Source organism: Plecotus auritus (assembly GCF_963455305.1).
Source record: "Plecotus auritus genome assembly, chromosome: 2".
Lineage (NCBI taxonomy): Eukaryota > Metazoa > Chordata > Mammalia > Chiroptera > Vespertilionidae > Plecotus > Plecotus auritus.
Window position 1 is genome coordinate 182,729,909 of NC_137771.1, and position 121,896 is coordinate 182,851,804.

At 42.0% G+C, this 121,896-nt stretch overlaps 4 protein-coding genes across 10 annotated transcripts in view; 1 reads left to right on the plus strand and 3 right to left on the minus strand.

Annotated features, from left to right (window-relative positions):
- FETUB (fetuin B) overlaps nucleotides 1–16,113 on the minus strand; it is a 19,459-nt gene extending 3,346 nt beyond the window's left edge. The window contains exons 1-5 of the mRNA XM_080653314.1: nucleotides 15,828–16,113; nucleotides 15,377–15,487; nucleotides 13,269–13,356; nucleotides 11,223–11,386; nucleotides 10,389–10,490 (exon numbers count right to left, since the gene is read on the minus strand). Of these exons, the coding sequence (XP_080509440.1) occupies nucleotides 10,389–10,490; nucleotides 11,223–11,386; nucleotides 13,269–13,356; nucleotides 15,377–15,487; nucleotides 15,828–16,052 (690 nt within the window). The 5' untranslated portion in view covers nucleotides 16,053–16,113. The remainder of the gene's footprint in view (nucleotides 1–10,388; nucleotides 10,491–11,222; nucleotides 11,387–13,268; nucleotides 13,357–15,376; nucleotides 15,488–15,827) is intronic.
- Nucleotides 16,114–35,751: 19,638 nt separating this feature from the next.
- AHSG (alpha 2-HS glycoprotein) lies at nucleotides 35,752–46,150 on the minus strand. The gene is made up of 8 exons (XM_080653327.1): nucleotides 45,704–46,150; nucleotides 44,761–45,167; nucleotides 42,143–42,253; nucleotides 41,696–41,780; nucleotides 40,844–41,007; nucleotides 39,572–39,673; nucleotides 37,620–37,703; nucleotides 35,752–36,995 (listed from the first exon to the last, which is right to left on the minus strand). The coding sequence occupies exons 2-8, from the start codon at nucleotides 44,971–44,973 to the stop codon at nucleotides 36,708–36,710; spliced, it is 1,047 nt and encodes a 348-aa protein (XP_080509453.1). The 5' UTR covers nucleotides 44,974–45,167; nucleotides 45,704–46,150; the 3' UTR covers nucleotides 35,752–36,707.
- Nucleotides 46,151–66,038: 19,888 nt separating this feature from the next.
- DNAJB11 (DnaJ heat shock protein family (Hsp40) member B11) lies at nucleotides 66,039–93,178 on the minus strand. The gene is made up of 10 exons (XM_080656520.1): nucleotides 92,755–93,178; nucleotides 89,775–89,931; nucleotides 84,666–84,763; nucleotides 82,833–82,965; nucleotides 76,062–76,204; nucleotides 75,211–75,293; nucleotides 74,515–74,572; nucleotides 72,882–72,993; nucleotides 72,286–72,445; nucleotides 66,039–69,924 (listed from the first exon to the last, which is right to left on the minus strand). Exons 1-10 carry the CDS (start codon nucleotides 92,820–92,822, stop codon nucleotides 69,860–69,862), a joined length of 1,077 nt encoding a protein of 358 aa, XP_080512646.1. The 5' UTR covers nucleotides 92,823–93,178; the 3' UTR covers nucleotides 66,039–69,859.
- Nucleotides 93,179–93,279: 101 nt separating this feature from the next.
- On the plus strand, nucleotides 93,280–118,390 carry TBCCD1 (TBCC domain containing 1). 7 transcript variants are annotated; one of them, XR_013959947.1, is made up of 9 exons: nucleotides 95,264–95,352; nucleotides 97,792–98,170; nucleotides 102,888–103,043; nucleotides 106,517–106,883; nucleotides 109,970–110,156; nucleotides 110,308–110,805; nucleotides 111,317–111,344; nucleotides 114,654–114,804; nucleotides 117,756–118,277. XR_013959947.1 is itself a non-coding variant. In XM_080656509.1 (9 exons), the coding sequence occupies exons 3-8, from the start codon at nucleotides 97,835–97,837 to the stop codon at nucleotides 114,781–114,783; spliced, it is 1,674 nt and encodes a 557-aa protein (XP_080512635.1). In that variant the 5' UTR covers nucleotides 95,281–95,352; nucleotides 95,995–96,283; nucleotides 97,792–97,834; the 3' UTR covers nucleotides 114,784–114,804; nucleotides 117,756–118,390. The 7 variants fall into 7 exon arrangements, 6 of the variants coding, with proteins under 6 accessions (XP_080512636.1, XP_080512634.1, XP_080512638.1 ...); XM_080656509.1 differs by lacking the exon at nucleotides 111,317–111,344 and adding an exon at nucleotides 95,995–96,283 and having other exon boundaries at nucleotides 95,281–95,352; nucleotides 117,756–118,390; XM_080656510.1 differs by lacking the exons at nucleotides 95,264–95,352; nucleotides 111,317–111,344 and adding an exon at nucleotides 93,280–93,293 and having other exon boundaries at nucleotides 117,756–118,390.
- Nucleotides 118,391–121,896: the final 3,506 nt, after the last annotated feature.

The window sequence follows — 121,896 nt, forward strand, 5'->3', positions numbered from 1 at the left end:
AAGTAAGCCGCGCCCTGACCCCATGTGCAACCTGACCCCGACCAATCAGCGGAGGCCACACTACCTCACCCCTCCTACCTCTCCCAGGCCCCCTATAAATCAGCGCGTTTGGGGTCTGGGGCTCTCTCTCTCTCCACCTCGCCGCTGCGCTGGTGTGTGTGTGGGGGGGGGGACTGAGCTCGAGCTAGCTCGATTAAAGGCTCTTTGCTTTTGCATCGGACTCGGCTCCCTGGTGGTCTTTGGGGATCACGAAATCTGAGCATAACAAAAGAAAATAAGATTCATGTCTAAACATCAGCTATAGAGGATCCAAGATGGCAGCGTAGGTAAACACCTAAACTGCTGCCTTGCACAACAATTTCAAAACTACAACTAAAAGACAAAACGTCTATCACCCAGAACCATGGGAAAGCTGGCTGAGTGGAAGTTCTACAACTAGAAGGAAAGAGCAAACAGCATTGAGGGGTGCACAAGCGCTGAAAAACTGAGGTACGGAGACACGCGAATCGGGCTGGCGACGGGTGACTGGGAGCGCTGCTGTTTTCAACCCAAGGGAGATAAGCTCCCGATTACTCTGAACTCCAGTTTCTGGGGAGACACGGGGGACCCAAACTCCTACGGGGAGAAGCTGGACTGTCTGCCGTGGGGTCGGAAAGTGAGGGAGGCTTGCTTGCAGGGCTGTGCGCAGGAATAATTGTTTATTGTGCTGGGGCGCAAGATGCGGGGACACGGTTGGAGACACAGAGCCGGCTAACTGGCAGCCATCGCTGTTTGCCACGCCCTAGCCTAGTGACGCCCTGAGACCCCGCCTTGCACAATCTACAAACCCACCCAAGCTCCAAGCAGTGGCTTTAGCATATGAATGGCCTGCCCTATCGCAGCTTACCCTAGCAAACTTGCAGCCCGGGTCAGACAGCTCCAAAACCTCCAAACCCCAAGCAAAGAGGAGAAAACTGTAGTTCTCGCTGTAGCGCCTGCTGGGTAGCCTCAGACAGTAGCTGACATGCACCCCATTGGAGATCCAGAAGCCAGTGTACCTAGTGGTCAGTGTGAGACACCAGATTTCAACTCCTCACATCCATAAGTGATACATTCAAGAGGCAGACTCAGTGAGCACCAAAGCCCCACTGAAACAAGTCCTGCACCATAAGCGTGTCTCCAGCGCAGCACTTCTTCCATTATAGACACAGCGGGTCCTCACAGCCAATTGGCCTGGAGGTCAATTCCTCCCAGTGTACCAACAGCAATCAAGGCTTAACTACACCAAGACTTTGCACTCAGCCCACAAAGGGGTGTACCAAAGGCGTCCACCTCAGGTGATTGGGGAGGCTGAGCTACTGGCCCCTATAGGTCACCTACCACACAAAGCCACTCCATCAATACAAGAAAGCAGCAAAATGCGGAGACAAAGAAACATGTCACGAATGAGAGAAATGGAGGAAAGCAAACTACTGGACGATAGAGTTCAGAACCACATTTATAAGGTTACTCAAGAATCTTCTATAAACCGCTGAGGAACTTAGTGAGACCTTTAAGGATCTTAATGAGAATGCCAAAAAAATGGAAAAGGACCAGTCAGAAATTAAGCATACACTGTCTGAAATAAAGAATATACAGAAACTCAACTGTAGATCAACGTACCCCAAGAATCAAACCAAAGATCTGAAATATGAGGAAACAAAAAACACCCAACCAGAAAAACAAAAAGAAAAAATCCAAAAATATGAAGATAGTGTAAGGAGCCTCTGGGACAACTTTAAGCGTACCAACATCCGAATTTTTGGGGTGCCAGAAGAAGAGGGAGAGCAAAATATTGAAAACCTATTAGAAGAAATAATGACAGAAAACTTTCCCTACCTGGTGAAAGAAATAGACTTACAAGTTCAGGAAGCACACAGAACCCATACAAGAGGAATCCAAAGAGGAACACACCAAGACACATCATAATTAAAATGCCAAGGTCAAAAGACAAAGAGAGAATCTTGAAAGCAGCAAGAGAAAAACGGTTAGTTACCTACAAGGGAGCACCCATACGACTGTCAGCTGATTTCTCGGCAGAAACTATGCAGGCCAGAAGGGAGTGGCAAGAAATATTCAAAGTGATGAACAGCAAGAACCTACAACCAAGATTACTCTACCCATCAAAGCTATCATTCAGAGTTGAAGGTCAGATAAAGAGCTTCACAGACAAGAAAAAGCTAAAGGAGTTCATCACCACCAAACCAGGATTACATGAAATGCTGAAGGGTGTTCTTTAAGAAGAGGAAGAAGAAAAAGGTAAAGATAAAAATTATGAACAACAAAATGACATCAAATACATACCTACCAACAAGTGAATGTAAAAATCAAGTGAATAAAAAATCTGAAGAACAGAATGGACTGGTGAATATAATAGAATCAGGGACATAGAAAGGGAGTGGACTGACAATTCTCAGGGGGGAGGGGGTGTGAGGGGTGCGGGAAGATATTGGACAAAAAGCTTACACCTATAGATGAAGACAGTGGCGGCGGGTAAGGGCATGGGGTGGGATGGGGAATCAGGTGGAGGGGAGCTATGGGGGAAAAAAAGAGGAACACCTGTAATAATCTGAACAATAAAGATTTATTTAAAAAAAATAAAAAATAATAAATAGGTGAAAAAAAAAGAAAGAAAATAAAAAGACCTATAATTGCACGGAATGTACCTGTTTCATGCAATGATTTGATTTCTTTTCTTCTAATCTATTTTTTTCTCTGCATATATAGTTTTTCTTCTAGAAAAATAGAATTATACTACATATATTATTTATAACCCTCTTTTGTCAGTTAATTATATGTTGTGAAAATCCTTTTATAGCATTGAATAGTCTTACTGTATATGATCTTCTTTAAAATATGTTTTTATTTATTTTAGAGAGAGAGGAAGGGAGAGGGAGAGATAGAAACATCGATGAGAGAGTAACTTCATCATCATTTGGCTGCCTCCTACATGCTCCCTGCTGGGGTTTGAGCCCGCAATTGGGCATGTGCCCTGATCAGGATTCAAATCCACCATCTTCTGGTTCATGGATTGATGCTCAACCACTGAGCCACACCGGCCAGGCTTCTATGATCTTTATAATGATTACCTAATATTCCTCTGCGTTATTTAACAAGTTCTCTTTTGTTAGATACTAAATTGTATCTCATTTGTTTTGTTTAAACATTGAAGCTATATCTTTTCATATATACCTAGTTAAGTTCTTAGGATAAATTACTGGAAGAGAAATTTTAGAGTCACAGAGGATACACATTTTCAAGTGTAAATGGAATATTATAATAAAATGTTGCCTCAATTTCTAAAGAATTTTAAGAATGCAATATGCACATTGAATTTACTAAAATGTGTCTAAAGAGGGTGCCTGAACATTACCCTATCACCCATCTCCAGACTATATGAAGAGAAGATTAGAAATTCTTGAGAACAGGAAAAATCCATTAATGTGGAAAGTTCTTGGGGAATGGTGCTTCAGCCCTTCTTTCTCCTCTTCATCACCAAATCACATAGGGAAAGGGCTCTAAGAGAGCCTTCTGGAGAGACTACAGGTACCGGTACCAAGTAGAGCCTGGCCCCTCCCAATCAGCCTGGGATTTGCTGAGCTACCATATTTCATAGGCCTACCTGGTGCTGAAATTAGAGCAGACCACAAAAAGGGAGTGTGAAGGCATGCTTTCTGTGTGAATCCTAGAGTTTAGGGACATATGGGCTATGGAGATAGGGATTTGCTTCTCTCTTAGAGCATTCTAAGAGCAGGATCTTGGTAATGCAACCTACCATAGTAAGGAGAAAGGGCAGCAAGGGAAGCATATTTCCACTGTCTGGGATAGTAAAAATCAGTGAAGTTTACATGGGACAAGCAAATGTCATATGTAGTATTCTTTTGAATATGCCCACCTTAAGGGACTTCCAGATATAGGGCATTTTAATAGTAAACTAGAGGCCCAGTGCACAAAATTTGTGCAATGTGGGGGGTGTCCCTCAGCCCAGCCTGCACCCTCTCTAATCTGGAACATCCCTCTCACAATCTGGGACTGCTGACTCCCAACTGCTCGCCTGCCTGCCTAATTGTCCCAACCACTTCTGCCTGCCAGCCTGGTCACCCCCTAACCACTCCCCTGCCAGCCTGATCGATGCCTAACTGCTCCCCTGCCAGCCCAATTGCCCCTAACTGCCCTCCCCTGCTGGCCTGGTCCCCCCCAACTGCCCTCCCCTGCAGGCCTTGTCCCTCCCAACTGCCCTCCCCTGCAGGCCTGGTCCCCCCAACTGCCCTCCCCTGCCAGCCTGGTCCCCCCAACTGTCCTCCCCTGCAGGCCTGGTCCCCGCAACTGCCCTCCCCTGCTGGCCATCTTGTGTCCACCTGGGGGCAGCCATCTTGTGTGTTGGAGTGATGGTCAATTTGCATATTACCTCTTTATTACATAGGATTTTTGTGGGGGCTAAATCTGAGAAGGGATGGTTCCAGGGAGTCAGCTGGAGAATACATCATCCTACTAGGAAAAGATCTCTGGATGAACTCACACCTGTACCATCTGAGAGAACCAGCACTGGAGCCTGTTTCATAGAGAGCCAGTGTAGACCAAGAGAAAACTACAACTGCAGGTTTAGTTGTGTAAAAAGACTCATTACTCTTTTCTCTACTCCTCTCTCATTGTTCTTTGAACTTGGAAGATCCAGAATTAAGCAAAAGATTGCAGGAGGGGAAGAAAAAATGAAAGGACAGACCTTGATCCCTTCCTCACATCAAGTCTTAAGCTCTAGGTCAGGCTTGAGCTACAGAAAGGGAAAATTTTGTATTGAATGTGAGATAGAAATGTTGATTCAGAATTGACTGAACAGTCAATACCTGAAAGTGAATCTTAGTTACCTAAGTGAAATTGTTTCTCTTATTGAAAATAATCAGATAGTTATGAGATCTGCCCAAGAAATCATTGACAAGTGGGAAAGAGAGATTTCACAAAACAGGGTGAAGATGTTTTCCCAATTATTCCTTGACAAAATTGAGAATATTCAATTGACTGGTTGCAAAAGGCTTTTGAGAAATACACATAGGTTGAAAGTAAAAAGATGGAAAAAATTTATACTGTAAACAGTAACCAAAAGAGAGCTGGAATGGCTATACAAATATTAAGCAAAATTGACTTTAAGATAAAAATTGTTACTAGAGAGAAGGGAAAATATTTTATAATGATAAAAAAACACAACTATACATATATATGACCTGCAACAGATCCCCAAAGTACATTAGCCAAAACTGACAGAATTCAAGGGAGATGTAGAAAATTTAACAATAACAGTTTGAAACCTCACTTTCAATAATGGATAGAACAACTATGCAGAACATTAACAAGAAACAGAAGTCTTACACCACACTATAAACTAACTAACCCTGACAATTACCAAATGCTTCACCTAACAACAGCAAAATACACATTCTTCTCAAGTATACATGGAACATTCTCCAGGATATTCCTTATTATAAACCATAAAATAAACTTTAGTAAATTTAAGAATTGAGATAATTCAAAGTACATTCTCCAACCACAATGAAATGATTTTAGAAACAAAATAACAAAAGAAAATTGGGGAATTTCATATATATATATATATATATATATATATATATATATATATATATATGAATTAAGTAGCATACTTCTAAATAACCAATTTGTCAAAGAAGTTATCACAACGAAAACTGGAAAATACTTTGAGATGGATGGAAACAAAAACACAATGTACACAACTTGTTGAGATGAAGCTAAAGAATTCCTTCAAAAATAATTTATAGATGTAAATGATTATGAAGAAAAGAGAAAAAAGAGCCCTGGCCAGTTGGTTGAGGGTTCTTTCCATGTATACAAAGGTTGCTGGTTCGACTCCCACTCAGAGAACATACCCAGGTTGTGGGTTTGATCCCCAGTAGGGTTGTTTCTCTCTCTCTCTCTCTCTCTCTCTCTCTCTCTCCTCCCTTTCCCTTCCTCTCTAAAATAAACAAAAATATGTTTTTTAAAAAGAAAAGAGAAAAAAGATTACAAATCAATAACCTAACCTCTACCTTAGAAAAAGAAGAGTAAAATAAGCGCAATGCAAGCACAAAGAAGGCAAAAATAAAGAATAGAGAAGAAATAAACTAGGTAATAAAAACAACACAAAGAAAATAAACAAAACTGAAAGTTGACTCCTTGAAGAGATCAATAAAATTGACAAAGCTCTAGTTAGACTGACTCCCCATAAAAGATTCAAAATACTAAAATTAGAATTAAAGAGGGAACATTACTTCTGATCTTTCAAAAATGAAAAGGGAATACTGTAAACAACTATACTGGCAAATTAAATAACTTAGACAAAATAGACAAATTCATAGGAAGATACAAGATACCAAAATCCACTGAAGAAGAAATAAAAAATCTGAATAGACTTATAACAAGAGATTGAATTATCAGTCAAAAAAACTTCCCACAAAGAATAGCCCAGGACCAGATGGCTTTATTGGTGAATTCTACCAAACAATTGAAGAAGAATGAATACCAACAAAATATCCAAAATAAAATATAAGAAGAAAATTTTCAACTCATTCTATGAGGCCAATATTAAACTCATATTAAAATAGGGCAGAGACAACACACACAAAAAACTATGGATCAATATATCTTACGAATACAAATAAAAATCTTTTTTAAAATACTGACAAATGGAATTTAGCAAATGTAAAAAGTGTTATACACAATGATCAAGTGGGATTCATTCCCAAAGTGCAAGACTGTATTAATATACAGAAATCAATCATTGCTATATATAATACTAATCAATTAAAAGAGGGGGGAAATGAAATGATTATCTCATTAATACAGAAAAGGCATTTGACAAACTCTAACACTCTTTCTTGATAAAAAACATTCAACAAACTAATGATAGAAGGAAACTTTCTCAACTTGATAAAGGGTATCTATGAAAAACCTATAGTTAACGTCATATTAAATGATGAAATACTGAATCCTTCTCTCCCTAAAAACAGGAATAAGATAAGGATATCTGTTCTCCTCATCTCTATTTTTTTTAATATATTTTATTGATTTTTTACAGAGTGGAAGGGAAAGGGACAGAGAGTTAGAAACATCGATGAGAGAGAAACATGGATCAGCTGCCTCCTGCACACTCCCTACTGGGGATGTGCCCACAACTAAGGTACATGCCCTTGACCAGAATCAAACCTGGGACCCTTCAGTCCACAGGCTGATGCTCCATCCACTGAACCAAACCGGTTAGGGCTCCCCATCTCTATTTAACATTGCACTGGAAGTTCTAGCCAGGAATATCTACACTAATAAAAGACAAAGATGCGAATTTACCATACCTCCGCGATGACCACCAGCCAATCAGGAGTGAGTATGCAAATTAACCCAACAAAGATGGCGGGATAATTTGCATACGCAGGCTTGGAGCAAAGACTAAGGCTCCAGCCTGAGCGAAGACTGAAGACTGAAGACGACTGAAGACTGAAGATGATTAAAGACTGAAGAGGCTCGGCTTCTCCGCTGTGGCCAGAGCAAAGGCGTGAGTCCCAGGTGCCAGAGGAAAACCAGTGCTGGCAGCCAGGGGAAGGAAGGCCTATTGCACAAATCTTCATGCAACAGGCCTCTAGTTAGTCAAATAAATGAGTAAAGGCATGCAGATTGGAAAGGAAGAAGTAAACTATATTTGCAGATGACATGATCTTGTACATATATAGAAAATCTTAAGGAAATCTACTGGAAAACTATTAGAACTAATGAATGAGTTTGGCAAGGTTACAAGATACAGATCAATATATAAAAATCAATTGTATTTCTATAAACTTGCTATGAGTAATCCAAAAATAAAATTAAGAAGACAAATACATGAGGGTAGCATCAAAGAGTATAAGATATTTAGGTGTACAAATAAATAAAAATCTTGTACACTGAAAACTACAAAACATTGTTGAAAGAAATTAAGTTCTAAAAAAATGGAAAGACATCCCATATTCATGGATTGGAAGACTTAATATTGTTAAGATGACAATACTTCCCACATTGAACTACAGATTCAATGCAATCAATCCCTCTCAAATAACCAACTGCCTTTTCTTTTAATCCTGACTCAAGGACATGTTTTTATTGATTTGAGAGAGAGAGAGCGGAAGGGAGAGAGAGAAAAGCATCTATGTGAGAGAGAAACATTGATCAATTGCTTCCTGTATGCACTCTAACTGGGAATCAAACTAACAACGTGCTAGTAGGTATGTGCCCTGACAAAGAATCAAACCTGCAACCTTTTGGTGTACATGATGATGCGCCAGCCAACTGAGCTACACAGGCCAGGGCTCCAATTGCCTTTTTAAAAATAGAAACTAACAAGCTGATCCTAAAATTGTTGTGAAAATTCAAGAAATCTAGAATACCCAAAATAACCTTGAATGAGAGCAGGGAGGACTTACACTTCCCAATTTTAAAACTTACTACAAAGCTATAATATTCAAGATAGAGTGGTAGTGGTATAAGAATAGTATATAAATCAGTGGAATAAAATTGAGAGTATAGAAATAAACCCTTATACTTATGGTCAATTGATCTTCTTGAAGTATGCAAGACAATTAAATGAGGAAGAAATAGTCTTTTCAACAAACAGTGCTGTGACACCTGGATATCGATGCAAAAGAATAAAGTTGAATCTCCTACCTCTCATCATATACAAAAATTTACTCAAAATGGGTCATAGAAAAGAGCTAAAACTATAAAACTCTTAGTTGAATCCATAGGAGTAAATCTTACTGATCTTGGATTAGACAATGGTGTTTTAGGTATGATATAAAAGCACATTCAACTAAAGAAAAAAAATATACAACTATGACTTCATCAAAATTAAAGACTTTATACTTCAAAAAACATCATCTAGGAAATAAAAAAACAATCCAGACAATGGAAAAAATATTTGAGAACCACATATCTGATGAGGAGATTATATCCAGAATATATACAGAACTCTTACAAGTCAACTATAAAGAAATAGGCCAATTTTAAAATGGACAGAGGATTTGAATAGATTTCTCCAAAGAATATATACAATTGTCCAGTAAGCACATTGAAAGATCCTCAACATCATTAGCCATGAGGAAAATACAAATAACAACCAAAATAAGATATTATCTCATACCTAGTAAGATGGCTATAATAAAAAGATAATAATAATAAGCATTGGCATGTGTGTAGAAAAATTAAAACCCTTCTATATTGCTGATGGGTTAATAAAACTGGTGCAGTCATTTTTCACAGTTAGTCAAAAGGTTAAACATGGAGTTCTCATATGACGCAGCAATCCCAGTCCAAGGTATATGCCCAAGAGAAATGAAAACATATGTATCCATAAAAACTTGTACACAAATGTTCATAGTGACATTATTCATAATAGTTCAAATGAGGAAACCCAAATATCCATCAACTGATGAATTAATAATATATGGTATATCCATACAATTAAATATTATTTGATAATTAAAAGAAACAAAGCACTGATATATTCTACAAATTGGATAAACCTTAAAAATGTTATGTTAAGTGACAGAAGACAGATTCAAAAGGCCATACAGTATGATTCCATTATATGAAATGTTCAGATAAATGTAAAGTCACAGAGATAGCAAATAGATTAGTGGCTTCCATGGGTGTGGGTAAGGGACCAAGGAGAGTGATTGCTAATGGGTATGGGGTTTCTTTGGAAACTGATGAAAATATTCTAAAATTAGATATTGATGGTGGTGGCACAACTCTGAGAACATACTAAAAAGTCACTAAATTGTATAGATTAAAAGGGTGAATTTAATAGTTGTTAATTATGGCTTAATAAAGCTGTTAATATAAATAAGTAAATAAATGGAGAAAAGACTTTGATGCATTTTGCCCAATTGTGTTACAATGCGTTGTGCCAACTGGCATTCCCTCCAGGTATGTCAGATGGCTTTAAGATACCCTCTCCATCTTGGATGCATTCTTTCAAAGATGTCCTATTTGACTTTGTCCTTCTTAAAGAGTGGCCCAAGGAATAAAACTGTATTCCAAATGTAACTGGATTTCTTCAGATATTAGTAGGACCACAAGCAACCACTGAGGAAGTTTCTTTATATTTTACAGCCTCTATGATTTTTTTTCTGCAAAGGCATAACATTGCTGATGAAAATTGTATTTACAATAAAATATTATTGCATCTGAGCCACCACAACCTCTAATTAGTCAGTTACTCCTTGAGGAGAAGAAAAGTGTCTTTGACAGCCCATATATAATTTATGCTCAATACATACTTATAGATGATCTGGGAATACAGATCTTAAATTATGAAGACATTCAGGAATACTCACCCCAGAGTTAGTGGGCTGAAATCCACAACTGGTGGCTTCGGTTTCAATACATGGTGACTCTTTGATTAAATATTCCACAAAGTAGGAGAGGCCAAACATCCACTGGTATGAGACAAGAGTTGAGAAATAAAAATCAAACCTCTCTATGTAGAGAAACAACTGAGGTTTGGCAGCATTATATTTACAGAAACCAAACATTTCCTGAGTCATTGTCAACACAGGTCTCCTGTTGTCCCTGTAATTCCCACCATGATCAAACCCCACATTATGATTTTGTTATTTAGAAAACATAATCAGCATTCCTTTCTTCCCTTTTAAGGATTTGAATGGGTTCTAAAAACCTTCCCTTGGGTGAGCTTAATTTTCTTCAAGTAGTTTCGTTTTTAGATTAGTTTTTCTTTATACGATAGATATCAACATAATTCAAATACAGATGAGCCTCCATTTCTCCTAATCCACAAAACTCAGCATCCACTCCAGGCCTTAACATGGAGCAGAAGCTGACCTGCTAAATGAGATCCATGGTCAATGAAATGAGAATGTAGCAGTAAATAGTGAACCTAGGTAGAATAAACCAAGGAGACTCTGAGTCCATTTCCATTCTGCCTTAAAGGCAATGAGGTAAAATCAAATCCCACAACTCTTGTGTGGAAATTTCATGGAATAACTTAGAAACTGAAACATAATTGATTGAATGTGCTTCAGGTCTACCAAAGCAGGGAGTAAAGATTGGATTATAACCAAAAGAAGTGCCTTAATATTCTCCTCTCAGTTTAGAAATCGATAGCAACAGTTATGAGACATTGTTGGTGTAACTGGGCATTTCCACCTCACCTGGCTAGAAGCCTTGATGACTTTGACAAGAGAATACTGCCCCGATTCGCTGTCCCTGTTGAATCTTGCAAGAGTCTCAGTGGCAGTTTCCAGAACTTTGGGATCTGACAAGTTGGCAGGGATGGGACAGTCGGGGCACATATTCTGAATCTTACTTCGAGAAACTGTTGATGCCAAAGAGAGTAGTTTAAAAATAAGTTCCTTAATGATTTTTAATCCTATAAATCATATGATCACAGCAGAAGCAGAGATTAAATAAAAAATATATTCAGTTTCAGCAAGGATGGCATGAAAAAGGTATTATCTGAAATGAAACTTAGCTATCAGCAGTGAATTTTTTGCAATGAGCATGTATTCCTTCAATCATGTATTAAAAAAATCAAAGCAAGATTTTTTTCACCTTACACAAATATATTTATGCTAGGAATTTTGTTCAAAATACATATATGTTTATATTGATATAAAAAACTCCCCCCCATTAGTAGCTCAATACCTTCTATCATTATTCCCTCTGTAAACCAGCTGAGTATCTTAAAAGGTTGGGATGTTATTGTTGGTATGTCTTATTCATTTTTTAGTCTACAACACCTAAGATAATGTAAGTGCTTTGCAAATGCTTGTTGAGTGAATGAATGAGTGACATATGAAAGGTGAAAGCACTCTCTCTCTCTGATTCAAAAATGCAAGTCAGCCAGAAATTGGCCAATTCATTGTGTGATTGGCTAAAATAATCATTCTAATGGTACAGCCAGAATTTCTGACTGGGAGACACTGGGAGTTACAGAACTAGTGTGAAAGTCAGGCTAAGAACTTCTCTGCAAGTTGTTTTTACAGAGCAAAACAGTTGATCAATTGTGCATTTATTTGAGTGTATGTGGGTATTCTTTGGGGAAATTACAACCACAGTTTGTCACCCGTGGCACCATCCCCATGTGTCACTTTCTGACCTCCCATACCTCTGGTACCTGTCACTTTTGAGTCCTGATCTGTTTTATTAGTTGTTGTTCTCTAATTAAAGTAAGTCTCATTTTCTCAACCAGGAAGCTTCAACTGTGGCTAATACAACATTTGTTCTGTTGCCTTGTCCCTCAAAGGAACCAGCAGCAGTGTAATGACCTGGAGCTTGTAAGAAATGCAGACTCTCAGGCCCCACCACAGACCTGTGGAATGAAAGTCTGTACTTGAACAAGATCCACCAGGGAGTCACATGCACATAATAGTTTGGCAAGTAGCCATATCCAATTTTCCCATGCCTTGGATGCTTGCTTTCCAAAGGATTCAGAATGAATACATGTGCATATTTGAAATACCATTAGTTTCATCCTCATTTTTAGTTCATTTGCTCAACAATATTATGGACTCCTTACACTTGTTAGGAACGTGGGGGAGGTTGTAGTAGGAAGAAAGAAGGTATAAAATATTCTGCATAAAATAAGATAGGAGACTTCAAATCAAGGCAGTGCATGGTCTGTGCTCCATGAGTGGTTAGGTTAGAGTTTCATAGGAATGAGAGCAGGAGAGTTTGTTCCTTTCCTGAATAGAGAACTTTATAGAAGAACATTATAGAGAACATTGGTGGTGGTCCTTAAAGAATAAATATGAGTTACAAGGGGAGGTTATCAGGGGAGGGCATCCTCAGAAGAGGGAAAGGTACAAGCAAGATGCAGAGATTGGAAAATGCAATGTATATTCAGAAAAGAGTGGGATTTTCAGTTGAATGAAGTACAGAGATAATGTAGTCAGGGAAGTAATGGCAGAGATAGCTAGAAAGGGAGCCTGGGGACCAGTGTAGAGATGATCCCATTTATGTCAGACTAAAAATTTAGGATTTAATTCAACATTCATGAATAAACTATTGCAGGTAATTTAGGAAGACTAATTAAGGGAAGAAGAGCAGTGCAAGTTGAATTTCACAGGGGAGGAAAATATCAGATATATTAAGAACCTGGCCTTGGTATGAATAGGAAATAAGAACAGGGGCATAGCCCGCATAAATCACTTTTTCCATCTTTCATTAAAATAAACAAAATCAGAGCACTCTCTTACCTGGGCGAAGAGTACAGTTATAAGCAGGTAAATAAAGAATTCTTAGTGGCATGTTCACATAATATAATGCTTTACATTGGCCATAAACCTGGAACCAACAAACATATTTTATGACATCATGGTATAAACTCTGACTTTTTAAAATACCCCCCAAAATGAAATTGGACGTTTTATTTTTAAAAATATTTTTATTTATTTCAGAGAGGAAGGGAGAGGGAGAGAGAGATCGAAACATTGATTGTCTGCCTCCTGCATGCCCTCTACTGGGGATCGAGCCTGCAACCCTTGGCATGTGCCCTGATCAGGAGTCAAACTATGACCTCCTGGTTCATAAGTTGATGCTCAAGCACTGAGCCATAACCAGCCAGGCTGGACATTTTATTTTTAAATAATGAAAAATTTAAGGTCAATTTTGGTGGCTTTGATAGTGAGAAACTGCCAGCTGATCATCAAACAATTTAATCTTCTCCTGGGACACAGCTATATTATATTTCCCAGCTCCCAATTAGGTATGACTGTGTATAACTGAGTTCTAACCACAAAAAGGTGAGCAGAAGTGGCTGTAATCACTTCCAGGTCTGGCTCATGAAGATCTCCCATGTGCCATCTGCCCTCCATGCTTTTTCTATTTCTATAGCTTGATGTAGATGAGCATGGTGACTACAGAAGTCATTAGTTGAAGGTGGCAGAGTCTAGAGCCATAATGTGGAAGGAACCTGGGTCTCCAAGTCATTCCTGGAGGAAAGCCTCTCTTAAATAAGAATTTCTGTTTTGAATTTATATAAATAAGAAATAAACTTCTATCATGTTGGAATCAGTATATACTTTTTGGGTATGTGTTTTAGCAACTAGTGTCACCTTAACAAATATAATTTACAACAGGGTAAATGGGACTCTCAGAAACACCTCTTTAAAATCAGGTAGGTGCAGTTTGACAAATCTGGTTATATGATTAGAAGAGATATCTTGATCAAATTGTTTACTTCTAAACACAATCATGCACTCAAAAGTGTCATATCAATTAATGGAAATAACTCAGGATAATTGAGAACAAATAAAAATTATTATTTTCAAGCCTCTTCAATGGTCATCTTTAAAAGGATCAACTCTCAAGCCCTTTAGGCCCTATGATTCCAGAAAATTCTTCCACAGCACCTCTAAAGATCTTCATACTGTAAGCCCTTCCATTCCCCACCCTCAAACTTCATATTAGTATTCATTAAAAACAAAACAAAACACACACACACCAAAAACCCAAACAAATAAAAAGCTTTCCCTTTACTGCTTTCACAGTCTTCCTTAAACACGCATCCAGAGCACTACAGAAAAGATCTTTTTCTCACAATTTAAACACAGGCTTGGAGCCTACAGAAGGGTCTTGGAAATAGGAAACAATTTGGGGGTCATAACCCCAATGAGACTCTCAGAAATTCCCAAATAAACTCTGTTTTGTCTAACAGAGTTGGAATAACCACAGGGACACAATTGCCAAGATATTATAAAGAAGGATATTTAAAAGATGGTCAGGGCCTGGCCCACATGGCTCAGTGGTTGAACATTGACCTATGAACCAGGAGGTCAGGGTTCAATTCCCAGACAGGGCACATGCCCAGGTTTTGGGCTCTATCCCCAGTGTGGGATATGCAGGAGGAACCCAGTGTCAGATGTGCAGGAGGCAGCCAATCAATGATTCTCTTTAATCACTGATGTTCCTATTTTTCTCTCCCTCTCCCTTCCTCTCAGAAATCAATAAAAATATATTTTAAAAAATAAAAGATGGCCAGAGACATAGAAACATGGAACAGACTGATGAATCTCAGAGGGAAGGCGGGGGTAGATAGGTAGGTGGTGGGAAGATATTAACCAAAGAACTTATATGCATATATGTATAACCCATGGACACAGTGTGGTAAAGGCCTGGGTTGGGGGGGCAGGGGCAGACTAGAGGGGGTTAATGGGGGGAAAAACAAGACATCTGTAATGCTTTCAACAATAAAGATAAATTTTAAAAATTAAAAATAAAAGATGGCACACAATGAGCAATCTTCACCTTGTAGACAGAGGACACCCTGTTTCTCCCCTAGAGTTCCTGGGACACAAACACTTACCTGTTCATGCAGGAGCCTCTCCTTACAGTCTCTCCACGGCTTCTTGCTGAGCACATGGCAGGTAGTATCTAGTACATCCAGTGTGAAATAGAACAGAGATCCCAGACCATCCTGCGGGAAGGGGTGAAAAAATGTACCACAGCCCACATAAAGCAGAAACCCTTAAAGACGGGTCAAAAAATGTTTCTGATTTATGGCAGTGGCTATCATGTTTGTAATGATGTCTTATAGATGGTGGGACACTGGACAAGTGTCAGAATAAGATACTATTAGCACTTGTTTCTGTTAATAGTAAAAGCATATAGTACAACCCAGCTGAGGGGAGCAGAGACTTCTCAGCAGGTTTCCAATTTGGAAAGCACCTGCCAACATATGTCCCTGGATATCTACCCCCTGGCTGGCCTAGGCAGCTTGTGCAAACACCTGCCCCAGATAGGGGATTGTCACTTGCCTGTCTGTGTTCTTGGACAGCGCTCACTCGGTTGAGGCTCAGCACATAGCCTTCCTTTAGGTCGTTATTGATGTCCTGCAGAACATATGCTGCCATAGCCAGCATATCTGCATCATTGCAGCCACGAAGGAAGAAAGGCAAGTGGCTGGGGACCTTCTGGGGCACAGATGTAGTGGTGCAGCACACAGCCAAGATGCAGAGCACCAGGAGTAGGAGTAGACCCATTCTGTGAGGAACAAGACCCAGGATGGTTCAGTATGTGGAGCTGCAAGGATGGGATACTTATAGGACTCTGTAAGGCCAATTAGAGTAGTTTTATAATCACAATCTGAACCTTGGACCAGAATTTAAAACACAATGTCCCATTTTTATCTCCTTGAACTCTAAATGTGGATTTCCATGAGTCAGCACTTTAGATGGTATTTGCCAATGTCTTAGACAGCTGAGCAAACTCATATTCATGCATACATGCAAGCAAACTAACCCTTTCCCTAGAAATCATAATAAACACTAGGGTCAAGGCTCCTAGGAGGTCATGATTGGATTCTGGTTTGCTTCCTTGGCTCCAAATGAATCAGAATATACAAACTGTCCTATTCTCCCATTTCCCCTAGCACCTTCCTTCCAACTGATGTCCTTGGCCACACCAAATTACCCCAGGCTTGGAGCCTGGGTTCACAGTCCATGGTGCCAATTGTATTAGTTGAATTCATACCTCCTGCCTGGCCTTCCAGGTTCACCATTCTTGTTACATCAGGAAAAAAGGTTCTAACACCACATCACCTACATGAAAAACCGGCAAGATTCCTAGAGCCCTTTGGGGATCTGGCTAGGAAGTGGTCAATGTAGGTTTTTTAAAACAAAGACTTCATTTAAGTAAAAAAAAAAAGGGGGGGGGTGGTATATCAATATTTTGTGCATCATACGCCAAATTTTTTCTTCCTTTTATGGAGCGGAAGCAAACTCATAAGGAAACAGAAACCTAATAGTATTGTTAAGAGATAGACAATGGTTGACAGGTAGACTGGAATGTAAATCCCATAAGGTTGGGACTCTTGCTTTTCTCTTTCAGCTTCTGCTTGGGGTTCAGGAAGTTTCTACTGATTGGAACTGTACAAAACACAAATATCTTTTAAAACTCTATTTTTTAAAAAAATCCACAGGGAGCCACTGAGAACTCTGGGATCTAATCCTGAAGCTGGGCTCTCTAGCAGAGAGTACCAATGAGGAGGGTACTCACATAACATCTAGCTGTGAAAAGCAATGGGGTGCTGTCTGCCAGGGAGTGGCAGCTGAAAGTTTGGGCACCCTCTTAAAGGGCCACTGCACAAAAATTCCCTGTGGAGCCACCCACCTGGTGCTCTGGCAGAGGGAGGGTGAAGCGGACTGGAGCTGTGAGAGCAGAATCCAGGACTTGGGACCTAGGGGATAGAGCTCAGAAGGAAGACACCCCAAGTGTCTTGGGCTGAGTCATTCCCTCACATAGCAGAGGACATATTTCCCACATAGACATCTGCCTTGCCTGGGAGTAAGACAGTCAACACACCCTATTGGAAAACACCTTGCCCTGAGGCCAATTAAGAGATTAAAAGTAACAATTAGTCACCAAGCAGAAGCAACTGCCCCACTCTGTTGAAAAAAACTCTGACCACACCTGAGGACGATTGTCTGGGGGCAATTCACTTGGGAATCCTATTAGTTTGTAGACTCTGGAGGCTTTGAGTCTTTGCCTGATCCAATTAGTCCAAAACAACCTTTAACACTGTCCTGCACTAGAGATTGAGAGGTGTAGAGAATCTACCTAATACATAGCCACAAACCCAAACAGATAACCAAAATGAGGAAACAAAGAAACAACCCCCAAATGAAAGAACTAGTGAATTCTCCAGAAGAAGAGATAAATGAAGCAGAGATAAGAAATTTATCTGAAACAGAGTTCAGAGTAATGATGTTAAAAATGCTCAACAATATGAAAAAAAAAGATATAGTAACTATGAAAAAAGAACAGTCTGAGATAAATAATGACATAACACAAATAAAGAACACATTGGAAGTAATAAACAGCAGATTAGGGGAAGCTGAGGATCGAATCAGTGAATTAGAAGACAGAGTTGGAAATATCACTCAATTAGAGAACCAAAAACAAAACAAACAAACAAAAAAGCCCAGGAGGACAGCTTAAGGTAGCTGTGGGACAATGTGAACTGAAACAATATTAGAATAGTAGGTGTGCCAGAAGAGGCAGAATGGGAGAAAGGAAGAGAGAAGGCGTTTGAATAAATAATGGTAGAAAACTTCCCTAACCTGGTAAAGGAAAAGTCACACAAGTTCAGGAGGCACAGAGAACCCCAAACAAGAAGAATCCAAACAGACCCATGCCCAGACACATCATAATTAAAATGCTAAAAATTAAAGACAAAGAGAGAATCATAAAGGCAGCAAGAAAAAAGAAAACTGTTACCTACAAAGGAGCTCCCATAAGGCTGACACCTGATTTCTCATCAGAAACTCTACAGGCCAGAGGGAATGGCATAAAGTAATAGGATCTGAGGATCTGAGACCAAGATTACTATAGGATCTGAGACCAAGATTACTATATCCAGCAAGTCTGTCATTCAAAATAGACAGTCAAATAAAGAGCTTCCCAGACAAAAAAAAAAAAAAAAAAAAAAAAAAAAAAAGGCTAAAGGAGTTCATCACCACCAAGCCAGCATTACAAGAAACGCTAAAGGGATTGCTGAGAAGAAATGAAGAGAGAAACTTAGCCATATAGAATTTAAATGACTATACTAGTAAACAAGTACCTCTCAATAATAACCCTAAGTGTAAGTGGATTAAATGCTCCAATCAAAAGGTGTAGGGTAGCTGAATGGATACAAAAACATGACCCAACTATATGCTATCTATAAGAGACCCACCTCAAAGCAAAAGACACACACAGGATGAAAGTTAAGGGATGGAAAAAAATTTTCCATGCAAATGGAAAAGAAAAAAAAAAAAAAACTGGAGTAGCAATACTCATATCCAACAAAATAGGCTTTAAAAGCATCCGGAGAAAGATAAATATCATATGATCTCTTTCATTTGTGGAATATAATGAACAACATAAACTGATGAACAAAAATAGACCCAGAGGGAGGAAAATATTCTAGAATATAATAGAAGTAATCTTGTTATTTGCAGATTTTTAATATTTCCTACAATTTTTGTGATATCATACTATGTTAGTACAGTTTTGATAATATTATTATACTTAAAATCCTTTTATTCTTGAAATATTCAAGTTTATTGCAGATAATATTATATGTAAGATCATTTTTCTTAAATAATTGCATGTAACATTATCATATTTAAAATCATTTTTCTTGAGATATTGTTTATTGCATGTAACATTATTATATTGAAGATCATTTTTCTTGAAATATTAAGGTTTATTGCATGTAAAAAAAAAAAGCCACAAAAAAACCCCACACACATCAGAGATATTTTGTCATAAGAGAAAGCCAAAATTGGATGAAGCTTCTAGATTAAAATATCACAGAAGTTATTCCATAAAACCCTGGTCTTTGAGATGTGGTCCCCACTCTACTCACACCCCAGCCTCACCCCCACCTTCCACCCCATCCTCAGTGTTCTGTGCTCAAATAAGTTTGGGACTGGTGTACAGTCCCAAAGGTGTACAGTCTTATAGCATCTCAACACATATTATATGTTAACAGCTCTCCAAAGCTTTGAGGTGAAGAAATCTATTTATATCTCAATGTCCTACATCAGTGGTTGGCAAACTCATTAGTCAACAGAGCCAAATATCAACAGTACAACGATTGAAATTTCTTTTGAGAGCCAAATTTTTTAAACTTAAACTTCTTCTAACGCCACTTCTTCAAAATAGACTCACCCAGGCCGTGGTATTTTGTGGAAGAGCCACACTCAAGGGGCCAAAGAGCCGCATGTGGCTCGCAAGCCGCAGTTTGCTGACCACTGTCCTACATTATTTGACTATAAGAGATGTCTTTGCAATACTTATTACTGACCCACAGAATACAATTTGGGAATTATTGCACTAGTTGATAAGGATTGCTATCTGTGAGGTGTTTTGTTTTGTTTTTCTTATAAGAAACTATCCAACAGTATGAAGATTTTAACCAGAAGTGAAGATATTTCAAATGGATTGGAAAAAATAAGTGACTGGCCTAAACCAAAATTCAGGGTATGGTAAGCCATGGCTGATAACAATGAACTAAACATAAGCAAGGCATTTAATGCTATCCATGTTTATTTAAAACTTTAATTTCACACTAAACTTAAATGTTATGATTTGTATCACTAGTTAGGATTACTGTACTCTAATTAGCTACTATGATACAATTTAAATTTTTATTAAAAAGTTGAGTAGAAAATAGTTTTTTCTTATTTGATAACCAAGTCATGGCATTGTAGGTCATTTGGTGGCAGTATATAAGTAGACTCACTGAAAGTACCCTTAGTGGGAATTTAGTGAATCTAACTAGCACATATGTCATACAAGAAAACTGAAGTATAGGAAGGTGGAGTGCATAAACAAAAATTATAATTGAATTAGTGGCAGAACCAGTACAGAAACCTTCTAGTTTAGAATTCTTTTTATCAAACCAAGCATTATAGCAGTAGCCTAATTGTAACTCTTTTAATTACCAACTGAATAAACTTGGAAATTCACTTAAACACTATAAGCCTCAGTAGCCAGATCTGTAAAATGGGCTCATCATAGAACCCACCTCAAAGGATATTATGTACATGGAGGGCTAGACACACACTTGGCACACAGTGGTAGCTTTGTTATAAGTATAGTTATGGTAGTTACTTAAAATTCCACAGGCACTTATTGAACACCTCCACAATGCCAGGAACTGTGTCAGGCCTCCGTAATCAAGGGTTAATAAGACTAATTAGATTAATAAGATACAGTTTCTAACTAATTTCTGCAAGCCAATAAACAGTTTTAGAGTCTTGATTTAAAAACCCAAATCTAATGAGCACAGGTCCTTAGAGATGGACGTTAGGCAGTGTTTTCAAATAGGAGCAACACTACGAAAATGGGCGTGAAAACCAGAAATGGGCATGGAAACTAGATGTTAAAATTCTGGAGTATACAGGGGGTAGGGGAGGCCGGGGGAAGGTCTATGGCGGCGGGGGGGGGGGGGGGGAGGAAAGGAGATATATGTACTACTATTTGTAATACTTTAAACAATAAAAAAAATCTGGAGTACAACAAAGATTTGCAGTCAGTGAGTGAACAAACATTCACAGGGCTGAAGTGATGTATGAAAAAAGGTTGGGAAGCACTGGATACAAGATTGGAGAGGGTCCCAAATGGGAGGAGACAGTCTGAGGCCTGAGGAAATGCATCAAATGTGCATCGTGCATCAGTGAAGGCCATTACTGCGACTAAAATGAAAAGCAGGACTGAGGGGAAGGCAGGTAGGGGGAGGTGGAAGAGGATAAAGGGGGGATAAATGGGGATGGAAGGAGACCTGACTTAGGGTCGTGAACACACAATGCAATATACAGATGATGTCTTATAGAATGGTACACCTGAAACCTGTATAATTTTATTAACCAACTAGAGGCCCAGTGCATGAATTCATGCACCAGTGGGGTCCCTCGGCCTGGCCTGTGGGATCGGGCTGAAACCAGCTCTCTGACATCCCCCAAGGGGTCCTGGATTGCAAGAGGGACCCCCACCAGTGCACAATCGGGGCTGGGGAGAGATGCAGGAGGGCTCCAGGGCATGTCTGGCCCATCTCGCTCAGTCCTGATCTGCTGGATCCCAGCAGCAAGCTAACCTACTGGTCGGAGCATCTGCCCCCTGGTGGTCTGTGCACATCATAGCAACTGATTGGTCAACTGTCTGCCCCCCGGTGGTCAGTGCACATCATAGCAAGTGGTTGAGAGACCTTAGCATATCATTAGCATATTACATTTTGATTGGTTGAACAGCCAACCGGTTGACCGGACACTTAGCATATTAGGCTTTTATTATATAGGATGTCACCCCAATAAATTCAATTTAAAAATTTTAAAGGGGGATTAAACACTTATAGGAGAGTAAAACAGACTTTAACTCAATATCCTGATTCAACCCTTAACTCTGTGACCAAGGGCAAGTGGTATAAGCTTTTTGAAACCCAGTTTCCTCACCTGTGAAGTCAGGTGTAGAACCACACAAGTGCTGAGAGCCCTTTCAATTCTGACAGGAGGGCATTCTTGCCTTTCTCTTTACCTGTCCATTTCTAGGAGATATCACTCCTCAAGTCCAATACAATGGAATTTGTTCAGCACTGCCCAGGGATCAGGGTTTCAGCCCAGTCTCAAACAACCTGAGCCCAGCCTCCCTCTAGGTTGTAAAGCATGGGAGCCTTGGATGCGGTGGCAGGGGGAACAGGCCAGCTTTGGAGTCAGACAGACTTGGTTTAAATTTCATCTCTGCCATTTGCTTGGTAGGGGGCCTGAGACACTGGGTATGCCATAACATTTAGCTTCCTATTCATAAAACAGCAGTACTCCCAGTACACACACACAAACACACACACACACACACACACACACACACACAGAGTTGCAATCACTTGTATAAAGGAGACATATTTCCTCTTTCCCTGTGGTTTCCAGCCACATTAAAAAAGTGAAAAGCAACAGATGAAATTACTTGTAATATTTTGCTTAACCTGATGTATTCAAAACATTATCATTTCAATCTGTAATTAATATAAAAATATGAATGAGCCTTAGCCAGTTTGGCTCAGTGGATAGAGCACTGAACTGCGGACTGAAGGGTCCCAGGTTTGATTCCAGTCAAGGGCACGGACCTCGTTTGCAGGCTCAATTCCCAGCCCCAGTTGGGGCGCATAGGGGAGGCAACCAATCAATGTGTCTCTCTCACATTGATGTTTCCCTTTCTCTGTCTCTCCCCCTTCCTTCTACTCTCTCTAAACAGTAATGAGAAAATATCCTCAGGTGAGGATTAACAACAAATAAAAAATAAAAATATGAATGAGAGTTTACATTCTTTGTTTCATACTACCACATACCTCAATTTGTTCTAGTCTCATTTATGGTGGTCCATAGTCACAGGTGGCCACCCGATGAGACTGCACAGGCTCCTCCCTGTCAAAGGAAAGCAGCAGGAGCCCCTTCTCCTGAGGCTGCTATAAGGACTGGCTACGGAAAAAACAATGTCAGGTGCTTGGCACAGCCCTGGCACACAGGACACCTGGGGACGATGCCTGCCGACAGTGCTGACTGCTCCTGTGGTCCTTTACCTCGTCTCCCACAGTGCACATCCCAAGTGACTCTGCTGGCTGCTTTTCCCCAGTCTACCTGAATGGAGCCTCCACCAGGTGAGCCAGGTTAGGAGAAATAGGGATTTGATTTTCCTCCTGGCAGGTGTGATTCAGGGCAGCAATCTAGGATTGGTTTCAGAACAGCATAAGTCAGCCAGGTGAGGCATTGTTTGCTGCAGAGCTGGGTGAGGTGTGATGCTTGGGATTAGGTCTCTGGGCAGTTAGAAATACAGGTACGAAGTCTTGACCTGAGACAGTGAGGTGTATACTTAGAAAAGTTGTGCAGCAGCCACAGCTCCAAAATATCAGGCTGGCTCTGACCTGGTTAGAAATTATCTCTGCAGCTGGTTGGTTGGTTTCTCTCTCTTTTTCCCTTTCTCCTTTATCTTTTCTTCCTTCCACATCCTGAATGAATATCTACTCGCAATGCTGCCAAGGCCCAGTGTTATAAATATAATAAATAACACTGATGAATTCTCAGTATGTGCCCAGCATTGTGCTAAACCCTGTCTTCCTTCTCTCATTTAAGGTCACAACCAACCCAGGGCTGTAGGTTCCACTGTTATTCCCATTTTAAAGATGAGGAAAACTGAAGAATAGTGAGGTTAAGTAGCTTGCCCAAGGTCTTATAGCCAGGGTTTGTGTCTAGCCTTTATGGCTTCTGAGAGGAAGGCATAGTTCTTGCCTTCAATGAGTGAGTACCAAGAAAGCAACAGGGGGAGAAACTAGCTCTACTGGGAAGTCACTTCTCAGAAGATGTTACAATCTGTCTGGGGCTTGAAGGATGAATAGGAGTATGCCTGATGGGCAAGGCAGGAAGGGTGACCAGGGAAGTGGGAGCAGGAGAAATAAAAGCAATAAATATGAATTACATAGTTTACCTTCTGTCCTGTCAACCCTTTTCACTGTCTCCTATATAAACTGGATGGCATTTGTCACTGCCAATTCACCCAGTAGCCTCAGGCCTCTTTTGGCAGTTTGTCTCCTAAAGTATCCTACATCTGGATACGCTTGCTTTTATCAATCATATTTAGGTAATGTATGAAAAAACTCAGAATGTTTAGAGCGAATTTTTTAGTATCAAAAACATTCTTAGGATGCCATGGATGCATGGCTCAGTTGGTTGGAGCTTTGTCCTTTACATCAAAGGGTTGCAGGTTCGATTCCCAGTCAGGGCACGTGCAGTAGGCAACCCATGGATGTTGTTTCTTTCTCTCTCTCTTTCTCTCTCTCTCTCTCTCTCTCTCTCTCTCTCTCTCTCAAAATCAATAAAAACATATCCTCGGTGAGGAGATATATATATATATATATATATATATATATATATATATATATATTCTTTTTCCTTGGGGAAAATCTGCCTTATAACATCAAAAGTGGGATTTCCTCCAAGAATCCCTGTGGTGTTGTGGTCTAAAGCACAGACTATGGGCTCAAACAAACCTGGGTTAGAATCCCAGCTCTACCACTCATCAGCAGTGTGACAAAAAGGCTTCTCACTCTCTCTGAATCTCAGCTTCCTCATTGATAAATTGAGGCCACAGTGAATCCATAGGATGGATGTGAGGGTAAGATGGGATCCCACACAAAAGTACCTGATACATGGTTCACCTTCAGCACCTCACCAAAGAGAATCTAAAAGAAAGAATTTGTAAGATAAGTGGGGACGAGAAGACAGGTAGGATCTCCACATGTACGTCTCATACTCACAGTCGTGAAGGAGGGTGGAGGCAGCAGTGCCAGTTTATGACGAGATGTCAAGGATGTCAGGCTTTCCTAAGAACACAGGGTCACTCAGGCCTGGGGGCTGACTCAGACCAACCCTATGCACAAGCAACTTATGTATAAACCAGAAACCTGGTGGCTAATTTATACTGGGGAGGGAATGCCTCTCCAGAGTCTCCGGAGGCAGGCTGGACAAGTTCTTCCTCTCAGATCACCCTTTTATATCCGGCAATCAGGTTTCATGGTCACTTCAGAACACCAGGCAACAATGCACTTGGCTGAGCCACAGCCTTCATTAGTGGCTTCCACTGCCAGCATACATCCTGGTTCCTGCATGACAGGTGGGGTCCTTGGCAGAGGGCTAAGCTTTAATCAGGGGCAGTCTCTTTCTGAAGAGCTGCCCAGCACCTGGGTCAGACCTGGGCACTTCCCAAGTTACCTCATCAACACCTTCAGAAGGCAACTCAGTGTGGCCTTCTTTCAGATGGCTTCCTTCACCCAGAGGTACTGGTTCTCATGGGTTTCACTCCCAGTGGGCGGATTTATTGTTAAATTCTACTCTAACCGATACTGCCCATACACAGGAAAGGGAAGCAGCACTGCCAAGAGTCTACTGCGTGCCAGCACTGCTGAGTCCAGGTACTTACATTTAATCCTCATAATGTCTTGTTGGGAGGTATCTTCATTCCCATTTGATGACTATGTCACGCAAAGCATGTGTTCTTTCTAATACCCCCAGTGTGGCAACATCTGCCAAACTAACAACCAGAACTTGATGGCATGACCTGTTCTCATGGAGGGCTGCAGCCCTGGCATATTTTCTTTCAGGGGAAGCTCAGCTAAAAGCACGAAGAGACAATTATCAATTAAGCCTGTCTGCAGTGCATTAGAGGCAGGAATGAGGGTTCTGTCCTCCAAAATGTAACACTTCAATTATGCCTGTTGCTGGTAATTACCACTGATCAGCTGAACTGAGCAATTCCTGTTGGTACTATTAGAGTAAGGATGAATGGGGAGGGAAGAGGGGGGCTGGGGATGAGAATACAAGGATGGGTTAGCAGAGAAAGAGTGAGTGGAATTTAACATTTTCTGCCCCTTCCACACTACACTAGTATCTTCTGGTTAGTAGGAAATGAACAGAGAACATGGTTGAAGTTATTTTCTTTGTTTATGAGCATGACCTTGCACTTTTCAATGTTCACAAAGTTTGATAATTTTTTTATTTTTGTTTTTTTAATTTCAAAACACAGTTGAGAAGTTCTGGGTGACTCTAAGCAGTATCTTGGCAGTACTGGGTGTAAGTTTCACACAGGAAGCTGCTTAAAAGCTTGAGAAATTGTCCCTGTAACTTTTCTAAGAACCAGTTTCCTCATCTTGAAAATAAGAATAAGAAAATCTCTCTCTAAAAAAACCTCTTTATTGTTGAAAATATTACATGTGTTCCCTTTTTTCCTACCATTGACCCCTTTTAGCCTGCCCCCCTCAGGCCTATATCACCTCTGTGTCCATGGGTTATGCATATATGCATGCAAGTTCTTTGGTTGCAAAAAAAAAAAAAAAAAAAAACTCTCTCTGAGGGTTAGTGAAACTGAAGTCTTTGTGGCACTGGAAATGTGTTTCTCTCCCATTCTTGTAAGAAGATGCCCTTTCTGCATGCTGTGGGATGTATATCTTATCACAGATATGAAGAGCATTGGAGACTGAAGTGTCCTGAGAGATGGGCAAGCCAATACCCGCTGTCTTTAAGTGAAATAACCACAGTTTTGAGAAATTAGATGACCTGCCCAAGACAATACATCCAGCTAAGGGTTGACCCAGCACTGGGTTACAGTGCTCTTCTCAGTGAGTATGTGGTATTTTTTGTTCTTCTTCATTGTGGATCTTGAGTCAATATTCAAATAGACTACTATTCATTAACCACAGTGCAAAACCAATATACACCCCCACAACTTTGACCCAGTTTCTGCTCATACAAGAGTTCTTGGCCTCTGGTGGGCTTTCATCAGAGGGCAATAACACCAGAGATTAATTTATTTTTATCCTTCTCAGTGTAGGCACTGGCCTTAAAGGTAGGCACTCCAAAGGGGACCTCTGCTGTGTGGTGTAGTGGAAAGTTGGGTAGACCTATTGGATGGGTTCTGTTAGAGCTGTGTGACATCAATCACAGGTGCAATTTATTTTTTCTGACAGTTTTTTCATCAATAAAAAATGGAGACAACATGCACATTTCACAGGACTAACTGCAACCCTGCATGTGATACATGCCCACCCAATCATAAGTCTTAATACTTGGGTATTTTTTTCTTCTTCCTTTTGATACAAAAGCATTTATGCCTATTATGGAGCTGAGTGGAAAGCTTAGAGAACTAAATATAAGTTGCTTAAACATTTTTCTCATTAAAACAACATTATCAAAGCAATTTATGTATATTTAGAATAATTTAAAAAAACAGAAGGAAAATGGTAATATTCTATTACACTGTTAATAGTTGATGGATATCCTTCTAGATTTTCTTCTATGAATATATCATGCATGCTTTTATATAAAACTAGTAGCCCTGCACGTGAATCTGTGTGCCAGTAGCTCTCTGCGGGGCCTGGCCGCTCCGCGCCCGCTGCCCAGAGGCTCTCTGTGGTCCAGAGGCCCATGCGCAGCTGGGCGGGGAACGCTTGCCTCAACGCCACAGCGATGAAGCCAGCATTCTGCCAGGCTGCTCACACTGCCTGATCTCAGTGGCCACCCCCCCCCCCGCCCCCGCCCCGGGACTGGGGGACTCTGGCGGGGCTGAGAGGACTGGGTGCCACCATCTTGTGGCTATGGGCACCACCATCTTTGTGATGGAGTGGGTTAATTTGCATATTACCCTTTTATTAGATAGGATAATATAGTGCTATACCTACTATATTGTAACTTGCTTTTTTAAAAATATATTTTTATTTCAGCGAGGAAAGGAGAGGAAGAGAGAGATAGAAACATCAATAATGAGAATCATTGATTAGGTGCCTCCTACACACCCCCACTGGGGATCAAGCCAGCAACCCAGGCATGTGCCCTTGACCGGAATCAAACTTGGGACCCTACAGCCCACAGGCTGAACTCTGTCCACTGAGCCAAACCAGCTAGGGCTAACTTGTTTTTTAAAATCCCACAACAGATCATGAACATCTTAACATATAAATCCACTCGTACAAATTAATTTCTACTTACTACATAATTGTCCATTGACAGTTGGTTCAATTATTCAAAGCAATTCTCTTTGATAGATGTATAGATTATTTCCAAATATCTGCTGTTGTAAATAATGCTACCATTAACATTCTTAAGAGTAAATCTTTGTTCACACCCTTAATTATTTCCTTAGTACAAATGCCTGGAAATGGGATTCCTGGGTTAAAGACAATTCCTAATGTTCAGGTTTTTAAATATTTTGCCACATTGCCCTCCAAACATATTATAACAAATAGTGTTCACAACAGTGTATAAAACACTAGCAAATGATCTTCATTTGCATGTCCCAAGCTTGGTTTCTCAGCTCCTCAGTGGACGGGTAGATCAGGACTTTGGAGGGTGAGAAGGAGGTTCCTCCATTCAACTAATACGGTATGTTTTTTCTCCAGTGAGTAAAGTCATTATTCTGTGACTGGCACAATGCTAGACACTGGAAATACACAATTAAGAAAACATATTCCTTGCTCTGAGGAGCAGGTTACAATACAGTGTGATAAGTCTAGCCACAAGAAAGTCTAGGGGTTAACACTTACTCTAGGCCTGGGCAGACAGAGGGGGCAATAGGAAGTAGTAAAGATTTCCTGGAGCAGATAACATCTTAGATAAGCTTTAAAGAGTGAACAGGAGTTAGTTCCAAGAAGTGTGGAAGGCTAGAGGGATCACAGTTCAAGACCTGGAAGTAGGAGCAGGCAGATTCAGGGGAATTATACAAATGAATCCAAACCCAGAAATGTTCTAAAAAAGGCTTTTTAGCCCTAACTGGTTTGGCTAAGTGGATAGAGCGTTGGCCTGCGGACTGAAGGGTCCCAGGTTCGATTCTGGTCAAGGGCATGTATCTTGGTTGCGGGCATATCCCCAGTAGGTGGTGTGCAGGAGGCAGCTGATCAGTATTTCTCTCTCATCGATGTTTCTAACTCTCTATCCCTCTCCCTTCCTCTCTGTGAAAAATCAATAAAATATATTTTTTAAAAAATAAAAAAGGCTTTTTAAGTGAGTGCCTATTTTTCAATCCTTTTTATTGTACCAACTGGATAATCATTTGCTTCAGTGTCATGTGGCAGTTAACAGACACCATATGGTTGCAAATGACCAATGATACCAGGGAGGGCCCTGTATAGGAGCACAGAGCCATGCTCCTTATATTGAAATATCCCTGTGATATGGGCGATGCTTGGCTTGTGACTCATAATTTGTGACAATGCTCAGCCTTTTCTATGGTTTAGCAGGTAGTGATATAATTTTTCAACTGTTTTCTCTTTTGGAACTAAATATCTAAACTTTAGAAATACTGTTAATTTTAAATAAACCAGGCCCCAAATAGTATGGTTAATTTTTTTCTACTGTAGTTTTATGCAACTTGAGTGTGTTTGTGTTTGTGTGTGTGTGTGTGTGTGTGTGTGTGTGTGTGTGTGTGTGTGTGTAGATTAGAAGATAGAAAGGGAAGGAAGAGGTAATGACAAGATACCAAGTCAGAGAAGTAGGCCATTGGGGACCTGGGGGCCTTCCCTGCTATAAGAATTTGCATAGCATTCTTAAAGCACTGGGGAATCACAGAAGGGTTTTAAAGACTTGGTTCTCAGAAAGATCTCTCCAAGTAGCAGTGATGAATGATGCCAACTTCTGCAGGACACTCTCATCACCAGGGTCAGAGGCAAAAAAACAAACATAGTGTCAATCTGTCCTCATGGAGTTCCAGTTCATACTTGTGGGGTCAGCCTGCTCTCGATCTCCCCACTTCACATTGATCGTCTCTTCCTGAGCACCTGCCCTGTGGACTTCAGGCTACAGGATCCGATAGAGACAGCCTTACAGAATCCTGTTTATCCAGCTGCCACAATAAGGGGTGTATCATTGCCTAAGCCAATCCCGTGTAATACCTCCTCTGGTTGACTATTGATACAGTCCTGAGGGAGGGAGACCTATTGGAGGTGGTGCAGCTGCAGAGACAGAAGTGACAGAGAGGAAGGGGTGGATTTGAGATGTAGAAAAGAAAGACCTGATGACCCATCAGGAACGGCAGTGAGGAGGCAGGCCAGATCCAGAATAACAGCAGAGGTTTCAGGCTCTATGACTGGGATGCAGAGTTGTGCTGCTATCAAAGGAATGGAGCCAATTTGGGAAGGGAGGAGATGGAGAACCGAGTTTGGGACTGTTAAATTTGAAAGGTTGATGGATCTCTAAGTGGAGATTTATAATAGGTGCTGGAATTATGGACCTGAAGCTTAAAGGGGATGAGTAGATCATCATCAATACCACATGGAGGCTAAGACCACGACAGTGATGAGCTCACTCTGGGAGGCAGGTAAGGTAATAAGATAACTATCAAGGTGAAACTCTGAAAAAAATTAATATTTAAGGGACAAGCAGAGGAAAAATGAGCTAAAAAAATAACAGAAAAAATCAGAGATTGAAAGGCTACACAGGAGAAAGCCAGGCTTCATGGACAAGAAAAGATTGAATTCAGAAAGGAAAGGAGTGTCAAATGACCCCAGAACTTGAACAAAGATAAAAAGCTAAACATGTGTCCATTGGTTTCAGCACCCAGGATGTTCCAGGTGGCCTTTGTTAAAAATAGTTTCAGTGGAGCAGTGGAGATAAAAACCAAATTGCAGTTAAAAGAAAAGGGAGACCACTTAGGTTAAGGCCAGGTTGATAGAGTGCAAAATTTATAGTTTTGAAATTAGAGTGAAACAAACATAATACCACACCAAATGACATGATGTAATGAATCCTAGTATGAATTAAGCCTGATAGTATTTTCCATCCTCATTTCTGAACATGGTAAGGGCTGTGGCTAGTGAGCCCATTCAACACACACAAAAATTTAACTCCATTGATATAGTTTGTTACTAACCTCATACTTATCCCAACTTCTGTAATCTTAGCTGTGTACATATAAGAAAATAACAAAAAAATTAAATATATTTTTATTGATTTCATAGAGGAAGGGAGAGGGAGAGAGATAGAAACATCTATAATAATAAAAGCATAATATGCTAATTAGAACGGACAGTTGAACAACCTTCCAGACATCATTCTGGATGTCCTTCTGGACAAAGTCATGGCAGCAGGGGCCGAGGCAGCGGGTGCTGAGGCAGAGGTGGTTAGGGGCGATCAGGAAGGCAGGCAGAAGGGTTAGGAGCAATCAGGCAGGCAGGCGAGTGGTTAGGGCATCAGGCAGGCAGAGGTGATTAAGGGGGATGAGGCAGGCAGGCAGAATGGTTAGGGGTGATGAGGCAGGTAGGCAGAGTGGTTAGGGGCTATCAGGCAGGCAGGGAGGCCAGTGGTTAGGAGCCAGCGGTCCTGGATTGTGAGAGGGATGTCCGACTGCCGGTTTAGGCCCGATCCCACAGGGATTCCTGTAGGATCGGGCCTAAACCGGCAGTCGGACATCCCCTGAGGGGTCTCAGATTGCGAGAGGGTGCAGGCCAGGCTGAGGCCCCTAACCCCACCCCTGTGCACAAATTTTGTGCACTGGGCCTCTAGTCAATGATGAGAGAGAATCATCCATCAGCTGCCTCTTGCATGCCCCCTACTGGAGGCCATAGTAATCAGGGAAGATGAGGGAGTGGGGTAGGGTGGGGCAACAGCTTGAGATAAGAGAAAGACATCTAATCTAAGCTAGAGAGAAGGAGGCAAAAACTGGCAACTTTGGAGATATACTGGAGGGGAGTGGAAGGGATTTTTACTTGGAAACACTTTATTTGGAAACTGTGAGTTTCAGTCAATTGAGAGTCAAGATGTAGGAGTGTGATCAGGGACTTGAGAGAAGCAAATGTGTGGGTTAGCCATTGTGTGCAATGGGAAATAAAGTAAAAATGAGGAGTATGAGGATGGGTAACCTCATGGTCCCATCTAAGGATGGAAAGCAACATTTGTCAGGGTATCAACATACTTGCTATGGGAAGCCCTTCAATTGGACGGGGCAGGCTATAAACAGGAATGGAAAGGTCCAGCTGGAGTTGGGCCCTGGAAAAGCATGTGGTACAGAGGACAGAGGTCAAAACTCGTAGAGGATGCTTGTGTGATTATCACTGAAATTACTGACTGGGGCCTGGGGCTTACAAATAAGGAAGTGAAACCAGGAGGGGTCTGACAGGTGAACTAATACATAAAAATAGAGAGGCTGAAGCCCTGAGTGAGGCTGAACAACCAGTTTAACCTGATCAAGGATAACTGAGAGGTGGATGAAAAGGTGAATAAGGGCAGAGCAAAGGTAGATTTATCATCAGGATGAGGACAACTGCTCTGTGAGGGTATGACAGTGGGAACAAGGGGGTGGCAGAAACAGTAGAGGAGGCAAAATGGGGGAGAGAGATTGGGAGGGGAACCCTGGGGTGTTGAAGTTGGCTGAGGCTATAGAGGAGAGACACTAAAGCTATTGGTGAATGTGGGGTAGTCCCTGAGGGTGTCAGAGTCATAATGATAAGATGGAAATGGGCATCCCAATTGCAGAAGAAAATGAACATTTTAGGCATGGTGGTAAAATATCCTAAAAAGCCAATGCAGAGATAGGAGTTGTGTCAACACTAGCAATATTTAACAAAATGGATTATTTGGGAAATTAATGTTTGTATTATCCTAACATCCATCAACTATTGTTAATTGGTACAAGCATTGAAAAACATACCTGAAATTCAATAACTTTAGAACATGAGTTAGATGTGATTAAAAAGCCACAAAGAAGTCAAATAAATGGGACTTATGCAATGCTCTTAATTTAAGAGAGAGCACTCTGCAAAATGTTAAAAATTATTTTGATAAAATATAGAGCAGCATCAATGCAAAAATGTGCAATAAGCACAGTAAATTTAACAGATTCATAACTCATAATTCATAAATTACGCTTATTCTCCAGGAGAAATTTTTCTAGACTGCACATTTTGAATAATGCTGAGTGTTCAGGCATGCATCTTTTAGATAAACACATCACGTAGGAAACTGTTCTAGGTAAATTCAAGTGAGGAAATCCTGGAGACATTTGGAAAAGCAGTGTTAGAATTCAAAAGAGAGACCCACCTTGTATTCTAAAGTTGGAAGTTATCTGTGTAAGACTAAGAGTTTAAATCACGAGTGAGGATCGACTTGTCGAGCAGAGGATACACATTTAAGAGAAGGTCCAAAACATGATCTTCTGAAGACACCAAATTCAGAGGACAGGAAGAGGGGGCAATAAGGGAAGACAGTTACTGAGGACTTAGAATGTGTCAAGAAGGTTCCAAGCATCTAATCCTAGCATCTCATTTAGTTTTACAGCCATTCAAGGCTGTTGTATACACCTGGATGTATAATGAGGGCAATGAGAAATGAAAGGAAAAGAAACTTAACCCAAGTCATGCAGGTCTGTCGGATTCACTGCTTCCTTAAGAAGCATGGGTTAGCGTGATGTAGAATAATAAACTGCACACTTTCAAGATAGAGAGGAGTAGTTGAGGTAACTCAAATGAAATGAATCACTGCTCTTTGCTGAGGCAGTGGATAAATGGGTAAGTGGGTAATTGGGTAAATGGCACCACCATCTACCCAATTAGAAAAGCCACAAATCCAGGAGTTATCCCCCACCTCCCTCTTTCTCATCCCCACATCAAATTCATCAGCAGGTTATATTGTTGGTTTACTACACCTGCTGCCCAATACTTTGGCCTAAGGTACATTTATCTCTCCTCTAGAAAGCTCCAGTCACTTCCTATCCTGTGGTTACTCTTGCCCAGCTATAATTTATTTTCCCTATAGCAACTAACAAGGTGAATGCTATTAGTATTTGGAGCATCAGTTAATCATTGTTCATTGTTGGGATTTCATTGGTTGGACTCTCCAGTTCATTTCAGAATGTTTAGCATCTCTAGCCTCTGCCCAGTAGCATCCCAAGTAAATGCCTCCACTTACTTTCAAATATCTCTGTGAGGAGAAGGTGATGCTTCCCCACTCAACCTCACCCCAACCCCAGGTTGAAAACCATGGAGCCCAAGTGATTTTTTTTAACATAAATCGGAATATATTACTGCCCTGCTTAAAACCTTTCTTGGTTTCCCATAGCACTGAAAATAACATTTCATTTCCTATGGGGACCACACAGCTGCTCATGACCTGGCCCCTGTCCACTTCTCTAACCTCATCTTCTACAGCCCTCCTCTTCTTGCTTGCTTCCTTTCTCATTCTTGGCTACATCAACCTATTTTCTTGCCTCCAGGCCTTCATGTCTGCTATTCCCCTGGAATATCTCCTTCCTTGGCTCTTCTTGACTGAGCTTTCTCTCTTTGTTCGGGCTTAGGCACTAATGCTTATGTAGGTGTGATATTGCCAGTGGCCATCCTGGCTAAGACTAAAAGCAGGCATTGCTGAGAGATGGAGAGAAAGAGAGGAGGAGAAGAAAGAGGAGGAGGAGAAGAAGGAGGAGGTGGAGGAGAAGGAGAAGGAGGAGAAGGAGGAGGAGGAAGAGGAGGAGGAGGAGGAGGAGGAGGAGGAGGAGGAGGAGGAGGAGGAGGAGGAGGAGAAGGAGAAGGAGAAGGAGAAGGAGAAGGAGAAGGAGAAGGAGAAGGAGAAGGAGAAGGAGAAGGAGAAGGAGAAGGAGAAGGAGAAGGAGAAGGAGAAGGAGAAGGAGAAGGAGAAGGAGAAGGAGAAGGAGAAGGAGAAGGAGAAGGAGAAGGAGAAGGAGAAGGAGAGAAAGAAAGAAGAGAAGGAGGAGGACGAGGAAGAGGGGAGGGGAGATATGATATCTTTTGAATCCCTGGATCTGGATGTGCCTTAGGTAGGACTCCTCCATTTGAATTCTCAGTACATATTCACCTTTTTACTAAGCTACTTTGGGTAGGGAATCTATCACTCACTCTCCATGGAAAATAATGTGACTAATACTCCATGTGCTCCCTCAGAGCCACACCTGTGTGTACAAGGTTGGACAGAAGGTGAGTCTCTTTTAGCGCTGGGTGAAATGTGACTCTTCAGGATCTAAGTCAAGCTCCAGTGAAGAAGAACTAGAATCCTTAGCAGAGTTGCTCAAATCTCATTCCAGTTCTCCACTAATATCTCTCCTGGCACCTTGCCCCATCATTTCCTTTATTTCTTCTCCCACCTATTTATATATTTTGCCCTAAATAGTCTCAAAACTCTTTGTTGAAAAAGAAGTCTTTTTTCCACCCAATTATTCTTTTAAATTAGATCTTATTTCTCCTACCCTTTGCCATCAAACTGCTTGAAAGAGAATACATGTGCCCCTCCATGTCCTTATCATAGACATACCACCAATCAACCCTCTGCAACTAGGCTTTTACACCCATCCTTCTAGTAAAACTGCATTTGCCAGTGGTTACCATGACCTCCAAGAAGGTCAACTAACCATGGCCTTTTCTCAGTCCTCATTCTCATTGATCTTTCTGCAGCATTTAATCCAGATGACCATACTGTCTTTGTCTTCCTTGACTTCTAAAATACCTAGTGGTTTTCCCACCTTCCTGGCCATTCCTTCTGGGATATTGGCAAAACCTCTAGGCAAGAGTGATAAGGTGAAGGTCAATGTTTGATTCAGTCTTCTTGGTTCAAGTGAAGCCACTAACTGGTTGTTAGTCCTATCCCTTTAAAATTCCATATGAAAGGGCCCATCTTTTAGGTCGCTCAGAACAAAAATTGAAATTATATAGGCACCATTCTATAATGGGAATTGTTTATCCCTTTATGTTATCCAAGTACTTTAATAGTGCCTACAAATGTCCACTGAATTTACCTGTCCACATATCCCTTCTCTAATCATACTATAAATAAAGCTTTCACTTAAAGCCTTAAAATAGATTGGCTGGAAAGACCAATCCTGCATCATAACATGAAGTGTGTACAGTACAATCAACAGTTATTTTAAACATAAGTAATAAGCAGTGTAATTAAATTTCATGCCTGTGTTAATTGCCAATCTCTCCTTACCTGGGTATTGGGTAAAACAATGGTTGGTTTGTCTATACAAAGTTAAGGCACTTGGTCTTTGTTTAGCCATATTTTTTACCTTTATGAAATGAAAAGAATTATTTTCTCATAAGGAAATGGGAATATCTTATGGGATTTTAGCAGATTCTAGTCTCACTTTTTCCTGTGTTTAGTAATACAGCATATTTTTGTTCTATTATGTCTCTATTTTCATTTTGCTTTTGCTTAGGGACACTTGTAGAGTGGCTGTTGGGAAGACAGGCCACACACATGAGCTTGGAGGAAGTAGGCAATAATTATGACTATATTTCTGCTTAGAACCTTCTTTATTCAGGAAGATCCTTCTGACACTTTTATTAACAAGCAAATACAAGTTTGGCAAGAGCACCTCTGAAAGTCACAGTTACAGTTGTTTTTGTGAGGTCAAAGAAGGCAGAGAACATAATGGTGGTGGCTTAGTATCAGAACAATAATAAGTTGCCAGCCTTATGCCTTTCATCAAACATAACCATCATCCCCTTTGCTTCTGTTTTCTGAAGAAGGAAGAGAATTGGGATTCAAGACTTGATACTAATCTAGACCACATGTAGCACTTGCCTTGGTAGGAGACAAGGCCCCTACCCTTACTCAAACTTGGACAAAATGGTGGCTATGTTCTCTCTGCCAATCCTTCTCATCCATAACCTTCATCTAGATCTTGAAGTGTCTGATTTTCCCGGGGCAAGGGGGGACCACTGGACCAGCAGCAGCAGGCATGCTAGGCTGCACCACGTTGGGTGCTTTCCCGACATGGACCGTTTCTCCTGAGGCAGATTCCACTGAGGCTGCACCCATGAAGGTGTGGCGAAGGTCATAGTGTGCCCGGTGCACTGGCAGGGGTAGCGGTGGAGCTGCCACCAGCAGGGGTCCCAACACCACAGGAGCTGCGGGCAGGTTAGCTGGAGAAGGTGAAGCCACAGGGCTGTTGTCTGGTTGAGGCTATGGTAACACAGGCAGGAGAGAGAACCGTTTCCATAGGTTAGCTATCTTTCTCCTCCCAGACAAGGCCACCCATGCTTTTAGGTGGAACCCCACCCAATTCTTTCTCAGCAATAATTTCTATTTACATGGAATATGGCAGAAAAGAACTACCTAGGTGCAAAGGATTATCATAAGAGATGCAGAGAAGGGTAATTGGCATATGGTAGCCCCTTCTCACCAATTGTCTTGGGAATTGTGGACTTAGACATGTCCCATGAGCAAAAGCACCCTACCTGATGGCTAACCTTCACCAGCAGTGTCGCCCTCTTTGTCATCTACACCTGCAGCCACTGGGAGCTGCTGGGAAGATCTAGCCACCTGGTCTCTGCAACTCAGAAAACCTCTCCCACCCCGCAAATAAAAAGTGGCCTTGTCAAATGCCTACTAGAATGGTTCTACCCTGTAGGTACCAGTTCTTGGGCTGGGAAGGAATGGATGAAATACCCTTCCATTTGGTGATGGTTCCACATACCCCAGTGCTATTTATCATTGTGGGTCAGGGCAGCAAATTCCCTGTAATTACTAACACACTACATAAATGCCAAGGGGTCATGAGGGCAAGTGTATCCATGACTCCCTTACCTGGGTTGAGAACACTGTACAGGTCACTGCAACTTCTTCCTTACCGTCCTTCTCAGTGAGTGCCCCCTTACAGAAGCCATATTGCTGCCACAGAAAGACAGGAGTTATTAGAACTGGTTCAATAAGTGGATTTCTCCCCCAGTTTCACTGATACTCCAACATGTCAAAGGAAAGAAAACAAATCCTTGAATTCTTTTCTTTCTTTTTTAAAAAAACACACACAGTTTTCTAAAGTTTATAGTTTCTGCTTACATAAGATATACTATCTAATAAAAGGGTAATATGCAAATTGATCATCACTCCAACATACAAGATGGCCGCCCCATGTGGTCAAAGATGGCCGCCCCCATGTGGATACAAGATGGCCACCACAAGATGGCCAGCAGGGGAGGGCAGTTGGGGGTGACCAGGTCTGCAGGGGAGGGCAGTTGGAAGGGACCAGGCCTGAAGGGGAGGGCCATTGGGGGGGACCAGGCCTGCAGGGGAGAGCAGTTGGGGGGAACCAGGCCTGCAGGGAAAGGCACTTGGGTGGTACCATGTCTGCAGGGGAGGGCAGTTGGGGGGGGAACCAGGCCTGCAGGGGAGGGCAGTTAGGGGCAACCAGTCCAGCAGGGGAGGGCAGTTAGGGGTGACCAGGCCAGCAGGGGAGGGCAGTTGGGGATGACCAGGCCTGCAGGGGAGGGCAGTTAGGGGCAACCAGTCCAGCAGGGGAGGGCAGTTAGGGGTGACCAGGCTGGAGGGGGGGGGGGGGGCGCAGTTAGGGGCAATCGGGCCAACAGGGTAGCAGTTAGGCATCGATCAGGCTGGCAGGGAAGTGGTTAGGGGGTGATCAAGCTGGCAGGCAGAAGCAGTTAGGGGCAATCAGGTAGGCAGGCTGGCGAGCAGTTGGGAGCCAGCAGTCCTGGATTGTGAGAGGGATGTCCAACTGCACGTTTAGGCCCTAATGCAGTCAGACATCTCTCAAGGTGTCTCAGATTGGAGAGGGTGCAGGCTGGGCTGAGGGACACATACACCCCTGCCCCTCTGTGCACGAATTTCGTGCACCAGGCCTCTAGTATATCATATAATTCTATACAGAATGCGAAAAATACAGAAACACTTTGAGAGTGGGAGCAATCCCCCATAACCCTTCATATGGTACTAACTCAGGAGCGTTTCCATTAATGCCCATGTATTTTTCTTATTTTAAAATACTGATTGAATATCATTTAAAAATTAGGATCATTGTAACTATAACATTTGATATTATGTGTTTTCACTTACTATAATATGAGAGCATTTTCTTACATCATTCATTATTTCTTGAAAACATAATTTTTAGTGTCTGTATAATTTTCTATTTACTGATGTGCCATTATTTTATTCAGTGACTCTCCCCTGTTAGACATTTCAGATCTTCTATGCGTCATTATGTATCTATGGTAAATCATCTTTACAGATATATATTAATTATGGAACTATTTTCTTTTAATTAATGTATTTTTCAAATTATATTTTTCAATTACAGTTTACATTCAGTATTATTTTTGTATTAGTTTCATGTGTATATAGATATATATTTCTGTCAAACATCTCTGATGTTCTCTTTAGGCTAAATTCCTAGAAGTGGACTTTATTGGCCCAATGGCTTGAAAGATTTAATATCAGGGGTATGTCTAGAAAAATCTACACTCCACAGTCCCAGCAATCGGACATGATTTGGCGTAGTTAGGAACAATCTCTGTCATTTTCCTAACACCAGGGACCTTCAGCAGGTGAAATGATGTGAGGACACCTCTTAAAGGGAGGAGGTGACACCTCAGAAGAAGGCTGGCATGACCCAGCCGCACAGGGAGTGGGTATTTTGCACTGTGATCCCCTTTCCACAGCCCTGAGATTAGCCTCCTTAGCTTGCTCTAAGGATGCTCTGTTCTACAACCAGCTTTTCCATCCCCAGGGCCTGGCCCACTTACCTTTTCTGCCAGCAAGTTACATTTGGCTGGATCTGTGACCTCTTTAGCAACACAGTCAGTTGCAGCCATTGCAAACTCCACATAGGTCGTATGTGTAAAAGGCTGATAAGAGAAATGAAAATGCTCATGAGGTCACACGAATTGGCATGAAAAAGGCAGGGAAAGAAAGGCTGGAGGGAAGTAGCAAGGGCCCTGTCAGTGCACACTCCAGGGAGCACTTTTCACACAGACCACAGTGAGTGGCCAGAAAAGATGGTCCCAATGGCTTGTAGAGGGCAGTTCTTGTGGCCTCATGTTCTCCAATATTAAATACAGAGTTTGGGGGAAGGTTTCCCCTGAAAGAGGTTTAAGTATCCACTGCCCATCATTCAGGGCAGAGTGAGTTTTTAAATAGGAAGTAGGAACCCAGTAGCCAACTTTACACTGATCTGGGTGAGAATCCTGCCTCCCCCACCCCAGCCTTCTCTCTTGGGCTGCACTTTGAGACCCGAGGTTCAGATTATTCCAAAATAGAGCAAGAAAGTAAAGAAATCAATTGATACCTCTCCCACCAACTGTGGAGAGCAGGATCAAATGAAAAAAAAAATAGAAATGAAAGTATGGAAGATACTTATACTTTTCTTTTTTATAGTTCTTATGGAACATATAGACACAATAATAAAATTCCTGTTATTTGGTATAGTCTGGGGGTGAGGGTACGCCGCGAAGCACATATTCTGGTAATAGATTTCCAAATATGCCATGGCTGGTATCCAGAAAACCAGTTTTCTTAAATATTAGAATTCTGTTGCATTCAAATGTGCTCAAGTTTAGCAGCTAAACTATCCACAGTATAATTAGATGTTGTCAGTGATTCAAAAGGCATTTTAGGATCCCACCATTATACACCTCTCTGTGTAAGTAGGTCCGTGCCTTTATAAATATAAATTAGGAGGGTGCTGCAGAGGGTCAGTGAGGATGGGTGATAAAGATGGGAGACCCATGAATTTCCGATGGGTGCTTCTGAACAAAGTTGGAACTCCCACCCACTGAACCGAGAGCCACAGCGTTAACTAGAGCTGAGAAACTGGGGACTGGCAGCATCTGGCTGTTTTATGTTAGAGAGACACTGAGATCCTGATGACACTCAGGGTCATCATACCCTCCAGGACTCTTTTCCCCACCCCCCTCCTTGCCTTCCTGTTGCTGCCCCTGCACCTGCTCTGCCCCTCACCACGTGCATTCCCGAAGTGCCACCAAACTGCTCAATTTATCAAACAGTCTCAGTCTTACCACAAGTTTAGCCCGGGAAACTTCCACAAGCTGGAAATAGGAGCCATTAGTTTGAGTGTTGAAAGCGTTCAGAGCAGCCTCTACAGTGTGCACCACCTTGGTGTCATTAAGCGGGGCCAGCAGGGGGCAGTCTGGGCACACCTTTAGCACGTCCTCTGCCGAGTCTGTGCACAGAGAGACGGATCAAGGAGGGTTGTCATTCTCCACGGTATTCACCCCAGCTCTGCTTATTTAGAAAGGGCTAAAACAGAATCCAAATGGCTTTAGGCGTTTCTCTGCTTCTTTTAAAAAAAAATCTTTATTGTTGAAAGTATTACAGATGTCCCATTGACACCTCCCTCTCCCCACTCCCCCCAAGGCCTTCGCTGCACTATTGCCTGTGTCCATGGGTTATGCATATAAGAGCTATGGTTAATCTTTTCCCATCCTCACCCTCACCCCCCACCCTCCCACCTCCACCTTCCCTCTGAGATTTGACAGTCTGTTTCATGCTTCTATGTCTCTGGACCTATTTTGTTCATCAGTTTATTTTGTTCATTAGATTCCACATATGAGTGACATCATGTGATCCTTGTCTTTCTCTGATGGCTTATTTCGCTTAGCATAACCTCTGCTTCTTACTAAACCTTCAGGTGGCTCCTATCATGCTGACATTTCTGCAGGAGCCCCTCTCATCAAGGGGCAACTTTTACCTCCAACGAGAATAGCTCCCTAAAACAGTTTTACAAACTCAGAACCCAGGAAGTTTGGCTTCTCCTTTTCCTCTCCAACAAAGTGGCTAGAACGTTGATAACAATGCAGGTTCCTTCCTCGCTGTCTCTACAAGGTCAAAGTAAGAAGAATCATCTCTACCTGGACTGGAATCACATTTTGCGAACAACACAGTAAACTGGCCGCCCTGTTTCAGCACACGGAAATCACAGTCTCCTTCCACAGCCTAGAGAAATAAACCCACAGTGAGGGCCTGGGAGGAGGGCTGGCCTTTCACTTCTCACCCAGGGAGGGGTTGGTCCCTCAGGCATGGTTGTCAAAGGTGGGCCTCACAAAATCACCTTTTGGGGAGGGGGGTGCATTTTGACACATTACACTCTCTGGTTGCAAGGAGGGCTACAATAAGAAAGTTTAACTGTTGCAAAAATTAGCCCCAGGGAAGGAGGCTTCAAATGGCAATTTTAGAAACTGCACACTGGCTAGCCATGAGGGCAGGCTGGGCAGCTGGATAAAGAGGCCTGATCTATGCAGAACCATGGTGGAACTGGCTGGGCCACTATCCAAAATCACCCGAAGGGGGCCACTCACGTGCTCCACCAGTGGCCGCACAGAGCAGTTGGCCACGGGGGTGGGGTCCAGTGCGTGGCAGGTGGTTTCCAGCGTGTCTATTTCCATCTCAAACACCTCTCCCATGGGCCGCTGTGGAGACACAGATTGAAGAAGTGAGCAGTGTATCGCCCTGTTCCTGATGATCAGGCCGAAGGGTGAGCCCCCATTGGGCTTGAACCTACTACCTGTTTGGAGAGGTTAGGGAAGTCATTCCTTCTGTGTGCAACTCCACCCAGCGCTGACCTGCCCGTGGGCAAAACCACAAAGGGCTTCCTGGTCCTCCTCCTCTATTGGCTGGGCAGGTGCTTAAGGGTGTTTACCAGGAAGAAGGGGGCGTGGGCTTGGACAGAATCTCAGGCATCACTCTGAGCTCTGTTTGGAAGCTAAAAGTGAAAGCTGACACCTATTTAATTTTTAAAATTTCGCCCTTCAAGCAGTGCTTTAAAAAAGTCAGCTTTGGATTTTTCTCAGTGAAGCAGTAACATAAGGTGCTGTAGGATGATATCTTACTGTCTCTACTTTTTCTCCATCCCTCCCTTTACTTCTTTTTTCCTTTCCTCTCATTATCTACTTTCCTTCCTTCCCTATTTCCTTTTCCTTCCTAAAGGACAAGTCCTTGGCTTTTGTCTTGGACTTGTAAATGCCAGATGCAAAGTTGCTCCCCTCTATTGCCCCCTGCTGGTGGTGAGGGGGAAGAGGAGCCCCTCTGACAGAGGAGGCAGTGTGTAAGTCACTAGCATAAACCAGAAGGAGTTGTGGAGGAGGCAGTGTGATAGGAGAGCTATAACTCGTAATTGTTCTTGCTAGTTCACCTGTTTCTGTATCCTTTCTTCAAAGCCTGCAAAATCAAGAAAGTATGAATATGCCTTTTTTATTATTATTATTTCACCCCAGTTCTTCTTGCCTCTTATTGCCTCTGTTCTCCCTTACTCGCTAGTACCTGAAGCCTCAGAATCTCCTCTACGGGAGAAAGCTGTGTTTTATGATGTGCAGATGTGCCCAAGTTAACTTCCTGAAAACATCCAGAGGTGCAGGCAGTAGGAGTCGCACACTTCTGGGCTTCTCAAGGAAAGTGACTCCCAAGCTCTGCCTTTAGAGAAAACCACAATGTCTGTTCATTACCTTTTCCTCACAGATGCATGTTGTGTGCTATTCCCTCTGAATTGATCAGTTTCCTCTGTACATCAATATGGTTGCAGAGTTCCTAGAATTCATCTGGGACAATCCTGATTTTAGATATTTTGTCCCATTAGGAGATCAGATGTCAGTCAGTTCAGATATCTTGATGTTTACCTTATTTCCCTTTCTAGATTCTAAAACTCTTGTGGGCACTATGTCTTTTCTTATCTTTGTATTGGCTTGAACCATTAAAAAGCCAATATTTGGCCCTAGCCGGTTTGGCTCAGTGGATAGAGCATCAGCCTGTAGACCAAAGGGTCCTGGGTTTGATTCCAGTCAGGGGCACATACCTCGGTTGCAGGCTCCTCCCTGGCCTGGGACCTGATTGGGGTGCATGCAGGAAGCAACCAATTGATGTGTTTCTCTCACATCACTGTATCTCTCTGTCTTTCCCTCTCTATTCCACTCTCCCTAAAAATCAATAGAAAAATATCCTCGAGTGAGGATTAGCAAAAAACAACAACAGTATTTGATTGTTTTTAATATACAAAAATGGCAATTTCATATGGTTCAACCTAATATAGCAACTGACATTGGTTCTTGCCCACAGAAGGATTATACTCAACATTTGCTGAAAGAATTATTCCTCATCAGATATACAATCTAATTTCAAAATAGTCAAGAGACAGATGCCTTTTCCCCACTTCTCCACTTCTCTCAACTGATGCCCAAGACATGTTTTCTAGCTTGACCTTTATTGTCACTGACTGCATTAGTTTCTTGTCCAGCATGTGAGGACGTAAATCTCCTTCATGCCAAGACTTCTCTCTGGAATGTGGAATCTGGGAGGCGGCTTGTGCAAAGGAAGGAACACAGGTCTGGAATCGAATCCCAGACCAATGCTTACTAATTATATGACCTTAGCGGCGGCGGGGGAGGGGGGGGAGAGCCTTAATTTGTCAGATCCTTGGTTTCCTCTTATGTAAGACAAGGACAATACCTACCACACAGGACTAGGGGTGAGGGGTGGGAGGAGTTAAGCAGATAATATAGGTGAAAGGGCCTGGCATATAATAGGTAAGTTGTCAAATTCTAGTTTCATTCGCTCTGTCTTCATCCAGAAATAACTAAAGCAAAGAACGATAAGTGATTTCCATTCAGTGATAATTTGGCAACTAGAATTCAGTCTCTTGCACCCTGCGTTTTCTAGCAAGCACTTTCTATCTTTGAACTTCAAATTATCCTTTTCTTCTCTTATAAATCTCCCCTACCCCCAACACTTTCCTTGCCAAGAACTGTGACTACAGAATAGGATGTGTCCTCTCTTGCCCTGCACCTGCTCCCTCCCTCCCTCTGGGGAAGAAATCAGAGTCTACCCCTCTGCAGTTTCATTTTTGCTGGGATATGTGATCTTCCGAGACACCCAGTTAAGCTCCACAAACAGGTTCTTTCAGCTCATACGCAGGAGGTTCACTTACCCGAGGCCACACCTTCACTTTGTCAATCTGGTTCAAGGTGTGCTTGTAGCCCCGAAGAAGGTTCTTATTGAGGTAGTCCATGGCCACCAGGGCTGCTTGCTCTGATTCTGGGTCATCACAGTTCAGTTCTCTATAACTCAGACCTAGGTTAGGCGGTACAGCGTGGCAGCCCCAGAGCTGAGCAAGGCAAAATACCAGGATGAGCGACTTCATGGCTGCTCCAGAGAGGCCCTGGCAGGTGGACAGGTGCTGGAGGCTTCAGAAGAAACCCAGGTGCTCTCTGGGAAAGGTAGACCAGTGGAGGGGCCAAGGGCTTTATTTATCTGTCGAAGCCTCCCAGAGGAATTGCATAAGGACGTGGGATGATTTTTGTTGTGGTTCCAAGAAAATTCCTGCAAACATCAGCCCTGGAAAAACAAACAGGTTAGGACATTGCTGGCCCAAATAAATCTGCAAAATCAATGTTTCTGGGGATGGGGTGGTGATGGCATGAGAACATGGGAACAGCAGCAAAGAGAGGAGGCTGAGGGGATGTGGTATGCATGGAGGTGAGGGGAGCTGGCACAGCCCTGGCGTGCTGTGGGTTTGGCAGCAGAGGGAGTGCCTTCTATTGTGATTTGAGCACACAAGGGGGCCTGTGAGGGGGGATGTGCAGCAACTCGATGAAATCCTCTAATATTAGGGAGTGTTATCTCTTCTAGAGGGATCCTGCAGGGAGGACAAGGCCCACAGATGTAGAGCAAGGGAACATCTAGAGTGAGAAGGGGGAGCTATGGGAAATGCCAAGATGTTAGATAAGAGCCTTGGAGGCAAGAGGGAAAGAATGGAGATGCTTCTGCCTAAAGTGGGGATTGGGGCGGGGGAGGGAAAAGAGGGGAAGAGGGGATTCCCACAGCAGAGCAGGTGAGGGCTAGGGCCAGCAGAGCAAGATGGAGTTACTTACTCCCTCATCCTCTTGTCTACAGACCTCATTGCCAGGGCCCTGTAGGTGACAGCACATACATCCCTGACCTGGGTCTCCTGGGTGGCTGGATGTGATTGGCACCAGTGGCCCTGTGTGCCCTGCAGCCCAAGCCCCCACAAGTGCATAAGTGCAGCAGAGGGAGCCCTGGGCTAGCAGCCACTCACTTGGCAAAGCTCTGGGTTTGAGGTCCCCACTGCAGGCTGAGACACTGCATGGGGCCTCCTAAATGTCCTTTGAAGCCTTAGCAGTGTTAGAGTAAGTCTTTCTGGGCCACAGTAAGCACAGGGCCACACTGTTGGGTCCATTTTAAGTGGCCCTGGACAATCCCAGGTGTAACTTCCAAGGAGGTGAGAAGGATAGCAGGAGGCTTGGAAAATAACATGAGGACCTGGCGTGATTTAGCTTGGAACAAGGAAGCCCTAACACGGAGACCAATGTGTTCTTCAAACATTTAGAGGTCATCCTTGTGTGTGGGTGGATTTGTTCTGTTGTTTGCTATTGCTTCAGAGAACAAAACTTGGTTTTGGAAAAAGAGGGGGTCGTCTACAGGGGACCTCACTAATATTGATTTGCTGAGGGAGGAGGCAGACGAGGGGAGAATGTGATGGGACACAGGAAGTAGCTAGAAGGACCAGTTTCACATTTACTCCCAGCTGCTGCTACACTGACACAGAATCTCAATGACAGAAGTTCAGAGGTGTGGCCAGGACTCCGGGTTCTCTTTGAGAGGGAGATCCTGGCTCTTACAGACACAAAACCAGCTCTGGCCAAGATGATCCTCAGAACCAGGGGTGACTTTCCATCAGCCTTTGCCCCATTTTCTGCAAGGTCTTAACTCATGAGCAACTGTTTGTGGATACGATGCTTTTCTTTTTTATTTTTTTAAAATAATGTTTTAAAATACAAAATATGGCCATTAGTAAAAAAAATCAGAAAATCACAAAAATATATGCAGTGAGTGAATATTTCATGTTATAAGCTCAGGTATGTAAAATATAACTTTATTTTCCACCATACAATTGAGTGTCTGACGCTGAGCTCTCCTTTGTGAATATTTTGTCACTTCCATGTAACCTGTCCTCCCAGACACTTGGGTTGAAACCTAGTCCCAAGGATTGTTTGCCTCTTATGCTTCTCTCCCCTCTGGGGTTCAAAGCAAGTCTGAAGTGGGGAGGGGGCAACTTATACAAATTTGACTCTAGCCAAGGACAGAGAGGGATGTTCTCTTGCCTAATTAGGCTGCAAAGGCCTTAGTCATCTGTCCTTAGAAACATCCACTTGGCATGTCCATCTGTCCTTAGTGCATCTGTCCTTAGTCACACCCACCTGGCATGTCCACCCAGGAGTTCAGATCCTCTTGCCCCATCTAGTCCCTAGAAAAAAGTCCTTGTGCATCCCCAATCAGGAGTCCCCTTATCTCAGCTGTGGGACCCTTTCTAGACTACAGGCCTTCTCTCACCTACTAGTAAGTGCTATTCCCTCCTTAAACTTGGGAACGTTTAGCTGCTGTGCCCACCTATGGCATGGGGCATGTCATAAAGCTGCCTTCAAGCCCATCTGTCTAGACACCCCCTGCAGTCATGGCCCACCACTGCTCTGGTGCCACCTGCTACTCAGGGAGCTTCTCCCTATGGTGTGATGTCTCCCTGTGCTATCTGTGTGCCCCTTAACCTCCCCCATCCTGTGGTGAGGCCCCGGCCCCCTCTGCTCTGGGATTTCCACACTGTTTTTTGGGGTGGTTCTATTGCCATCCAACCTGGGGATGGGGAGAGGAAGAAAGGTCCTGCTTGATCATCCTTTCTGATCATTTATGTATTGTACTGGGATCATTTATTTTGGAATCTTTGCTCTTGGATCATCCATGGGTGACAATTTCTAAAGCACTAGTTATTGTCCTCTTTTGCTGATGCCAGGAAAACAAAAGCAATCTATAATTCACCTATTATCCTATCACCTATAAACAGAAAAACAAACTCATCCACAATCTCATCGCCAGAGATAAACAGGGTTTATGGTTTGAGTGAATTTCCATTTTTTCTTTTTCCTATGTGAGGGGTTATTTTAATGGAATTTAAATCATATTGCATATACAACTTGGTATCCTCCTTTTTTATTTAATATTATAACTGGGTTAGACTTGAAAAACATGCTTATAATGACTGTGTGTATCATTATTTATTTAACCATTCTCTTACTGTTGGACATTTAGTTTGTTCTCAAGCAATCACTATCATATTCAAAAGCTTCAATGACATTTTTTTTTCTTTGGGAATCTTTGGCTTTCTAGTTATTTTTTTTTTCAGGATAGATTCTTATTAGTGAAATAATTTTTTTCAAATGATTTGGATATTTTTAAAGCTCTTAATTTCTCTGGCCAAACTGCCTATCAGAAAGGCTATGCCAGTTGATAGACCCTCCATTGAACTGGTGTGCTACGTCCAGTCAATATTTTCCATTTCCCTCTGCTACTGTTTCCATCCTGACTTTTGTGGGAACTCAGATGTGGGGAAGCATCTGAACTCTTTTAGGATGGGATTTCTTAATATCTTTGTATTTATCCCAAATAACTCATAGTCTAATTCTTATAAACTGAAATAACTTTGGTGTCAAGCTTTATAAAATGGTCCCTTATTTTTTTTTCAGTTTCCTTAGAAAGAAATGTTACCATTTACTTACTGTTAGTGAAGAAGAAAATAGATAATATTTTGGTATGTTTTCCAAAAGAGCTATAGCAACGAGTGCCAAGGGAAGCTAGAGGTACCAATTCCAAACTTGGACAGATTTTCACCTGCCAAATGCCCAGCGCATACTCATGAGTGCTCCATTCTCCTCCCACAACTCAAGTTCTATTGCATGCCAGTAGGAGATAGGCATTTAATCCTTTCCTGGTCATTTATTTCATTATTTTAATTACTTATCAGTGCAATTTTCTATGAGCCCTACATCACAGTATTAAAATAATACTCTTCCCACCCACACTAAATGTCTGATAGAGTGTGGAGGATACCAGGGGCTTTGAGAGCAGGTTGAGTAGAGCAGGCCCAAGATCTAAGGAGCAGAAGAGAATCAACTGCCTCCAGGAGAGTACAGCAGGGCACTGGGTGGCACTTGCTGGGCGGAGCCCCAGATGTGCTCTGACATTGGAGATCTCAAGATGGCAGCTGTGGTTGCACCAGGTCTCTGAATCTGTCAGTAGAGCTCTTTATTAGGAGAGCAATGCATCCAAACTGTTCCCAGGCAGCACTCAGCATGTGCGGTTGCCAGTCAGGAGGCAGGACAGGAAGGGTCCCCGGAAGCTCAAGGACAGAGTTGCTGAGGTTGTTTCTGCTGAGGCCGTGCCAGCGGAAACAGGTCTCCAGGCATAGGATAGGACTAGAACAGGGTGAGAATCACTTCAGGCAGCGAGGACAGAGGAGAGAGCTAGAACCCAGCCTCTCACAAAACAGGACACGGACAAGTGCACGTCAGCAAAAGCCAGAGGAACAATTGGTTTTTGCAGAGAGGAAGTGGCAGTGGTTGGTGTTTAAATCATTGGGCCAGATTCCTGGCTCTGCCCTTTCTGGTGTTTAAAGGGCCTAGGTCCTGAGAGGCCAAGGATTAATTACTGATAAGTGTGGTGTTTCTTCATTTATATGGGCATTTATGAAACACCTACTATCCGTGATGTTGGGTGCTGGATGCAGAGAAGACACCATTTTCCGTGAAGGAACTCATCGTGACTCATCTGGCCCAGTGACATTGGATTATCCAAGAACTATAACTTATACAAAATTATAATATTTGTCCTGTGGAGAAAGACTGGGATTTATTTCTCCAATGTAAAGCATCGCTTCATGGAATGCAGGTTACCCTTGTCCAAGGACCTGTCAGATTTCCCGAGAAGGTAACTTAGCACCAATTGCCCTGAACGTAATTTGGAAGAGCCCTTTGTGTTCAGTGCCAATGCACTAAAGTTGGGAGACGTGAGCCAGAGCATATCATGGTAAAAATTATTAAAGCACAGTGACCAGAGGTGATTACTCCCTTTTTTTGGGTGGAGAAAGGGCTCTGCAAGCTTTCCCCTAATCCCGCCCTCATAACCATGACTGGGCTCTGAAAATCCAAACCCTGAAAAGATATACATTTGAGGGGATAAATGGGGGAAAGTAGGGCCTGGACTAGGGTGGGGCAAGGGAGAGGGTGAAGGTGCAACATTTAAGGAGGCACTCATTCTCATTCTCAGGGTAGCACCTCCTTAAATGTTGTGCCTTTGCCCTCTTTTTTGCCACATCCTAGTCCCAGCCTGGGGAAGAGGCATAATCTAAACCCAGAATGGAAACAACTTTGTACTTCACCAAATCTTTCTACTCTTTGAAGGGAAGTTCTGTAACCCATTTGGGTTGTTGATCCTATGTGTGAAATTGGCCTCAAGAACACAGCAATCCTTGTGGTAGGCTTTTCATTATCACATAAGAAACTATGGGAAACCTTCCATTCTCTTTTGTTTGGAAAACTTCAAACTATATACTGTTTAGTGCAGCTTTGACACCCACTCAAATGTCTGTCTCTCAAAAAAGAGAATCATTTTAGGTTAAAGAAAATATGGGGAGATTTGAGTTTTCTGGAGCTGGAATGGCTTCTCATGAAAACATCATCATCACGGCTCATGGTGATTCCTTATTCTGTAAAAGGCATTGCGCTTTAATCATCACAACTCCACAGGAGCTGTACTGTTCTCATCCTCTGTTCTTTGTGGAAGAAGAAGCAGAGGCTGAGAGGTTCTACAATTTGACCATATCACATTGAGGAGGAGCCTGGATTTAGCCCAATTACTTTATCTCTGTTAGCCCCAAACCAAAAGAATATAGGGCCCAAAGAAATTTGAGGAGTCTGGCTGCTGGACACTGCCTAAAAGTGAACAAATTGTTATTCTTAATAATAGGGGGAAAAAAGCTGTATTTGAAGAAAAGTGAAAAAAAGAAAAGAAAAATATATTGCATTTGGTTAACAATTAAAAGAATAAAAAAATTTGTTTACCCACATAATTTCAATCAGCAGAAAATATTTGGAAATCAATATTGCAGAAGAGACCTTTACCTGTTGACTTTAGTGAGAACTCAGCTGATGTTGAAATGATTTCTACTTCGGGTTTAGAAGGTAAACAAAAGGTAAATGATTACATTATTTCTGGTTAAATGTTTTCCAGAGGAATGCTAGTCAGTGCAGAGAATCACACCTATCTCTCCGGATGGTTTCTGTCATTAACTTTTGATACCTTCAAAACCAGGTTAGTGGCACTCTTCAGACAAGAAGGAAGATGATAGGTGAACTCAGCATCTTCTAAGGAGCCCACAGTCTGCTTGCTGGGACCTTGGTCATGGAGATTTGAGAAGAGCTGTGGCCTTACCATTCAAGGGTTGTATGGTTATAAATGGGGCCACTGGAGACAAGTAGTACAATCTTGTCTCCAGTGGCCTCATTGTCTCCAGTGTAACTCATTGCACCTTAGTAAATTTGGACACTTCTTTACCCATCATGTAGATTACTGGGGTTGGAATGGGTTCTTTCAACAGTGAGTCAGTATTGTAGATTATGTGGATCCATTTATTGACTTGTATTGATTATTCTCTGGACACATTCATTACCTTCAAAACTAATTTCTTACTATTTTGCTAGATGCCAAGGATTCCACACGTGGAAGGTATAACTCTTGTCTCCAGATGCTCCCTGCTGGGTCTGGCTCCACAGAACTATGCTTAGCTTTTGTGAGCACACAAGAGAAGTATGAACTGTGGTGTCTTCCATCAGTCTGCATTAAATCCAGAGGAGCAGAATCCCTGAGTTGTAAGGGTTCTTGGAGGACAGGAATGTCTATGCCATTTTCAATCTTGTATCCACAATGCCTGCTTCCTGCCCAGCACAGACTGAGACCCATACACGATTGCTGAGGGGTTCTATGCCAGTCCTCCACTCAACTCGGAGCCTCCCTCAGTGTCTGGTGTCTGCTCGAGGACATTCAGATACAGGAATCTGTCCACCACCTTGGCAACCCATTCTATTGTGAATCACTCTCATAACTAGGAAGTAACTAGTTTCCTCCATATTGAGTCAACACCTGCCTATCTTGTAACCTCACCAATGGATCCAGAGTCTCCTTAAGGGACCACACAGACTAAATCAATTCACTGCTCTATATGTTGGGCTTTAGAGACCTCCATGTTATATTCTGCTAACCTCTTCCAACCTCCATCAATTCTGTTCCTTGAATTACTCTCAGGTGACTTAGTTTTTAGACCACCTCATCACCTTATTACATAGACCAGTTTGGCACCAGTGTTTTAAAAATAGGATGAATCATCTTGTGATTAGGAATCAAATGAATTGCACAGCTATCCGAGTGTATGTGCACTTGTGTGTACAAGTGAAGGACAATTCAACAATTTTAGGAAAGGAGGTAGGCCTCTAGGACAAGAGGCTTTCTCCTGGTTTTTGGAGATTTATCTGGACACTTAAAATGATTAACAATGAAACCAACCAACAGAGAGGCCATTCTTCTCCATAGATTGCCTTGATTGTACTTCTTGAATATTGAGGCAGAACATATATGAGGCTAGTGCAAGACCTGTAAAAAGGGACCATGTCTTCACTCATCTTGAATTCAGCAAGGCTCTCAGCTGGTGGCATTTCTTCCCTTCTTGTGGTCTGACCTCTAGAAAATACTTAGGGCTGTGGAAAGTCTTTGCTTCTGGTGTTCTTGTTAGGACATTAGAAGGTGGTAAATTAAAATTGAGAAGGTGCTGATCATAGGGTCAGGGCAGGTAATGTGGGCAGCTTTCTGTGCTGAGATTGTGTAATAAATAGGCAGCCAATTAATTTGGTGCATTAAGCAACAATTGAACCTCCAGGACTCATATTCTAATGGAGACTGAGGCAGTGGAGAATGAATACAGCAGGAAGGTAAGAAGAGTAAGATGGAGAAGGGCCAGATGGGTGGGGGGCAAGGGTGTGGGAGCAGCTTAGCTTGTTTAAAAGCCTCGCATTTAGAGTCACGATAGACCATGGTGCCACTATTTACTAACTGTGTGACCTAACTAGAGATTTAATCTTGCTAAGCCTTAATTTCTTCATCTGTTAAATATGGGCGGCAGAATCTGGCCCATATTTGTGCGGAGGATTTAATGAAATAACAGTTGTTTTGCTCACAATACAGTGAGCATACAGTTAGCCATCAGCAAATAGGAGTTCTTAATAACCCAATAATACATTAGTACTGAAAGCACAAAGAAGTGCCATGGTGAATACACCATGACTAAGATATGGTCTTTGCCTTCTATTAATCTATTTAGACAACATAGCCCAGTAGCTAAGAGTAATGGCTCCTAAACTCTGTCATCTTTGTCAAGTTATTTTTTAACCTCTCTTGAGTTGTTTTACTCATCTGTAGAAAACATAATAAGAACAGTGCTTACTTTTTTTTTGTTTGTTTTTTTAATTTAATAAATCTTTATTGTTCAGATTATTAGAATTGTTTCTCTTTTTTCCCCCCATAGCTCCCTTCCACCCGGTTCCCACCCCACCCTCTGCCCTTACCTCCCCCTCACTGTCCTCACCCATAGGTGTACGATTTTTGTCCAGTCTCTTCCTGCACCCCCCACATCCCTTTCCCCCTGAGAATTATCAGTCCACTCCCTTTCTATGCCCCTGATTCTATTATATTCACCAGTTTATTCTGTTCCTCAGATTTTTAATTCACTTGATTTTTAGATTCACTTGTTGATAGATATGTAGTTGTTGTTCATAATTTTTTTCTTTACTTTTTTCTTCTTCTTCCTCTTCTTAAAGAATACTTTTCAGCCTTTCATATAATACTGGTTTGGTGGTGATGAACTCCTTTAGCTTTTTCTTATCTGTGAAGCTCTTTATCTGACCTTCCATTCTGAATGATAACTTTGCTGGGTAGAGTAATCTTGGTTGTAGGTTCTTGCTATTCATCACTTTGAATATTTCTTGCCACTCCCTTCTGGCCTGTATAGTTTCTGTTGAGAAATCAGCTGACAATCCTATGGGTGTTCCCTTGTAGGTAATTAACTGTTTTTGTTTTGCTGCTTTTAATATTCTCTCTTTGTCTTTTGCTCTTGGCATTTTAATTATGATGTGTCTTAGTGTGGTCCTCTTTGGATTCCTTTTGTTTGGGGTTCTCTGCACTTCCTGGAGTTGTAAGTCTATTTCTTTCACCAGGTGGGGGAAGTTTTCAGTTATTATTTCTTCAAATAGGTTTTCAGTATCTTGCTTTCTCTCTTCTTCTGGCACCCCCATAATTCAGATGTTAGTACACTTGAAGTTGTCCCAGAGGCTTCTTACACTATCTTCAAATTTTTGGATTCTTTTTGCTTTTTGCTTTTCCAGTTGAGTGTTTTTTGCTTCTTTGTATTTCAAATCTTTGACTTGATTCTTGCATTCCTCTAGTCTGCTGTTGGGTCTCTGTATAATATTTTTTATTTCAGTCAGTGTATGTTTAATTTCTAGTTGGTCCTTTTTCATATCCTCGAGGGTCTCGCTAAATTTATCGGCCTTTTCTAGGAAATTCTTGAAAAACCTTATAACCGTGGTTTTGAACTCTATATCCAATCATTTGTTTTCCTCCATTTCTTTTGTTTGTGATCTGTTTCTTTGTCTCTGCATTTTCGTTGCTTCCCTGAGTTGGTAGGGTAGCTTTGTGTGCTAGTTGTCCTATATAGTTCAGTGGGTCGGCCTCTCCAGTTACCTGAGGTAGACACTCTTGGTGCACCCCTTTGTGGACTGTGTGTACAGCCTTGTTGTAGTTAATTCTTGATTGTTGTTGGTATCACTGGGAGGAGTTGACCTCCAGGCTAGTTGACTGTGAGGATCAGCTGTGTCTACGCCGGGAGAAGGTTGGTGCTGGAGACAGCCTTATGAGATAAGACTTGCAAAATTGCAAAAGCCTCTGTGCTCAGCTTGGATGGGGCGGAGTCTCAGGGCTGAGCAGACAGCCTTGGCTTCCTGTCAGCCCTGCCTTATGGGGCCCCTGGGTCTCAGTGTGCCTTGGTAATTGCTGCAAGCACCTCTGAAAGAAAGCCACCCTCGAGTTTCACCCACTGCCAGACAGTCCAGTTTCTCCCCCAATGAATCTGGATTCCCAGATTCTGGCCAGGAACTGGAGTTCAGTGTAGGTGGGGGCTTCCGGTTCCCTCCAGCTAGAGAAGGCCAGCGGCACACTTAGCAGTCCTCTCTGCGCACACTTGCACATGCACATCCAGACCTCTGCCTTTTGCAGCTCCCCTGAGTTTCCGCCTGACAGTCCAGATTCCCCCCATAAGAGCCTGGGTCCCCAGGGGCTTGCCCAGAACTGGGGTTCAGTGCAGTCGGAACTGGGGTTCAGTGCAGTCGGGAGTTTCCGACTCCCTCCCGCTAGGGAAAGCCAGCGGCAACCTCAGCAGTCAGTCCTCTCTGTGCATACTCGCGCACGCATGCCCCTCCAGACCCTTGCCCTCTGCGGCTCCCCCGAGTCTCCATGTGCCTTTCTCTCTACCTGAAAGTCCAGACTCCCCCCGTATGAACCTGGGTCCACAGGGTCTCGTCTGGAACTGGGGTTCAGTGCAGTCGGGGGCTACCTTCTCCCTCCCACCAGAGAAAGCCAGCCAGGCACTCAGCCGCCCTTCCTCTCTGTGCGCGTGTCTCCGTACCTCAGCCCTTTGCAGCTCCTCTGATTCTCCGTGAGCTTTTCTCTTTCCTTCTAGTTGTAGAATTTCCACTCAGCCAGCTTTCCTGTGGTTCTGTATAATGTCCGTTCTGTCTTTTAGTTGTATTTTTGAAATTGTTGTGTGAGGCAGCAGTTTAGGTGCTAACCTATGCCACCATCTTGGTTTCTCCTATGGGAAGCTTCACTAGGAAGCTACAGCTTCACAGGGCACTGTTCCTCCAAAGGCAGCAGTGCTTACTTTGAGAGCATTAAATGAGATAGTATACTTAACATTCTTTTTTTTAATTTTTTAAAACTTTTTTTCTTTATTGATTAAGGTATTACATATGTGTCCTTATCCCACCACTTCCTCCTCCACCCCCCTCCCACTCATGCCCTCACCCCCTAGTGTCTATGTCCATTGGTTAGGCTTATATGCATGCATACAAGTCCTTTGGTTGATCTCTCTCCCTTACCCCCCACCTTCCCTCTGAGGTTTGACAGTCTGATGGATGCTTCTCTGTTTCTGAATCTGTTTTTGTTCATCAGTTTGTGTTGTTCATTACATTCCACAAATGAGTGAGATCATGTGACATTTATCTTTCTCTGACAGACTTATTTCGCTTAGCATAATGCGCTCCAGTTCCATCCATGCTGTTGCAAATGGTAAGAATTCCTTCTTTTTTACCACAGTGTAGTATTCCATTGTATAGATGTACAACCGTTTTGTTTTGTTGTTTTTTTTTTTTTTTTTTAATGTTTTTAGCCCTAACCAGTTTGGCTCAGTGGACAGAGTGTTGGCCTGCGGACTGAAGGGTCCCAGGTTTGATTCCAGTCAAGGGCATGTACCTTGGTTGTGGGCACATCCCCAGTAGGGGGTGTGCAGGAGGCAGCTGATAGATGTTTCTCTCTCATCTATGTTTCTAACTCTCTATCCTTCTCCCTTCCTCTCTGTAAAAAATCAATAAAATATATTTCTTAAATGTTTTTATTTTTTAAAATTTCTTTATTGATTAAGTTATTACATATGTGTCCTTATCCCCCTATTGCCCCCCACCTCCCCTATTCATGCCCTCACGCCCCTGTTGTCTGTGTCCATTGGTTAGGCTTATATGCATGCATATAAGTCCTTTGTACCACAATTTTTTAATCCACTCATCTGCTGATGAGCCCTTAGGCTGTTTCCAAATCTTAGCTATGGTGAATTGTGCTGCTATGAACATAGGGGTGCATATGTCTTTTCTGATTGGTGTTTCTAGTTTCTTGGGATATATTCCTAGAAGTGGGATCACTGGGTCAAACGGGAGTTCCACTTTTAGTTTTTTGAGGAAACTCCATACTGTTCTCCACAGTGGCTGCACCAGTCTGCATTCCCACCAGCAGTGCACAAGGGTTCCTTTTTCTCCGCATCCTTGCCAGCACTTGTCATTTGTTGATTTGTTGATGATAGCCATTCTTACAGGTGTGAGAGGGTACTGCATTGTCATTTTGATTTGCATCTCTCGGATGATTAGTGACTTTGAGCATGTTTTCATATGTCTCTTGGCCTTATGTCATCTTTCAAAAAGTATCTATTTAGGTACCTTGCCCATTTTTTGATTGGGTTGTTTATCTTCCTTTTGTTAAGTTGTATGAGTTCCCTGTAAATGTTGGAGATTAAACCCTTATCGCTGATAACTTTGGCAAACATGTTCTCCCATACAGTGGGCTTTCTTATTGTTTTGTTGATGGTTTCTTTTGCTGTATAGAAGCTTTTTATTTTGATATAGTCCCATTTGTTTATTTTCTCTTTAGTTTCCATTGCCCTAGGAGCTGTATTGGTGAAGATATTGCTTTGGCATATGTCTGATATTTTGCTGCCTGTGGTTTCCTCTAATATTTTTATGGTTTTCCCGTCTTATGTTTAAGTCCTTGATTCATTTTGAGTTTATTTTTGTGTATGGTGTAAGTTGGTGATCTAGTTTCATTTTTTTGCTTGTATCTGTCCAATTTTCCCAACACCATTTATTGAAGAGACTGTCTTGACTCCATTGTATGCTCATGCCTCCTTTGTCAAATATTAATTGAGAATAGTGGTTTGGATCAATTTCTGGGTTGTCTATTCTATTCCATTGATCTATATGTCTGTTCTTGTGCCAGTACCAGGCAGTTTTGAGAACAGTGGCTTTGTATACAGCTTGATATCTGGTATTGAGATCCCTCCTACTTTATTCTTCTTTCTCAGGATTGCTGCAACTATTCAGGGTCTTTTTTTATTCCAGATGAATTTTTGGAGAGTATATTCAAGGTCTGTGAAATATGCCGTTGGTATTTTAATGGGGAGTGCATTGAATCTATAGATTGCTTTGAGTAGTATGGACATTTTAATTATGTTGATTTTACCAATCCATGAACACAGTATGTTCTCCCATCTGTTTATGTCTTCCTCTATCTCTTTTTTCAGTGTCCTGTAGTTTTCCAAGTACAGGTCTTTTACCTACTTAAGTTAAGTTTATTCCTAGGTATCTTAATGTTTTGGTGCGATGATAAATGGGATTATTTTTTTAGTCTCTCTTTCTGTAAGTTCACCATTGGTGTATAGAAATGCCATAGATTTATTGGCATTAATTTTGTAACCTGCTACATTGCCGAATTCATTTATTAAGTCTAATAATTTTTTTGATGGAGTCTTTAGGGTTTTCTATGTACAGTATCATGTCATCTGTGAATAATGACAGTTTTACGTCTTCTTTTCCAATTTGGATATCTTTTATTTCTTTTTCTTGTCTACTTGCTATGGCTAGCATTTCCAGTAGTGTGTCAAATAGGAGTGGTGAAAATGGGAATCCCTGTCTCATTCCTGTTCTTAAGTGAAATGGTTTTAGTTTTTGCCCATTGAGTATGATGTTGGCTGTAGGTTTGTCATATAAGGCTTTTATTATGTTGAGGTATGATCCCCCTATTCCCATTTTGCTGAGGGTTTTTATCAAGAAAGGGTGTTGGATTTTATACTTAACACTCTTGACATCAGGTGAGCATCTACATTGTCACTTAGAAGAAATAGAACAGGTAGAAAAATGCAACTGCATTTTTTTGCAGCAACATGTTGGCAAAGAAGGGTTATATACTGGCAACTTCCGGCAACAGGAGGGAACAGAGAGGAAGGGGGATAGGGCTATTGTGAGAAATAACCGGTAGGTTCTTCCCTGTTTCTTGTGCTGGTGGCCAACCCAAGGAAATCAATGAGGCATGACTCAGAGATAAGGAGCAGTAAGCAAAGATCAGAGTGGCTGGGGATGGGAGGAGTCCCTCTGGGAGCAGAACCCTCAGCTAAGTGCCAAGAGATGGAGAGCCAGGCATGTAGATGTTGGAGCACTAGATAGGCTCAGGAAGACAGGCAGGCAGCTCAGGAGGTTCCCTAAGAGGGGATTAGAATGGGCATTTAAATGATTGTATTTGCCTGTAGGCCTCTCACTTCCCCCTGGAATATCCAGTGTAATTATCTGGTCAGCTGACCAGGTGTGTGTCCTGTGTGGTCATGCTGGGACACTTAGAAGGGCCTGCATTTTGTAATGGTCCCCTATAGCCATCTTGCAATTCTTTTTTTTTTTTTGCCATTATATATTTATTTATTTAAATTCTTTATTGTTTAAAGTATTGCATAAGTCTTCTTTTTCCCCCATTGACCTCTCCCCAGCTGCTCCTATCCCTCAGCATATGCCCTCACCCCCCTACTGTCTGTTTCCATTGGTTATGCTTATCAGTATATGCATGGATACAAGTCCTTTGGTTGATGTCTTAAACTCCCCCACACCTTCCCTTTTAGGTTGGACGGTGTATTCGATGCTTCTATTACTCTGGATCTATTTTTGTTCATCAGTTTCTGTTGATCATTATATCCTACATATGAGTGAGATCATGTGATACTTACCTTTCTCTGACTGACTTATTTGGCTTAGCATAATGCTCTCTAGGTCCATCCATGCTGTTGTAAATGATAAGAGTTCCTTCTTTTTACAGCAGCATAGTATTCCATTGTATAGATGTACCACAGTTTTTTAATCCATTCATCTGCTGATGGGCACTTAGGCTGTCCTTAACATTTTTAAAACAAGGACCCCTGCATCTTCATTTTGCATTAAACCATGAAATCATGCAGCACTTCTGTTAATCATCTGTGGTACATAAGAGGAACCACATGCTATAGGCCTTCACGGGAGAAGGGGAGAAGCATTCCCAGCTGAGGGTGGGCAGGGGAGAGGGAAGAAGGCATCATAGATAAGGATGCATTTTGAATTTTCCCCTGAGGAATGGCAAGATTTAGATAGGTAGACATAAGAGTATAGCTTTCTGGTTGGAAGGGGTAATTGGTGAAGAATTATGGACCGTGTTCAGGGAATGGGAAGAAATCCTTGTAAATGAGGAGCTCTGTTCCTGAGCAATTCACAAGGGCTGTTCCAGGGCAGTGCCAAGCTCAGCTGACCTTTTAGGGACAGCCTTCTCAAGGCCTTTCATAGTCCTTTCCTCCAAGTGCAATTCTCCTAGGTGCCTGTCCAACTAATAAATTAAATTTAGCCATGTTATTCATAGAAACTGCAAAGCGAGACAGGGGCAGGGGGCAGGGAGAGGAAGATTTAACAAATAATCAAATAGAAAATTTCAATTGAAAAGCATGGATATTTAAATAAAAATGAAAATACTTAAAGAGGTCAAATAATAGATCAAATACTGACCAAGAAAACATTCAATCAGGAATCCCCATAGTCTAATTTGCTCTCTCTATCTTTTATAATGCAAGTTCCATGAAGGTATTTGCACAGGAGACACATGGTGGAGGTGGAATGCTAATCAGGGTCCGTATCCTGTCCTCTGCCTACTACCTCACATTGCCATAGCCCCCACTGCACTCCACAGTGGTGGGTTTCCCCCAGCAGGAGTGGTCCATAAAACAGTGCGAGCTTTGGCACTTATAAAATTACCTGTAGTCATACCCTGTTGACTCAGATGAGAGACAATAAAAGTAAAAGGCCACTTTTTATCGTCTCACAATCTCTGTTCTCAACCTTATTATCCTAACATTTGTGTTTAAGATTTACTTCTATTAACAACATGGATCATGAACATTTTGTTTATATTGATTTGCATAAATATGAAACTTGCCACTGGATCAGCATGCTCTGACTTTTCCAGTGTAAATGTCCCATGGCTTCTTCAAGTTGGAGCTCCCTCACCTGAATCAAATGGGACAGTTACATAGCCAGCAGGTCCTGTGTCGTCTCAGAGCCTCAGCCTCCTCCTGGGCTGGGTTTCTGCGTGTCTGCAGACTAGTGGGACGGATCACCAGGACAGACCTGCAGGAGGGGTGGGGAGCCTTCTGGGGCAGAACCCACCTTCTTGGGACAGAGCCAGGACCCACAGGCCCACCTGGTACTAAAGCCTCCTTTGTGGTCGAGGAAACCACAAAACAGTGTCTGTCACTCAGATTTGTCTCCTGGCTTGGCTCTGCCTTGAACTCGTTACCCGAGTCCTGTTGTGAGAAAAAACTGAAGAGGGTCTGTCAGGAGGGACCTTAGGAAGTTTCTGTTTTGATGCCACTGACAGCCTCTAACACACAAGAGCAAAGAGACCTTCTCCCAAGTTCTGCACAGAACTCAGTATGGCCCTGGGTGTGCCATGGCGTCAGCGGGTCAGAAGAGGACAGTGTCCAGCAGTCAGAGTGGTGCCAGGCCAAGGTTCAGGTGGCAGTTCCCAGGGCCAGGCAGCCATGCCCAGGAAGCCAGTGGTGCCCACAGAAGACAGTGGTGCTCTCATGGTCCCTGTGCCATTTGATTACTGTTAGAAAACAATGTCAACTTAGTGTAAATAGGTAAATACAGTATATTTTTGAGACGTGAACAGAGAATATGACATTTAACCAAAAGGAATGTCGGAACATCACATTTAGAAAGGAATAGGAAATGATAACCCAGGAAAGCTTAAAGCATTAGAGGCCACATATAGTCAGGTTAGTGTAGAGAAAGGGAATGGCAGCATTATCTTTTTGTAAAAAATCCAAAACTAACAGTTCAAGGTTTATTTACTTTCTGATGTAATGAAATGTAAGTTCAAAGTCAGTTTGTTAATCCTAAATCCTCTGTCCATGAGCTCACAGGTAAGCCTATGGAACCAGAGAGACGCTGACCAGGGATCCTGAGGCAGGAGGGGTACAGGGTGACTTAGAGTGGATACCTGTGGGGTGCAGGCCCCAATTCCCATCAGCAATTGCCTTTCTGTGATATGAATGATGAATGTTTCCTCGGGCTAGCATGAAATGCTGCCTGAGTGCCACTTTGTGATGCGTCAGCTGCTCTCTCCCCACCCCAGGCAGGTTACCCTGAGCCTCACTGCTGAGTAGGAATCTAACCCACCTCGAAGCCACAGTTCCTCCTCTGCTCTGTCACTCTGATGGCATCGCCTAACTCTGAGGTCAGTTTTCCTGCTATAGTGAGGGGAACAGCCGTAACCCCAGGAGGAGAGCTCTCTCTCTCTCCTCTCTCTCTCTCTCTCTCTCTCTCTCTCTCTCTCTCTCTCTCTCTCTCTCACCTCTTTCACTTATTGGGGGTGCAGAAGGGTAAAGGCAGGGAACCTGCTGCTCTGGAAATAGGGTCACAGTCATGGTGGCTGTCAGACCTTAGTTTTTTGGAACTATCTCAACTGCTTAATTTTTTTCCTCAGTTAAGATAATTTGCTAAATATTTAAATAAGTCTGATTTAAATTTCCTATGGTTCTACACTTTCCATTCAGATAAATTCATGAACCAGGAAGAAGTCGTCTTTCAGAGCGAGTTTGCAGGGGCTGCTATGCTGCAGCTCTCCTGCTTTAGCTGGTGACGGCCTAGCTCTGTGCCATGTATAGGAGAGGGACACAACAACATTCCAAAGAAGGTGTGTGAAGGTGGAGGGAGAAGATGATGGAGGCCATGCGCCAGGAGTGGAGGAAAGGGCTCAACACTGGACCCAGCACATCATTAGGAAGGGTCTTCTCATGAACAAGAACCGTCTTCAGCAAACACTGGACCAGCGATGACACCCCCTCCTTCTTGGATCCCCCAGTTGATTGGAAAGTTCCCCACGAGCTCTGCGATGGGAAGGAGTCAGAGCGTAGGGGTCAGTGGGGAACAAGCCAGGGGCTGAGCTCTGGGTATCCTTGGTCCCCCAGGGCCTCCAAACTTCATGGACATCGCGCTACTTAAGAAATGTGTAATAAACCAATAGAGTATTTTATTTTCCTCTTCTATTTCCTTTTGAAGAAGTCTGCAATTGTTCCTAATTGTCTTTGTACCAAAATGCAGCTTGTAATGTCTTCCACAGCTGAGCTGAGCTCTCCCCTTGCTGTAATTTTGCCCACTCCCTCTCTGCACCAGAGACTGTGGGCTTTTCCGAGAGTGCACAGAGCGCCTGCCTGAGTCATGTGGGGAGGGGCAGGCATGAGTGGCCAATCTGTAAGTGGGAGTTAAAATGACTCTAGAACTAACTGGAAACATGGCAGTGGCAGTTCCATACATGACTCTTTGTACAACCACAGCCCCTTCCCCTCCACGGTAGACATCGCCCTCTCATGGAAATAAAGAAACATTCTAAAAAAAAATGTTCCTTGGAGGTGCTCAGCTTTCCCTCTGGAATGTTTTGCAATTAGAGCCTGAAAGCTCAGCTGTGATGGGACTCTGACACCAGCCAGCTGGCCGTTGCCTGCTGTCAGCAGTCAGGGTGGCTGGAATTCTGAAATGGAATAATATCACCGCTTCAGGAACAACTAATGCATTATGTTATGGAAAATGAAAACCCTTAATGTTTCCTTTTTTTCCCTTTTAATCTTTATTGTTGAAAATATTACATAGGTCCCCCCCTCCCCATTAACCTCTTCCAGCCCGCTCCAGTCCTTCCCCCTCCCCTCCAGGTCCTCACCACCCCACTGTCATATATGCATACAAGTTCATTGGTTGATCTCTTCCCACCCACCCTCCCCTGCTTCTCTCTAGGTGTTTCTTTAAAAAGATGGCTTGCTGAAGACTCACAAAACAAATAATCACACAACAAACAAAAACAAAGAGAAATAAAAAGAGATTCAAACAAAGGTAGGAGAATTATGCCAACATGCAATCAGAAAAAAAAAAATTGTTTAAAAGGTATTTTTAGAGGACTTTAAGACCAGAACCATGTAAGTAGCCTATATTCTTAGTATGAGTGGATAGTTATTCATTAAAATAAATAAAAAACTGAAATGAAAGATAATTCAATAAGTTTATATTTTACTCATATCGTCAGTACATGCAATAATTCCCATAATTTTCAATATAAAGAAGGAGATGCATATACAACTTTTACCAAAATACAAATTCTCCTCCTGTTCGCCTACATAACTGTCCAGAAGGGAATGTTGCTTTTAACACATGCCAATCTGTGAACCAGCCTGGAAGGAACACCTGGGCTGGCTTGCCCCTGCACACACTCCCCCCATTATAGCTGCACCGAAGCCTTGACCCTCTCGTTGTTCATGCATACTTCCCTTGGACTCCTCCTCCATGGAACATTCTCAGAACTAGGCCTGGTTCCCCTTCCAGTCCCCTCAGCCATCGCTCTGTACTTGCCCTCGACAATTATAAATGACATGAGCTGCAGGGGTTTCCATGCAAGAGGCCTCTTCAATGTGGATCTTAGGGTGACCAACTGTCCTGGTTTCCCTACGGGTTTCCAGGATGTGGGGCTTCCAGGATGTGGGGCTAACACTGGAAACAAGTCCCAAGCCATCAGGGATGAGTTGGGACCCCTAGTGCTGGGAGTGTTCATAACAAATACTGGGAGATGGACAATTTTTCTAAAAGGTAAGAGCCACATTAGGCATCACTTGCAAGCACCTAGATGTGAAAGTGCTGATCCCTGGGACCCAGTAAGGGCTCAGTAAGACTAAGTTATGTTGACATATCTCATTTCCTAACAGGCTGTTGTATAACTGGATTTCAGCAAGCATCTCAGCATACATATCCTTGTAGGCACAATAAAGTGATATGGCTAGATACAAAAAATTAGTTCTTTCCATGGAGGTTGATATGACTTTGCCCTGGAGACAGACTTTTAGTGGCAAAATCCAAGAGCTGGCTTTCAACTCTTTGACCAGCATTTTTCTTCATTGTTTAGATGAAAATCTTGATGTCTCAGCCAATTGAGAGGGAAGATCAAATCAAGTGGAGAAGCACAGACAAAATATTGGCTGATTGAGTAGGGATCCCAAAACATCTCAATGGTCTGGACCAGTGGTCAGCAAACCATGGCTCGCGAGCCGCATGCGGCTCTTTGGCCCCTTGACTGTGGCTCTTCCACAAAATACCACGGCCTGGGAGAGTGTATTTTGAAGAAGTGGCGTTAGAAGAAGTTTAAGTTTAAAAAATTTGGCTCTCAAAAGAAATTTCAATCGTTGTACTGTTGATATTTGGCTCTGTTGACTAATGAGTTTGCCGACCACTGGACTCTGGACCATTGGACTAAATTGAATGATAGGTAATTGAATAGGGACTTCATCCCAAAGTCCCAGTCCACCTCTCCCACATTGAGGAGTGACTTACAGGTGCTAAGCCACATTTAAAAAAGCAAAAACAAGAACAAAAAAGATTCAGGTGAATTTTAATAATGTCTTATTATAATACTAGTGTCCTGATGCACTAATTCATGCATATTGAAAGGAAATTAATTAGAAGAAATATTTTAATATCACTATTTACATCTTGCTAATGAAAAGAAAATAGGATATTTTCTACTGAGTCTCCTATCTACCTACTCCAGGACTTCTGTGAGGATCAAATGAGATGAGGCACGGGAAAACGCTTCACAAACATTTGGTTAAACTGTAAAATGTTTGCACCTGGCTACAAAGCAAGTAGGGTTCTGGGCTGAAGAAACTGCAAGAAGGCTAGTCACTAGGGAGAGGAAGTCAGATGTTGCTACTTGATGTCATTACCCAGTTCCCACAGCAACTGTTTCTGGCCTGGGCTGTGGGCTGCATTTTGCGCCATGGGGTCTTTGGCAGCATTGGCTGCGATTTGGTGGGGTGTTGCTCCAGGGTGGTGGTGGGGCCTGTGTCCCACTTGGAGGAAGCAGAGTGTTCGTTTTTCAGCACCAGGTCCATGGTGCCGTTTATTTTTAAATGGCCAGGGTGCATCACAGCAACTCCTGCGTTGAGTATCTGCCCCCTGGTGGTCAGTGTGCATCATAGCGACCGGTCGGATGGACAGACACTTAGCCTTTTAGATATATAAATATTTTACCAACCATATCCAGAATACTATAATTTCAACATGTAATCAACATATACAATTATCATTGGTAGCAGTGCTATCAATATAAATAGAATGTGAGCTACAGCTATTTTCAATTTTTTAGTAGCCACATTATAATTTTTTTAAATATATTTTTATTTCTTTCAGAGAGGAAGGGAGAGAGAAACATCAATGATGAGAGAGAATCGTTAACTGCCTCCTGCATGCCCCACACTGGGGATTGAGCCTGCAACCCAGGTATATGCCCTGACCTCCTTGTTCATAGGTTGTTGCTCAACTACTGAGCCACGCTGGTTGGGCAGGCCACATTTTAAAAAGTAAAAACAAGAACAAAAAAGACTCAGGTGAATTTTAATGATGTATCTTATTTTAATATATTTTACCAACCATATCCAGAATACTATAATTTTAACATGTAATCAATATATAAAATTATCATTGATATCTTTTTCACTTTTTTTCTGTCTTCAAAATCTAGCATGTATTTTATGCTCATAGCACCTCAATTTGCACTAGTCACATTTTAAGTGCTCAATGACTACTGTATTGGACAATGCAGCTTCAGATGATTTTTATTGACACTCCAGACTGCCCTCCAGGTATGTGGTTCTCAGACTGGCTGCATTAGTAGAGGCACTCTGCCTAAAGTTATACCACTCCTAAGTGTTGATTTCTTTTAGTGGGAAGAGAAAGAGTCTGGGCCCTAGACATATCAATCACCATAGAAAGTGTATTGGTGCCAACTGCTGTGACCCGTATTCACCCATTGCTCATCAGTACTGGTACAATTTCGGTGACTGAAAGACTAGAATTTTTTTCAAAATGAACACTTACCAACCTGTTTTTTATTCTCTGCTTATCTCCTGCATCCTTGTATATGCCTTTTTGTTCAGGGTAGATGTTGAAAGCACTTATCCTTTTCCAAAGAAGACAATAAAATCCTCATTCCATTCTCATTTCTAATAGCAACCAATGCAACTTTTGAAATTGGTTTTAAGTTTCCATATTGTTTCTTTTTCCAAAAACAGTGATTTCTAAGCACCAACACCCAACCAGGATTCAGGAACCTGGCAATATAACCAATAGTAAGTCCAACTGAGGACTAGGAAGTAAACAAATCAAATGAGTAGCCCAAATGCATTAGAAATGCACAGAAGCTCAGGTTAAAACATATCACCCTTTATTATTCCCATTTCCCAGGTGTCACAGAAATTGAGTCTGATTCCAGGCCAACCCTTTCTGCTTAATTACCTCTCTCACTGGAATGACATTTTTCCCTTCAGGACTAAAGACACTATTATCTATTCTCCCACCATCACCATCTAAAATCCTGTTTACAGAGAATTTATTTTTTCTAAGTAGAAGTCCTGAATTCATGGCAGTGGAGAGTACATTCTATGGAGCAGACTGCCTGGGTTCAAATACTGGCACCACTGCTTGAAAACTATTTCCTCAACTGTAAATTGAGGATAACAGTCCCTCTTCCATAGACATGAGCTCCTCCATATAAAGCACTTGAACAGAACTGGCCCAGAGGAAGCACTCAGTATTAACCGAGTGAGAAGAGAACAGGTTTTCACAGTCCTTCATTTGAAAACTGTAACATACAGAAGCTTCTGGCTTGAAGGGACCTTTCCTATTGACTACTCCACCCTCCCAAGCCCGGGAGGCCCTGCTGCAACATTCCTCAACATTCCTGAACAGGTGGGTATCTATGGTCCATGTGGTAGGGAGCTTGCTGCCTCAGGGACCACCACTCCATTTTTGACAGCAATGACTTCTGGGGATGCAGTTGTACCACAGTGCAATGAGCTTGGGCTTTGGAGCTTGGTTTTATGATCTTTCCATCATCTCCATCAGCACCATGTTGTTACTATGATTTTCTTTACTACAAGAAAATCTGTGGAACTTTGATACAAATCCTTCCACATTAAAATGTGCTTCAGAGAAAGCACTTAGGGTGAACTGAAGCTTGGAGTTAATTAATGAGATATTTTTATAACTCATTAAATCATGGCAGCCTGCAGCATGAATAAACAGGAGTGACAAAGCCTCATTAACATTCTTATTTATAGCAAGAGTATTATCTCTATGGGGTCTTTCTAGCAAGACTAGTAACACTAGCTTACTATATGACTGACTTGCAAAAATCTTGAAAAAGGAGATCAGCAAGTGCAAGTAATGGTCAAGAGCTCTCCTGGGCTACAATACATGAGAAATGTAGATGATTATTTCTATGAAATGCTCAACTAGGGCGACTTAGTTCGTAATGAATAGTAAATGTACAAAAAGTCCACTAACTTACATATGTATTTACTAGAGGCCCGGTGCACAAAATTCGTGCACTGGTAGGGTCCCTAGGCCTGGCCGGCAATCAGGTTCGATTGTGGCCTTCCAGATGCCAGCCGGGTCCTCCCTTTGCTCCGCGCTGCCCCCTGGTGGTCAGTGCACGTCATAGAGAGCAATCAAACTCCTAGTCTCCTGGTCAAACTCCTGAGGGGACACTTTGCATATTGCTTTTATATATATAGATGTGGTTTCATTTCATTTCTAAGGAAGATTTTTCGGTATTTAAAGTAAGCCTTTTAATTTTGGTTGTTTTTCTCCACAAGTGAAAAGAGATGAATTACTCAAGTCCAAAGAGTGATTGATGCTAGACGTGTACTGCTTTTTACCTTATTCTTAACTTCTCTAAATTGATGAAATTCCCTTTTTTTTCACCCTTTCCACTCATTTTTGTAAAACAGGGGCAAAATGCAATGAAAAGACATTGGCTGCCCCACAGCCAAAGGTGGGAGGCTGCTGGAACTACACTGATGGCTCAAAGGCAGCTCCACTCATTGCAACAGAAATCGTTCAATGGCATTAAAACACTCTAGCTGAGTCAAGGAGTCCCAACAGTAGATGCAAAGTAGAGTGTGACATGACTGTGTAATGCAGATAAGTGAAGGAGGTCACGTATCATCTGAATTAGATACTGCGGGAGAGGCAGGTGTAATTTGCAATTCCCCTTAACATTCATTTTCTAGAGCCAGTGGTAATCCTAGTTCTTAACAAAAACCAAAGGCTTTTTAATCCTCAGGTCAACTGAGATCCCATTTTTTTTTTCACCCTTTCCACTCATTGTTGTAAAAGAGGCAAAATGTAATGAAAAGGCATTGGCTGCCCCACAGCCAAAGGTGGGAGGCTGCTGGAACTACACTGAGATCAGTATAAGAAAGTGCCTTCTAAACAGAAAAGTATCCATATCATATTTTATTATTCCCAAACTAAGTGAGGAAGTATACTTTCTCAAGGACAATGAGATCTTTGTGTAACCTTGATTCACCTACCCCGTGGTCGGCAAACTGCGGCTCGCGAGCCACATGCGGCTCTTTGGCCCCTTGAGTGTGGCTCTTCCACAAAATACCACAGCCTGGGCGAGTCTATTTTGAAGAAGTGGCGTTGGAAGTTTAAGTTTAAAAAATTTGGCTCTCAAAAGAAATTTCAATCGTTGTACTGTTGATATTTGGCTCTGTTGACTTATAAGTTTGCCGACCACTGACCTACCCTCATCTCTAACCTATTATTCAGTTTCTTCAAACTCCTTCTAGAAGATGGGTATGGGGACTGGGTCTTTATCACTGTTTGCAAGTTTATGCATCCAGCTTGCTTGACTGGAGAACAGCCAACACACAGGCACCAAGGAGGGAAAACTGGCAGATGAAGGGAAAATGACCAAAACAGAGATGGAAAAGACAATAGCATAGCCAAACCAACAAGAGACAGGAGTCAAGAAAAATTAACAACAAAATGTATTTAAAAACAGACTTCTCCAGTTGGTATTTTCAATGAAATAGCTACCAATTAACTCCAACCCTTTATATTGTATTTCTTTTGCTCCTGGAGTCCTGTTGCAGCTTTAATTCTTGAAACTTGGATGGCAGCACCAGACATTAAATCCCCAAAGGGAGAGGTATTATTAAACCTTTTTCTGGTCATTCTTTTCTGAACAAAAATGGACAAATTCCTAAGCCTTCTTATTCATTTCATGACGATCATTAGAAGAAAAAAGTTAAACCAAACTTGCATATTGAAAATAAAAACAAAGGAAACTCAAAAAAAATCTCACAGATAATAAATATCGCTGATTCACTTATTTTAAACAAAGTCCAATTTTATTCACTCTTAATATCCTTGCAGTCCATTGTATACCTTCTGCACTGATCCCTGTTTCAGTAGCTGTTTGATTCCTAAAGAATGAAGAAATAGCTCCATTAATAAAAATGTGACTTCCTGGAATATAAAGAGCATATTTCATGTGGAGGCTCACAAAGGGCCTTATGACCACCATGATGTGAATTAAACTAATAACCACAATGTCCAACTTCATCACATGTGGATCCCCGCACACATGCATGTGTACATCCAAGATGATCCCTTGTCTTTGTCTTTCAAACATATACTACACACATCCCACAAAACCCTACAAGAAAAGGCAAATAAAATGGAATATAATTTCTTTAGTTATCTTCCATTCCTTCATCTTTGTCCTCTTTCCAGTTTTGACCTTTCACCTTCTTCCTTTTATTTAGGATCCACCAACCGGGCCCTCTTCTCAACCAGTCATTGCAGACATCACCCCTAAGCCTCTAATTCACATCTCTCCTTTAACAGTTTGGTCCTGCTCATTTGTTTTAAGTGATTCTATTTCACACCCCCACATCCAAACAACCTATCACTCCCCAGGTTTCAAAGCCCAGCTTACACAGCCTTTGGTAACCCTGTTACAGAAGAATCCTATCTAATAAAAGAGTAATATGCAAATTAACCATCACTCCACTACACCCACAAGCCACCCCCACCAGCCAATCAGGAGCAAGTATGCAAATTAACCTAACCAAGATGGCTGCAGCCACGGAGAGAGCAGGAGGGAGGCTTGGGTTTCCCCAGCAATGGAGGAAGCCAAGCTTTCCGCACACCCTGGCCGGCCCACTCCAGGCTAGTTTCAATTTTAGAAGGTAAATAAATCCCAACAAAAATGGCGGCAGCCACAGAGCTGGAGAAAGCAGGAGGCTAGGGTTGCCCCCAGCAATGGAGGAAGCCAAGCTTCTGAAACCCTGGCCTGCCTTAGCCTCCACTACAAATTTTCAATTATAGAAGATAAATAAATCCCAACAGAAATGGCTGCATCCACGGAGCAAGCAGGAGGCTTGACTCCACTCCAGGCTACAAAGTTTCAACTATAGAAGATAAATAAATCCCAGATATCAGGGCCTCCGCTTGGGTCACCAGGGGGCGTGGCAGGCCTGCAAACCACCACAAGCCCCTCGCCCAGGCCGCCCCATGCCCCAAGGGAACCCCCACCCTGATCCGGGACACCCTTCAGGGCAAACCAGCTGGTCCCTACCTGTGCACCAGGCCTCTATCCTATCTAATAAAAGAGTAATATGCGCATTGACCATCACTCCAACACACAAGATGGCTGCCCCCATGGGGTCAAAGATCCTGCCCCCATGTGGACACAAGATGGCCACCACAAGATGGTCAGCAGGGGAGGGCAGTTGGGAGGGACCAGGCCTGCAAGGGAGGGCAGTTGTGGGCAATCAGGCCAGCAGGGGAGGGCAGTTGGGGGCGACCCAGGCCTGCAGGGGAGAGCAGTTGTGGGGGACACAGGCCTGCAGGGGAGGGCAGTTAGGGGTGACCAGGCCTGCAGGGGAGGGCAGTTAAGGGTGACCAGGCCTGCAGGAGAGGGCAGTTAGGGGCAAGCAGGCTGGCAGGGGAGTATTTAGACATCAATCAGGCTGGCAGGGGAGTAGTTAGGGGGTGATCAGGCTAGCAGGCAGAAGCGGTTAGGGGCAATCAGGAAGGCAGGCAGGCGAGCAGTTAGGAGCCAGCAGTCCTGGATTGTGAGAGGGATGTCCGACTGCTGGGATTGGGCCTAAATGGGCAGTCGGACATCCCTCATGGGGTCCCAGATTGGAGAAGGTGCAGGCTGGGCTGAGGGACACCCTCCCCACCCCCGTGCACAAATTTCGTGCACTGGGCCTCTAGTCTATACTGATAAAAGGGTAATATGCAAATGGTCGGGACACCCTCATGTGTAACAACCAATCAGCAGGAGGCTGCATGCGCAGCAGGTGCGCGTGGGCAGGGACTTGCAGCATTGGGGACGGGGCGGGGCCCGGCACAGGCTTCTGCGGCGAAGCCTGGGAGTCTCTCAGCTCCACGCAGCAAGGCCTGGGGATATTGTGGCTCCACGCGGCACAGAATTGGGACCCCTGGCTCCAGCCTACCTTTTTGGGGCAATCCATCGAGGAGCCCCAGATGGGTGGGCAGGGCCTACCTCTTTGGGGTGATGGATTGCAGGGCTCCCACACTGTGACAGGGCACAGGCCCGCCCCCCCCGCAGTACACAAATTTTGTGCACCGGGCCACTAGTTGTTAATATTGCCTTTACAGAAAGGCATGTTCACTAGTCTTGTGTTCACTAGTATTAGTTGATGTCTGATGTCACTGGAGGTTTTTGTCTTATTGACTATCTTCTTTAACCACCTTATTCTCATACCCCTTACGACATACAAACACACAGTCATACACATTACACCCCTCACCTTCTCTTGCTTCCTCTGTTAACTGTTCTTTAGGAAAATCCACATCAAAAGTGATTATCAAAGAGCCCTTGATGTTGTTGTTGTCAAAGTTGGGGAGCCCTTCCCCTTTCTTCCATAGCTTGGCTCCTGGTCTGGTGATCTTATCCCGGGAAATGTGTACCTGGAAAGCAAAAGCTAATGAACCAGAGTAGGACTGGTACTCCTGAAGTATAGCATCGCTTCTCGTGATCACAGGTGCTCAAAGCTCATGTCACACCTCAGAGGAGGCAGAAAGGATGAGGGGCCAGGGAAACTCATTAGGATACTAGGAGCCAAAGAAAGAGAAGGCTTTCAAAAGAAAAAGAAAAACCAAACACAAACAATAAAGTAGTAAGGCTCTGCCCATGGAGACTATAAGGTTAAGACTAACATAGGTGTGCAATCAACTGAGGAGCTGAAATGTCCAAATGTTGGGCGGTAGAGTGAGGACAGGAGGCGGCACAAGGACTAAGAAGTCCCCGTGGTTTTAAATGATCAAAGTGGCTGACAAATCTCAACACCACCTACATGAAAGCTTTAAGAGGTCAGGCAGGAAGCAGGAAAATTGGTTTGTTTACCTTGTGACCATCCAAGTGAGTAATATCCATATCAAAGCCCACCAGAGACTCAACTAGTGAGATTGTCACATTTGTGTATAAATCATCTCCTCTCCTTTCAAATATTGGGTGCCTAGAAACAAAATAAGGTAAAAATCACTGACTTTCATCTTTCTTTGGGAAGAGTTCAAAAAGTTTCTAGAACATTTTGAAAAATGATGAATATCACTCATTTAAACAATAAGCATTTATTAGATACTCTTGTGCGTAGTATTAATCTATGAAGGTATGTAAGATTTATTGAACCCTACTCTTAAGGAGCTTACAATCAGTAGAAGCCAACGCATGTAAATAAAAGTACAAGTAATTAGACTATGTAAAAGGAGAGAAAGACAACTTCCAGCAGTGGGGGCTGGGGAGACGGGCATCAGGAATGAGTCTGGAGAGGTTTCCAGAGCTAGGCTCCCCAAGGCCAGGTCAGCCCTAGAGATGCAGAGAAGGTGGGCAAGAGGGAAGGTGAGGATAGGGCAAGAGGGAATTTTGGGGAATACAAGGACTTGATACCAGGTTTATTTAGGGAAAAGTACATGTTCCAGTTTCTCTGGGAAGTGATGAGAAAGACAAGGGCGGGGGTGGGGAGGGTCCTAGCTGGTTTTGCTCAGTGGATAGCGTCAGCCTGTGGACTGAAGGGTTTCGGGTTTGATTCCAGTCAAGGGCACATGCCTGGGGTTGTGGGCTCGATACCCAGTAGAGGGCGTGCAGGAGGCAGCCAATCAATGATTCTCTCTTATCATTGATGTTTCTCTCTTTCCCTCATCCTTCCTCTCTGAAATCAATTATATATATATATATATATATATATATATATATATATATATATATTAAAAAAAAAAAAAAGACAAGGGGGGGAAAGCTGGGGAAAAGATCAGAGGAGATTAAAGAGTGCTGTGGCCTGGCCAGTATGGCTCAGTGGTTGAGCACTGATCCAGGAAACAAGAGTTCCTGGTTTGATTCCAGGTCGGGGCACATGCCTGGGTTGCAGACTCAATCCCCAGTAAGGGGTGTGCAGAGGCAGCCAATCCATGATGTTCCTCTCTTATTGATGTTTCTCTCTATCCCTCTCCCTTCCTTGCTCTAAAAATCAGTTAAAAAAAAATGTTTAAAGAGTGCTGTGAGTGAAAAGCCCTAGGAGGTGGGTGCCCATTTCTCCATATTTAGATGAGAACCTTATTTCAAAGAATCCTTAGAAGCAAAGGAATCACTGTTTTCCAAAATGGTAACAGGAGAGAAATAATAACATTATGTAAAGGAAGAGCCTTTGGATGGGGCCTTTGATCAGTTACACCTCAGGTCTCCTCCACTTCCCATTCTAGTCTGCTTCTCTTTAACAGCTCTTACTTGTCTTATTAATTATTTTCTTCTAATACCTTTTGAATTTGTAGGCTCTGAGTAAATATATAACAAGGTCAAAACCTAGGCCTCAACCCCAAATCTTCAGTATTGTTGTAGAGTTACAAGTAATCATTGAGGGTGTGACAGACATTAAACAGAGGAGAAAGTCTGGAAATTCCCTGGTGACTACCCATATTTCTATAATCTGATGCATCTGAAAAGCAGGCACTGAAGGGAAAGCCTCTAAAATTAGACTACTTACTTGACAACTTTGATTCGGAACCGTAAGTCTCCTGGTTCTCCGTCCACATGAGGCTCACCTGGTCAGAAAAGATTTGAGCCGACTGTGAGCCACACATGTCTGACACTGCAAATCTATTTAAAACCTCTACCTAAGGTGTCGACTATCAAATCTATCTGTGAGAGCAGTGTCTCAACCTGGTTATACCAAGTTTCAAATAATTAGTCAAGATCACCTGGACCTCAGGCACAGCAATACTAGTAGAGAACGACCTATTTCCTAAACAGACAATGATTCATTGATTTCTTGAACTTGAAGTCTTAAAGTCTTTTTTCCTTTTAGAGTTTTAAATTTAACCCCAAAGGTAAGGTCTCAGAGTACCTTAATGCCAACTAAAGTTACATATCTTCTTTTGTTGCTGAGTTAAAATTAATCCATTAAGATCTGAACACCCTAAATTTTGATATAACTTAGGCTACTTGATAGTAACTTTTGCACATGATATTCAAAGGGTAAACAGTAATGCTAAGACTTACGGTGTCCAACCATGATGGTCACAACAGGCTTTCTGTACCCTAAACTCACTAAAGAGTGATAGAAATAATACGTGCATTTACTATGTGGCCATTAAGAATATGGAGTGAGGAGAATGGGATGCACTCACAAGCAAACAGAGCAGAAAGTCATGATAATAAAACATCAACGCCAATATTTTACCTTCTCCAATAAAGGGATACTCCATGGCATCTCTCACCCCAGGCTCTATTTCTACCTCCAGTGTTCGTTCTTCATTCACTAGTCTGAAACAAAGAGAAGTTAAAATGAAAAAAAAAGAAAAGAAAAAAATACAAGCCAAACCCCCAGTACAAATAATTAAAGTTTTATCTATTCTATCAGAGCTTTTTCTTGGAAGACTATCCTGTATCTCTAATTGAGAAAGCCAGCTGACATCTATTTATATCCACTTGCCAAAACAGGAAAAAGCTACTACTATATAGTAGACAATCACTGCAACTGCAGTGGACTGATTACTCTGAACTGCATGATCCATCACAGAGAAAACTACTCCCACTTACATACATTTGCATCTGGAAGGGCAGGGTGATGTTATTAGGAATCCAGCAGGAGAGTTTATCCTGTCTGAGTTTTTTCCTGATCCCACAAACAGCTGACCTAGTTCTGATACATACAATTTAAGGTTCAATTAAATAGTTGTATTGTATTTATAACACAATCGGCAAATAGCACTCTAATCTGAAATGTCTGCTAGACATATAATATTGCTCTAATATTCCAAGTAGGAAAAAATGAAACATCAAACATTTATCAGGCATATTCAGAAATACAGGCCACTGCTCATTAGTACAGAAACATAAAGAAAGATATTTAAAAAAAATACTTTTGGGAAAAATAAAAATGTACAATTTCTTTGTTCTATCCACTGGCAGAACATAAGAGAGAGAAGAATGAGGGTAGGGAGAGAAAAAAAATCTAGGAATGGACCATTAGCATTTTATTAGACAAACAAGATGATTAAAGTGTCTCTTGGTAGAACAAATGTCACTTACTTGACATTAGGGCACTCATCGCAGACCACCTCCTGGGTCATCTGGAAGCGCCCTGGGCCCAGCTGGGTGGTCCGCATCTCTTGCCGACAATTGCATTTTCGTTTGCCAGGAGCCTGTCTTGCCACAGGTTTGTTTCTAACTACCTAAGAAGTGCATAAACAATATTAGCTTCTCTCTCACATGAAACAGACTTTGGCTTCCTGAACTGGCCCGGGCTCTCTCTGCACATGTGCCAGGGCTGGAACTTCCCCTTCTCTGGTAGCTATCCCTCAGGGAGAACTGAGCTGAGAGAAGTATTTCAGAAGTTACAAATCAGCCCCACACAGTAATGAAACATTCAGATATTTAAATGACTCATTCTAAGGTTGGAGAAGAGAAAAGGAAGAAAGAAAGAACAGCCCTGGCTGGTTTGGATCAATGGTTAGAGAACTGGCCTGAGGACCAAAGGGTCTCAGGTCTGATTCCCAGTCAAAGGCACGTACAGAGGTTGTGGTTCAGCCCTGTCCCTGGTCAGGGTGCATGCAATCAATTGATGTGTTCTCACATCGATGTTTCTCTTTCTCTCCTCCCTCACCTCCCCTCACCCCGCAACCCCTGCTTCTTCCTCCCTCCCTTCCATTCTCTTTAAAAATCAATGGAAAAAAGATACTCTGGTGAGGATTAAACAAAGAAAAAAAGAAAGAAGACAACAGAAAAATAATGTGTAACATATCAGCATTTATAAGGCACAATTGAATACTGCTGAGTTAAAGTAGTTCACAGAATTACTATCTCATAGAAATCTGAGCTGTGTAAAGCATAACCCCTGAAGAACCACAGCCTTGAAGAGCTGGTACATGGCTACCACCAGAGGATTAGCTCTGATTAACTTAATGAAAACAATTCCTTGTTTCAGGCAACTCAGTCTAGGGCTGCTTCCAGTGCTATTTCAATTCTGATACTTTAACACATAAGAAAAGATACAATGATCATCTCTTTGTACTTGATTGCAATCAAACATTCTGATCCTCTAAATTATGTGGAACCTAATTTAAATGGAAAAATGTACTCTTGCTTTTACCTATTTAATTAGTCAAACACCTAATCACAAAGCACATGCTCACGCAGCAGGTGACACAAATGCTTGGAGAAAAATCCCTGAAAGCCCAGGTCAACTGAATAAATAACAATAATAGTAATTAGAGCAAATACTTTACAGCAATTACTATATGCGAAGCCATGGGAACTCATTTAATCCTCACAACAGCCTTCTGAGTAGGAACTGTTATTATTTCTATTTTACAGAGGAAGTGATGAAAGTACACAAAGGTTCAGTAACATGACCAAGGTCACATAACTAAGTCATGGCAGAGCCAGGATTCTAAATCAGGCAACCTAGCTCCAAAGTCCATATTTTTAACCATTATGTTCTCTCAAAATAATTTTTTCTTAAAAAAAATATTCATGCCTTAGCTGGTTTGGCTCAATGGATATAGATCATCGGCCCATGGACTAAAGGGTCCCAAGTTCGATTCTGGTCAAGGGCACATACCTGGGTTGTGGGCTCAATCCCCAGTTGGGGGGTGCAGGAGGCAGCAGATCAATGACTCTCTCTCATCATTCATGTCTCTCTCTCTCTCTCCCTTCCTCTCTGAAATTAATAAAAAATATTTTTTAAAAAGTTATATAAAAAAAAGAATTCACTATTGGGTCATTTAAATAGCATGACCACTTACATCCTTCATAATAATTACATTACAAAGAATTATTTAAAAACACACTAACTGCAAAAAGTGATATACTCTGTATTAGCGATGACTACAGACAACAGGACTGGAAGGAAACATGGGAGTTAACTAGGCTCACTTCTTTTCTCCTACCTGAACAAGCTCTCCTGTTTCAGAAGGAGAGATGACCCACATATTTTGAATTCCCTTTTCTCTCATTCTTCGGACTGAACAATAGTATTACAAGCCAGTTGCATCTTCTGTAATGCCTAGTCCTCTTCTTTCAACTATTCAGAGCAAAAGCCACAACTAAGAACATGCTTCCTGTCAAGATGGCACATATGCATAAATACTGCTATTTCCTCCAAAACCACCATGTGAAACTATAAGAAAACATGAATTCCAGTCCTGGCCGGTGTGACTCAATTGGTTGGAGTGCTGTCCCATGCATTGAAGGGCTGCAGGTTCAATTCCTGGTCAGGGGCAAATACCCAGGTTGTGGGTTCAATCCCCGGTCGGGGCACATTGTATGGGAGGTAACCAATCGATGTCTCTCTCTTTCTCTCTCTCTCTCTCAAAACAAACAGAAAATCCCCAAAAAATATGAATTTCAGGAAACAATAATAATACAAAATATGTGAGAAAACTCCAGAGATAGAATGCTTCTTTGAACTGGTATGTATAAGGGTAACAGGAGCTAGCAAGGCAGTTAGAGAATGTTGAAGTTCTGCTCTTACCTCCTTCCTGAACTGCCTCGGGACATGCCCTCTCCTCCCCAGGAAACAGTAGAACCCAGACATCAAACAAAAAATCCAAGAAAACAAAACACAGGTAAAACCACTAGATAAGTGCTTGCCCTAATATGCTCCATAAGGGAAGAGAGGTATTGATACCCACAGCGGGCATATGAGCTCCAAATCTAAAACAACTAGAGACCTGAGGACTCCAACTATCTACCAACCCCCCCACCCCCAAAAATAACAAACTGGATAACACGTGTATTTTAAACAAATCTATTAGAGAAGACAGCCTAAGAATCTAATATAGGCATGATACTACTTAAAAAGATAAAGACATTATAAAAATGAAATAGAGTAAGAAAAAAGTTTAAACATCTATCTATAATAATAAAAGCATAATATGCTAATTAAACCGGACAGCCAAACAACCTTCCACGTCATTCTGGACGAAGCTACGGCAGCAGGGACCGAGGCAGAGGCGGTTAGGGGCAATCAGGCAGGCAGGCGAGCAGTCAGGGGCAATCAGGCAGGCAGGCAGAAGCAGTTAGGAGCGATCAGGCAGGCAGGTGAGCAGTCAGGGGCGATCAGGCAGGCAGGTGAGGGGTTAGGGGCAATCAGGCAGGCAGGCAGAATGGTTAGGGGCAATTAGGCAGGAAGGTAGGTGGGCGAGCAGTTAGGAGCCAGCAGTCCCAGATTGTGAGAGGGCTGTCTGACTGCCGGTTTAGGCACAATCCCTGTGGGGTCAGGCCTAAATCGGGAATCAGACATCCCCCAAGGGGTCCCAGATTGCAAGAGGGTGCAGGCCAGGCTGAGGGACCTGACGACCACCCCCCCCCCCCGTGCACAAATTTTGTGCACCGGGCTCTAGTCATATATAACAAAGAAATGATATGCAAATTGACCCTCACGCCCTCACAAGATGGCTACCTAAGACCAGGCCAGCAGGGGGGGTTAGTGAGGGATGACCAAACGACTGAACAGCAGGCTGCGTGGGGTGACCAGGCCAGTGAGGGGAGTGTGAGGGGCGACCAGGCCAGCAGGGGGGGCAGTTGGGGGCGACCAGACCAGCAGGGGGGACAGTAAGAGGCAACCAGGCTGGCGGGGGGTGCAGTTGGGGGTGGCCAGGCCAGCAAGGGGGGCAGTTAGGGGCAACCAGGTAGGCAGGCAGATGAGCGATTAGGAGCCAGTGGTCCAGGATTGTGAGAGGGATGTCCGACTGCCAGTTTAGGCCTCATCCTAGGGATCGGGCCTATACTGGCAGTCGGACATCCCCTGAGGGGTCCCAAATTGGAGAGGGTGCAGGCTAGGCTGAGGGGACCCTCCCCTTGATACACGATTTCGTGCACCAGGCCTCTAGTCTTACCTAATAAAAGAGAAACATGCAAATTAACCATCACTTCGCTATGCCCACAGCCAATCAGAGTGAGTATGCAAATTAACCCAACAAAGATGGAGGTTAATTTGCATATGCAGGTGCAGAGCGGTGTGAAGCCTGCTATGAGGGGAAGCAGGGCAGCAGAGGGAGCTACTGGAGTGGTGCTCCAGACAGAAGCAAGGACTTGCTGGCTCCGGGCAGCCCGGGAGCAGGGACTTGCTGGCTCCCGGGCGGCCAGGGAGCGGGGACTTGTCGGCTCCCAGGCGGCCGGGGAGTAGGGACTTGCCAGCTCCCGGTAGGAGCGGGGACATGCCAGCTCCGGGCGGCCCAGGAGCGGGGACTTGCCTGCTCCCGGGTGGCTGGGGAGCGGGGACTTGCCGGCTCCCAGGCGGCTGGGGAGTGGGGACTTGCTGGCTCCTGGTGGGAGGGGGGACGTGCCGGCTCCTGGGCGGCTAGAGTGGGGAGCGGGGACTTGCTGGCTCCCGGGCAATTGGGGTGGGGAGCAGGGACTTTCTGGCTCTCGGGCGGCTGGGAGTGAAGTCAGGGGCCTATTCTTGCATGATAATGGTGCAACGGGCCTCTAGTGTATATATAAAAGCCTAAACAACCGTACGACAGAACAACCAGTCGCTATGACGCGTACTGACCACCACAGGGCAGACGCTCAATGCAGGAGCTGCCCCAGCCCACAGGTTCTGATTGCCAATGGGGTCTGCTAGCCAACCTCCCGGTCTTTCCCCCTGGCTGGCAGGCCCCGACTGCTCGATTGGGGCGGGGCTCCTGGGCTGGGACGGGGAACCAGTGGTGGGTGGTAGCGGACACGGCCCCTTTCCCAGGGGGTGCTGAGGGCTGGCTCCCTCTTATGGGCCAGCGGCCAACCTCCTGGGTCCCTCCCCCCCTCCCTCCCCTGCCACCAGCAGGCCCAGATCAGCCCGCTGCCCACCCGCCGCAGCAGTGGTTGGCCCTTACCCCCTACCGGTCAACCTCCCAGTCCTTCCCCCGGCTGGCAGGTCCTGATCGCCTGATCAGGGCCAGGCCCCAGGCTGGGATGGGGAACTGGGAGTCGGTGGTGGTGGATGCTGGCAGTGAGGGAAGGAGACGGGGAGGAGGCGGTGGGCCGCGGGTGGCCAGGGAAGGAGGAGGTGGGGAGGCAGGGAACCTGATCGCCAGCCAGGCCTAGGGACCCCACACATGCATGAATTTCATGCACCAGGCCTCTAGTTATGTATAAAAATATGAGTTGAAATAAAAACACAGCTGATGGCATATTATTAGAATGGACATAACTGAAGATTAAAGTAGTGAGCTGGGAGACCATGAGGGTCTCTCCTAGAAGGAAGCAGGGAAGGATAAAGAAGTAGAAATATTTAATATTTAAAAGAAAGTTAACAGCAGATAGAAGTAGATGTGCCAATGGATTAAATATCTAAAAATATAGTATAGGTAAATTTTCCAGAATTAAAGAAATGAATAATCTCAAATTAAAAGATCCCAAAGTTTTTAGTAGAAAATTGCTTTCTGATTTTAAGGCAAATAATAATTTCTTAAATAAAACAGAAAAATTAACTATAAAAGAAAACATTGATAAATTTACCACATTAAAATTATTTCTGTTCATTTAGATAAATCTTCAATATAATTAAAAGACAAACTGATAGGATACATTTGTATCACATACAGCCAACAAAGGATTAGTAGTAAGAATAAGCTTTTCCTATAAATCAATGAGAACAGGGCAAAAGACAAATGGACAAAAGACATGAGTGGGCATTTCATAAGACAGGAAAAAATATGGCCAATAAACACATGAAGATGCTTATCCTAATTACTAATCAAAACTGCAAATTAAGACCACAAAAAGGTAACATTTTATACCCATTTAATGGGTGAAAACTGAGAAGTCTAATAATTCAAAATATTGGAGAGGTGGGCAGATCATAGGATCTTTTATACACTGAGTGGCCAGATTATTATGATCTCTGAATGCATAATAATCTGGCCACTCAGTGTATATCCTATATAATAAAAGGCTAATATGCAACTTGTCCCCTCGACCAGGAGTTTGACCAGCAGGCAGACTGGCCAACCGCCCATGTCCCCTCCCCCTGGCCAGGCTGGCTGGACCCCACCCATGCAAGAATTCATGCACCAGGCCTCCTCTAATATATACTGAGTGGCCAGATTATTATGCATTCAGAGATCATAATAATCTGGCCACTCAGTGTAAATTGCAGGTGGAAATGTTGGTACTAATCAATTGAAAAACAATATGGTAGTATCTTGTACAAGTGAATGCTGGTTCATATTAACCAGCAATTCCACTATTACTTATAACCATCCAAAAGAAATTCTTGCTCATATGTACCTCAAGATATACATATATGTATATATATATATTCATAAAAACAGTTTGAAATTGAAATAAACTGGAAATAACCTATGTGCCTATTTATACATTGTGGTCAATACATTGTGATAAATTCTACTTAGCAGACTTATAGCTAAAAGCAACAACATGGATGAAAAAAGCCAGTACCAGACTATGATGTACAGTATGATACCATTTTTACAAAGTCAAAAACAATGAAAATAAATAATATCTTAACCAGATATTCATATATATAATACAACAGATAAGAATGGAAAGGAAATAATAAAGACAAAATTTAGGTTAGCAGCTACCTTTGAAGGGAGGCAGGGGAACATAATAGGGAAGTAGCACGTAGGTAGATATAAGTGGTGGTATTGTTTTATTTCGTTCTTGGGCAGGGTGATGAGTTCATGACATAACAGTGTATCATGAACCAAAGATTATGATTAATGCAACTCTACATATCTAGTCACTCTCCCACCCCCTACAAGACAGAGAAGGTGCCCAGAAACACCTTAGTTTTAGTCAAAAGAACAAGTTTTGTGAGTCAATGTGAATATCCATATTGTTTGAACTTACTTCCACAAAATTTCCTGCATATACTTCTTCCAAAGTGACTTCTAGATCTACAATAATATCACTTCCTCTGGGAATATTTCTGTCTTGCTGACGAGGGGTTCCTCCAAACATGAAACCAAAATCTCCAAAGAAGCTGTAGATAAGTGTAAAGTTAACAGGAAAAGAAATCAGAGTTCATGTCTTACAATGATTCAGTTTTCTTCACATTCATAAAAGATTGTGTCCTACCAACATATGGTATAAAACTAAAAGACGTTTTAAATACTGGTACTTTGGAGTCACACATTATACACAATTTTTAATTTATACAATATCAACTATATTGCCCCACCACAAAAAAAATTACTTTTTAATATAGTATTGTCCAGATATATAGTATAGTGCAAATATATAGTTATACAAATGAATTCAGTTGGGCTTAATCAATGAAATAATGTTTCAATATTGAGGAATATCAAGATATAATGGGCTTATTGAGAAAGGGTATACAGTATATATAAACCATGTAATAATGAACTTAATGGTAATTCTGCACATTTGTAATGTTCACTTTATATGCTTTTTAGGAACTAACTTTTGTGAAAGCAACTACTCTGTACAAATATCTGGGTACATAATTAAATAAACTGAAAAACCATCAGCCTTAGTACAATTCTAAACCTTAAGGAAAAGGAAGTTCTGATCTCTACAAAACCAAAATTAATTTTTGTAACAGAAGCATCACTTTGAGATCAATACAAACAGTGACCTTCAACTGTGTAGGTGTGCTCATCTTAATGTTAATTTCTGGTATTATTAAGCCTCAGATGTTAGCACAGTGACAATGACAACTATATAACTCCCCCCTGCCAACCAGTCTTGGTGAATGGATTACTGAATCTTAAATAAAAGCGGAGAGGGAGGGTTTGGGGAGTGGGGGTTGAGAGGTACAAACAAACTTTTTTTTGTCTTGGCATCCCTAGGGATCACTTCTAACAGCCAAGAGGAATGGGACACTTCCCTAGCAGACTAAACCCAAATCAACCCCGGGGAAGAAAAGGATTTCCTAACCACATTACTTACACATCTTCACAAGTCCTAAAAATCTACTGTCACCCCAAACACTATTGTATGAGATAGTGACTTTTACTTCTTTTGGAGAAGGGTTCACAAAACCCTTTGAGAATCTGAAGGAAACAATAAAGCCTCTCCCCATAGAAATGCATATTCAAACATTTTTTGTTCATAACTTGAGTTGAAATCCTAGGTTAAGGTTTCCTATTATAGGACATCATCAACAAGAGGGATTCGGCTAGTGGGAAAGAAAGGTGTTTACTATTCCAACCACTTAGCATTTCCAGAAAGCCACCTCACAGCAGGAGGTAAAGAGCCTCTACTCCAATTCCTTCCCTAAATGCTGGTTATCATAATTGTCCCACTCATGTTGACAGGATGAAAGAGAGGTAGCTGTAGGTATGGCAGTAGGAATTCCTCTCTTTCTGTTACAAGAATAACTTTGCTAGTTAAATGGTTTGCAAATGCTGACAGCAAGGAGACGAGGACAAACTGGTTTCCAACGTTTATGTGTCCCCCCAACACTGTCAGGGTTGATTTGACTGATACAGTTGGCTAGATGGACAGCCCTTTCAATGCTACCTGTCTTTTTCTGGAGCTTTGTGAAAATGGAAGAGGACATTCTCACAGGGAGATGATGATTGACCTTTTGGTCAAGGATCAGTTGAGTTATACTCTTCATCAAAAGCTTCTGAACAAGGTAGCAAGGATAATTCTTTCATAATCACTAAGTGATCCATTCTCTGATGCTACTACTTTGCAGATGGGTAAATTACATACTGTGAAAAAATGTCTCCATGGGAGCTCTGATGACCCTCTTTTAATCCCTCTTCACCATAAGTATCATACTGTTTCCGTTTCTCACTATCTGACAGAACCTGGGGACAAAAAAGATTGTGAGTTGGTAATGTTCAGATAAGGTGCATTCATACTATGGTTTTTTAAAAACTGTAATACTGTGTCTAAGATTTTAGTGAATGTAGTTTTTAATCACATATAGTATTAAGGCATGTTTATAAAAGTTTTCTTTAGTAGACTAAATTATTTGATGCATCGTTCATTTTCTAACTTCCAGATTGCTAAATTCATGTTTGTTTTTTGTTGTTGTTTTACATGATTGTTGAGTGAATGCCTGAGGAAGGGGCTTGTGTCTAAAAAAAGTCCTGAAGGAATGACTCAAAGGCAAAGAATTTGGAGCTGGGGTGGCTGAGGGAAGTAAGCTGGGTTGTTTCGGCCATCTCTGGCTGGAGAAAAGGGGCATGTTTGGGGACAGACAAGCCTACATTCAAAGCCCAACTCTGGCTCTTCCAAGTGTAGGGATGCTGTCCCCATATTGAGATTCAAGTTCCTCTTCTTCCCAGGCCTTAATTTTCTCATATCTGAAGAAGTATGGACTTCCGAGATGGGGCTTGCGAAAGGGCAGTTTCTCTGGGCTATTTCCAGGGAGTGCAAACAACTCCCAGGGGCCACATTTGTCAATTGTTGGCCGTAGTGTTGTCTGAAGGAAGTCTGGAAAACTGACGCCCTTGGGTCACTATGTGACCTTCCACCAGTTACTTCACCTCTCTGTTTCCACTTCAGGCAAGTGAGGATGGTAATCCAGTGGGCTACCTCACCCTCTCCCCTTTATGGTTCATGATCAAGTCTCCTGGAAACAGAATCCATATTTTCCTTTGGGGCCCCATCTCCCTTCCCTCTCTCCCATCACAGGGAATAAAATGAATTTGGGGTGGGGATCCCCTCAATTCATGTTTTTAATTTTTTTATTAATTTCTTTATTGATTAAGGTATCACATATTTGTCTTCATCCCCACATTCCCATCCCAAACCCCTCCCCACGCATACCCCACCCCCCTGTTGTCCGTGACCACTGGTTAGGCTTATATGCTCATGTTTTTAATTTAAGCTCACCTAATCACATAAAAATAATATCTGAGATTAATGATGTGGTTATGAAAGTGAGGGCAGTAACAGAAAAGAGGTGAGATAAATTCCTGTTTTACCTCCCAGTGCTTATGCTATGGACCACTATGTGATATTATTCCCTAACTATAACCTAGGATATAACTATGACAGACTCTCATTAGTGCCAGAAACAGTAAATTAGGACAACCTTAAAACTTGCTCAGCCCTACATGTCTATAACACATCTTTCTCCCTCCACCACACACATTAAGAGATTGGCAAATCAAGGGAATAAAATGACAGACTCTCCCAAAAGGCCTAAACTGCTATATTTTCACATTTCCTTTTTCATTTGGGGTGGAGGGGGTAATAGAAATACATTTATGGAAGAATGCTGTCTGCCATGTATACATTTAAGTTCATAACTTCCTGTGTTTGCATTGCAGAGTAAAAAAGGACAATGCTCTGTGAAGGTTGCTCAAGGTCAACTTCACAGCTTGAAAGACTTAAAGGTTTTAGAAAACTACATGCACGGTTAAAGGTATATGCTTTCTCATTGGGCCACTCCACACATAATACCAAAGAAAGTAAAAACAAAATAAGCTTCTGTACTCTTCAGAATTTTTGTTCAAAAAAAAACTTCCCATCTATTTAGAGCAATCTGAAGTACCTGCACACATACACCTTTGAAAATTAAATAAGTGAATACTCTTTCTCTGATATTTTAAACTCCTATTTAAACAGCAAGTGAAGGAGAAAGTTATTGCAAACCCATACTTGTGTTGGCTCAGAAGAGGTTTGGAATAAATGGGGAAGTTGACTCAGCAAAAGAAAAGGAATCTGATGGCCATATGTAAACAGGACACACATTTGGCTCAAAGCCTAAATGATGTGCAAGAGGCCCAGCAAACATCTACTAACATTTAAGATATATTTAGAAGAATGAAAAGAATTTGAGTGTATGTGAAAGTGAGCATTCTTAAAAGTAAAGACAAATGGGTTAGTCCAGAAGTGACTAGAGTATTTGACTAAAGCCACTATGATAGACCAAGTGAGAGGAAGGGATGTTTTGGTAAATATCCTAAAAAAAAAAGCTACGTTGGAGAAGAAGAAATTGGCAGAGTTAACTTAAAAACACACACCAAAAATCCACATGTATTATTATTATGCAATTTGGATTTCCACTTTCAAGTCTACTTCTCTGATGTTGTCTTGAAAAAGAAATGAACACTACAAGTGGATCTATAAGAAACACCATTTCAAAAACCCCAAAGACTTATTTTAATCAGTTTCTTTTTGGACATCAGAGGCTTCTGAAATAACTCCCTCAAAACTACCCTTAAAGTTATCTATTACCATTCCTTACTGTTTTCTCTCTAAGGAATGCAATTTAATTCTATGATCTTGGAAACTATTTTATTTCTAACAGAAATAAAACAGGTTAGTTGATTGGCCAATCAAGCCACAAAGTGTCAACAAATTAAAATGTAGTAGTCCCAGCTCAGTGTAGAAGACAGATTTGTGTTCACAAAAGACTCTTCAACCTTACAACTCTAATTTATTTAAGAAACAAAAGCAATCAAGTAAATGAGACCAAAAAAAAATTAACTTGTGACTTATAAAGGCTCTTAAGAGTTAAATAAATTGCAATCTCATGAATGAACCTGCCTAGGTTATGGCTAAAGAACATGGAAGATTCTTTAAAGAGCATGGTAAATTCATTTTTGAGTACTGGGTTCCTAGCAAACAATGGGAATATTCATGGGAAATATAGTGCAAAAATATGGACTTCATATTATTAACAAGACACAAAAATGTGACATATAATGTAAAAGTACACCAACCCTCTCAAGTTTATTTGAGAGCCTGAAGTTAGAGATTTCAGTCCTATAGGATCCCTGAAGGTGCCTAGAGATGAAAGGGGGGACCTACTAATTCTAGGCTTTACCTGGGTATAAGTTTCTATTTTAGTTTATTTACTTCTTTAATCTAGGAAGCCTTGGGATCCCTTCCTTTTGGTTTCTTCCACTACCAACATATTTTTCAGATTTGTTTCTAGCCTTCTAACCATACAGAGATTTAACTTGAATTCAGAAGTTTTAGCTCCATGATGTTTGGAGTTAATTTTTTTCTGTGCCCTTTTAGAAAATAGTGACTATGACTAGAGTTGATAACACTCTATTGTATAATTGAAATGTGCTAAGAAAGCAGAACTGAAATATTCTCACAAAAAACGATAAATATGTGAGGTGATGGATGTGTTAACTACATGGGTAGAATCTTTTCACAATGTATACATATACCAAATCATTATGATGGTGCTAGCCAGTTTGGCTCAGTGGATAGAGTGTCAGCCTGTGGACTGAAGGGTCCCAGGTTCCATTCTGGTCAAGGGCACATACCTCGTACCTTGGTTGCACGCTCCTCCCTGGTCTGGGCCTTGGTCAGGGCATGTGCAGGAGGCAACCTATTGATGTGTTTCCCTCACATCGATATTTCTCTCTGTCTTTCCCTCTCTCTTCCACTCTCTCTAAAAATCAATGAAATTATCCTCGAGTGAAGATTAGAAACAAAATCATTATGATGAACACTTTAAATATATTACAATTTTATTTGTTAATTACACCTCAATAAAGCTGGAAAAAAAACAAAACCACACATCTCTTATTCTATTTTTAGAGGAAAGATGAATTGCAACACATACAAAATAGCTAACTCCTATATTAATAGACTAGAGGCTCTATGCATGAAGATTCTTGCAAGAATGGGCCTTCCTTCCCCTGGCTGCCAGCACTGCCTTCACTCAGGCCAGAGCCACCTTTCCGCCTTTGCTCCAGCCCAGAGCCACCTTTCCGCCTTCCCACGCTGCCTAGAGGCCCCGAGTGGCTGGGGCCCCCAGCCGCTTGGTGCTTGTGTATGCAAATTAACCCGCCATCTTTGTTGGGTTAATTTGCATAGTCACTCCTGATTGGCTGGTGGGCATCATGAAGATAGTCGATTTGCATCTTTTTCTTTTATTAGTATAAATAAAAGATTATCAAAGCTTATTTGTAAATTTTTTCACCATAGTGTTGAAAGGTTCTGTGTACAAGTTTTTTAAATAGTAAATGATTTATTATACATTCAGTAAATATTCCTCAGTGTTGTTAAAAATGAAAATAGGAAAAGAATATGTCCAGTTCTACTATATTTTCATGATCTCCTAGTGAAGAATGAATGAGATAGTACACATGAAAGTGTTTTGACTTCTAGATTAGAGGTTGCAAATTCAAACTATAGTTGTTTTGTTTGATTTGCATGAATAAAATTGTTAAAATTGAATTAATTAGCAACATTTTACAATCAGGAGAATTTACTTTAAACATCTGGATTTCCACTTTTCTTAAAACATTAAATTATGTGGTAACAGTGTTTGCATTTGTAAAATGGCAAAAACTGAATAGGACTGAATAACAGCTACTCCCTTGAAATGCAGCAAGAAGGCTTCAGTTTGTCACAGTTCTGCTCAATCCCTATTGATTCCCAATACTGGAAGCAGAATATCCACTGTGATGCTTTATCTTATAACTGCCCTGCATGCTACTTATCTGGTCCATATAGGCATGTGGATTTGTGATCTTCATTTAGATTTTGTTTGTTTCTAGCTCCAGCTCCCAAACTGATTCATTGGTTGCTTGGTGATTAATCTACTTATTCACTCATCAATCTAACTTTTATTTCAATCATCAATCATTTTTCAACATTACTCTCCTTAATAAAACAAATATTAATATAAAAAAGGCAGGAAATGACACCTATAAACATTAAAGTACAACATAACATCAAATACTACTTTTACTTTTATTTATAGCCTATTTTTAAAAAGAAATGGCTTGAAAGAAGAGTATTTCCTGTGTTACAGTTTTTTCTGTGTCTTAATTATAGAATGTTGCTAACGCTCATATGCAGGGTTTTATTAATACATTATCCTTTTTCCTGACTTACCTCATAAGCAGCACCCAGATCCTGGAATTTCTCCTGAGCTCGTGGATCATCAGGGTTCCGGTCAGGATGAAGCTGCAGGGCCAGTTTCCTGTAGGCCTTTTTAATATCCTTTATAGAGGCACTGCGAGGCACCCCCAAGATCTTATAGAAATCTCTCCTGGGGAGTGGGTAGAGGATACTTCATTACATAGTTATGTAATACATTTTTAAAAGTGACATTTTTTTTCTGCCTGTGAGCAAAGGGGCAGGAAAATGAAGGTATACATGTGATACACACACACACAAAATAAAAAGAGAACACACCAGAATTTGTAATGAGTGTTATATATTGAAGTAATCACAGTGAGAGGCTATCTACTTTTTGAGCATTCTATAATTATTCAAAATATCTGTGGCATTCTTCTCTTAGAATTACTGTCAGTCAAGAAAACCATTTTCTTACTTTACATTTACATGTTATTGCCAACCAATAACCTTTTCCTGTTACTGACTTCCAAAGACATTTGACTGTTTCTGAAGATCAAATAACAATCTCAATGGATGATTTTCTTTACTCAAAATGACTGCAACACATAAATGTTCCAACTAACAGTAGAACTGTAAGAATGCTAAAGATGAAGTGACTGAATTAACTTCAGAGGTTAATATACAGGTTAAGCCAAAGCCCAAATAAGAAAAGAGAATAACACCCATTTAGATGTATGAGTTGTGGTGCTTTTTTGCTGAAAGAGAAAATATCAATCTTGCAGTCATTGCTAATAGTTATATTAGGTTGTCTAAGTCAAGTCTTAATTATAGACAGTTGCTAAAGCCCATATGCAGGATCTTGTAAGTCACAGCAGCTGAAAACATGCATATGGCATGAGCTGGGTATCAAGATAAGGTAGAGATCCATAGACCTCTTTGCAAGAGACTATGCTGGAACCAATTAATCACAAAGGAAATCTTTGCAAGAAGGGCCAATGGGAAGATAGACTAAAACTATAATAAACTTTCAGAGCAGGGAATGTAGCCAGCCCATTGAAGACATCAATAAATATCCACTGAATGAGCCTGGCTAGCTTGGCTCAGTGGTTGAGCATCAACTTATGAACAGGAGGTTACGGTTTGGTTCCTGGTCAGGGGAATACACAGTATGGGGCCTGATGAGTGAGTCTCTCTCATCGTTGCTGTTTCTATCTCTCTCTCCCTCTCTCTTCCTCTCTGAAATCAAATCAATAAAAATATTTTTTAATTCACTGAATGAAATGAATAGATAAGCATGCTCACAAAAATCAATTCGTTTAGCCAGAGTCACTTTAACCGCCAGAAGTTATTCTGAAAATGCATTCTGTCAACAAAGCTGATGAGAAAGTTGTTCACAATGGACACACTAATGTAGCAGTGATGGTAAATTTTATAATGTAGTGGGGGGAAACATGCATTGGGGTATCAAGATTCAGGTGCTATATAACAGAAGATTTGACTTTGGGTGGTGGGCACACAATGCAATATACAGATGATGTATCACTGAATTGTACACTTGATAACCAATGTCACCCCAATAAATTTAATTTAAAAACAAAAACGATTTCATAAGCTTTTAGTCACACTTCAGGAAAATCATTTAACATAGTTTTAAAAATTATCACCCATAAAGGGTTCCATGAGGATTAATTAGGTGCTTTATCTTTGGCCCCAAAAATCTGCAAAAACTTTATATCTCTTGAGACAAGAACTAACTAAATAAAAAGGTTCACTAAAATTAATAACAAAAGAGTTAACTGGATAAAGAATAAAGCTTATTTAACATATACTTAATATAAAAATGGTTAAGTAACAGCTCAGGAAAATATAGGGAAAAGATAGCCAGCATAATTCAGCATCACAGTGCCCAAGAGACTCCTTTATGAAAGCCTGAAGTATAAAGCTACAGTATTAAATATTTATACTGATATTTTGTTTAAATACCTTAATGTACTTTAGTGCTTTACTAGTAAGTGTAAAAAGTACTAACAAAAACAATAAAGTATTTCCTAGGAGTTAAATTCTTTTAAAATTTAAGATGATTTATAAGAAAAAAAAATGACCAAGTTTAAGCATATATGCACAGGGGGGACGCCTTTAAGAGAATAACAAGCACTCACATTTTAAAGCTTTGTTAGGTAGGATTTGCTCCATTTAGAGCAACTTATTGTTAGAAGCTAAGGCCTTACTATTCCCCACATTCTAAAATATAAGCCTGGCATATAATATCCTGTGGTCAGCAGGCATAGAGGATCACGGATCTTAAAGGCTGGAAGGATCCTCAACAGTTTAGGTGGTCCTACTCCCTTCATACAGGAGGCAAATTAGTATCCTCAACTTACGGATGTGAATCCAGGTGGTTCCTTCAAGGCCACATAATTCATAAGTGGGGTGGGGGTGGGGGGACTAGCATCCTAGTCTACTACCTGTTGTAGTAGTGGGAAATACTCTTCCCGCTCATAATACCATTCAACTTCTCAAAAATATACCACGGAGAGAGACAATGAGGCAAGATGACAGCTTAGGCTCAAAATCTCAAGAAGCGGTACAAGGACTTAACCAAAGGGTCTGCATTCAATTTAACTTCCTTCAGTCCTAGCATGGCTTCCTTACCTGTTCGGCTAACTTCCTCACTCAGCCTGGCACTGACCCACCCACTTTAATGTCAGCTCCCCAATGGCTCATGGCAGGCTCCTCTTCTCCAGCTCAACAGCCCCACGCCCCCGCGTAGTGTTTGGCACTGCATCCAACTCCCACCCCTCCGGACAAGTCTAGCTCTCCAGGGCCTTTGGATCTAAGCCCCTCTCACTCGTGTCACCCATTGCTCTCCTCTCCACCCTACTAGCCTGGTCCACACAAGCCATTCCTCCGCCCCACTGTCTCGCCACAGCAATGCCCCCTCCTCGTCCTTCCAGCTTCCTCCCAGCCAAGACTGACCCACCAGCCCCGTACTGCGCGGGTGCCCGTTCCTCACCCGGCGATCACGGTCCCGATGAGGTACAGCAGCAACAGGCAGAAGGTGCCCAGGTTTTGCGGGGCCATGGTTTCTCTGTGCCAGCCTCTATGCCGGCCCCTGTCCAACACACTCCTCACTGTCTCCTCCGGCGCCGCGTCGGCTCGCCAGCCCACCCGGTCCTGAAAGACCGCCTCAAGCCGGGGTCTCCTGCGGGGGCTGGAGCGACGCAAGCTGGCCCCCCTCTCCAGCCAGTCCACTTCCCGGGAGTCCCGAGTCCGGGTGAGAGAAGCCCCCCAGCAGATGAAAGCCAATCGCTGCTCGGGACATCACACGCGGCCGGCTCCTTGCAGCCAATCAGCGCGATACACTTCACCTCCGAGTCGGCGCGGGCGGCCAGTTAGGCTTCGGAACTGCAGCCGCAGCTCCTGGCCAATTGGAAGAGGTAACGTCAGAGAGTCGCGCCGCCGCCGGAATCCGTTCAGCCCCGGTTCCTGCGAGTCGTAGAAAACTACGTAAAAGGGCGGTAGAGAAATGAATGCCAAAACAGCGTTTCTAAGGTATAAGAAGTTCCCCCGCCCGCCTCCTCTGACTTTCCACCAATCACGAGTCTTTTCCTCCAGCTCTGACCAATGGCGGGAGGAAAGTTTGAGTCGGTGACCAGTCCTGGAATTTCATTCATATGGAACTACTCGCTGGATGCGGAGCGGAGGGACAATCACTTCAAGCCAATGGTCCTGCGAACGTCTGGTTTAGCAGATCTTATTTTACCTTCTCCTGACAGCCCAGGAGAAAATGGTCTCGGTTTCACTGAGAAGTGGCCGTGTAGGCGGACAGACTGAACTTAGGATTCAACTTCCACCAACATTTAGCGGTGAGAAACGCACGCCCCTTACCCGCCAGTCTTAGCCTAAGCTTGATTATTTACATCTTTTTACCAACAGTGTTGTGACATTTTAATTGTAGAGAATCTTTAAACCGTCTAGCACAGCCTCTGGCACATAGTAACCAGGCACTCAGTGAATAACTATTATTTGTTATAATAACTCTGATCCCACCCACCCATACACCCGCCTACTTTTTGCTCCTCTCAGTAAATGCAGCACCTAGTTGTTCAGTACAAAACTCTGTGTTCCTTAATTCCTGTGTTGCATCCCCTATCCAAATGTTTACCTTTAAACGATAACTCGAATCTCTCCACTACCTCTTTGGGCTAAGTCACATCATCCCTCACCTGGCCAGCGCCTCCTAATTAGTCTCCCTGCCTCCACTCTTAATATTTACTTTCCCTCCTCCCCACTCCACCACCATGATTTCTTACAAACATACCAGATCATATCATTCCCCTGCTTAGAGGTTTCAAATCGCCTTTCATTGCACTTAGAATAAAATTCCAACTCGTTATGGTAAATTATAAAACCTTATATGTCTCAATAATGCTGGAAAAATTTTTTTCAAAGAAAACCTATTATGATCTGTGTACCCTCAGTCAGTCAGTATACTCCTTATCATGTTCCAGCAAAACTAGTTTCCTTTCTCTTTTTTGAATACACCAAGCTCATTCCTGTTCTTTCTGCCTGAAACCCTCTTCCCTAAGATCCTAACATGGGTAACTCCTTTTTAAACACAGATTTCCTTAATATGTATTATCTATTCTCCCTATTAAAATATGCACTCCAAGAAAACAAGGACCTTAACTGTTTTGTTCACTACTATAATCCCAGTGCCCAGCACTATGCCAGACACACAGTGGTGCTCAACAAATAATTGCTGTTGCAGAAAACAAAGGCCTAGAGAGAATCTGCTCAAGGTCACTGAGCTGCTAGTGGTGCAGCCTGCTCTTTACTCCTTGACTCACACAGAGTTAAGAGAAAGATAAGGTTATGCCTTCAGGAAGATGCCTACTAGGGGAGAAAGGCTACATAAAAGAGGAACTAAATGCATTTTTTTAACCGTTGTATCTTCCACACGAACTACGAAAGTAGAAAATGGCTAAAAATCATTAAATGGAGGTTTAAAGGAAGGAGCGATGTCTACTGCTGGGTGGAATCCAAAAAAGCTTCATGAAGGCCTGGGTTTGTATCTTGGCTCGAGTCTTGTTGTGTGACCTTAGGGGTGTATTACTGTCACTCCTCTACTCCCTAGTTTTCTCTTCAGTAAAACAAATGTACTTAACCCAAACGGTTCTATGGGAAAACCGAGATAATACACATAAAGGTGCTTTACACAGTGGTTACCTAAAGTAAGCACTCTAACATGTAAGCTGCCATTCTCGTTGTTATTATTACTGATCAAAGGTGACCTTTCCAGCAGTTATTGCCTGCCCACAGTTCTGTGAAGCAACAGAAAACTTCCTAGTCCCCTGAGCGGAAAGACTCGATAACACAAAGCGGCCGGGTATGGCTCCAGGCCCCAGCAACCAGGGAGCTTACTAGCCTCCGCCAAATTTTCCTGACCTCTGAGAAGTGGTCGGCCGCTCTAGTATGTGGTCCTCCGGTTCTCGGTGGTGAGAGGCCTCGCGCTTGCGCGGTGTGTGCGGCGGCGGGCGAGGGGCGGGCCGGTCGGCGAGCGGGCGCGGCGGCGCACCGAGGTGCGGCGGAGCGGAGCCTGCCTGTGCAGGTAACGGCGCATGGATCGGCGCCGGGGAGGGAATGGGGGTCTGTTACGCTACAGGCCCCAAATGGGGAGGCTGCCTTCGCACCAGGTCTCGGTCGTCTACGGACCCGGTCAACAAGGTCTTCTCTGTCCTCAAGTGTGGTTGGAGCGCTCGGGCGGCCCACGCAGCTTCCAACACCGGACGGCATCCGAGGTGACGGCGAAGCCTCAGGAGGACCGCCCGGGGCCACCCTCTGATCTCCCCACCCGAAAAACCCTAATCCCAGCGCGCCCGGGGGTAGTTTTTGAAGAGGGAAAGAGCCCCAGTTTAGGTTTGTCGGCGGCTAATACGCCGCCTGGATGCAGGGACCTGGGGTCAGACCCGCCGCTTTCTGGTATCGAGCCTTTCCACTCGGGACTAGGACGTTCTCTGTTGCCCACAGAGCTGTGGGCAGGTCATAGCGGCTGGAAAAGTCAGCACACTTTGATCAGTAATAACAATGATAATGACAGTTTATGTTTAAGAATTTAGCCTTAATGTAGAAGGTTCATCTCCAGGATCTGCACACTTGAGACACATGAGCTCAGAACCTCACAGAGCAGCTTGTCTCCATTCTGGGGGGAACTGTCTTCCTCACGTAACTTTCATGGTCTGGTTTTTTTCAGAACGATGCCAGACCATTCTCATCTTCGAAAACAGCTGCCATTTACCCTCTCACGCCCTTCCTTTGGGTTCCAGCTCCTATGTTCCTTCACTTGGAACATGGCTTTATATGGCCTCACATCTAAAGCCATTCATTCTTCTGGCTCCACTTCCATTTTTCAGAGATTTACTCAAAACCGGGTCCTTAAAGTACAACTGTAAGCAACACAGTTCTCAAGTCAGACAGATTTGAATTGTGCCACTTTAAGTATGTGACTTTGGATGTGAATTTAAATATTGCACCTGAACATGGTAGGTTTTATCTTTTACCTTAACTTTACTAAGCCTCCATTTTTTTTTTCATCTAAAAATGGGATAATCATACGAATCTCCAAGTGGTTGTGAAGATGAAAACAGGTGAAATGCGAAAAATATTTAGCATGCTAACTAGCTGGCACATAGTAAGCAATCAATTGATGTCAATTATTTTTTGAACAGATAATTCCCCAAAGAAGCACAATTTTCTTAGAATCAAATGCAAAATATAATAACAAAACGTTTTTCATGAGTTACATAAGGAAGGCTTTTAAAGTGATGTTACTTAGTGCAACGAGTACTCAGTGAAGAGAATACCGCGGGCCAAGTGAGGGTACCACTTGATACAATCATTTGGGAAAGCAATGGAACCATCCTGTATGTCAGGAGCCTCAGGAATGTCAGTTACTTCATTTCACAAATGCACATCGGAAAATTTTCTTTGGAAAATAATCCTAATGCAGAAAGGTGGTATTGTAGCATTATTTATGGTAGTGAAAATATTTAAACTTTTTATAATGGAAATTTTTAACATACACAACAGTAGATTAGGTAAATGACCCCCAGGTGCTCATGACTCATCTTTAACAGAGATCAATATTTTGCCTATCTTGTTTTTGTGAAAAGTTTTAAACCTATTAAATGTCTAAAAACAGAAGAGTTGAATAAGCTGGGGTACATTTATGTAGAGTGTTATGAAGCTTTAAAAATAATTGGGAATTATGTATATGGTGTTATCACAACTATAAAAATTCAAAATGAACATCCAGTTTATGTAGAAAAACAGAAGAGTGAGTACAGTAAAATATTAACTAGTTTCTGTTGGGTGGTGGGACTGTGGATGATTTTCTCCTTTTCTATTTTTAGATACTTTATAAATAGTCTATAAAAATCATATATTGTTATAACAAAGAAACAACAAACAAAATCTAAAAATACTGCACCTGAACATGATAGGTTATACCTTTTTACCAAGAATAACTTTAACTCTCCTTGATCTATTTTAGCAACCTACATTTACATGAGCTTTCTTGTGTGCCATCTTGTGTTAGTGCTTCATATTGAGCTAATATATATGGGCAGCTAACACATTCAAATCTTTAAACAACCATCCTTATGTGTAAGTGATTTGACTCTAAAGGTTTATTCCCTTAATTTTGACTAGTGTTCCTCTTCAGGGTAGAACAAGATTTCTTGTGATAGGATAACTCTTTTTCCCATTCCTTCTTTTCTTCCAACTCATACCTTATGCATTTATACACTCTTCCTAAAACAACCACTTTGAACAATTCAAATAAAATAATTTTGTTTTATCACAAAATTTTTCTTGTTCAAATAGATTGTAATGAGAACTGAAATAAATCCATTCTGCTCTTGATAATCTAGATCTGCTTTTTAAAATAATAGAGTACATTTAAAAACAGTTCAGGAGAGGGGTCACCTTACAAAAAAATGTATAAGGAGTTTTGTTTCAAGTCAATTTGTGAAGAAATTTTGTTTCCTAGGTATGCAAAGAAGCCTTTTTACACAGATGTCCTTAGAGATAATATGGATCAGTCCGGAGTTCTCCTCTGGGTGAAAGCAGAACCCTTTATAGTGGGTGCCTTACAGGTCCCCCCTCCATCCAAGTTCAGTCTTCATTACCTCAGGAAGATATCCACCTATGTGCGAACCCGAGCCACAGAGGGAGCTTACCCACGCCTGTACTGGTCAACCTGGAGGCACATTGCATGTGGGAAGCTGCAGTTGGCTAAGGATCTGGCATGGCTTTACTTTGAAATATTTGATAGTCTTGCAGTGAAGACAGCGGAAGAGCGCCTGGAATGGTCTGAGATTCTATCCAACTGCACATCTGAGGATGAAGTCGAAAGGCAGAGAAATCAGGTATGGCTTTATATGTATGTGTGTTTAATTACTTTGGGAAATAAACTTTTTAACTTTTAATTTTTAAATTAAAGTATTTTATTTTTAAAATTTTAATATATATACTAGCTGTATAGTATGTGGGTTTTTTTAGGTTAATGACCATTGTAATCCCAAAGTGCCCTTTGGGTTTTTGAAATTTTTAAAAACCAATTTGGCAGAACTTAATGAATTAGTCCTTAGTTAGCAATCCTTATTCACCTGCTTCCAAAGCAATGTTACAGGAACCCTGTAATTGAAAGAGGGAAATATTTTCAGTGACTTGAAATGGTGGCCCGGTTGGTGTGGCTCAGTGGTTGAGCATCAACCCATGAACCAGGAGGTCATAGTTCAATTCCTGGTCACATGCCTGGGTTGGGGCTCGATCCCCAGTGTGGAGTGTGCAGGAGGCAGCTAATCAATGATTCTCTGTCATCATTGATGTTTCTATCTCTCTTCACCCTTCCTCTCTCTGAAATCAATAAAAACATCTTTTAAAAAAAAGTATTTTGAGGTCGGTGAGTGCTTATGAACCACTGATATGAACCACCTGACTTTTAAAGTGATCATCTGCTATGTGCTGGAATTCAAAGATTAGAACAGCATCTCTGCTTTCATGGCTTCATGGAGCTCATGGACTAGTAGGGAAAGCTGGTATGTAAAAAAGTGCTATTTAATGGTGTGAAATGTACAATAATTAAAAGTATACATAACATACAGAAATAGAATAGAGAAGAGAATGATTGATTCTGATGATCAGGAAGGACTTCACAGAGAAAGTTTATTAATCAGAATGGACTAGTTACAGTAGCAAGCAATCCAACATTTCAATGGCTTGCACAATAACAGTTTATCCCTCATTTATGCAACACAGCATCTCTAGGCTTTTGTTGTCCAAGCAATGACTCAGGGACCCAGGCTGCTTGTATCTTTTGGAGCCATTATTATATTAGTCAGCTTTGCTGTAGTTAAAAACAAACAAGCAAAAATGGCATTCTAGTGGCTTACAGTAACAAAGGTGTTTTTTTTCTTGCTTATTTTACATGTAGACTGCATCTTAGCTATGGCTCTCTTCCAGGCTGTGGCTTGGCTCTCTGTTCTTATTTGAGGACCCAAGCTGAAGAAACAGCTTCTGGGTAGCTCTTCTATTCTTGTGACAGAGGGAAGAGCAACAAAGGAGGAAATTCATGTGTAACATACACTATGACTACTTTCATTCCATTGGCTAAAGTTTTGTCTTATGTCCATTCCTAAAATCAACGAAGGGGGAAGTAAACTACCTCACAGGAAGTAAGGAAAATCCCATGGTTCGTATAAACCTCTTGAAGGATAGGGAAGTGAACAGTTGCAAATATAATACAATTTGCCACATCCTTTCCCACTGGGACCTCACAGTCTTTCTCTTCTATTTTTACTTTTTTGGGGGGAGAGTTTTGGGGAGTCTTGAAAGTAGACTGGGAAATGCCATCTAATTGTGTGTCCAGGAAGAAAAGAAAAGATAGTTAGCATCTAGCCAGTCTTTGCCATATAGGGTAATATATAAGCAAGGTTTTGAGGATTGAAAAAAAGTTTGGCAAGCAACCAAGAGGGGAAGGGCATTACGATTATTCATTAATCAAACATTTATTGAGTGCCTACTATATTCTAGCCCCATGGTCGGCAAACTGCGGCTCACGAGCCACATGCAGCTCTTTGGCCCCTTGAGTGTGGCTCTTCCACAAAATACCATGGCCTGGGCGAGTCTATTCTGAAGAAGTGGCGTTAGGAGAAGTTTAAGTTTAAAAAATTAGGCTCTCAAAAGAAATTTCAATCGTTGTACTGTTGATATTTGGCTCTGTTGACTAATGAGTTTGCCGACCACTGTTCTAGCCCTCTAGCCCTAGTAGAGGACACTGTAGATATAGAGATGAACAAAAACTCCAAAATTTTTGAGTGCTTACTATGTGCCACATTCTATTCTTATTAGGAATATAAAAATGAAAAAGAGAAGGATCTTGTAGTCCCCTGGGGAGGCAGGTATATGAAAGAATAATGACAATATAACAAATAGTTAATGGAAATATATATAAAGTTAGGGAATTATGCTGATTTTAAAAAGCCAGTCCCTCATGTGTACATACTATATGATTCTGTTTATATAATACTGGAGGCCCGGTGCACGAAATTCGTGCACGGGGGCGGGTGTCCCTCAGCCCAGCCTGCACCCTCTCCAATCTGGGACCCCTCAAGGGATGTCCAACTGCCCGTTTAGGGCCACTGGGATCGGGCCTAAACAGGCAGTCGGACATCCCTCTCACAATCCAGGACTGTTGGCTCCCAACTGCTCGCCTGCTTGCCTTCCTGATTGCCTCTTACCACTTCTGCCTGCCAGCCTGATCACCCCCTAACCACTCCCCTGCCAGCCTGATTAATGCCTAACTGCTCCCCTGCCAGCCTGTTTGCCCCTAACTGCCTTCCCCTGCAGGCCTGGTCACCCCTAATTGCTCTCCCTGCAGGCCTGGGTCCCCCCCAACTGCCCTTCCCTGCAGACCTAGTCAACCCTAACTTCCCTCCTCTGCTGGCCGGGTCACCCCTAACTGCCCTCCCCAGCAGGCTTGATCGCCCCCAACTGCTCTCCCTTGCAGGCCTGGTCCCTCCTAACTGCCCTCCCCTGCTGGCCTGATCACCCACAACTGCCCTCCCTTGCAGGCCTGGTTCCTCCCAACTGCCCTTCCCTGCTGGCCATCTTGTGGTGGCCATCTTGTGTCCACATGGGGGCAGGATCTTTGACCACATGGGGGCAGCCATCCTGTGTGTTGGAGTGATGGTCAATTTGCATATTACTCTTTCATTAGATAGGATAGAGGCCTGGTGCATGGGTGGGGGCCAGTTGGTTTGCCCTGAAGGGTGTCCCCGATAAGGGTGGGGGTTCCCTTGGGGCGTGGGGCGGCCTGGGCGAGGGGCCTGTGGTGGTTTGCAGGCCGGCCACGCCCCCCAGCAACCCAAGCAGAGGCCCTGGGATCTGGGATTTATTTATCTTCTACAATTGAAACTTTATAGCCTGGAGTGGAGCCAAGCATTGTGCTTGCTCTGCGGTGGCAGCCATTTCTGTTGGGATTTATGTATCTTCTATAATTGAAACTTTGTAGCCTTAAGCGGAGGCCAAAGCAGGCCAGGGTTGCAGAAACTTGGCTTCCTCCATCGCCGGGGGCAACCCTAGCCTCCTGATCTCTCCAGCTCCGTGGCTGCCGCCATTTCTGTTGGGCTTTATTTATCTTTTGTAATTGAAACTTTGTAGCATTGAGTGGAGGCCTAGGCTGGCAAGGGCAGGCGGAAAGCTTGGCTTCCACCATTGCTGGGGAAACCCAAGCCTCCCTCCTGTTCTCTGTGGCTGCAGCCATCTTGGTTGGGTTTATTTGCATATTCCCTCCTGCTTGGCTGGTGGGCGTGGCTTGTGGGTGTAGCGGAGGTATGGTCAATTTGCATATTACTCTTTTATTAGATAGGATTCTTGAAATGACAAAATTATAGAGATAGAGAACAAATAAGTGGTTGTCAGGGATTAAGGAAGTGGGGGTGAGAGTGGGAGAGAAGTGAGTATGGCTATAAAAGGACAACTTGAGGGATTCTGCATTGATGGAAATACTCTGTATCTTGACTATCAATGTTAATATCCTAGTTGTAATATTTTACTATAGTTTTGCAAGATGGGAAACTGGGTAAAGTGTACATGGGATTTCTCTTTGAGTTCTTACAACTGCATGTGAATCTACAGTTATCTCAGATAATTTAATTAGGAAAATAAAAAATGTTTGCCCTGGCCGGTGGTGCTAAGTGGTTAGTGTCACCATGTACTGAAGTGTCTCTGTCAAGGGTGCATACCTGGGTTGCAGGTTTGCTTCTGGGTCCAGGTTTGTGTGAGAGGCAACCAGTCAATGTGTCTCTCTCACATCGATTTTTCTTCAGTTCCTTAGCAATAGCAATTTTTAGCCAGGTTGGGAATCAGGGTAAACGTAAGTAATTTTAGCCAGGTGTATTACTTTACTTTTTTGCCTCTCCTGTATGTGTATGGAAATGCATATATGAGGATAATCATGAGCTTCAAAAGCTGAGTTTCAAACCATACCCTTCAAATAAGAAATCACTTATAAACATCTATCAGACCAGCCCTGGTTGCTTTTTTAAGTCAAACAAACATCCCTTTAAGAATTTGATGAAAATCTGAGGCCTGCTCCCTACAAAATGTACATGTACAAAAAGATTACATACAATTTTAGGTGTTGCAGTGATATCCTAAACTTTCTTAATAAGTCTGTATGTGAGCCATAGGTTAACTGACCTCTGTGTCTTCCTTTGTTTTATCTATCAATCTATTTATTCATTTTTGCTAAGGTGTTTTTTTAACTGTAATTTTAAACTTCTGCAATAATATACTTTTAAAAAGTATGTACTTCATTCTTCTTCATAAGTTTTGGGAGAGAATGTCTGGCCATAGATGCTACACAGCTTTCCAAGAAGGTGACTCCAGTTTAATTAGATTTAGAAACTGCTACATCTGTATATGAGAGACATACATAGCAAATGCTAGCAATATTTCTACATTTGTCTTCCTAGCATCAGCAAACTGTTGTGAATTTTTTTTACTATGTCTGTTTAGTTGTAAACCTAGTGATTGATATGGTTTTAGGACCTGTGTTCATCATTTTTTTTTCTTGGACAGCTTTCAGTGGACACCCTACAATTTCTGCTCTTCTTATACATACAACAGTTAAATAAAGTCTCCCTGAGGACATCTTTGATTGGAGAAGAGTGGCCTAGTCCCAGAAACAGATCTCAGTCTCCTGACCTGACTGAAAAATCCAGTTGTCATAATAAGGTACTATTTAATTTTGGTGTCTTTCTCTGAAAGGGAGATTGTTTGTAAGAGAAATTGTTTGCCTCATTAAAAATTATGTTGTGATTACTTATACAAGCCATTGATTTTCTGGCTTGTTTTGTTTTGCTTTGCTTTTCACTTTTTTTTCCAAATTATAAAACAAAATCAAGGTGTGCAGTCTTAAAATAGAGAAGTGACTTCAGTTTCTTCATTGACACAAAAATCACATGTTTTTCAGGCATATCATTCACTGTACTCTTATTAGCATTCCCATTTTCGAAAATGTTAATGAATTTGAATCTGCTTATTTGACTAAGGATAAATAAAAAGGTGGAGTGTTTACATAGTCTGTTGAAATCTACTGAAAAAATTTCTAAAAATATCTTACATTTAGGTAATATGCTTAAGTATACTTAAGCTCAGCATGCTTAAGTAATTATTTGTGATGTGATATTCTAGAAGTTAAATTTAACCAGTTAACTGCCAGGATATTTTGAATTTAATTTAAAAAATCCACCACTTGCATTTATAGGCGCTTATGGCGTACAAATGGTTAACTGACTCATATGAATTTTAGAAAATCTTCTTTCTGTTTTTATAAAAAAAAAACTTTTTATCTGTTTGTGTAAAAGTATTTTTTAAAACCTTAACTCAATATTTTTATCGTGTGCAGGCTCATTAATCTCCTTTTTCAAAGAAATCTGTTCACCCTTGTATTTCATGATGATATTGCCTCCTAGGTCTGCTTCTGCTTCTTCTCACTTTTCATGAGCCTCTTTCCCTCTGGCCCTTACAAGCCATTGTTGCTTAGGATTCTGCAAATTTTGTCTTCTCATTTGACATAGTTATTAGCATAATTCTTTTCTTCCCATGACTTCATATATCTCAGTGGTCCTAAGTTTTTCTCCATTCTAGATTTCTCTCTTGACATAAGATGCCCTATCTCTACTTTAAATTCAGAATGTGCTAGTCCAGATGTATTAGAGTTGCCAACCATTGCCTGCTATTTCCACACCATAGAGATCATAGTTCCTGCTGAATGAGCACCATTTAGAGATGGTGTTTTGAACTAAGTAGCCTGCATTACTAGTAAAATCTGGTTCTGCCACTTAATATCACATGATTTTAGGTAATTCAGTTAATTTTTCTAGGCTTCTCTTCTCCAAGTGGGGATGACAATGCCTATTTCTTAATGGCTCTGAAAATTCAGTAATATATTAGCTTGAGATTTATTGCGCACCAGTAAGTGGTGATTCTAGTTTGTGCTATAGTGTGACCTCTCCCAACAACTGATTAGACCAGGTATGGACACTTGACTAGAGTAGCCAATTCATTGGTATGTATTTAAAATTGGTCTGATTTGAAATGATGACCTGGCCTAATCAGTATTCCCAGAACCAAAGAAAACCAGTTGGTGATGTGTGCTTCAGTTGACAGCTCATGTGGCATTGGGACCAGAATAGTCATTAAATTCATGATTGACCTGGAGTTATGAGGGATTAGAAACTCTGAGGTAATCAGAGAAAGAGAAGAGAATGGAACAGACATGCAGAGTGACACTGGCCCCTGAGAAAGAACCAGGTTCAAGATGGTTTTCCAGTTATAGTTCGGATGAGACCTACCTGTACTGCAGTTTTGGAGATGATTGTGTGTCCCTACAGTACAATCACCCTTTACTTGAATTAATTTGTATTCCCCATGCCAGTGAAAGTCCACCAGCCAACCATGTTCTCTCTCTCATCACCCATACCTTGTTAGTTATCGTCTTACTGATTGTGCCTCCAAATAACTGTTTAAAAGTCTGTCCCTTTTCTTCCTTTTATAAAGGCCTTAATGCCCTTTTTTTGGGGGGGGCCTTAATTTCTATAATTAGGTCCTACTTTGTCACCCTGCTGTTAGTCTACAGTCCACCCACTATACTGGAATTTCTCAAATGCAGAAGGATTATATCTCACTTCTATACAAACTCCATCAGTGAATTCTCATTGTCATTGGCATTTTCGTATTGTACTCTATGGAACCACCACAGTGCCTACTATGGGGGAGGGGGATGCAACAAAAGGGAGGAAGAACAGGTGAGGCTGTGGATAGCCCTGCTTCGAAATATCCTTTGGCAGCCAAATGAGAGTTTATGAAAAAGAAAAAAAAGAAAAAAGGTATAGCTATTGAGAAAATAGGTTTAAGTCCCTGGCACACAAAATAAAGCCCAGATGTCTTAATGTTTTATACAACACCTTTCATGATTGGTCTTGGCTAGTATTTTAACTTTTCTTTTAACCTGTCACTTCCCAGCATGCTTTCTTCACCTCACCCAGAATTTCCAGTTCTTTGAACACAGCAGGTAATTTTACTTCTATGGGCCTTGGCATATGTTGTTTCCTATGCTCAAGTGCCTTTTTTCCTTGTCTATTTGCCTAACAACATCAATCAAGAATCTATTCACATTGCACCCACTATGATTTTTTTCCCCAAGTGGAATTCATTTTTCTCATACTCATAGAACGTCTTTACAGATCTTTGCTATAGGTCTTATCTCATTGTGTTATGATTATTTTTTTTTATATTGTCTTTTCATTCATAGACTCTGAGTTCCTTGAGAGCAGGAACTATGTCTTATTCAGTTTTTATAATTCATCACTTAACACTGCTTGTATCACAGACACAAAAAAAAATCTGTCAAATGAGTAAGCCACATTATTGGGATATCTGCTAACTCAAAGCTTATTCCTAAAGTTATAGCCTCTCAAATTTAGTTACTATAAGATTAGTTGCCTTGTTTCATCCAGTGGAATTTAAAATATTTTGTAATTTGAGTAGGTAACTGAAGAAACCCAATGCTTCATTGAATGGATGTTCAAGGTGGTTATTTTTATGTTTGATCTGAAACTTTTAGAGTATTTACTAGCTGTGTGACCTTGGGTGAGTTTTTTAACATTTAAAAAATTTTTTCATTGGTCTTAGAAAGAGGAAGGGAGGGAGAGAAACATTGATGTGAGAAAGAAACATGGATCGGTTGCCTCTCATGTGCCTAAACTGGAGATAAACTCTTAACCTGGGTATATGCCTGACTGGAATTGAACTTGCCACCTTTTAGTATATGGGGTATATGGCTCCAGCCAACTGAGCCATACCAGCCAGGGCTTTTTAACTTTTCTATATCTCTATTTCCTCATCTGTAAAATGGGCTATTCTAAGATTGTTGTTAGGATTAAATATGTTAAATTTTGTGTAACACTTAGTGCTTGGAACACACTAAGGGTTAGCTATTAGTATTTTGAATTGGCTAAGGTGGAGAGAGAATCTGTTTATACCTACCACATACACACACAAAGTCTTATAAGGTTTATTTGGCACCTTAAATTCTTTGCTGGGGATGAGGCAAAGTAGAAATATGAAATAACTAACGTATAAAAGTTTCAGGTCTTAATAGAATCTCTTTATTCTGTTAAGTATTTTTTTTTAATGTTTTTTAGAACTGGAATGATTACAGTCACCAAACGTTTGTCTATGATCATCTGTCAGATCTCCTTGAGCTGCTTTTAGATCCAGAACAACTCACTGCATCGTCTCATTCAACTAATAATAGTCTAGTCTCTAGAGAAGCTGTGGTGGCACTCAGCTTTCTTATTGAAGGTGCAGTGAGGAGAACCAGGAAGATATACCCACTTCATGAGCTTGCACTGTGGCAACCACTACATGCAGAAAGTGGCTTCTCAAAGATTTCTAAGACCTTTTCTTTCCATAAGCTGGAAGCCTGGTTGAGAGCATGTTTGACTGGGAATCCATTTGGTACCTCTGCTTGCCTCAAGTCTGGAAAGAAATTGGCTTGGGCTCACCAAGGTATTTAATACTTTAGTCTATATTAAATTTGAATGACAACTTAGAGAACTTAGGGTTTTCTGATGTATTAATGACCACACATCTTCCATCTAAAAAATATTGCTACTATAAAAGCGAAAAGAGGAGCAGTTTTCTTCTGAATATATGTCTTTTTCTCTCAAGGCAGCAATAGTCTCACAGAATTTATTAGTCCAGGTCATTTTGACTTCAGTTAACAGAAACTCCAACTTCAGTTAGTCCTCTTTTTGCTCTCCTTTTCTCTTTTCGACTCTTTCTTCCTCTCATTCTCATAGGCTCATTTGCTTCAGGTCTTCCTATTATGCACCATGGCAGAATTTGGCCATTCTGCAGTTATACAACCTCAAACCTTTTTAGCTCTACAGACAAAAGCAGACTAGATATCTCTAAATTGGAAATTTAAGTTTATCATAGAGAGAATCTGGCTTTGGTTGCATCCGTTATCTATTTTCAATAGTCCAGCGATGGTTAAAGGGATAGGTTCAGGTGCCATGTGACTTCTTGGGGCCCAGGTATAAGTTTTAAGAGAAGTAAATGCCTATATTCAGGCAAATGTCAGATAAAATTAATGAAAAAAACACCTAGAATATACTTTCATAATCTCTGAATTTTAAAGATAAAGAGAAAATAGGTTCTGTGCAACAAATGTAAGAAAAATATCAGTTTTGTTTCAAATTTTTATAATGCAAAAAATGGTTGATCAACAACTACAGAACCTGGAGCAAAAAACATAGTGATCTAAGAATTCTGTATTCAACTGAGCTATTGCTTTAGTATGAGATCAAAGACTCTCAGAAATGTAAGTCTCCCATAAATACATAGGAGATATTACATAATTCTTAATGTTGATGAAAGAATATAGGTGCAAATAAATTTTTAAATGTTAGAATAGGGACTAGTAGAAAAAAAGGATATCCTCTTAGAATTATACTAAAACTAGAGGCCTGGTGCACGAAATTGGTGCACTTGGTGGGGGGGTGTCCCTCAGCCCAGCCTGTGCCCTCTCGCAGTCCAGGACCCCTCGCTCCTTACCGCACACCTGCTCACTGCTCCTTACCACTCGGCTCGCTGCTCCTTAGCGCTGCTGCAGAAGCAGGAGAGGCTCCTGCCACTGCACTCGCCGGCTGTGAGCTCAGCTTCTGACTGAGCAGCGCTCCCCTTGTGAGAGCACACTGACCACCAGGGAGCAGCTCCTGCGTTGAGCGTCAACCCCCTGGTGGTCAGTGTGCATCATGGCGACCAGTTGTTCTGGTCATTGCTCCGTAATGGTAGCTTAGGCTTTTATTATATAGACTAGTGGCCCGGTGCACGAAATTCGTGCATGGGGGGGGGTGTGTCCCTCAGCCCGGCCTGCACCCTGTCCAATCTGGGACCCCTCGAAGGATGTCCTGCTGGTTTACAGGGATCGGGCCTAAATCGGCAGTTGGACATCCCTCTCACAATCCTGGACTGCTGGCTCCAGCTGTTCACCTGCCTGCCTGATTGCCCCTAACCACTCTGCCTGCCGGCCTGCTCGCCCCCAATGCCCCCTGCCAGTCTGATCACCCCCAACTGCCCCCCCTGCTGGCCTGCTCGCCCCCACCTTCCCTCCCCACTGGCCTGCTCACCCCCAACTGCCCCCCTACTGGCCTGCTCACTCCAAACTGCCCCCCCCCCCTGCTGTCCTGATCACCTCTAACTGACAGCCTGCTCACCCCCAACTGGCCCTCCAGCTGGTCTGCTTACCCCCAACGGCCCCTGCCATCCCATCCTGGCCTGATCACCCCCCAGCAACCCAAGGTCCTAGCCCGTCCTTTTTTTCTTTTTCTTTTATTTTTTTCAGTGCCTCCTTGAGCGGAGGCCAGGGCCGGCTGGAAGCAAGTATCTAGGATTTATTTATCTTCTATAATTGAAACTCTGTAGCCTTGAGTGGAGGCCAGAGGCAGCCAGGGTGGGTGGGAAGCTTGGCTTCCTCCATTGCTGGGGCAACCCAAGCCTCCTGCTGGCTCTAGCTCTGTGGCTGCCGCCATTTTTTTGGGATTTATTTATTTTCTATAATTGAAACTTTGTGACCTTGAGCGGAGGCCAGGGCGAGCGGGAAGCTTGGCTTCCTCCATTGCTGGGGCACCCCAAGCCTCCTGCTTGCTCCAGCTCCATGGCCGGCTGCCATCTTGGTTGGGTTAATTTGCATACTCGCTCCTGATTGGCTGGTGGGCATGGCTTGGCATAGCAGAGTGATGGTTAATTTGCATGTTTCTCTTTTAGTAGTGTCGATATTAACAATGGTACATAGTAGGTTAACAAGTAATTTTTATCTTTTTTTGCCACTTGTACTTAAAATTTTTCTACAACAACCATGTATTATTTATCTAATATAAGGTAATAAGAATTATTTTAAAAGTCAAAGAATAACCTACTTTACATTTAGCCAGTATTCTTTACAAGGGTGTCCTGATTGCTTTCAGGGAAGTGCTGTCTTAAAAGCCAATCCCATAATAGTGGGACTGTGTTAGGAGGACAACCTGCACAGATTTTTTTGAGTGTCAGTTTGTTCAAGGCACTGTGTTTGAGAGGAAGATGTGTTTTCAGTATGATCTTGGGAGTAAAGATATAAACCAAAAAGGAATTCATGAAATGATATGGTAAATAACTTAGGAAAGGTTCAGTATTAGTGTTATGGCAATTTAAAGAGATTATTTAAAGGTAGGGATGATAAATTAAGGTCTCTTAGAGAAGAAGATATTTGAGTTGGCCCAGCTCTCCAAAGCTACTAGTATATGACCTTAGACACATTACTTAATTTGAAGGGTAGACATGAAAAATATCTTAGCTCTATCTAGGCAATCTTGAATGGATTATAAGTTTTAAAATTCCTTATAAAAAATTTAATTTATTAAATACTGCAAACATACAGAAAAGTACAGAGAATAGTACAGCAAACACCTTTTTACCCAATACTCAGGTCTAACATTTTTAAAATCTTATATGTATCTAATTTTAGACATATACACATGTAGAAATGTGTAACAACATATGGTTGATGTTTTTCTTTCATTTGAAACTATCTCATTTATATTTTTCTTAAATAGTTGAAGGGACGACCAAAAGAGCTAAGATTGCTTGTAATACTCATGTAGCCCCTAGGATGCATCGCATGGTGGTGATGAGCCAGGTTTACAAGCAGACACTGGCCAAGAGCTCAGATACTCTGGTGGGGGCACATGTAAAGATTCATCGTTGCAACGAATCTTTTATATATCTGCTCTCTCCTTTACGGTAAGCACAGTCTTCATAGTGTTCTGATATTTTGATATTTTCTTTGGACTAGAATTGAACTCTTTTTTACCATCAGAGAATAATTTTGTATTCGAATATTTTTTATCTTATTCTCATTCACAGGAATTTACCTCAGTTTTTTATTTTTCAGGTCTGTGACAATTGAGAAATGCAGAAATAGTACCTTTGTCCTCGGCCCTGTACAGACTGCTCTTCACCTCCACAGCTGTGACAATATTAAAGTCATTGCCGTTTGTCATCGTTTGTCCATCTCTTCTACAACAGGCTGTATCTTTCACATTTTGACACCTACACGCCCACTTATTCTCTCTGGGAACCACACAGTAACTTTTGCCCCTTTTCATACCCATTACCCAATGCTGGAGGACCATATGGCCAAAACTGGCCTTGCTACGGTGCCTAACTATTGGGATAATCCAATGATTGTGTGCAGAGAGAACAGAGACACAAGTGTCTTCCGACTCTTACCACCTTGTGAATTCTACGTATTTATTATTCCCTTTGAAATGGAAGGGGACACAACAGAGATACCTGGGGGTCTTCCATCTTCATATCAGAAAGCACTGGGTCATAGAGAACAGAAAATACACATCTGGCAGAAAACTGTGAAGGAGGCTCGTTTGACAAAGTAAGTATTTTCTAGAAGTAATAATTTGTCTTTTATGTAAAATTCCATGGAAAGCAAATTAATCTGCATGTATTTATAGCTGTGCTAAAGTAATAAAAAATATAAAATATGTCTTTACTTAAGGCTTGTATTTTGAGGTCAGTATTTCAGGTACATTTTGGGGAGATGAGAGTGAATGGATACTCAAGTATTAGACTTCCCTTTTCAAAGAAGCTTAAGTTTAATTGGCAGATATAAAACTTGTATGAATGAAAGATCATATATAGCATATGCCACATAATCCTATACTTAAATGGATTAGTTTTAGTTTTTAATTTACTCTTCTACACTATGATAGTGGTTCTCAAGCTTGGTCACGTATCAGAATCATCCAAGGGCTTATTAAAATGCATATTTCCTGGCTCCACCACACTGCAGACTTATTCCTTATTCTAGTTCATGGACTAATGCCAGTTTTTGTCAAAATTTTCCCTAATCCATGCTTTCTCTCTCTCCCTTTCTCTCCCTCTAGAATCAATAAAAAACAAACATATCCTCAGGTGAGGATTAAAAAAAAAAGACTTGATCCAGCCACAGGATTTTCTGGATGCATTCTTTTTTTTTTTTCTTTTTAATATATTTTATTGATTTTTTACAGAGAGGAAGGGAGAGGGATAGAGAGTTAGAAACATCGATGAGAGAGAAACATCTATCAGCTGCCTCTTGCACACTCCCTACTAGGGATGTGCCCGCAACCAAGGTACCTGCCCTTGACCGGAATCGAACCTGGGACCCTTCAGTCTGCAGGCCGACATTCTATCCACTGAACCAAACCAGTTAGGGCGTGGATGAATTCTTATGGCTTTGTTCTCATCATATGGATTAGGGAAAGAAATACAGGGTGGAGCAAAAGTAGGTTTACAGTTGTTTTTATGGAATATAATATAATAATGAATAAATAATAATACAAGAATAAATTATTTTGCATACTCAAAACTGTAACTCTACTTTGCCCCACCCTGAATATATCCATACACAGTTGCTACACACCAAAAAATATAAAGATCACTAATAGAACTGATGCTTTACCTGGGAATTCATTGTGATAATGCTGCTATCTTTTGCAAACATTCCACCTGGTTTGCATTTCATAAATTGAGCCACCAAGATAATACTACAAACTAGTCAGGCTCATATCATAGAATAATGATGACCATAATAGCAGGTATTATGTATTGAGCACTTACTATGTAACAAGTGCTATTTTAAGCACCTTCTATGTATTAACTCATTTATTCTTTATAACAATACATTGTTACAGAAAAAGAAACTGAGAAACAAAGAGATTAAGTAATTTACCCAAAGTCACACAGGAGCTGGGATTCACAAATAGTCAGCCTGGTTCCAGAACCTGGGTTCTTAGTGTCTGTTATTTTCTGGGAACTATTGTGTTATATAGCTAGAGGCCCGGTGCACGAATTTGTGCACCAGTGGCGTCCCTCGGCCTGGCCTGCGGGATCAGGCCGAATCTCGCTCTCCAACATCCCCTGAGGGGTCCTGGATTGCAAGAGGGCGCAGGCCAGGCCAAGGGACCCCACCGGTGCATGATTGGGGCCGGAGAGGGATGTGGGAGGTTGCCCAGCTGGGGTGGGACTGCAGGAGGGCTCCAAGGTGTGTTTGGCCTGGTAGTCAGTGCACATCATAGCGACTGGTCAGCCAGTCAACTGTATGCCCCCTGGTGGTCAATGCATGTCATAGCAAGCAGTTGAGCAGCCTTAGCATATCATTAGCATATTACACTTTGACTGGTTGAATGGACAACCAGACACTTAGCATATTAGGCTTTTATTATATAGGATATGTAATCCATATATATATATAAAAGCCCAGTGACTGTAACAGCAGAATGACCAGTGGCTATGACACGCACTGCAGCAGCCAACCAGCCTGATCTGGGCCCCGATCAGCCATTCCCCCCGGCCAGCCCTGCCCCTGATAGGCCCCCAACACCCTGATCAGGGGTGGGGCCAGCCAGCCAACTGCCTACGGCCCTATGGGCCCCCATGGGGCGGACTAGCCGGATCCCACTCATACACGAATTTGTGCACTGGGCCTCTAGTGTGTAATATAATAGATACTTATAATGATGCTATATAAAAATGATCATTGGGAAAACATCCTTTTAAGGTAATTTTATTGTTTGAAAGCTTCTATTATTTATATGCTTAGATTTTCCTTGCATGCATGAAAAGCTTATACACATGTACGTGTGGTGAGTGGTTAATAAACATTGGCTGTGAATCATTGTGTATTCAGGTGGTAAGATCCAGGATAACACTAAAAACAAGAAAAAGCACTCAATTTAACTTTGGGAATATAGGAAAACAAGAGTTATTGATCAATTTGAAAACAAATTGCCAACATGGTCTTTTAAAAATGATTAGATCGTATCATTTTTCTGCTCTGACCCCTCTAATGACTTCCCATCATACCTGGAATAAAATCTAAAATATTGCCCATACTACCAGCCCTCCTGCCTCATCTTCTGCTGTTCTTTTCTTCATTTATTCCCCTTCTGCCATGCTACAGTCTTCTTGCTATTACTTAGCCATTGTCCTTGGACCAAAGATCACCAGGAATGGATATATAGAACAAAGCTGGGTCTTACTACTCATTGCAAGTAGGGAGAGAATTGTGTTTCATTTCAGGAAACAGGTGTTAAAAAGAACTTAACTGGTTTTGACTTGTGTTGGGTGATTTGGGGGAGGGTTCTAGGAAGCAAGGCTTTGTTGTGGGTTGGATGCTATGTGGAAGCAAGAGATTCTATGATTTGGCTTAATAATTTTTGTACTAAAGGCGGGAAGAATAAAGTGGAGCTAAAACTATAATTGTAAAGAAGCAGCAATTAATCATTAGCCAGGAAAGGGTAATGTTTGGTTATTTTTGTGGTTTGGACCACAAAATGTTTTGTCTTTTGTCTGGTCTGAGATAAGATTATGGAGTGGTGGAGTTCTTGCCTTGATCTACTATCATCCCAGAGTGGTTTTGTGTAATGTTGATCTTCTGTGGAATTGTTTATGTTCAACAAACGAGCAACACAGCTACATTAAGACCTAACTGATAGTACTAAGCTAGCTCCTCGTTGTCAGAAGCTACTCTTCTCTTTCTTATCTTGATCATGTTAATTTGCTCTCACTTTAGAGCTTTTGTACTTCTTGTTTCCTCTGCCTGGAATGTTTTCTCCAGATAATTATTTGCTCAATCCATCACTTCATTCAGACTTCTGCTTACGTGTTATTTTAGAGAAGCTTTCTTTGTTCATTCTTTTTCTAAAATAGCATTCTCAATACTCTCCATTCCTTTACTCTGCTGTATTTTTCTTGAAGGCATTTACAACTACTTAAGTTCGTATCATATATTTATTTTATTACCTGTCTTTCTAGAATATACATCCATAAAGCACATAGACTACACAGATCACATTGTGAATGGCGCCCTCTGGAGTCGTACAGTACAGACCCTCCTGGACAGCAACTTTGTCTCTTCTCCTTTGCACATCTATTCCCATAAGTCAGAACACTATGCAGCATTACTTGGTCCTCAGTAAATATCTGAGTAAATAACTACAGTAGGACAAACTATATAATTATTGATAACTCTTTACAAGGAGGGCATTGTATTTGACTAAATTAATTTTGGGGGTTAAGGTCTAATGTACAGAACTGAACAGAACAGTTATTTGGAGAGAACAAATGGGTAACTAGAAATAATTTAACATTTATTCCATTAACATGTTTTCTAATCACTTAGAGTAAAATTAATATGAATTAGTGTTTTTACATTCTTTTTGCTCTCAACTGCAATTTTAGGGATCAAAGGAAGCAGTTCCAGGTGCTTGTGGAGAATAAGTTTTATGAGTGGTTGATTAATACAGGACATCTCCAACAGCTGGACAGCCTTGTGCCCCCTGCAGCAGGTTCCAAACAAGCAGCAGGATAAGACTCCTACATCTAAACACTGGTAGGCATTTATAATACAGACCACTTAAAACAAATTACTTTGGGGAAATATTGTAAGCACACACAAAAAAAACACTGCACAGAATATTGTTACCAACTGTTGCCAAAACTTTTCCACCACTCCCATCAGCATATACAGACCTTTACATACCCATGTTTGCCACAGTTTATAGTGAGAAGACCAACAAAATACTTAGGTGGAGCCTATTGAATTATGGGCAAACATAACAGCCAAGTTTTGTCTTTTTTGCCTCTTGCCTGGCAAAATTTGTACTGTCCAAAGATACTGCTTTCCCCATACATAGCTTTAGGAATTTTATTCCACCTTCATAACATATCTTTCCTCTTTCCCATCACTCCACACACAAACCGATTAATAAATTAGGTGGTCTTTGTTCATTGCACATGAGCTTTAATAAGTTACCAGAATTAATCCAAATGAAGATTTGAATTCTGAACTCTAGGAGATCATAGATTCAATGGAAGAGAAGATGGATAGAGACAAATTTAATGGAAATTATTTAATCCAAATATGTAGTATTCTTTTTATAGACATTAGTATACTTTGCCATTTAAAAGATTGACAATAGCCCTAGCTGGTTTGGCTCAGTGGATAGAGCGCCGGCCTGTGGACTGAAGGGTCCCAGGTTCGATTCCAGTCAAGGGCATGTACCTTGGTTGCAGGCACATCCCCAGTAGGGTGTGTGCAGGAGGCAGCTGATTGATGTTTCTCATCCATGTTTCTAGCTCTCTATCCCTCTCCCTTCCCCTCTGTAAAAAAATCAATAAAATATATTAAAAAAAAAAAAGATTGACAATAGAAAAACAAAGGACATAAATAGGTAGAAAAAATACAAAACACAAAGATGCTCACTTTCACTTAAAATTAAAGAAATATAGGATACTATTTTTCATCTATCAAATTGGCAACGATAAAAAACTGATGGTATGCAACACTGGCAAGACATTTCACTTACCATTGGGAAAAGTGTAAATTTGTGCAACCTGTTTGGAGGATAGTTTGGCAAAATCAAAATTAAAAATACACGTATTCTTTGACTTAGTAATTTCACTTTTTAGATTTATCTTATAAATACACTCATGTATGGAAAGATCTCTGTAAAAAATATGTTCATTGCAGCATTGTTTGAAATAGCTGTAGACTGGAAACAACCCACATGCTTCTCCATAGAGGACTGATGCCTAATGAACTGATGCATTCATGTCATGGAATGCTCTTTAAAAAGGATGAGGTATATCTGAATGTGCTGATATTGAATGATCGCTGAGCCAGGGGTGGGAGGTGTAGGATGAATGTGTGTGTAAAATGTTCCCTTGTGTGTTTGAAAAAAGGAAAAGATTATCACATATTTATATGCTAATTATATGCCTTAAAATTTCTAAAAGATAATAAATTACTAACAGTAGTTGTTTTGAGAAATGGGACTGGGTGTCTAGAGTGGGAAAACATTTAAAATTTTTTATTGATCTATAATTTACTTACATAAAAATCATCTTTCTAAAGTGAAAAATTCAGCAGCTTTTATTATATTCACAAGTTTGTACAACCATCTCCTTTAACAAATCCAGAACATTTTCATCACCCTAAAAATAAACCCCATACACATAGACAAGTTACTCCTTATTCCTCCAACTGTGGATATCTTCTCTTCCCCCAGTATTTGACAACCACTAATATTTCTTAATTTGTCAACTCTGGACATTTCTTATAAATGAAATCATATAACATGTGGCCTTTATAACTGGTGTTTTTCACTTAGCATAATGTTTTCAAGGCTTATCCATGTAGCATGTCATTCCTTTTTATGACTGGATAATACTCCATTATATGGATTATACCACACTTTGTTTATCTTTTCATCAGTTGATGGACATTTGAGTTGTTTCCACTTTTTAGCTATTATGAATAATGCTGCTATGAACTTTTGCGTGTAAGTTTTAGTACAGAAATGTTTTTACTTTTCTTGGGTATATACCTAGAAGTGGATCATATATTTAACTTTTGACTAACTGCTCAACTGTTTTCTAAAGCTGTGTACTAATTCTTTATTGTTTACTTATTGTTTGCAATTTTAAAAGTTATTTTTATTAAAAAGGAATTTTACAATATTTAGTTAGTAAATGCTAAGATTGAGAATTGGAAATCTGCCTGGCTGGTGTGGCTCAGTGGTTAAGCATCAATCCATGAACCAAGAGGTCACTGGTTCGATTCCCAGTCAGGGAACATGCCCTGGTTGTGGGCTCCATCCCCTGTAGGAGCATGCAGGAGGCAGCCAATTGATGAAGTTTCTATTTCCAAAATTAAAAAAACACACACACAAAGAATTGGAAATCTGATGATTATAAGGAAACTAGAGGCCCGGTGCACAACATTCGTGCACTGAGTGGGGGTGTCCCTCAGCCTGGCCTGCGCCCTCTCACAGTCCGGGACCCCGAGGGGTCCTTAGTGCTGCCGCGGAAGCGGGAGAGGCTCCCACCACCGCTGCTGCACTTGCCAGCCATGAGCCCAGCTTCTGGCTGAGTGGCACTTCCACAGGGGGAGTGCACTGACCACCTGTGATGAGTGTTTGCCCCCTGGTGGTCAGTGCATGTCATAGCGACCCATCGTTCCGCAGTTTGGTCGATTTGCATATTAGCCTTTTATTATATAGGATGGGAACTATAACAGGGTAAAATTTTAGTTTAAACTACTCCCCATAACCTGCTAATTTTTAAGGTTTATGTATGAATTTCTTTTTTTATTATGAACTAATATGTTCCTCAGAGAAAAAGGAATATAATTATCTTTAAACTTTATGTATTTTATTACCCCAATTAATCTCAGACCTTGAAAATTTATGTGATTTTATAATTACAAGGTTTTTTTTTCCTAATTATTTTCAGGAAGGCAATAGAAAATGCAGTTAATTTTAATTTTTCTTTTATCTTCAGGGCCTTGGAAACATGAATGGAAGCTATTCATTGGGAAGGTGCTCTTGCTACTTTAAATGACTTTGGGGCTTTCTCTTCCTTGATTTCCATTCTATATTCATTTATTACCATTTCAGTTGAATTTTAGGTAATATGACTACCATATAAATGTACTGTTTATAGAACATCAGAAGATTCATCTTTGTGATGCCAAAATGAAAAGTTGATGAAGTCAGTCCCATTGTATGTATGTTCATGTTACAGTAATTGAATGTAGATTTAAAAGTTAACTTCACATTTTAATTTGACAAAAGGGTTTCATCCTTTCTGGTGTTAAGAGTTCTATAGTTTTTTGTAACTATTTAAGAGGAAGTAGCTACTTTATTAAAAAATAATTGGAAAGAAAGTATGATTGTTGGTATATAAATATAGCAGAGATAGTTTTATACAAAGACATTTTAGTCCTTAAAGTATGAAACTTAATGAAACTGTAAAATCTTTATTTTTCATTTTTTGCTTCAGATTTTCAATAAACAAAGCTCTAAAAAGTAATTTTCTCCTTTTGATTAAAAGTTAAGCTTCACTTCTAACTTCTGAAAAGGTTCCCAATGTTATTCTGTGATGTTATATCAAAATAAAGTTTACATTTGATTGGGAAAGCTGTGCTCTTTAAGATAATGTAAAACAGGGAGAAACCAACATGGTGGCATAGGTGAACACCTAAACTGCTGCCTCGCACAACAATTTCAAAACTACAGCTAAAAGACAGAACGGACATCACCCAGAACGACAGGAAAGCTGGCTGAGTGGAAATTCTACAACTAGAAGGAAAGGGATACACGGAGACTCAGAGGAGCTGCAAAAGGCTGAGGTACGGAGACATGTGCGGAGAGGAGGGGTGCCTGAGTGCCTGGCTAGCTTTCTCTAGCGGGAGAGAGACGGAAGCTCCCGACTGCACTGAACCCCAGTTCCGACTGCACTGAACCCCAGTTCCGGGTGAGACCCTGGGGTCCCAGACTCATACGGGGGGAGTCTGGAATGTCGGGAAAAGAGAGGAGCGCACGGAAACTTAAGGAAGCCGCAAAAGGCAGAGGTCTGGAGGCACGAGCACAAGTGCACACAGAGAGGACTGACTGCTGAGTATGCCACTGGCTTTCTCTAGCGGGAGGAAGGCAGAAGCTCCCGACTGTGCTGAACTCCAGTTCTGACTGCACTGAACCCCAGTTCCAGGCGAGACCCTGGGGACCCAGACTCATACGGGGGGAGTCTGGACTGTCTGAAAAAGAGAGGAGCGCACGAAAATTCAGGGGAGCCGTGAAAGGCAGAGGTCTGGGGGCACGCATGCGAGTGCATGCAGAGAGGACTGACTGCTGAGTGTGCCAATGGCTTTCTCTAGTGAGAGGAAGACAGAAGCACCTGACTGCGGTGAACTCCAGTTCTGGGCGAGAATCTGGGAATCCAGATTCATTGAGGGAGAAACTGGACTGTCTGGCAGTGGGCGAAACTCGAGGGTGGCTTTCTCTCAGAGGTGCTTACAGCAATTACCGAGGGACACAGACCCAGGGGCCTCATAGGGCAGGGCTGACGAGAAGCCAAGGCTGTGTCCTCAGCCCTGAGACTCCGCCCCATCCAAGCTGAGCACAGAGGTTTTTGCAGTTTTTCAAGTCATGTCTCATAAGGCTGTCTCCAGCACAGAAGTTCTCCCAGCATAGACACAGCTGATCCTCATAGCCAGTTGGCCTGGAGGTCAGTTCCTCCCAGTGATACCAACAACAATCAAGACTTAACTACAACAAGGCTGTACACACAGTCCACAAAGGGGTGCACCAAGAGTGTCCACCTCAGGTAACTGGGGAGGCTGAGCAACTGGGCCATACAGGACACCTAGCACACAAAGCTACCCTACCAACTCAGGGAAGCAGCCAAAATGCAGAGACAAAGAAACAGATCACAAACGAAGAAATGGAGGAAAGCAAACGACTGGATATAAGTTCAAAACCACGGTTATAAGGTTTTTCAAGAATTTCCTAGAAAAGGCCGATAAATTTAGCAAGACCCTCGAGGATATGAAAAAGGACCAACTAGAAATTAAACATACACTGACTGAAATAAAAAATATTATACAGAGACCTAACAGCAGACTAGAGGACCACAAGAATCAAGTCAAAGATTTGAAATACAAAGAAGCAAAAAACACTCAACCGGAAAAGAAAAAAGAATCCAAAAATTTGAAGATAGTGTAAGGAGCCTCTGGGACAACTTCAAGTGTACCACCATCCAAATTATGGGGGTGCCAGAAGAAGAGAGAGAGCAAGATACTGAAAACCTATTTGAAGAAATAATGACCGAAAACTTCCCCCACCTGGTGAAAAAAATAGAATTACAAGTCCAGGAAGCTCACAGAACCCCAAACAAAAGGAATCCAAAGAGGACCACACCAAGACACATCATAATTAAAATACCAGGAACAAAAGACAAAGAGAAAATATTAAAAGCAGCAAGAGAAACACAGTTAATTTCCTACAAGGGAACACCCATATGATTGTCAGCTGATTTCTCAACAGAAACTATGCAGGCCAGACGTGAGTGGCAAGAAATATTCAAACTGATGAATAGCAAGAACCTATAACCAAGATTACTCTACCTAGCAAAGCTATCATTCAGAATTAAAGGTCAGATAAAGAGCTTCACACATAAGAAAAAGCTAAAGGAGTTCATCAACACCAAACCAGTATTATATGAAACTAGAGGTCCGGTGCATGAAATTCATGCACGGGGGTGGGGGGGTGTCCCTCAGCCCAGCCTGCACCCTCTCCAATCTGGGACCCCTCGAGGGATGTCCGATTGCCCGTTTAGGCCCGATCCCTGTGTGGATCAACTGCTCACCTGTCTGCCTTCCTGATTGACTCTTAACTGCTTCTGCCTGCCAGCCTGATCACCCCCTAACCACTCCCCTGCCAGCCTGATTGATGCCGAACTGCTCCCCTGCCAGACTGCTTGCCCCTAACTGACCTCCCCTGCGGGCCTGGTCACCCCTAATTGCCCTCCCCTGTAGGCCTGGTCCCCCCCAACTGCTCTCCCCTGCAGGCCTGATCCCTCCCGCCCAAGTGCCCTTCCCTGCAGGCCCAGACACCCCCAACTTCCCTCCTCTGCCGGCCTGGTCACCCCTAACTGCCCTCCCCTGCAGGCTTGATCGCCCCCAACTGCCCTCCCTTGCAGGCCTGGTCCCTTCCAACTGCCCTCCCCTCCTGGCCATCTTGTGGTGGCCCTCTTGTGTTCACATGTGGGCAGGATCTTTGACCCCATGGGGGCAGCCATCTTGTGTGTTGGAGTGATGGTCAATCTGCATATTACTCTTTTATTAGATAGGATAGGGGCCTGGTGCACGGGTGGGGGCCAGCTGGTTTGCCCTGAAGGGGTGTCCCGGATCAGGGTAGGGGTTTCCTTGGGGCATGGGCAGGCCTGGGGGAGGGGCCTGTGGTGGTTTGCAGGCCGGCCACTCCCCCGGTGATCCAAGTGGAGGCCCTGGTATCTGGGGTTTATTTATCTTCTACAATTGAAACTTTGTAGCCTGGAGTGGAGCCAAGCCTTCTGCCTCCTCCGTGGCGACAGCCATTTCTGTTGGGATTTATTTATCTTCTATAATTGAAACTTTGTAGCCTTAAGTGGAGGCCAAGGAAGGCCAGGGTGTGTGGAAAGCTTGGCTTCCTCCATCGCTGGGGGCAACCCTAGCCTCCTGCTCTCTCCAGCTTCGTGGCTGCCGCCATTTCTGTTGGGCTTTATTTATCTTCTATAATTGAAACTTTGTAGCCTAGAGTGGAGGCCTGGGCCAGCCAGGGTGTGCGGAAAGCTTGGCTTCCTCCATTGCCAGGGAAACCCAAGCCTCCCTCCTGCTCTCTGTGGCCACAGCCATCTTGGTTGGGTTTATTTGCATATTCACTCCTGATTGGCTGGTGGCGTGGCTTGTGCGTGTGGTGGAGGTATGGTCAATTTGCATATTACTCTTTTATTAGATAGGATGCTGAAAGGTACTCTTTAAGATGAGGAAGAAGAAGAAAAAGGTAAAGATAAAAATTATGAACAACAAATACATATCTATCAACAAGTGAATCTAAAAATCAAGTGAATAGGGAGGTGGGGGTAATGGGGAAATAAGAACACA

Bases quoted from the DNA above. Each gene is read 5' to 3' on its own strand.
- DNAJB11 (XM_080656520.1), bottom strand. From the start codon at position 92,822: ATGGCCCCGCAAAACCTGGGCACCTTCTGCCTGTTGCTGCTGTACCTC. The intron at 75,294-76,061 runs GTAAGTGACATT...TCTTTGTTTCAG, and splicing joins GATGAGTGCCCTAATGTCAA to ACTAGTGAATGAAGAACGAA. The intron at 72,446-72,881 runs GTAAACAAACCA...TTTGCTTTCCAG, and splicing joins CTCACTTGGATGGTCACAAG to GTACACATTTCCCGGGATAA.
- AHSG (XM_080653327.1), bottom strand. From the start codon at position 44,973: ATGAAGTCGCTCATCCTGGTATTTTGCCTTGCTCAGCTCTGGGGCTGC. The intron at 41,781-42,142 runs GTGAGTGGCCCC...TTATTTCTCTAG, and splicing joins TGCGGCCACTGGTGGAGCAC to GCTGTGGAAGGAGACTGTGA. The intron at 39,674-40,843 runs GTAAGACTGAGA...TTCTCTTATCAG, and splicing joins TTTCCCGGGCTAAACTTGTG to CCTTTTACACATACGACCTA.
- TBCCD1 (XM_080656510.1), top strand. From the start codon at position 97,835: ATGGATCAGTCCGGAGTTCTCCTCTGGGTGAAAGCAGAACCCTTTATA. The intron at 106,884-109,969 runs GTATTTAATACT...TTTCTTAAATAG, and splicing joins ATTGGCTTGGGCTCACCAAG to TTGAAGGGACGACCAAAAGA. The intron at 110,157-110,307 runs GTAAGCACAGTC...TTTATTTTTCAG, and splicing joins TATCTGCTCTCTCCTTTACG to GTCTGTGACAATTGAGAAAT.